The sequence below is a fragment of the Labrus bergylta genome, chromosome 21 (assembly GCF_963930695.1).
Source record: "Labrus bergylta chromosome 21, fLabBer1.1, whole genome shotgun sequence".
NCBI lineage: Eukaryota > Metazoa > Chordata > Actinopteri > Labriformes > Labridae > Labrus > Labrus bergylta.
Genome location: NC_089215.1, coordinates 19973665 through 20117843, shown reverse-complemented (window position 1 = coordinate 20117843; position 144179 = coordinate 19973665). Strand labels below are relative to the sequence as shown.

The window sequence follows — 144179 nt, the reverse complement described above, 5'->3', positions numbered from 1 at the left end:
TCATATAAACGGAATACGTGCTGAAGAAATAGACGGAGACATTTATTTTAAAGTTCTCCAAAAACTTCAGCTTGATCAAAAAATGAGCCTTAAGGTATCAGGAAACACGATGTCGAGCTCATTGTGCTGTGCCTCATGGAAATGCTTCCTGAGAGGTTAACAGGTGAGCCTAACAGAAAGTCAAGAGAGTGACAAAAGTGCGAGGTAAATGCACGCGTAAAAAAGGAAAAGGAAAACAAGACTGTACCTCTGAATGAGTGAGAGCACAGTCATACTCTCAACAGAGAGAGACATGTCAGGTAATAGAGCGCACAGACACACAGAGCTCCTGGAGGATTACACTAATGCACTGTCGTGAACATGCCTATAGAGAGCAGTGGAGCACTTTGTTCCCACACATCACACTTCACCCAAGTCTGTGTGTGTGTGTGTGTGTGTGTGTGTGTGTGATGTGAGAGAGAGAGAGCGTCCGCGTCCGCGTGCAGCCCAAGCTCTTCTGGGACGCAATCAGTAGCTTCATGTCAGGAGAAAAACATGAAGCAAGCTGCCCGGATAGAGTTGTAACACGACACCATTAGTACTGACAAGAGAAAGAGAGAGAGAGAGAGAGAGAGGGTTAAAAAAGAAAAGAAAAAGCAGTATTTAATTGATTTTGGTATTATTACAGTTTTATGGTTCATGAAATTGAATCGAATGATGCGTAAATGTGCTTGGAGGACGCAGCGTGTTACCACTGAGGGAGAAAACTCTACATCTGCTTTCATCGCACTGAGAGAGATGAGTAGAAGTGTACGTTTTGGCAGCGGATGTGCATCCTGATATCGCGGATGGTGATGCACCGTTGTAAATGAGAGGAGAACAGCTTGAAATTGATGGCAGGCTGGAGGATAAAATATGATGAGATATTTAACACCGACTGCCTGACTGCAGTGTAGGAGGAGAGAGAGAGGGAGAGAGAGAAAGAAAAACAGAGAGAGAAATGAATACAGCTAAAGGGCTGATATATCCCTCCAGCCCTCATTAGGAAGAGAGCGAAGCAACGGGGTTTTGTTTAAAATGGAGGGCTAAGCGAGGCTCTAAGGGCCAAACTTGGCGCCTCTGGAGGTTAAGGCACATTCTCTTTAGAGGACTAGCTCGACAGCTTGCGGGGGAAAATAACCATATTGGCTCCGTTGCTGAGAGTTTATAATAAGGCCGAGTCTACACTCATGTTAAATATGAAACTTATGGCCAGTTATTGTTGTTCTTGAATATGACAATAGACTGTTAAAAAAAAGGATGGATGACATGACACTTCCATTAAAGTAAAGCCAAATCATTTGGAGCTCCCCCTGGTGACTAGCTGCACACACAGGTCGTAAGCTCAACCTCCATGTTAACAGATGGGACATGGGTCAAACTATCAAACCATAATGCATAGAACTGTTCTCATGGTTTCTGACTCTTACGTTTTTTTCTGTTTAAAGCCGATTCATGTCAGATTTCCATTTTTCTGGGAAGATCAGCTTTCAGTAGTTATTTGATGCTTAAAAAGTGGGTTTAAAACGCCATGACTCAAAGCCAACCAAATGAATCTTTGATGTTTTATCTGTAAGTTAAATGTGAGTTTTAGTTGGCATAAAGGGGCGGACTTCGCCTCTGCCATCAGTGTGTGAATGGCTAGGTGTGACCTGCGGTGTAAAAGCGCTTTGAGTAGTCAGAAGACGAGAAAAACACACAGGCTCAAGTCCACTCACCATTTAGTTTTATGTGTCTAAACCACCTCCAGGGACAGTGGTGGTCCCCAAGTCTTTGGTACCCTTATTTTGGGGGGGTCAGGACCTGTGTACAGGACAGAACGGCTGAAGTAGCTGTATCAGTCTACTTCACTTGTGCACCAGCTCTCTCTCCCTCTGTCTGTCATACACATACTGTATTTGGGCAGGTGTGTAGTAGGGGAGTGGTGGAAGCACCTTTTGGACAACGGACCACTGTACACCACTTCTTGGGCAAGACACTTGCACAACAAGACAACACACAACCCCAAAATGAATGTGTATGAACGGGATTAGTCAAGACTGATGGACACTTAACGTCAGTGTGTGAATAGGTATATGTGTGAAAAGTGCTTCCAGTCATAAGAAAAGCAAGAAAGGCTTTATAAGCTCAAGTCCATAAAACATTTACCAAGTCCAAGTTAACTTGTGTTACCAGGTGATAGGGTGGTTTTATAACTGACTTAGATGAGGTTGCATCCTCTCCCAGCCAAAATATGTAGGTTTGTAGAAGAGGGAAGGGTTTCATACAGTATGTGGTCCTTATGAGGAAGTGAAGCCTATTCGCTTCATGCTGCACAGCTCACTGCATGTCATTCACTCCTTTGTGATACCATATCTCATCCAGAAGCCTTGCTTGGCTTGGCATATGGCTGTTTCACACCTGGCTGCCTCTTCTTGGCGTTGCAACTCCTCTACCACAATAAACCATCTAGATTTGGAGTAGCCCTTTGCCAGGTATAGCTAGTGGTTTGGTTAGCTTGGCACACAAAGACTATAGACTCAAGATTACAATGTGCCTGGCTGTGCCCAGAGAAAACAGATCTACCTACCAGAACCAATAAAGTTCAATAAATCAACATCAAACTAAATCTGTAAAACTTAATCTGTTGGTTTAATGGGAGATTTACTGCTGGACTGTAAATCATTAAATCCTCGTAAAACACATGTTGTTTAAGACTTTATCTGGACTCAAAAACAGGTTACTGCTTCACATGCTTGTGAGATTTTGAGTTGCTGGAAAGACAATATATTTTCTCATTTTTATATTGCAGTTTCCCCAGTTTCCAGTCTAAGCCAACTGGCCACTGGGAGTACCTTCATATTTACCGTACAGACATCAAAGTAAAATCGATATTCTCATCTAACTCACAGCCGGAAAAGTGAAGAAAGGAATTTCCCAAAATGTCAAACTATTCATTTGAACATAGCTCCAAGTTTCTTTTCATTTTCCAAAATGACTGGGGATGGACGAGAGGTCGCTGACATATGGATCCCTAATGTCGGTTCAAGAGGCCTGAGGGGTATCTGCAGGGCAGGAGACAGGTGATTTAATGCCAGGTCAGGGGATCAGGTCTGGGCTTACTGACTGGAGGTCAATGAGATCAGATAGGCCTCAAAAAAGGGCAGGGTGTATGTAAGGGAATCAGACTGGAGTTGCGGTTTGGGTTATGGCAAGTAGGACCGGCAGGGAATTAGTGGTGTGGGGTCGCTGATAATCCAGATGATGTGCAGCTGAGATTGCTAATTGGGTCAGTAGTAATGACGAACATGTTGTTTCTTGGCTGTGCATTCACATCATATTACTGCATGTCGCTATCTGTAAATCTCAGTTACTGACCACATCTTCTCCTGGGAGCTCTCTTAGGTTCCTTGAGATCGTTGGTGGATGGCCTGCCTGAACAACCAAAATAACGTTTATATTCCTGTCCTGCCTTAAAGGGATACTTCATCCATTTGCATTAAGCTTTGTATCATTAGAAACCTGGTAGCATTTTTGAATGGTCGTGCATCCCGCCCTCATTTTTCCCTGAGACGGGAAATCTTTGTATTTCTAAGTCTGAAAAGGAGCTTCCAGTGACGCAAAAATCGTAATTTTGCGTCATCGGAAGCTATTGCGGTTAGCAGGGTGAAACTACAACGCTAGTTCCTCATATTTTCGACCACTGAAGCTACAGACCAATCACAGATCAGTGGGTGGGAACTCACTCCCAGAATCGAAACTTAACGTCCGCCATATTGCTTGGAAGCTATGCTAACAGGCTCTATGGAGAAAGCTGATAATGGCGACATAAATATAAATATAGCGATGAGATGGCTGCTGCCGACAGGCTGTAAATAGAGGACCTCAGTGGGAGTGGCCTGCGGTGCTGTGCATTCTGGGATTTGGTGTCTTTCATCCACATGAGCCAAAAATACACTTTCTGCCTTTTCAGAAAGGCACCAACTTCAAAATGTTTTTCACATTTCTACTACATATATGACCCAATGTCAATACAGATTCATGTTTCAACGGGGGAAGTATCCCTTTAAAAGTATATATTTCTTTTACTGACCACAAACTAGAGAATTTGCTCACATTACTCACTATAAATACAGTTGTTATCCTTTGCTTATATTGTATTAAAATGAAATACAAGTATAGAAAATACTGAACCTAATTAGCAAAATTTCATCAGCACACCAAAAGGGAGAAACCGTAGAAAAGGGCTTAGACTTGATTTATGAGATGGAAGTACAGAACCCAAAAGCAGACAGAGGAGTTAAACTGGCACAGCATGGTGATGTTTTGGGAATGAGAAAAGCTTTTAGGATTTTTTTTTTTTTTTTTCGGCAGACAGGCAGGTAGAACGAGGCCTACAGGTAACAGGAAGGCAGGTTGAGTGACAGTAGCTCCAAAGGGAAAACCCAGAGCAAGAAGCTGACAAAGACACATATCAACTGGGAATGTACTGGGAAAGCAACAAAGGATCTTGTATGACGGCTCATGATGGGAAGTGTGGCAAAGTGATCAAGGAATGAGGAAGTCTGAAGGAAAAGTTTAAGGGCACTTGAATTTTTTGAGGATGGTAGATCTGGGAGTTGGAAGAAAAGTAAATAGCCCTGGAGAGGTGAGCAAGGTACAAAAGAAGGAGGAGAAAGTAATGCTGAGGAATAGGGATGAGAGTTTGTGACTGCAGGAAGGAAAACATTGAAACTGAAGGTGAAAAAGAAGTCTTTACACAACTGCACATCATTTCTGAAACAGTAATCCTGAAATCCTTTCTAGGCTTGAAATCTTAGAACCCTACCGTACGCCTGACACAAAGCATTATTCTTTGTCAGGCACAGCGATAGTGGCTTTCCTTTTTTCCACTTGTCGTTGTCGTTTTCATGCCCTGCGCTTGTGTTGTTTAAACAACAAAGCCAGGTGTGCACTTGTGCTTTCGTTAGCACCAAGGTCGTGCAGCAGCAAAGGTGATACGTTCCTATCTTGAGGATGCAGAAGAAGACGGCACCGTAGGCCACCAAAAACCTGGTCTGAAGTCTAAAGCAGGGGGTCGGCAAGTAAGTTTAGCCTCGGGCCACTATTTTTTCCAAGCGACAAGATGGTGGGCCAGAACATAACCAGATGTTCATTTATTTAGTTGACTCATTAACATAATGCAACTGGAATTTTCAACAGACTGTTACAGTCAGAAACAAAAAGCCCCAGGTGTGACTGTGTCTGGGTTTTACGCTGCATGAAATAATAAAATTGTGTATCATTTTCCCTTTCTATTTTGTAAAATTCCATCCATTTTATTCTGATAATGACTTCTTTTTATTGTAACGACATGAGAAGTTTTTTTAGTTTTTACATTATTGTTGCACCTCAGTCGGTGGGGTTAGGGTTCTGTTTTTGATTGAGATGAACGGACAGCTGACCTTCCTCTCTCTCAGCACCTCTCTCTCTCTCTCTCTGTCTCTGTCTCAGCTCCTCTGTCTCTGATGCTGATCTGATTCTACTCTTGGTTTTGCTGCGTGATAACAAGCCTCCCACACGAGGCTCAACTGTTGTGATAACGGCGTCGCGAGGGATACTTTAAAACAGGAGTTTTATTGTGTCGCACAGAGCTTCCAACGATAAAGTAAGAAAAAAAACGTTTGCACATCAGTTCCCAACGTTTTCAAATCAATGCGCACAAATCTCCAATCTGTGGGGACAGTTTCCTAAACTATTTACAAATCTGTGAGCTCAATCATGTCCAAGTGTCCATGTCGCTCTCTCTCTCTCGTTATAATGAATAAAAACAGGTGAGAAATATACTCGGGTGGCCCGTCAATGTGTGGGAACTAATGTGTGTGTTAACCGTCTCCTCAATGAATGGGATAAAAGACACAGGAAAAAAAACTCCATATCACTGGACATCCAAAAAAAACGTGACAGATTGGAGATGTCAGTTTTCACATTAAGTAAATGTCGTCATGTATCCTATAGCCAAATCAGACGTAAGGTTTGTCTTTCGCTCTTTTGTTGGCCAAATGCTAAAGAGGAGGTGATACTGGTGATGACTGCCGCCATGACGGTGCTTTGTTTAAGCACCAGGAACTGTCCACTTCAGGACCAGGAGCTGTCCACTTCAGGACCAGGAGCTGTCCACTTCAGCACCAGGAGCTGTCCACTTCACTGAATGTTTTTGTGTATGTCATTGATTGTAATGGCAAATATAAGACACAATCAAAATAATGGATCAAGCCAGTTATTGTTGCTTTGACCCGGGGTCTGCCAGTTGCCGTCCCCTGATCTAAAGTCTTTGACGCGTTAGAAAGATGGGCATACGTCCGCGAGTTCACAACACACTCCCAATGAGCTTGTTCCACACACACATGGATGCACAACAGCGCTCCAACTCAACAGTTAAATATCAGTGCCTTTTATGATACAATCAAATGGAGTTTTTAATTGGACAGTGGGCATCACTAATCTCTCCTCTATGCAGGCTCTGTCCACTACATACAGAAACACATACATTGCTCTCATTCAGCAGAGTTAGATTTATAATAAATCTTTAACATTAATTTGACAGGCATAGACAATCAAGCCTGCAGATATTTAATACACACTGACCAGTGTCTATTACGTACTTATTAGAGGATACAAGATTCAATTACAAGGATTCAAGCAGAGGAAATAAGTGAGCATCTACAGCCTAAGTTCAGTTGGCGTTTAGCACACAGAAAATTAGTTTGATCCTGTCAGCATGTCTGGAGATTGTAACAATTAATGGAGTTACACTCGTTTGCCTCATGAAGATCGCGTGTTCACCATGTTTTTGATCATATAATGATCTTGTGTTCAGATACACAGTACGCCTTAAACACATGTACTGTATGTATAAGCAGGGGACTTTATCTAACCTTTTTGCCCAGATAAACTTAGCACCTTGCACCTTTGACAGAGCATCTGATGCTAAAAAATGGGCCCTAAAAGTTTAGGATTCAAACCTATATCTCAGCAGGGGTGTTGAACAGAATTCTGCACCCTGTGAAAAGATATTCTGTATGGACCCCTCCATCCACCACTTCTCATTCTTGCATCTTTGTGGGGGCCCTTTTATCAAGAGGTATCACTCCACTGTTCATCTCCTTACGCCAGTTACTGCTCGTATCAAATGTAAAACTCTGCTGCTCGCTTACAAAACAGCGACAAAAAACAGCTCCTCCTTACCTAAACTCTGATCCAACCTTCACAACAGGGTCCTAAGACGCTGACTAGACTCTTCTCCTCTGTCGCCCCCCGGTGGTGGAATGAACTTCCAAACTCCATTCGATCTGCAGAGTCCCTCTGCACCTTTAAGAAAAAGCTAAAGACCCAGCTCTTTCATGAACACCTACTAACTTAATGATGATGAAGATGATGGTTTTGATATTATTGATGATGATGATGATGATGGTAATGAACATGGTTTTGTTTGATAATTACGATTTTTTAAATGGTTTCTATACAGATTAGAGCTTTCAAAAACTCCCATCATTGTTGTGCTTTGCCTGTGTGTCCAATCAGACTCAAAGCTGATCGTTTGCTCTTACTGACGTTGTTTCCTCTTTTCTAGATCCTTGCTTGTGTTGTACTTACTCTCTGATGTATGTCGCTTTGGATAAAAGTGTCTGCTAATTGTGTCTGTGAATTGTAAAATTGTAGGTACTCTGCCTCCTTTTCCTTTAGGTTGAACCCCCAGTCATAACCATATTTTGAGCAAGTTACATTATATCTTACTGACAAAGCGGGTAACAAAATGAAATCCTTCCTGAAATCACATTGTTGTTGCGTGGGTTTACAATCAGATGCAGTTGTGGTTTTGTATACTTCTGCCCTCATTCCCACATTTGGTATCCCTTTAAGGCTCAGTCTGCTTCCAACACCAAAAAACCCCCACAATTTATAACGGCTCTGTATTTTTTAAGTATTATTTTTTTTCTCTCATTCAAATCTGCGATGACTGTTTTTTCATATGATATCAGAAGTACCACTGTGTCAATAATGAAGGTGCCGGGCTAAAACTCTTTAGCCTGCATATGCGGGCTGATCCAACTGACTCAGGGTCAATTCCTGAAAGTATGACTCACTGAAAGCCTTTTAGTAGTCACGAATTAAGCAAACTGTGCAAGCAGCAGTGAGCCTCAATGGATATAAAAGTTCTCAGGGCTGCATGGAGGATGGCTGCAGCCGGCTCAACAAGTATAGCATTTCAGGCTGTCATGACCCTTGTTACTTCGGCGCCTTAGCAGAATGTGAATAAAGATTACAGTGCTCGGGAAAATGGCAGGAGTAGTGCCGCAGCATGTTCACAAATTGACATTATTACAGAACACCCTCAGTGCTCTGAAATATAGATGAGGAAGAGCAGCATTTTGGCACTCAGCGCTGGGTCAAGCAGAACCAGTCAAGCAGCACCCGGTGAACCTCTGGCATAATGAGACACGGAAAAAAGTAAACTCCTTGTTTATGTAATAGTGGGAGCTGAAAAATCAAAAGAGAACAGCTTTTTTTTTTCCCTTTCAAGGGCTTCAATTTGCATATATTATCAGTGACAAAATAAGAGAATAAACATGAAAGCAGGTGAAGAGAAAAATCACCTCCCTCGTGGTCAAACACATCATGCAGAAGAAGCCGATGAAACAAGATGAGAAAATTCTATTGAAGCAAATGTATGGCTTTTATATGAGGCATGAACGAGGCTCGCTGCCCGTCACATCCACTTTAGCAAATCACTGTGACAGCGGATGCCAATAAAGAGGAGGGGGGGGGGGGGGGGGGAACGTGGCATTTGCAAGAAAATATGAGAAAGAAGAACAGAGGAGGAGGGGGGGAGCGAGCTGAGGGAGAATAGAAGGACAATAAAAGGGGAAGTGAAGGAGTGAGACACAGAGAGACGGGTAAACAAATTTTTCTTGCCTGTAATGTTTGGCCAAGCAGCACGACAGCAGGCTTTTGTCAAATGGGCATATTAGATGAATAATTCAAGGCGGCTGGCAGACTGGAGGTTTTGGAGGATGGTGTCAGGAGGTGACAGGGGAGACGCGTTATGGGCTCGAGTGGATGTCAGTGATCCATTTGGGGGGGAACTGCTGCTAACTCTATGTGTGTGTGTGTGTGTGTGTGTGTGTGTGTGTGTGTGTGTGTGTGTGTGTGTGTGTGTGTGTGTCACAATCGGAGGAACATGTGTGAAAAAAAAGATCTAGATCGAAGAAGGTGTGGAGTGTTTGAGCAGAGAAATACCTACACTGCAGAGGGACTCACATGCAGAGTTTTCAGTGGCTACGTATTTGCATATCTCAGCTACCTTCGGAGAACTGCCACATCTCCCCCCTAAGCATAGCTCATCATTGTAACAAGGCTTCTCTTTGATGTTGCAGACACACATTTCTTCCGTCCATAAACCAATAAACCTGAATCCTTGACAGATCCGAGGCCCGTTATCGACCCGATACACACCTCAAAATCCACGATGCTGCACTATCCTGGACAAAAGGTCCGAGAGAAGAGGAAGAACAAGAGGGAACCAAAGCAGGGAAGCAGAGATCAAGACGGCTCAAAGGCTGATTTGATCTTGACCAACAATGTCCTGGAGAGGCAAACCTCCTATCTCTGTGGGGAAGACAACCTGTGCTGAATTTAAAAACCTCGCTATCGGCGTTCATGTTTTTCGCATTACCAGCCGCTTGACACTGAGAGAATTGAAGGGCTACATTTTTGAACTCCTCACCCTGAAGCAAGGATCTGTATTTGGAAGTTTGCAGAACAAAACTTATTCACCTTGATGTATAAAGAGCAACTTTGGGTGGAGGGCTGAAACAAACCAATGTGAATAATAAGAGATGTAATTTACACAAAATAATAGCAAAGCATTATGGGAGTCTAAGTTATATCCGCACATAAGAGAAACCCAGAATGTGAAGATATACATTTTTGGTAGGACAGATATGTAGGTATCGATTGGTATTAAAATAGTGTAACGGCTCTTCTTGGATGATGTTGATTATTCTCGGTTGTCTTGCTGTTAACTATAACACTAAACATACTTAATTAAAGATATATATTCGGGTGTGGGTAAGTAAAAGCACGGGGACAACTTCTGCTGTGAGTCTCATAATTTTTAATGTCCGTCCGTAACAGAGCATGACATATCCAGACTGACCAACAACAACTTGTCTTAAAGCAATATCACTCCTCCAACTATAACCATGGGTAACCTTAAAGGCAAAGTGCATCATATCAAACAGTTACTCTTGTACAGTACAAATTGTAAATATAAATGAAATTAGCATTAAATCAAATAATGTATATTATCTCAACCTGAGAAAAATAAAGATCTACAAAATAAAACTTCACAAAAATAAATCTCATCTCCATCTTTCAATAGGTTTAAAGTTTATCTAGCAGGCTTCTTAACCACATGAGAAAAAGTTACCTATATGAGACTGAAGTTGCAGCCTTTTGCTTCAAGTTTTAACATTAATAATATACACTCAGTTCTATTCATCCCAATTTCTTAGAAGCAAACGAGACACTTTTTTTTGTCACTCCCAGCTGTTGTTGTATTTGGTATTATTCAAAGAGTTTTTGGTGTGTTGTAGGTCTGTACCTCAGGTTGATAATGTGTGTACTGGGGGCAAATTGCGGCTGACTACCGAGGGCCACAAGGGAGGAGGGGGCCTTTATTGGGCCTGAAATAAATACTGTAAGGCAGTTCATGCTGTAAAACAGTTCGTCATACACATTATTTTGTCTACTCCCTCTTTCCTTACCATGTGTTTTGCCTTTTGCTAATCATAGCATTCACATTTCTTTCTACCAACCTCAAGCAAACACACAGGGAGATATTCCGAGACTCTGAGATAATTAAGTTTTCACGTTGAATGATGGTGTTCCAAAAGTCGAGCGCTGTGAGCACAACCACAAAAAAAACTGCAAAAAAAATTAAAATAGAAGTCCTAGTCACCCAGTATTGAGTAATCTCTTGGTAGCACTGTTTGGATACCGAAATGCAAAGTGCAGATGATTGCTTGCTTACTGATGGGACTCCTTCTCTCACACACCTTTCTTATGAAATAGACGCAGTATTTTTAAACGTCAATACTTTTGGCTTGTGTGGATCATAAGAATAAAACAGATTGAGTCCTTTTGAAATGCTTGGTATTAAAAAGTATTGGAGGAGGAAATGTTTGACAACCTTAATTTAAAGGTTAAATCAAAAGTTTGTGGCACACTTCAAATAACTTTACTATATTTTTTATTGTGTGCGAACAACATGTTTTCCCTTAATTTAAAGGTCTTTATTATTATTAGTAGTAGTAGTAATAATAATAATACATTTTATTTAAAGGGGTCTTTCAAAACTCTCAAGGTCACCTTACAGAGCAGAGATGAATACAACAAAGTAACAACACAACGATAAAATTAACATTAAAAACACAAAAAACACAAATGTACAGGATGTAAAGGAGTTATGAGAACGGGTGGAGAATGTTCAAACTGAATATGCCAGTTTAAAAAGATGTGTTTTGAGATGAGATTTGAAAACGGGTTTAACGGGTCATTTGTGTAATGGAGGCGTTGTTGTTGCAGTTTCTCAGGGTTGGCTGAGGTTTTGGCTGAGGGGCCCATTGTGATATCTTTTCATGGACCCCAGAAATCCTGGAAAAGCCCCTCGGGTAAAGCGTTGGTTAGCTTAGCACCTAAAAGTGAAGCACACAGTCACAGGATGGGTTGGCATGACTGACAGCAAACAATCTTATATGGAAGGAAATGCAGATGTTTCCAACATGAAAAGGAAATGTTTAAAAGGTGGCTTCCTCCATCCTTTGAGTTGTACTCTCACATAGAGGTTGATCTCCCTCACTCTACTTTAAAATAAATCACTATGAATGTTTTTCTCAGCAGACATCTTGACATGTTTGAGGTATAGAAGGACAGATGACAGCTAACTAGGCTTGAAAGAATTACGTCATTATACACACGACACATCTGAATAAACCTTTTTCAGACATGGATGTAGCCTTACAAATAACATTTACAGTGACTTTATTTCTTTCAAAATGTAGGTCAGTGTTAGGTGAGTATTTTCTGTTCCTGGCTCTATTCTCCATGCTGGCTCACTCCAATGTTTTACTGACGGACCAGAATAGAACGGAGCCTTCATTAATGTTATTATCTACACTTGAGCTTTTTCCTGCATGTCAAAATGTCTGCCATGAAGGAGGTCTAGGACAACTAGTACTTATTATTACATGGAGATCGGTGACTTTATACAATACCGAGAATAGCTGGACTAATCAGCCAGAGCGACTCAAAGGACCCGTGTGGGTGTACCCAGTTGATTTTTTTTCTCTTTTCATATATAAGAAAATCAAAAGTGGGAGATATTGGCAGTCAAAAACGAGGACTAGCAAAATAATGAGGGGACATTTAATGAGCTGATTTGTTTGCAGAGAATATAGTTTTTTTGTTCACAAACACATTGTCACCTACAAAGTTCAGCATATTATCTCATTTAAATTCACATAACACACCTGTGATATACAGTTAATTCATATTCAGTTCAGCAAGGCTAACTAGCTAACGGGAAAAAACGTCAGGCACATAGCATTTTATGTGATTACCAAGGCTTGAAGCTAGGTCCCGAAGCAGACGAGAGAATGTGTCAAAGTTCACATCGGAAAAATATACAAGGAGTTGTTAGCGTCTCACGTCGACCCATCTAAGCCCAAGAGTATGAGAAGAAAGATGGCTAACAATAGTGCAAGGTCTGGATAATGTCAATGTATTAATTGAGTTTCATTGGAGGTGCTAGCTTGTAGCGAAGGTTTAGCAAACACGTATGTACAAAATAAACACTAGCTCAGAAACACACACAAGGAAATACACACTTCTCTTTATAAAGGCAGGGTAGCTGTCAAGCGTCTTGATACACTAAGTCAAAGGCAAAGGAGGATTTCAAACATTAGCATTCCTCCATAATTCCTCTTAATCCAAACACTAACATAATAGTAGGAAGTTCAATCTAATTTAGGAGGGGATGAAAGCCAAGGATACCCTGTGTGGGAAAAAGATATCTGGATTAATTAGTATTGTTGAGGCAGTGTGAGTGTGTGTGTTTGAATGTATAGCTAAGTGTGTGCCTGCCTTATGGTGCACGTGTTGATGTGTGTTTGACAGTGTGTGTGTTTGTGATTGTAACTGTATAATATCTCACAAGTGGAGCCGCAACCTCATCATTGGATGTTCACCGTCATAAGAAGCATGTTTGATTGGATTTTCCTGTTTTAATCACTCAGCCTCTATTTTTTGCCTGTGGTGGAGGGGCCCGGTTAATTACAAGGACGGATTAAAATTGGATGTCAACATGTTAAAGGCATGCGATCACGAACGTAAACACACACATAGGGGAATCTGGAAGGCATCGTTTTAAACGAATCAACTGCATACGAGTGTTTGTGTGTACTTTCTCGTCATCTTTGTGAGGACAATGTTCATGTGCCCTCATGCATATGAACACGCGTCATGTATGCTGTGTGTGAAGTGACATTTTCTGACAGGACGCACAACTTTGCTCTAGGATGACATAACTTACTCGAAGCCAAAGGGCCTTATTAAAATGGTATACTTTCCTAGTTGGGTTCTAATCAAGCTAGCATTTTTATTTTTTCTCTTGTAGTTTATCTACATGCCACTGTGCTGCAGCCAGATAGTGCAGGAGGAAAAAGCTATTAAGGGCATCAAAACATTTTCAATGGTTGCACCAAGCGGCAAACCTCCTGTGTTAAAAAAATAAAGCCAATGCAGAAATCTTTAAAGTTTCCACTTGAGGCTGGCTGCAAAAGTCCCCCAAGTCACATACACACCTGTTGAAAAAAAACAACCAGTTTTTACAGCAGCAATTAACAATGTTTACAGCCTGGTTCAAAAAATGAATTTCATAAGAATTGCTCATTTCTTGATTGGCAATTCAAGTTGGGCATGAAACGTTTAAATAACTCGTCTGTGATTGATTGATTTTATAAATAATTAGAGTTACTCATAATAAGGAGCTTGGCTGATCTGACTGACTGGCGGATGGTCGTGTAGTAGCTGTTTGTACGGAGACCATTTTCTGCATTCATGTCGGACACATCAGAAAAAACGACTTTCCGAGTTGTAAAATGCACATGAACACCTGCTCAAGACGGAACAACAACTCAGAAACTCGGAAAAGAATTAGGTGCGCGACTTCCTGACTTGGCGTCAGAATCGTCATCACATAGGGGGCAAAATATGTTTTGTTAATGTTAACAATTTTGTTTATTAATTCACGTATTGCACATCAACATTTCGCTCAAATATAACTTTTAACAGTTATATTTAACTGATCGTCTTCGGAGCATCAACGCTGTTTTGTGCTGTTGATACAACATTCAGACTGAAATCACTTGAACACACTGAAGTCGGAAGATTGACTTCCAAACTCGGAAACTTGGACCACTTGTGAAGCACATGAATGCAGCATAAAGCCCGTCTGAGCTCAAGCTCTGTTGTTAGGTTGACCGAGAGTTAGTTTGAGACAACATTTCAAAATGGCGATCATCACTGATGTGCATGTTTGACATTGTTTCGTTTGTTTTGAGGCACTAGCTGACATACATTCCTTAACTACTGATCTGCTGCACCTGTGGGCTGACTACAAAACCCAGAGTCAAGCTCCTCCCCCTCTCTCTCTCAATCTGCAGCCAGAACCAGAAGCATGGCCTCAGGCACCATTCGCTCCCTTCCTCTGAGTTTATGTTTTGTCTTGTAAGGAATAAAGATGATTTTTTGCTGATCGTATGTGTTTGACTCCTTTACATTGCTTCCCCTGAGCCAGGGTTGTAACACAGTCTAAGATATAAACCACAAAAGACACAAACCATATGAACCACGTGTGCTGTGTGTAAAGTTACATTTTCTGACATGACGGACGACTTTGCTACATGATGACACAACTTGATCTAAGCCAAAGGGCTCCATCAAAATGATATTCTTTCCTACTTGGGATCTTATCAAGTTGGCATTGTTTTTTCTCCAGTAGAGGTTATCCTCATGCCTCTCTGCTGCTTAGGTTGGGGGGACTTAGAGGGTACACTTTTGGGACTTTCAGATGGACCTTGGAACACCTGGCAACATAATAACAGCTCAGTAATGTAATAAACCATATTTATAAACTGCATTCACTTTTTGGTAACTTGCATGCACATCTGTATATAATAAAGACACACGTGCAAATTGCTAAATCATGCACCCGTTTCACAAAATAGAAATCTCATCTTCAACAATTTTTTAAATGATGTCACCTCCTGGGCCCTGAGGATGAGAGGTTGGATATTAAAGACTTTTATTTATAGTAATTGTAACAGCAGTTGCAGTTCTAGACCACTTTTGTTTTGTCAGTGGGGAACATTAAACCCAGGTCAAAAATAGACAAAGATGTTCGCTTTAAAAAAAAAAATATATATACTGTATATTATGCCAAATAAGAGCGCACAACATAAAATACCATGATTTATATTTGTAACAGTATTTAATACTAGATTGTGAGTCCGCTTGTTGAGTCAAATACTGTGTTTGTGTTATTAGGGGGGGCTCTTCCTTTTGGAGGGGTGGCCACAGGTGGGACCAAGCTCAGTAACAGATATCTATCCTTTTATTATGCCTGATAAATGTTCAGTTTGGTAAAGGTTTCTGACCTGTATTCACTGACACAAGTTCAAAGTTAACCTCATGTAACTCATTAATTCATTGTTTGAAAGCCTTTCATTTTCAGTCATCAGACTCTTAAATCTTGAGATCATTTTCGTTGTCATTATCTTAAAGAATGTAAGACTGTTATAAATACATATTCAAGTGTTTTGTAAAATGTCTCGAGATAACATTTGTTATACAAATAGAGATTGATTGATTGAGTCATTTTACTTCTGAAGAAAACATTTGTGGTGGGCAACTGCTGTTGTGTTTGTAGTGGGATTATTACATTAAAGCTGTGGATTACATTTGTGGTTTGTAACATTTGTGTGCTGTTATTACGTTTGCGTTACAGACCCCCAAAGTGTTTCCTGCCGTGGGTGTCAACCCTGATTGATCCTGCGTGCTTCTCTGTATCCCCTGATTATGTTCTTAATCCCTGTTTGTTTGCCCCCCCTCATGTCCACAGTTCATTGTGTATTCCTATTTACCTCGTCCCAGTTTCCCTTTGTTTGGACCTTTGCCTGTTTGTTTGTTGACTTTGCTTTTTGTCTGCCCTCGTGGATTAATATGTTTTTGTGAATTTTACCATGCACCAACCTGGGAATAAACACTGTGCTTGCTTTTTTTCCTGTCCCTGGTTTAACATTGGTTATAAAATGTTGGAAGTGCAGAGATATTTAATTCAAACAGGAGTTGTGAAACCAGACTGTAGAAAATACTTTGCTCTAAATTAAAGTCCTGCAGTTACAATTGTGAAATCAAAAAACAGAAAGTAGACTCATTATTCAGAATTTTCCACCTCAGAAGATTACCTGTACATGTAACTTGATTACAATGATTGATTCTGTGAGGAGAGTTTAATGTGAGTCATTTTACACTATAAAGAGTTAAGTAAACAATGACATTCTCTCTGACTTATTACTATATTCTCTCATCTAAAAAGTAGTTTTTTTATCAAGTGCATTCCTGGTATTCTGTAATAAATTATTCAAACGTGTGCATGCATGTATAAGCACATAAGTCCAGGTGCTCCCCTCATCTGTTTCTTTAGTTCCTGTTGAGTGAGGCTGCACTGAGCTACCAGGGATGAGCACCATCGACTGTGGCTCGTTGTACATTTAAGCCTGGTGCCTTTTTCTTATTCTTTTGCATTCTTCCCTGAGAAACCAAAGAATATTAATATTTAGAGTGATTGTAGCCTCCGCCTCGCCTCGCCCCGGAGGCGCTCTCAGCGATGCGCAGCACGCCGGCACCCGTCAGTTTAGAGTGTTGTTAGCCCCGCATCTCGGCTGCTAATGTTCTCCCGCATCTTATTGCTTCGTCGAATGGCTCCATTAGTGTCGAAATCCTCGGTAATGGTATGCAGATGGGCCTGCATGAGCAAAGACTTGCGAGAGGGAACGTTGACTGACAGGCAGGAAGGCAGAATGTCCAACACACACACACGGACACATGGACACACGGACACACGGACACACACACACACACACACACACACACACACACACACACACACACACACACACACACACACACACACAACAAACAAACAGGGCCCTTCAACATACAAAGTTGCTTAACGTTATTATTACTCCCTGCTTGTCTGTTTTGTCTCTGTCTATGCTGTGCATTGTGTCGTCGTGTCTCCTACATACTATTGCTCTTGTCATGTCCCTCACTAGTCTTGTATTGTTTTGCATCACCTAACAAAAAAAAAGAATTTCCAACTGCCTGTATATATGCTGGCAGATGTGTGTGTGTCTGTGTGTGTGTGTGTGTGTGTGTGTGTGTGTGTGTGTGTGTGTGTGTGTGTGTGTGTGTGTGTGTGTGTGTGTAATGTAAAAAAAAAAAGTAGCAAAACTGCCAACAGCTCTTTCTATGTGCAGCCTTCACCTGTGTACAAGCCATATGTCTGTGTGTGTGAGTGAGTGTGTGTGTATGTTATGTATGTGAGAAAATAAGAGTGTGTTTCTAAGCGTGCTGTCTCCTCTCAGGGAATAGCAGACAGTTCAGAGACGTTGTTCACTTCTATTCAGCCGCTATACCCTCTGCTGCTCCTCGGGGGTCTTATTGAAGCGCCGCAGCAGAGGGGGTGTAGAGAGTGTTGTGATGACAGAAGAAAATGGCCACAGCACCTCACCACAAATTGCTCTGTTGGCTAAAAGAAAACTTTAAGTTAGTTTAGAGTGGCCTGAAGGAACTGTGAACTTTCAGACTCAAGTGGGTATATATCTCGACTGACGTGATGCGAGAAATACCTGACTATATACTCTGCATCACAAACTCTGCTTTTACAAAGTCCTGACACCCACTCTGTATCCATCAGAAGTGTACAGAGTGGGAAGTTTTAACATGGAGGCTGTTCTTGAGGGCCATGTCACACGTACATTTAGCCAAGGTCTACTTTGAGATATAAGATGTAATGAGCTGTAAGCTGTATATCTAGGTAGAAAACCCCCCCAGATCCATGTATTTTTTATAAGATGGCAAGCAAACAAGGTACAAGTAGTTTTCAGTCTTGTGATCAGCGCGGAGGCCTGGAGGTCGAAAAGAGCTTAAGAAAGTTGCAGCCCTCATTGAACACTCTGTGGAGCTGCAGCACGGGGCGTTGTAATTTTCCATCTCACTAAAAGGTCACATATTAACATCACCTGACAAACGCAGAAAACTGATATATTGTGGCCGCTTGCGATGCTGATACAGCACCTGCGACACTATTCTAATCGCTAAAAAACAGCAAGGCAAAGTCCCTGCAAGAACTAAAGTGATGTTTACAAATATCTAGTGGAGAATCCTTCCCCGAATTCAGCCGCCATGATGAAAGCCTGCAAATGTATTTTTTTAATGTATATTTTTAATGTAGGTGTTTCTTGAGTGAAGGACAAGAAACTCATCAATTATCAAAGAATAGTTAGTGCTTATTAGCTTATTAGCTTGTTAACTTTTTCTTACGTTAGTATCAGGATCACTGTCAGCTGTTACTTTCAGACAGTGTTCCAGGCTAGCAACAACCTCCGGTGTTGAAAAATGAAGCCGTTGCGGAAGTGAAAAATCCTGCAGTTCAGCGAGTGTCCACTTGAGGCTGGTTGCAGAAGCACAGGAAGTCACATACACACCCCATTCAACTTAGGGTTTGATTAGCTCATGTCTCTATCATCACACACTGAACAGGGGTTGAAAACTCATCTTGGGATTTTATGGAGGGTACTGTAAGTGTCATTCACAACAAGGCGCGTTGCTGACCTGATTGACAGGTGGGCGGGATGTAACAGTTTGTGAGGAGGCTTAAAAACCCACCTCAGGTCCAGCTCTTAGTTTGTCGTTAGGTTGACTGAAAGTTAGGATGAGTTAGCATTTCCAACATGACGCTCGCCATCGATGGAACTCCAAAGGTTCTAGGGAAAGTAATGTTAGTTTAAAGGCAGCAATATTTTTTTAAACGTTTTTTTGGGGCTTTTCAAAAGAAAAAGAGAGAGAGGGGAACGACTTGCGGGAAACGAGCCTCAGGTTGGACTCAAACTGCCTGGAGGACTACAGCCTCTGTACATGGGGCACATGGATCAACCACTAGGCTACTGGCCCCACCAAGGCAGATGATGTTTAAGCAATATCTTATAGCAGGATGAGGAGAAGTCTGTTGTTTAGTTCCATCAAGGGACAGCGGAGTGTCTAACAACATGAATCCCTAACCCCTCCTCCTCTCTGTGTTTTCTTTCTGGGCTAGAATTCTGTAGAAGGACAACCCAAGTTTGGGTCCTCGTTGATTAGTGCATTCAATTGAACAACAGTTTTCTTTTATTTAAAAAATGGAACTGGTTAAAACACGTAAATGGAAACTGAGTCAGCAACTTCTCTGCAGCATGACGCAGAAAGATCACATAAAATGATTGAATAACCATATTATACTATACAAGGCTCATTTCAGAGAAATAATATCTGACCCAATTTTTACAATACTTAGACACCATTATACCAAATTATGCTTCATACCGAAATAGGAGATAGAGCATAATTCCAAGCAGGAAGACTGATTCATATACTTTTGTTCAGTCATTCATTCATAATCATTCATATCTCTCTCTCTCTCTCTCTCTCTCTCTCCCCCTCTTTTTCCCTTCCTGCTTCTATGATCAGCTGATTTTTTACTCTTTTAAAGTTTACTCTTTTAAAATATTATAACAACAAGTTTACGCAACAACCTCAATCGACCAATCACTCTGCAGCTCTCAAACTTTAAATTTGTTCTCCTCTCTGCTGCTGTCAGTTTGTCATTTCAGCGTGGATCTCTGCGACACTCCTCCACCCCAGCCCCCTTCAAGCCATCTCGGCAGTGTCTGAGTTGAGTTTCTAAGATGTCCACCCCTCATCACATCCTTTCTTCACCACCACCACACCCACCACCAGCGTCTAGACTCCATCAAGGGGGGGTTTATCCTGTCCTGCTCTCGGCCTCTCTACCCCCTTTGAATTCAAAAAGACGTCAGGATGGCATCAATCAAACATTACTTTTGTAAACTTGTAAAGTTTATTAATGTACACCAGGGCCTGACCGATATGGGATTTTTTGGGGCCGATACCGATATCAATTTTGGGCAGAGAGAAAAATCAGATACCGATATATATTGTCCGATATCAAATTACTTTCTCTTGAACTTTCTCTCCCTCTCTGTTGTAATCATGCTGGGTTTGTAGAGTGCATGAAAAGGAGAGTCGGAGTTCAATATCTTCTGAATAACCTCCAGGATGCATGCACCTGCTGTTCTGAGGCACAGCTGGGATTTATATGCGAATGAAAGTCTGTAGCACATGTTGTGGTAATCGATCTGATATTTGCAACACATTCTCTCAACAAATGTGGTGCCCCAACTCACAAACAATGGACTGATAGTGCCAGCTCTGTGGCTGAAATCAGAGGATAAGCAGAAAGTGAATTTGTTAACAGAGCCTTTCAGGGTGAAGATTGTATAATCATAATCATTCTGTAATCAAAGTCCTAATTCACTAATAACTTAGAAATGCAATTATCCATGGAAAAAGTGCAAATTGGCAGGCCTGATTATGCATTTTTTTTGTTATGCAAATGTAGTTTTTTGTTAATTATTCTAAGCCAGACGGAATATCAAAATATTAAACCTCTGAAACTGAAACTCTCCTTCTTTTTGGGCTGCTACATGTAGTCTAAGTCTTCAGGTTTCTTGTGCAGCAATAAATCAACATATAACTCCTCTAAAAGCTACCATTGTTCATGTGATCTAAAAACAGCCATGTGTGAAAACATTGACATCTTAAAAGGCTTCTGTGGCTCTTCGGTAGGTGAGAACTGGGCTTACTTTAAACTGTAACTGTGCTTCTGCGATCGCAGGAATCGCAGGGGACCATGTGGGGTTTACACATCAGATGGACACAAATTATGCATAACTGTCGTATACTGGCACAACGTTGGTTTAATGGAGCCAAAAAAAATGTTTCTGCTCCCCAAACCTTGATCAAACTTGTTATTACAGCAAACTACAGCCCTTCATATGCAGCAATTATGATCCTAATTTAGGAAGTCATCAAGTACCTTTCACTAATGCATTGTGGGCTTACTTTTGTCCTGGCTGCTTGCTCACACACACGTAATGAGAAACCCAAACTCACGTATAGTGTTGTGTAGCTAGGTGGGCGCAGGTGCTCCTTGTTGTCCTGATGAACCACTCCTGTCTCTCTCCGCCTCTCCGCCACTACATCCACATCCTGTGTGCGGGGACAGAAAAGCAGCATTTGGCCATTTTTAGTCAGCAGGTGGCTCGTTGTCGGGGAGGGCTGTGTTCTACGTCCAAACAAACTGTTGAAACAATCTCCCATCTTCGCTGTGAGAGAGTGGGTGTCCAGTTGGTGGTGGTGGTGTGAAAAACAGTATTGTGGGTAAATGTCACAGGGAGCCTTCTGTTCCATATATGACTAAGTGAGGAGAGAGAGAGAGAGAGAGAAAAAAAATCTCCGGGCACATCCACCACTTTGTCTGCTCTGATAACAGACTGAGACAACAGCACTCAGGGACAGAGAATGATTTATGCAGTCAGGACTGAAGACTGTCACTAGCATTGTGCAACTAATATTTTATGATTAATACATGAACACAGGTTTTGGTGCAGTCTGGCACATTGATGATTTGTCTGCCTGACTTTGGCAAAAACATGGCTTGCTTCCCATTTTTGTAGAACCTTTATTGCATTGTGATGGTTGGATGTTATGGATGGAATAGATTTCCAAGTTTGCATCCATCCATCCATCGTCTACAACGCTTTTCCCATTTGGGGTCATGGGGCTGAAGCTGATTCCAACTGTTATTGGAGAGAGGCGGGGTACACCTTGGACTGGTCACCAGTTAATCACAGGGCTGACATATAAAGACAGACAACCAGTAACCACTCAAATTCACACCTACGGGCAATTTAGAGTCAACAATTCAACTAACGAGCATGTCATTGGTATGTGGGAGGAAGCCGGAGTACCCTGGAGGGAACACACACATGCAAGGGGGGAAATTCCCCGTCCAATAGGGATTCGACTATATCAGAGGAAAAACTGGATTAACTGTTACCCCTCAAACTTTGACTTGAGCATCATTATAAGTTGGAGAAAGATTGATGGTATCAGCGCCCAGTCAGATGAAATATAATAAAGGGCTGATAAACACTAAATTAGACAGATATGTATCATTGTGTTTTTGTTTAAACTTTGAACATTTGTTAGTATTTATCAGCAGTGGAAGGAATGTCAAGCAAACAGTGTGGAGTCTGAAACAAGAGTTCTGTTATGGTGTAGACTGTGCTGACTGGAGGGATCTTTGCTATTTTATCAGTTACTAAAATGTGTGTTTTGGTCAGCGGGACGTCATTACTACAACTCCACCATCCAATGCCTATTGCGAAATATCTGACCTGCAAACCAACGAATATGTTGGCATTTAGGGGGATGTTGGCTTCACTTTTGTACAACATGGAAGGTGAGGTCCATTTTTATATTCAGTCACTGGTCTACAGACAGACCAGCTGCTGTGTGACGCTTTACTTAGCCACAGCGTTGCTTTCAGGTAATGTCAACTGGCTAACATGTACAATTTTAACCTGCACAGTACATTGCTCTCTCTCTCTCTCCTTAAGAGTCAATACATGTTGCCTACCGACAATCTCTCTCTCTCTCCGTGTAAGCTACCAATGTAAATGTAATTTTTCAGATTTCATTTAGTTTAAGGTAAACAAAAAACTGCTTTGGTATAATAATGTTTCAAAGAAAAATCTCCAGCAAGTTCTGAAAAAGTTAATAACATAGTTTAAAAAGGAGAAACAGTTTGAACAATTAAGAAGGCTAAATGAACCTGGGCCCATCAAAAGTTTGAATCTTGGTGCAATCAATCTTGGTGGAAGACCAATGGACATCTACTGGGCCGTGTTATCTTTTAGCCTCACCTGGACAGGTGAAATAGTTTAAAGGTCAATTATTAGGCCTCAGATGTGCAGCTAACACTTTCTGTGAGCTCTTGTCCTTGAAACCCGCAGTTTGCCACAGATCAGCACCTTTGTATGTGGAACATGTCAGTATGTAGCTCAAAGCCACAGCAGGGAGGCAAGCCTGATGTCATGAATGCTTAAAACACAGCTCCTCTCTGTGCTGCTTATAGGAGGAAATTTTAGCAAAAAAAAAACTTTCCTCTGAAATTCAAATGAGAAAAAAAAAGAAAGCTTTTAGTTCAAGCAGGAAGACAATTACCATTTTAATTTTCTCATCACACCCGGTCTCCACCTCCCAATTATTATCCAGTGAACTCAATAAGTTATGTGCACGTACTTTCCTCTCAACCATGATTATCCTAGCTGAAGGTTTTTTAAAGTCTTTAACACGTTGTGTGTCTTTGCCTCCATTGATGTTTTGCCCCTCCACCAGCAATGTCTCCCTTTGGTGTTGAGGCTGTAATTTCTGGGTAAAGAAGTTAATTAACCCTCTGATGCACAACACACCCCATATAGAGCATTAATGAAAAAGGACCTGTAGTCGTCTCCCTTTCAATTAAACAGATACTTGAATGTGTATTAGTGGTTGACCTTTTTAACAAAAGATGCCATTATCAAGGAGTTATCAAGAATGTTATTTTTTTTTAGTTTTAATTACATTAATTACACTTACACAAATTATCCGTCTTGCTGTCTGAAATGTTTATTATGAATCTTACAGAAAGTTTAAGAAATATAACATTTCTATACCTACATCTTTCAACCCATACATTTACATAATGATGTATTTGCATAATATATAATCTGAGATTGAAAAAAAAACTCAAATAACATGTCATGAAAGTCATGAAAATTCCATTTAGAATCTAAAAGGATCATTTCAAACCCAGCTTATCCATGTGTTTGTGATGTTTAAACAGATTGTTAAAGGTACGCTTGTAGCAATGGTTAGTACGAGCACATGTACCGAGGCTGTCCGACCTGTAGCTTCTTTCTCCACTTTTTCTCTTCCTGATTTCTGACTCTGTCCTAGCTCTCAAAAAGCCCACCTAAATACCTTTTTGATTGTTGTAGAAAAATTGATTAAATACAATTCATTTAGCAGACGTGCGTTTATCCAAAGCAACGTGCATCAGAGAGAAACAACAACACAAGCAAGGATCTAGAGAGAAGGAAACAACATCAGTAAGTGAAAACAAACAGCTTTTAGTTTGATACCGTTGCTGACAGTACACAGAGGCAGAGCACAACATCGACAGCTGTTCTTGAGAGATGTTTAACACATTCTATGCGTCAGAGAGAAAAAAACAAGATTAGGAGTTCTTATATCTGTTGACATATTTGGAGAGCATATACAGTATTTTCTTTTTAACGTATTTACCATAGATCACTGGTCGACATAAAAATACTTATCGTATACATATTTACAGGACTGTCAGCATAAAGGCATTAATGTAACACATTTATTTTTTAAATCGCATTAATCTCATGCTGTTAGGCCCCTTAAGGAGCACGGTAGGTAAGCCACCACGGCATCTTGCTGTAGTCACAGTGATGGAAAGAACGACCCTGCTGTGTGTTTGAATGGCTGATTTCTTTAGATTTTTTTTTCCAGACAGCTCAGATGACGAGTCCAAAGTAATCTCCTCCTTGTGACATCACATATTTCACTTTTATACCGTTTCCTTTTGCTGTTTTACTTTTCAATCTCTAGCAGGTTTTTTTCAGTGGTCAAGTTAATGTTGTAACCTGATCTACGAGAACTACCTTAATTTATTTCAAAATAAAATATTTGTTTCCAAACAGGAGGTAATTTACCCCAAGCCTAAAGCCCAATTCACACATACTCTGAGCATGCCGCGGTCCGTCAGCGCCGCGCACTACGTTGTACTAGCTTCCACTCTAGCCTATCATTGTGTTCACACAGGGCGCGCTGCGGTCAGTCTCCGGCGCGTGCCACCGACGGCACTGCGCTCTGCTCCGTTTAAAATACGTAGCGAGTCTATTTTCGCCGGAGTACGCTGCAGGCACGTGTCAAGCTGGACAGAATATGACAGCCCGGACAGGAAGTCAGACAAGGAAGTGCACAGAGCATCCGGTCAATTTCAAAATAAAACACAATATACGGACTCACGTTCGTATTTTTCATCATTTTATCAACATTACGTCAAAACAGGAACCGAATTAACAACATCCTCAAAAAAACAAAGCAACATGTTGTTTGCATGTTTTTCTCTTTATTCCCGCGGGATCTTGTAGTTCTCCTGTGATGTGTCATGGGTACACTCCGCTGCGCTGACGTCCCAGAAACGGATCCAGTGTGAATGGGCGCGAGCCGTCTGACGGAGCAAAACCGTGGCGCTGATGGACTGCGGCGCGCACCGAGTATGTGATAATTGGGTGTAAGGCAGTACGTATTTTCAAAATAAAAGCACAACAAAAACTGTTTTGAAGTGCAAAATAATGAAATTTCAAACATGCAATTAATTATGATTAAAGATGTAATGGTTTGACTGCCCTAATATTTACGTAACTATGTAATTAATGGTTTATGATTCAACAGGTGGGATAAATCTGTTGTAACCGACCCTTTGCAATACATTATGTGAATCAAGTATATTTTTGACCCCACTGAATGCTAAAATCTTTAGAACATGTTCCAGCTTGGCATGCCAGAGTGTATCTCTGATTCTTGCCAGCTCTCCCAGTCTGTATTGCTGGCTGTAGGCCCATAGGGCAGGGCACAGGGATAGATGGGCTTGTCGCTGGCTCTTTGCTGCCCAGATGGCTCGCTCTTTTCAGCGGGCTCACCCCCAGAAGGGGCGGCACCCTGACGTCAGGCCATGATTGGATACGCCAAGTTTCATTTGCGTCCCCCCTAACACCTGTGGACTGTGTGAAGAAATGAAGGGGTGGTAATGCTGGAGTCGGGGCTGAGTGTCAGTTCATGTTCTTGGCTTTCTTTTAAAGAGTCAATCTAGGTTTAACACTTGCCAAGTGGGGTTATTTATAGGATGCTGTTTGACTGATTTAACCCTTTTGAAGGCATTAGAGAGGGATTACTTTGTTTAGTTTGAGATCTTAAAAACACAAGATGACAAATCTTAGTTCAAGATTGATTTTAAATCTGATCCAAAACCAAGTGAATTTGTCCAGTTTTTATCAAACTATAAACTTTAAATTCAATTTCTCTGAGTACTTTAAAGCTTCTTCATTCAGCATCTTTGGTTCAGCAATTGATCAATCAAATTTTCCCTGTTTGAAAGACAAGTAATGACTCCACTTTGCAGTTAACCTCTGACGTACAGGGTGTTTGTGTTTCTTTGAGATCAGTGTTTCAGTACAATACATCCCAAATGTTTTGGTTCAGTTATTCTGTGGCGATCTAATAGTAGAAGAACTTCTAAACTTTTGTATGGAAGCGAAATATGTAATGTCGACTCTCCCTCTCTCTCTCTATTCAATAATAAACATTGAAGGCTGGCATACTCTTCTGAATCATTGGATCCCTGACATAAATCCACTTGATATTGCAGAGATTCCTTTACTCTGCTGCCTTCAGGATGTTATAGGAGTTTTATTTAAATAGTTCTTGAAGTTCTCTTACATGCCAACAACAGAAAACATATCTTTCACAATCCTAAGGCTAAAGAACAACAGAGAATAGTAGCTGCATACAATTAGCAATGGTAAACAGTGGGCTGTGCTCCTTTACCCCATAATTGGTAATGGACATGTCTCACACAAGTAGCAGGACAGTGATAAAGTAGTTTACGCCCTTTTGAAGGACAGGGACTACTTTGTTTCAATGGGTATTTATACACCTGAACAAAACATAATAAATTGTGGAGTTCCCCAAGGCTCCATTCTGAGACCACTTTCATTTAAAATGTATATACTTGCTCAGATTGTAGAAAAAACATTTATCTTAAAATGACTACGTAGACAACACGCATTTACACTTAAGTAACATTTAAGCAATATAAAAAGTCCACTGTGTTCCCAAACATCCCTGAGTGGTTTCATTGAACAAATTAGGTTTGGAAATGCTCCAGATAAAACAAAAAAAAGTTTTTGGACTATATGAAAAATTATGAAACTTAAAACTCAGCTTAAGTTAAAAGTATTTTAATCACAAACCTGTCCTTCTTGTCTGATCATGATCTTGGGCCCGAATTTCTAGAGTTCTGATAAAAATACAAAATACCTTCAGGAAAGTAACAGAAAAGAGCATTCAGGTCTCAATTGAAATGAAGTCTTACAATATTTTTCACAAGGCTTGAATCTTTTGCTGCATTTTTAAAAAGTCTATCTAAAGCCCTTTACACATGAACTCAGCCATTTTCTAAATAATTTAAAGTCATTCAGGCCCTGATTCTTCAAGAATTTCCTTTTACATGTGTACCCCATGGTAGGAGTTTAACTGTGTGTGTGTGTATGTGTTGTGCTTTTTAAAACACTATTTGGTCTGGATCGTGGTAGGGGTGTGTCGTATGTGACAGAGGTGTTCTGTGTTAAGGCCCTGACACACCAAGGAGATCTTCAGTCCGAGTTGGACCGTAGGTGAACGGTCGTCGCCCTAGTTTTTACAGTGTGTCCGGCTCCATCGCTACCCGTCGGCCACTGTCAGACTTTTTTTTGGCTGATTCGACATGTTGAATCGGCATAGGCGGTTGATGAGAGGAATCTCTCTGATTGGCTGTTCGGGAGGTTTTATTTATCTCCAGCTCTCGACACAGGTTTGGGAAAGCCCCTTGAGCATGCTGTTGTAGTATCCATGCTTTCACCCATTAGTGTGGTTTCTCCTTATTTGTTGCCTCCGCCTTTTCTTCTCTTTTTCCACTAAAAGACCAAGGGCCAGCGCAATTTTCAACTTTTTATCAGACATTATTCTCCATTAGTAGGCTACCTATTGGAGGAGTGGTGAGCGACAGCGGTGTGAAAATGGTCTTCTTGTATCATAACAACAGACTACCGCCGCCTGCTGGCATGGAGAGTCGTTTCCTCTCACGCATGCGCAGAGCGTACGTGGTGGTTGGCCGTCGGCTATAGTCTTTGCAGTGTGTTCTAGTGCAACTTTTTGGCCAAGACAAACGGCAACGTGAGGCGATGACACAGGAGGCCTTCGTAGCCACTAGTTCTTTCCCATATGCTTGGTTTGTCAGGGCCTTTAGATCACAATTCTGCAACACTACCATAACAAAGTTCTGCTGTCACTACACCTTCGTACTTCCTCTTTGCATCTGCCCTACCGTACTTGGGGCCCCAGTGTGTGATTTTAAAGACACAGCGTGTAACCACACAGCTGAGATTTAACATACATACACACTCAGACATGCACACACAATCACAGCACTGTTACGCCCTGGTGGCGGCTCTGATGTTACACATTGCCCCGTCTCTCCCTGTTAAATCTCTGCTGTAGATGGTGGAGCAGGGGTGGAACGACATTGCCCCATCAATCTGCCTCCATTACACATGGCAGATGGGTGTGACAGGGGAGTTGAGATCCTGCCTTGAACAGGCAATATGTGAGGAACAGCAGCGCTAGCAGGAAAAAGTCAGCATGAAGTCAGAGTGAACAAATTTGCTTGTTTTAGTTCATACATGCACCTCTCTGTGATGAATCTTGGGAAACTCTGGAAATGTTTAGGAGTGCAGTGCATGTGTTAAAGGGGCTTTGAAAGGTCCATCAGTAAGCTGCAGCTGATTCACTGTTGCTAAAGTCCTCACTTAAAATACATCAACACATCCTCTGGGACATGTCTGCTTACTGTCCCCTGAGTCAAAATAAAACACAGAGAAACAGCATTCAGTTTTCATGCTCCACATATCTCACACATACTCCCAGGAATGAACTTTACAAATTCATATTCTTCTGTTTTATCTGTTTTGTTGAACTCTTGTAATTTGAATATATTCATTGTGTGTTGATGTGCACTTTAGTTGCCTTGTTGTTAAAGGTAATATTTAAAAATAACTGCCTTGCCAACACTGCAGCATGGTGTAATTTTGAGGCCACCAAACAAAAGTGGATTTGCGCCTTCAGGCATTTTACCAAAGAAGATTTGCGCTTTTAAAATTGATGGAATGGGAGTCCTAACTTGTGATGCATGTAATTTAACTGTTTCATCTGTCATAACTTTGAATTTGAAAACTTTGATGAGCCTTGGATGAAAATTAGAGTATGTTGGATACAACAGTTCTCTTTGCAAGTTTCTTCAAACACCCACTTTACAGAGCCAACAGCACAGGGCCAAAAAAAAAAATTTAATGGCCAAATCAATCTTGCCACCGTGTAATGATCACTTTTTGGATTCCATTAGGAACCAAAACATTCTGATGAACATCAAATAAGCCCCTTGTTGTGTCTCTGGTGATTTACCAGGCTTACTTGTGAAATGTTAACATCCTCCTCTTGCTATCAGGCTGTATATTGGCCTCTCGCATACATTCAGAAGAAAGTGACCTTTGACCTGAGTCCTCTTGATGCACTTAAATTGTGCACTGGTTTGAGAAAAAACATCGGTATATGTGGATTTTACGGATTTTTTATGTGGATGAAAGTGTTGTCGAGAGATATATGTGCTTTTATGTGAGTTGTGTACATGTGTCTGCGTGTATGTCTGCATTTTTTTTACGCATGAAAGCACAGGGGATACTGCGACAGCACTTTGGATCAATGAACAGGAACGAGCTTTCATCTGTCACAGTAGAACAAATCTCCTTCAGGAACGTATCAGAAGGCAAAGGCCATATCACTGACTTCAAGTCTGCTCAGAAAGCTGCCTTTGTTTTCTTTTTTTGCAGGATCAACGATTTCCAGACATTTCTAAAATGAGCTTTCATCTTATGTCAAAACAATGAAAAGTGTGCTGATTTTTGAAACAGCCATTAAAGGAATAAATCTTAATATCAGAGCAGTGGACCTCAAACTGTGTATGAGCCCTGATGTGACAGGCTTTGTGAATGAATAACTGTCCTGTAAGCAGTTGATCCCACACTCAGTCTTGGCTGTGTTGTCCAATAACAGCCATTTGCTGCCTGTAGAGTCCCCGAGCAAGCAGTCCCCAACTCTGATTTATCTTGGAGAGAAGGAAAAAAATATGAATGCAATATGAGTTTAGTCCAAGATGATTGCGTTGATATTTGCATGTGAAAATGCCACATCTTATCAGCAGCCTCATTGGTGTGGTATGTTTGTATCCTCCTGTTTTGATGTTTTGTTTGCATAGCTGATGATACATCTCCTCCAGACTGGTGTCTGTGATGATAGACAGAACATTTGGAGAGACAAAATTTAAAGGGATAGATGAATGTCAGAGTCATCATGATCCAATAAGCAATTAGAAATGAGGGGGCGGTCTTTGGAGTCAGATATGTTTCTGGTTTCTGATGAGGCCACACACAAACTGTGTCACATGAATACTTAAACAAACCCAGACAGAAATGAAACAGACACACTCTTGTTAAAATTTGATGATTGTACACAGAAAAATGTGCACTAATTGATAAAGGAGGCTCAGAAAACAAGGGCTTGGGTGATAAGCCTGGATTGAATGGGCCTAATAAAGTGAGACAGCAATTCATTTAAAAATGATGTGTTCCTTAATTCTACTCTTTGTTGAGTCAAACAACATTATTTAAATGACCTATTACAGCCAGTGCAGTCAGGATTTAGATCAAGTCATAGCACAACAACAGCTGCATTATCTGTACCTACAGTTATTTTACGGGATTAACCAAATCCACTGGATGATTTTACGACTTTGCTAAAAAACATAGACATCAGTATCCAACAGTTCACTTTACATTAGTAATGGCGTTCCACAAGGGTCCCTTCTTTGTCCTCTTTTATTTAATATAAAACAATTTTATCTCTGCCAAACAACTGTAATGAACATTTTAATGAAGAGGACACTTTTCTATATGCCACTGGCTTCTCCTACAATCTTGCCAAAGCAACTTTACAGTCTGCTTTGATGCATCCCAGATCTAATCTCGAATCTCTATTGAATATAGACAAAGCTAAATGTATGCTAAATTTACCATAGCTAAAGAATATCAAAATCTGAATTGTTCAGGGTTCAGGGTTGTTAGAGATATACCAATCCACAATATACGATTTCTTACTCAGTGCACTGCTAATCATCATCGATGATACGTTTCTCACTCATCATTTTCTCTTAAATGAAAAGGTGGTCTTAAAAGAGCATTGTACGTTGTTTATTTATAAGACTACGTGGCAAAAATCGCCTCCTTACCTCTGCTTACATTAAAACACATTGCCTAATGCCAGGTCACAGGGAAATATAAAATTAGCGGTACCCTTTGTTCACACAGATTGGACAACAGAAGCGAACACACTCCTTTTGAGAAAGAGAGAAGGAGACAGGCTTAACGTTTGGTAGTATCAGACAAAAAAAATCTAACATGTGCTGGATGATTAAACCATTAAAAGTAACTGCCAAAGAACTGATGTGTCATAAAGCTTTATTTAGTGACTTGAATGCATTTTCTTATTTTTATTTTATTGGAATGGAGAAAAACACGCTTTGTCTAACAAGGGATATCAAATGTTGTCAAATCTTTTCGAAATTCTTTCTTTGCAGTCACTGACAATTTCTTTAGGAGAGCACTGTTTTTTTGATGTTCTTAATGTGAATGCCCTTTGACTGCAAAATCAGCCACAATCAAAGTTTGGAGTCATTAGCGTTCCCTGGATCCTACCTTATCGAAATCATTTGATGGTCATGTAGGTGTGATGCAATTTCTTTTTTTTTTTAAACATATACCTGATTGCTGAGAAAGTTAGTTGCTTTCCTTTTTAGGAGTATCCATGCCAAACTGTTCCCTCCTAAGCTTAGAGGTTGATGAGGCGTTCTGTCTGCATGGTGCAGGCCAGCCAAATCACGGTGCTGGGCACTTACTCGTCCTGCCACATCCTTAAGGCAATGATTTATTCTTAGGCGTCCCTAGGAGTCCTCCGGAGAGGACTACATGTAGCACTACCAGAATTACTGCATGACAAACTAAACTTCTGTTTCTTGGTTGTCTTCTTGATGTTAATTAGCCGTGTGTTGGCATTCTCTTGTTTTGAGCTCATGGTGATGTAACTCCCACACAGTTCATTTCAACCATATACTTAATATGGTTAAAGCAATGGGATTTCTGTAGGCGTTTGTGAAATTCTATTTGAAAACAAGTTACGGCTACGAGGATTGCAAGGGCTCAAGTTGTGGCCAATGGCTAACTTGTTGAACCCATGAATAATATTGTAGGGGAGGGCATTGGGAGTGAAACATTTAATGTGAAATAGCAAAACCACATTTCAGACTTTCAAAGCCTCATGACATAAGGCTCATTCAAATGTTAAGACATTAAATTCAAGATATTGATACAAATAATTCCAGAATTATTATCTGTGTAACTATTGATTTCTTGAGTAGGTAGCTATGAATAATAAAGCAGCATAATGTTGAAAGGAAGAACCCATTCAATGTTTTGGGTTCACTTCAACCATAACAACCATCTCACCATACATCGTCCCTTTTCAGAGGAGGTGGAAAGAACAGTTTTGGAACAGTTAAAAGTAAAGTTAATGTAACGGATCTTATCAAAAAACATCAGCTTTCTGCAATGACAATACATGTAAGTTGTTAAGTGGCCATGGTGGCTTAGAAAAACTCAGAATAACACACGTGACTCTGTTGAAAACCTATAAATGATATACATTTTGTTTCATTAATCATCTCACTTGGAAGCCTATGTATTTTCTCATCATCGCTGTCATGGAGCCTAAACTACTGCTCTTATGTGTTTAGCACTTATGCTGTACAACGCTGGAAAATAACGACTCTTTATTTTGACCATGTAAACCATTTCAAGATCCAACCAACAGAGCAGCCACAATCTACACATCTGTCTGACCACACACAAACAAACATGTCTTTGTTTAATTTTTATTACCATATGATATATATTATATACCTATTCCATATAATTCCACCATGTCTGTTCTAAACTTTTGAATGACACTTCATTTGACCAATCAAGACTTACCATTCACTGTTTCTAGGCTACTATAGCCAATGAGAGCCGGAGTAGTAACCTATTACATTACATCACACATGATGCAGATCTTCTAGTTAAAAAATGGGATAACAAACAGGGTCAGCCGATACGTCTCTTCAGACAGTCAGGTGCATATGACGTCAGCTATCTTGAGTTGGTGAAAATTGATTCAAGTAATGAAAATGATTACGGGAACCAAATTTAAAGGAAATTAAATGTTTAGCTAATCATTCTTCTAATTAACATTCACATTACAAAATGTAACTTCTGCTTCACCTAGTAGTGACCGTTTTTATAGCTTTGTATGCTAAACATTTTCCTTTATAAATGGAAATATCAACTAGAAAATATGAGAATAATGTAAAGAAATCATCCTGGCATGATCAGAAGCTCTAGACCAGGGGTGTCCAAAGTGCGGCCCGAGGGCCATTTGCGGCCCTTGAGGGGATTTTTTGCGGCCCTTGACTTCAAATGAAGAATCAGAAGATTTTGGCCCGAGGCCTTAATTAAGATTGGCACATTTTCTTATTTTTATTTATCATGTTAACAAGGGCTGAACAATATTCCTAAAATAGAAAATGTTCAGTAACATGTATGTTGTTGTTGTTTTTAAATCTACAGCTTTTACTATTTTCCAAATTTTTTTGTAAACTATGAAAAAAATACTTTTTTCAAAGCAAAGTTTTTGCAAACAAGCGGACTGTTGTTTAACCATTTAATGACCTGAGCTAAATGCAGAAAGCTTTTCCAAAAAAATGAACCACGTTACAGGCTTGATTCTGAGAAAAAAACAAATAAAGTATAACGAAGAAATCAAAATATTTCTTTTTACTAAAGGGTTTATTTAGCGAGCCTTTTGATTCTGATCTACAAAGCCTTACTATTTTTTCAACTATATTTTAAAAAACAAAACCTGTGGCCCGCGAGCGATTCTAACACGACAATTTTGGCCCGCAAGAAAAAAAGTTTGGACACCACTGCTCTGGACATTGAAATTGTATCCTCAAAAAATTATACTATGTTCATCTGCGCCAGTTTCAAAAGGTGAACTGTTTTCAACTGAGAGTGCTGTTAGCGTAGCGTCAAAAAACAGCTCACACTCAGGGCGTTTTTGCGCTCTCTGCACTGAAAACGTTGAACTGTGTTGGTTTTGAATAGAATATAGGTGCTGGTAGTGAAAAAGGCGCCGTCAATGGACACAGGCCCTCGAGTTGAAAAATGTTTCTAGGCAATATGTCTCATTAGTGTTGAGAAACATGTGCATCTAAAAGTCTTTAAATAAGTCCAGAACACACAATAAGACACTGTAATCATTAGATAAAATCAACATTTATTAAAAAAATACAACTATTAATGTTACAGTCACGGTGGTCGGTATGGTCAGTCATTAGAATTCAACACAGCAACAAGTCAAAGTGTGTGAGGTTCCCAATTCATAGAGCAAATGTGCCCTAAAACACAAACACAAAAAGGAGATAAGGAACAATGTGACTGAGCGCAGCTACCATGAGGATATAAAAATAGATAAGGACATAAGGTTCCTTCTCAAACAGGAAATGAAGGCGATGGACTGAGTCGCCTTTCACACATAACACTCATTATCCATTCCTCTCAGACAACGCCCCCTCCTCCTCCCTCCATCACATGCTGAATTTTTGGAAGAGACAGAATCCGTCAGTGTGAAATGAGGTCAGCGATCGCGTCTCCGATGGAAATTCACCTACTCTACCCTCCAGACCATGGACACACGGACACACGGACACGGACACGGACACACACACACACACACACACACACACACTGAGAGGGTTCACTTTCTTTTCAACACTCAGTCTGTGTTGCTAACTGGTTGCCATGGCAACTTTCTTAAATTCCCAGTCAGTCAGTACGAGTGTGAGAGTCTGAGTGTGTGTGGAAAGTGTAATCGAGTGGAGTCATTTAGGGCTCACAGGGAAAGTAATTTTCTTGCAGTAATGTCCATTTTAAAGACAATTTCAGGACTGTGGGTTTCCAAATAAGCCTGCAGCTAGTCGCACTAACACTGTGAGGACGTCTCGGCAATGACCAAACATTCAGGAAATACTGTTCAACTCCCACCATTAATCACAGACAGATCACTGTGTTTTACTAGCCTGACAATAGTCCTTTAGCTCCTCATTTAACAACAGATCTCACTTGATTCGTCTTACTCTCCGCAGGCGTCTCTGTGCAGGGTTCACACTAAGGATCCCCAGCAGATTAAACCCACTGAATGTGACTGATATGTGTGTTGCATCATACGTTTTCTGATTTATACTCTGATCCAATGATGAAAGATTTTTTTATCACAAAATCGTCGAAGTGAAGGAGCACCAGTCAGTTTGATCTACACTTTCAGAAACAAGTAGCATGAAGAAATAGACTTCATCATCACCGGGATTTATCCGTATTAAAACGATGCAGAAGTAATGAAATGTAGACAAATAACGTCTGCAATACAGTCAGGCAAAGAAATAAAAAGTATACTTATGATCCTTGAGATCATATTCATATTTTCATTTTTGAGGTAATTTAAGGTCCCATCATTTCTCCAACGTTCATTCAATGCATTTATTTTCTGAATTCACATGTTTGTAGATCAGTTTTCCTTTGTGAGAGACGGGGTCTGCTACTTCTGTATTCTGTTCAAGCTTTACTTCACACACAGGGAATTCACATGAAATAATGGATGTGGTTTGATGTAAATAGTAGGAGATTGTTAGTGATTCTCACGGTGGATCAGTTTTGTGTATTGTCTCAGGTGTCAACTGAAAATTATTAAAGGTCCAGTATGTGAGATATTTACTGATAAATATTGGAGAAGCTTTGGAAAAATGAAGAGAGGTTAGACCGCAGAAAGATTGCAAGACTTATACAGAGCTGGCCAAACACTGCAGCTTCCGTGTCCACAACATGGCAACCCGCATGCACACTGACTCTCGGGAGGAGGGGGGCGGGGGGAGACAGCTCTCTACAATGTTTGAATTTGGACAGCAGTACCCACTTCAAACACTAGGTGTCAGAGTTACATATATTTTAAAAAGGATATCATGAAGATCGTAGCTTGGTTGTCTTTGGTGGCAAAAATGGTATTAAGTTGACATTGCAGTTGTGTTTTTTGAATCTTTGGGCCAGTCGTATCAGTTCAATTCTTTTAGATTCTTACTGTCTTCATCTGAATGTCTGATTTTTTTGTTTCGTGTGGATTTTCACGTTTTTTTTTTTTAATTCATCAATTTGACATGACATATTTTAGCCAAGGACACCTCTACCACAAACTTTCGAGGGGATGGATGGATGGATGATGGAAGTCATTTGTGATTTTTACTAATCTGTCAATTTAGCTGCCGGTTAGTTACAAAAGCAAGGGCTTTTGTAAAATGGCATTAGCTCCTATTAACTCGGAAGGAAAAAGAAAAAGGCCTATGCACGCGGAGTCCTTTTTTTTTTTTTTTTGGTACACAGACACACAGGGATGGATCCGAAAAAAACGCAGAATATCGAACCTGTTCCGAAAAAATAATGACGGACGTAAGTTTCTGAGTAAGTGTGTAAACATGATTGACATAACTTGAGCTCGTATTTCTTTTTTAATGAGCGTCAATTTCTGACAGAAAAAAAAACGACTCGGTGTGCAAAGGCCTTTAACATTCATGCATTTTATATCTTCAAGATTATGACTTTGAAGATTTATTCATTCAAGAGCAAATGTAGTCAGAAAAAAAAGTTTTTGATTTAGTGATATAAATTAAGAATAATTATTTCTCAAGTCAACACACATTCAAAGACTTTGTAATACAGAACATTGGGTTATTCATCTATTGCCTTCACAGCAGAGTGAGGGGCTTCAGACAGAGAGATAAGAGTCGGATCAGAGGTCATCAGAAAGGTCACCATCTTTAAGGACATCCATCAAAAAACACATAGAACATAATATGAATAGTTTGCATAGAATGGCTACCAAGGAAACAGAAAACACACTACAAGTAGCTACAACTTCTGGATATGTTTGGATGATTCAAGAGAAATACCATCTTTAAATATACCTACAAGGTAAGAGAAGGATCACCAGCAGTGGACTGTGTTTATTTAACGTTTCGTATACTTAGTTTCCTTCACTAGCTGTTTTCAATAATATTTCAATGTTAAAGTTGGAATATTCCTTTAATAAGTTTGAATACTTTTAAAGTGACTCTAACATCTAATTCTATAAAAGTGTATTGACTTGAAGTTGGTCTCATTAACAATGTGATACAGGAAGTGATAAAGTTCCTCACAAAAGAACCACTAAAGTTAGCACACATGCAATGCCCTTTGTTTTTTTTCACAGAGTTTAAAGAAACTGTTCCTCCAGAGATGCATTTGGAAGAAGGAAACATTCAGAAGAGAGAGATAACAAACTTCTTTCTTTTAATTTCCCTTCAACATTCAACTCGTCTGATAATGTTGGAAAGAAATGGCATCTTCTCTTTGTTTATAACTCTACTACTTTTCTCTACCTATATTCATACATACAGTACATTTTTTATCTACACTTGAATGAATACTCAGAATGTTCTGGTCGTTCTCATTTCAAGTGGTCAAATACAGCAGCTTGGTCAGTAACACGATTGATGCTGTAGGGAGCATTATTTTCGGACTCTTGCTTATTGTCTAATCTGCTGTTGTAGTCAGCTAATGTGGACTAACCAAAGGTCTGCTTGGAGTGGTGATAGGGGGAATATATGGATTAAACATCCAGTGGACAAGAGTTTGATTCTAATATAAAAAAAAAAATTCTATCGTGTTGGACGCACTTTTAATTAGGGCCCGACCGATATGGGATTTTTAGGGTTAATATCGATATCAATATCAGGAGAAAAAAATCTGATACAGATAAATTGGCTGATATCTTTCTATGTTCGATCTTAAGAGATGGATAAAGATATACACATTTGACATGCAGTCTAACAAAGGCAAGATGGGGACTCAACTGATAAGTGACTGTGCGTGTCCGAGCATCCCTCCTTGACACTATGGAGAGAGATGATGCTTGTTGTAATCCATATAGCGACCTCTGCTGGTGAAAGAGAGCTACTAGTGTAATACAATAAAACTCAAATAGTGTTATTTGCCTGGTGAATAAATCAAGTAATATTGGCTCATATCTGTGATATAAGTAGTCGATGCCGATAGTCACTTGATACCCTAATATTGGCCGATATTTTCCGATGGCCGATTAATCGGTCGGGCTCTACTTTTAAGACCTTTATTTTCATCTAAAAGTGGCCTTAAACTTATATACCTGTGCAACCAATATACCAATATAACATGCTGACACATGCCCTGAATCGACTGCGAGTGCAGCCGCATCCATCACGCCACCTGACTGGATTTCAAATTCCCTTCCAGTTATTGTGTATTGCATACATACCGACACGGACCAGGCTGCCAGCGCAGCTTTTAAAGAGTTTTTCCCCTTCTTTAGGTCATAATCATGCATTTGAAGAAGAAGATGGAATGCAGTTAAGTACATAACCCTTGTGGAGTGCTGGTTTGATTGAAAAGACTCTTCATATAAAATGATCAGCGGAGGTGGGCAGCACGACTTCAGGCCAATTGGTCTCGAGCTGTGTGTTTGTAATTGACATCTCTCAATGTTTCCATAGGCAGAGAGCTGAACTTCCTTAACCAGTAGCTTGCAGGGATTGCAAACTCCACATGGTGAAGACAGACTGCACTAGAAAGAGCTACACAGCTGAACAGAAACTGCACGCTGTGAATTTTGGTGAACACAGGAAGACAGTTTAAACCTTTTTTTTGGGAGAACCCAAAATTAGACTGCGTCTCATATAACCTAGCTAAAATAGAAATTAAGCACATTCATCACTCGCTTTACAGTGGGTTAGTTCGAAAGGAATATTAATTATATAACTAGTGAGCATATGTTAGTAGAAGTATGACCTTTTTACCTAAACCTTACACAGCAAGCTTTATTTTGAAAACCTGACCAAATGTTTATTATCTGTTATTGCTAACTTGATAGCTTTATTGTGGAAGTCTAACCAGTTGTTGTATATTTATTATTGCTACTTTGACTACAGAGTCTTGTCCATGTTGGCAGAGTGATAACAAGATAGTCGTATTTGAAGCTTAGGGCCACTGACCAAGCTGCATATTAGATTGTTGGGTGCCCAGTAATCTCGATGTGCGCTGGATTATTCTGATCTTGGATGCATATTTGAAGATGTTGCTATGACAACATGTTAGATATGTTTTAGATTAAACTGTTGTTTAATTACAAAGCTATTGATGAGACCAAGGTCCCGGTAGAACATAAACCCCACAATTATCTTTCTCTTCTCATATTTGTACCTTCTGTCTCAAGTTGTCCAATCTTTCCCTACACACCTTGTTTTTGCTTCTCCGAACAGGGGATTGAGACTTCAGAACCAAAACAAAACAACAAACACACAAAAAGCAAAGTGTTCCTGATGTTCCTTCATTCAGCCCTTAGGCCTACAGGAGCTCGGTGAGGTCGTGATCCATCCCTCGCTCCTTCAGCTGCTGCAGCCGGTGGTAGCGATGGACGACTTTGTCTTCAGTCACCACCACCACCCTGACGCCGTGGGTGTCTTCACCCAGCTGGCAGCCGATGGCCGAGCTCACCACCATGTCCAGGCCGCCGTGACAGCCTCCAGCGTTTCGGTGACAATGGCCGGAGAAGACCGCTGTCACCCCTGAGGAAGTGATAGAGGTGTTTGAATGTTGAGTTTACATCGATGAAGAACCTACAGAGAAGCATTGAATGATGGAACAAAACTATATAAACTAGGACATTGCTATGAACAGGTATCATGATTTTAAAGTGTTTATGTTAACACACACCAAGGCTCAGTCCCATTTCACCCCTTACCCCTACCACTTAGCCCTTGTCCCGATTCCTGTTGCAGCGGAGGGGTTGGGTGAAGTGTCAAGGCTACTTGGCCCCTTAAAATGAGATCCGTCTGAGACACACTCCAAACAGAGTCATCACCCAGAATGCACTGCACATCACCGGCAAAAATGACAACGGCAAAAGAGACATTCATTTATGAGATCTGAAAATTATGACATTAAGATTATCTTGGTTTAAAGGTCCAATGTACTATGGTCCGTTTCTCCAGAAAAGGCATGAAGATAATTGTTCATATTTTCAGCATTTTGGGAAAGACCAGCATTTGCGTCCTTTTACATCATTGCAGTCGCCGACTTAAGGGGTTGTCCCATGATGATAAGCCATGAATTACTAAAGGCATAGAAAATGCCTGTAAAAAGAAAAATTTACTTTACAGGCTATTCTTAAAACTTAGAACAAAGGATGCAGAAAATAGATATAAGACATGTAAAAATAAATTAATAAGAATTATTAGATTAAATAAGAAGGAATATTACCACAGGCTACTGGAACAGCATAGGAGTAACATCCAAGGGACATTGGAAAATTTTAAATAGCATAATGAAAAAGAGCACTGGCAAAGTAGACTATCCTAATTACTATCCTAAGAAAATCATGAATAAAACAAAGGAAACTGCAAATGAATTCAATAATTTCTTTGTAAAAGTTGGACCTAACCTAGCAAACGAAATTGTAGAGCAGAGAGACAAGGAAGGACTGGATGAAAAAAATATTAGACAGAATCCCAATTCCATCTTTATCAGCAATGTAAATGAAAATGAAATACTTGATATTGTAAATAAATTAAAAAACAAAAAGTCCACAGATTTTGCTAATATAGATATGATGCTAGTCAAAAACATAATAGATTGCATAGTAACACCATTCACACATATTTGCAACCAATCATTCCTCACAGGCATTTTCCCCAATGCAATGAAAACCGCAAAAGTCATTCCAGTCTTCAAAAGTGGAGATAGGCATCAATTAACAAACTATAGACCAATATCTTTGCTCTCACTATTCTCCAAAATTCTTCAAAAAATGTTTGTTGAAAGACTAGATCATTTTATAGAGAAACACCATCTATTGAGCAACCACCAGTATGGTTTCAGATGCAATATGTCCACCTCGATGGCAGTGATGGAGCTGGTGGAAGGGATATCTACTGCAATAGACAACAGGGAATACACAGTGGGGGTCTTTATTGATTTAAGAAGGCTTTTGACACGATTGACCATGGTTTACTCTTGAAGAAAATGGAAAGATATGGTGTAAGAGGAATTGCTCATGAATGGCTTAAAAGTTACCTAGACAACAGAAACCAGTATGTACATATGAACAATGTTGATTCTGATTTGCAAAAAGTCACGTATGGGGTCCCACAAGGCTCTGTGCTGGGTCCAAAACTATTTATTATGTACATTAATGATATATGTGATGTTTTGAAAGTACTAAAGTGTGTTTTGTTTGCCGACGACACCAGTCTGTACTGCTCTGGAAAAGATACTGAGCAGCTCCTGAATGCAGTGGAAAAGGAATTGACAATTATAAAGTGGTTTGACATTAATAAGCTGTCATTGAACCTAAGCAAAACAAAATGTATTATCTTTGGCAATAGAAAAATGTATAAACAGGCCAAACTCAAGCTCAATGATGTTGAAACTGAACGTGTAAATTAAAATACATTTTTGGGCATCATAATAGATAATAAACTCAACTGGAAATCACAGATACATAATTCAAAATAAAAAATATCAAAAAACATTGTTATATTGTATAAAATGAAAAATATTTTGAATCAGAACTCACTTTATATATTGTACTGCTCCCTCATTCTTCCATACATTACGTACTGCGCGGAAGTATGGGGTAACACATATAAAACAAACCTAAACCCAATTTTCAGACTACAAAAGAAAGCCATCAGAATTGTGAATCATACCAATTACTATGACTCAACAAATCCTCTATTCATCAAACTACACATTTTAAAACTAGAAGATCTAGCTGACCTCAACACTGCTGTTATAATGTACAAGGCACAGAATAATGCACTTCCATACTGCATCCAGGAACTGTTCAGGGCTAGAGAAAGCAAATTTAAACTAAGGGGAACATGTATGTTCAAAAATTCAAGGGCAAGAACTAACACCAAAAGTAGGTGCTTATCTGTTAAAGGGGTTAACCTATAGAACAACTTAAGACAACGAATTAAAAATGTGCAGCTCAATTAGAAAATTCAAAAAACCGTTCAAATTCAGGGTAATAGAAAAATATAAAACATCATTATGATAATGTTTATAACTATAGTCTGGTTATAATTAATCATTTATGGAAGCTTTTCATTTAATTTTTTTTTCCTTTTATTGTTTTGATTTGGTTAACTGACAACTGTTTTCTGTTTTGTGAAATCAGGTTACTTTGTTTGTTTCTTTTTTTGCAGCTATTTTTGTTTTGATATACTGTATAAATGAAATGTTCAAAGGGTAGGCATAATAAGCCTCGGCTTCATCCTACACCTTTTCGGCCATCGTTTTATTTTTTTTATTTTTATTATTGTTCGTGTATGTTCTATGCTTTGTGGTCATGGCCCGAAATAAATATTTACTACTAATATTTACTACTACGTAGGGGAAAGATTTCACCACTAGCCCCTTGCAGCTCTGTTCAAAGGGGTAAAGTGGCACTGAAAACGAGGGGTAAGTGGTACAGTAGGGGTAAGTGGTAGGGGTAAGGGGTAAAATGGGCCCAAGTCCACTCTGCCCTTCAATCATCCCACATATGGTGCAGGATGTTCAAGTATTTACAGTTTTTGAGCATAAAATGACCTCAAAGTGACCCTGAGGACTTATCAAAGCTTGTTGCTAATGTCACGTGACACAATTGTTCCTCAATCAGGAGATTTTTGCCTTTAAATAACGGATTGTACAGCCTCTGTAATGTTTTGGAAAGGAGAACATGCTGCTTAATGTCTTGTCTTGCAAAAGAAGCATACAGTATTATTTCAGTATACATAGAAGCAAACTGCACTGCACCTCTGTAGTGTAGTCTTAATCATTAATCATCATTAATCTCAAACTATCTATTATCAGCTAAAATTACAGGAGAAAGGCTTTTCATTGGGCGGAAAAAGAGACAGTAGTTTTTAGTATCTGTATCAACTGGGAGCTTTAAAAAAAGTGAAACAGGGGAGGAAGGAAGAATGACAGAGGTAGAAAACAACCAAGGTGACGGATTGGTCGGGTTGAATGAGATAGCAAAAATGAGAAGAAAAAAGTTACGAGGTTAAGAAACAAAAAGGGAAAAAAATAAAGATAACCAAGCGAAAACAGAAAAAAGAAAGAAAATGGTGAAACAAAGGGATTATAAACCTTGGAGGCCTTCCACTTGTTGCACATTTTGAAATCCAGGGACACACACATTAGACGAGGCGCAATTTTCATTAATATTCGATTACACACCATCATTAATGGAGCAGCAAGGCTTTGACCCTGCACCGCGGCCGTGATGCTGTGTAACTACAGCTGATATGACTGAAACCTTCAAATGGCCAATGGGCATGTTTCACAGTTTGAAGGCTAGACTCTGAATAACCAGTGTAATGTTTGTAAGAGTTGATTGTGAGAGATGTTACGCTTTATGAGGACATTTAATTCAGTAGTAGTAGTGGTGAGTAATATAAAAGGACATGGTTAAGGCAAAGGAATTGTATTAATATAATGTATAAAAAACTATTTTATTCAAAGATTTAACTCTGCATGAGCCTGCATTTTCAAAGTTGCATACACGTGTTGACAGGGGATAGTGTCGATTGGAAGACAGAATCAGTTTTTCTCTCCAGGTAAATCCAGCTGCAAGATACAAAATGTCTTGATATAATCTGAGCTAAAGAATGACAAGAAAAGTATATAATGCAGTGTGTGTATGAGAAAGACGAAGTAGCATCTGCACAACAAAGACAAGGAGGGTCTGTTTTGAAAATATGTATCCACAGCTGGTAGATGTCAAACCACTGTTTTTCCTGTCCTTCCTTTTACACAGTCAAACAGCCCCAGAATACAAATATGACTTAAATATAATTCTTATTCAGGCTTGTGTGTGGACACTGGTTGCATTCACTTGACAAGTAATGCCTGTGTGTGTGTGACTCAATTCACTCCAATTATAATTAAGACCTGGGGCAACAGCTCTGTGTGAGATTTTTGGGAGGAACTGCAGCTGCATTATTATTAACCACACATTTCATGAGTATGTTTGTGTGTGTGTGTGTGTGTGGCACTGGAATATTGGCTCCTTGTGTAACCCTGCCATTGCTCGTGGTGACTGCATAGCTGGTCAGGCTCAACTCTGTCTACTGTATATCTTGGTATTGCTGGGATGAGCTGTGCTATTTTTTTTTTTTAGATCAAGCGGGATCAACGTATGTCAAATCGGTAACGCATCGCTCCAGTCGTGTCGTAACACGCCAGTTTAACCTTCCATGGTGGCCTACATACAACTTTATCTCCATTTTCTAGCTCCAAATATTGCTGCTCCTATGAGATGCCGTCCATCCACTGTGCTGGTTTGCATCCCGGCACTAAGGCGAGGAGAGCAGCCCCGTTAACCTGAGCTACAGCACCGGCTAGTGGCGGGTGGTTGTGTTACAGCTTGGACGCAACATTTAAGTGGCATTGTGCGGCCTACATTAATAAAAATATTCATTAGATGCACACTACCGAGGTTGACGACCTTCACTTGTTTCATCGACTAATTGCACACATCCCTTGTGTCAACATGTGTGTTAGCCTTCATGTGCTTGGTGTTTTTAATACAGAGGGTCGCAAATGTCCTCAACGCCTCGAGGCAAAAGCAAATGATCATTAGTCTACTGAGTGTGGGATCTGTGGTGTCTTTTGTCCCTGCTGCAAGACATACAAGTGCTTTTATCTATCCTACGAGGGTTCACACAGCTCCACACATCTACAATTACTCAGACTCTGCAAATGAAAACAAAGCCGAGCGGCGGCAAAAGTGTGAAGCAGTGAAAATGTTTGATGGGATCACCTGATGACTCATTTAGCTACGCTGATTGTGGAAACGTTGGATTTGTTACATTATCCACATGAGGGCTGTGACTCTGTCACCCCAGAGAAATTAGGTGGTGGGAGGAAGACACCAAGGCAGTAATAATAAGGACGTGATAGACAGGAATTACTACTGTAATAGTAATGATGAGTAAAATCAGCAGCAAAAAAAGAAAAAAAACGTTTTTTAAGCTGGATTTTTTTTTTCATGCGATTAATCATGCGGCTAAATAAAGTATGTGGGAGTGTAAGTGTGCATAAATATATATATGTCCCAGTGTGTCTGACTTTGGTCGCCATGTGTCTCATGATCCATTTCCCACATCTTCACCACATGACACCAGCAGTGAGCTTCTCCTATGTGACATATTTGTCATGCATATACAAGACTGGTGCTATTTGTCATAGCTTTAAATATGAAGTAACAACGTCACAAAAAGCCCTTCTGTGATCGTTTGAGAATAAAGGTATAGTAGTAGTAGACTAAATTAAAAGTCGACACAGCTGTTGTGATGTCTCTTATTGGTTCTTGGACTTTTATTGAATGGCATTTTGGTTGCTGCCATCTTGTTCTTTTAAATATTTTGGATATGCATTGCTACCATCCATCCTGGTTGTAAGTTTTCCATGGTAGAAATCAATTGCTACATTGTAAGAGCTACACAAGGTTACTGCTTCCTAAATTTATCCCTTATGGTCTATTTTGTGGTGAAGGAGAAGCTTCCGGTTGTGTAGTATCTCCAATCTTGTTGCTTGTCTTTTTTCCAGTACATGTTTGAGTACAGGAAAGTTTTCTGAGTGAGTAAGTGTTCCTATCTTGATTTGTATTTGCTTGAATTTGCACTTGACTGGTATCTTAATGTGTTTTTAAAAATATATACGCTCATCAGAAAGGGCTTTTTTTTATCCAATGCTACTATTCAATAGCAGAAAAAATTGTTCTATTCAGTGCTCTACCACCACCTAGTTTCCTTCTGTAAGGCTCAGAGCCCCTGCGAGAGCTGCACTTTGCTAACCTGTTTAATGTCTATCAGGATAAATTGGCTCCTCTTCACGAGTCACGAAAGGTTTTCTTTCAAGGTCTTTTGCATGGCTGAGATTTGAAGTAGACGGAACCAACGGACATTTTTTTCTGTCATGGAAATGAATCTGCTCGGTCTTCTGGCCTATCCCACTGGCTCTTGCAGAGCAAAACTGATTTCTCAGAAACAATTTAGCAAAGGCCCAGAGATAACACTTGACCTGAATTCATTTGAAAACGTCCCTTTCAGAGTGGCATCATTACGTAGCCTTTAGAAGTCAAACCACTCCACCGTGCCCCCTGTCTGCTAAACCCCCCCCCCCCAAAAAAAAACACTTTCTAAAAGAAATGACGGCCTGTCTGAGAAAGAAAAGCATTTTCCATCTTCAAAGATTGTGTGCATGAATAAAAGATAAACTATTGAAGAAAAAAAAGCATATAAAAGCAAAAAGAAAGCTGTCCCCTTTGCAGTGCAGTCAGAAGATGAAGCTGACCTCTGAAATTGTCTTCCAGAAGTTGAACGCAGGAAAGCATTTTTTTTTTTCAAAGTGAGGTGTGGAGGCTGAGATTGCCTGCATGTGAATAAAAAATATATATATCCAAAAAGAAAAAAAATACAAACCCCTGAGAACCTTGGCATTGTTTCAAAGCCTTTGGAATACTGAAAGTATTGATTTACCTGGTTGAAATGCAGGTCAAACACCACTCGGGTGGTATACAGAGTATACTGTAAGGCCCTTCAGCTGATACTGTATGCACTTCAGAAAGAGGTTACTGAGACTGCCCAGGTTCATACTATGGTTCAACTTGATCAATGAGGTGTAGGGTTTTGATCAAACACTCCATGGGTAATGTGCCAAAAAGATAATTTGACATGCCGGTGTTTGGCATGCATGTTGTGTATCATTTTAGTTTTGTATGTTAGCATGTAAACATGTGCTAATTTACACATTATAAGAATTGCAGCAATTTGGTCTGAAATTGTCCCAACTGAAGGGCTGCATCCCTCGGAGTGCGCATTTAAAGGCTGATTACGTTACAGCGCTGAAAGGCTCCTGTAAATGTGATCGACTGATGCGTTCTTCTTTTCCCGGCAAAAGAAGGAACCAAAAATATGTGTACCAATTTTCATGGGAATCCATCATAAGGTGGGGGATTAATTTCAGTCCAGATCAAAAATGGAGAAACCACCTGGTTGGCTGAGATAGGCATCCTGAGAGCCGTTTCGCTTCTGCATCATTTAAGGCAACTTTTCCAACAGTTTATAACCTACGTCAGATGGCCACAGTTGCTCAAGTTGTCTGTTTGATCGAGCTTATAAACCTCATGTTAGCCTTCTGACAAGTAGGCACACTAAAGATTTTGGATTTTATTTTGCTGTAAGCCATCAATGGTGGTCGTTGAGTAGGGAAAAATGAACTTGTGTTCAACCCAGGATAAGTTGGATTTTAACTGCAAATGTTTTTCCTAGTCTTTCTTTAAAATTCTGCGTCAGTAATGTTTGGGAAGGAATCCATGGACAATCTTCATCATGAAGTGGTACAGCAGGTTGGTTTAACCTCATGTGCCTCCCTTCAACCAGGAAAAAGAAAGGTACACGTTGAACAACTGCTGTCGTTCTTTTTTAGAAAAAAGAAAACTTGTAGACTAACATGACCTGCTGTATAGACTACCACTGCCTCCAGGATAATGACGGCTGCCACCCTTCTGAGAAAATAGCCTTGATTTGACAATGAAGAAATACGACATGTAGCTGTTTTTTTTGACTCAACACTCTAATCAAAGCACTCCATTCTTGTGCATTGTTCTCCAGAGTGCTTCTAAGAATAATCAGTGCATTTCGCCTGGTAGGACCTTAAACACAACTGCTGCATTGCTTCAGGGCTCTGATCTTTGGGAAAATGTAAAGACTAGGATCTTTTATTTTATTTTGAAATCATGCCAAACCCATTCAGCCACACAGATGACGAACATATGTTTTAATATATATCCTGCTTTACCCACTGTGCTTCACCCTGACTGGAGGTCCAGTACAGTACATGTTCAAAGAGAGCTGGGTAGCAGTTTCACATTCAATAAGAATGTCCAATTTCCTGAAGCTTTTGTCTCTTTGTGCGGTGCTTTACTGGATTCTTCCGTTTCCCTTTTTTCTTGCTGGGTGGGTGCCCTTGCTAAAAAAAAAACACACGCTCACTCACTCTCTCTCTCTCTTTCTGTGCTGATAATTCCATGTCTTGTCTCTGTGGAAATCCCATTTACCTGTCAGCCTTGAAACAGTGCTGGTTCTTTTGTGCTTTTCTTTGTGATAAAGACTCCCTTCTGGGGAAACTGGCCTTTGCTTTGACAGACAGAGTCGGGGGGGGGGGGGGGGGGGGGGGCTGTGAGGGGAACAGGGAGGACGTGGGAGAGGTGGTGGATTGTGGGAAGCGGTGAAAGTGGGTGTTGGAGGAGTGCTCAGAAAATACACAGAGTAAGCAGTCAGGATGATGAAAACATATTGACTGCTAACGGCAGAAAATTACCCACAGTCAAATTGAATTTGGGATGGAAATGCAGAGAAATGCACCGAAAGGAGAGGGGGGGGGAGCCCCTTAGAATATGCAACTGCGTTTTCTTTATATCACCATTCTTTTATATTCTGTAGCCGCTCAATTCGTCTTAATTGGTGGATGCTTTTGAAAAATTTGCTTTGCTATTTAAATGCTAATAGTTTGGACTGATGTGGACCGCACATCAAGGGATTAAAGGAAGTGAAGAAACATCCGTCCACCTCTCAACACGTTTGATGCCTTTTCCTTTCAATCGCCCTCTCCTTCTTTACCTTCCCGCCCTCCATCATTTTCCTTTCATCTCACGGTCGCTGATTGGATTTTCTAATTGCGCAGCTAAGTTCCTATCTTGCGATTTAAAACCTCTTCCTATCAGTGATCACCTCTAGGAGAAGCCATTTCCCTTTTTGTTCGCCCTTTTTTTCTCGGTTTCACTCATTGACCAAAACTCTCAAAGCGGCTCTGAGCCGAGAGCTGTCATCTACACATCTGTGAAACCGGCCTGCGTAGGAGTTAACATGCAATGCGTGTGTGCAATGTACTGAAAGGCGATTGTCATTTAAGTGCAGGTCTGGGTAATAATTTATCATGAAAAGATTGGCTGTTGATCATTTGCATGACAGAGGGATAGAAAATGATGTAGCGTGGTGAGACATCTTTGCAGCCCCGGCTCCCCATAAATCACTCTCAGCCATCAGTCACCGTGCAGAATCCCCTCCCCGTGTCCTCCAGTCATAAACAGACACATCAAACGCACATGTATGCACACAACCACAAAGGGAGCTGGGAATGAAAGTATAGTCAGCGTATCATCTATCCCTCAGAGAGCGTACATGCCTGTTGGGCTTTTGGGAACCCAACATGGTACCTAATCATCCTGCATTCAGCAATCTATGATCTGAACGTTCCTCAAAGTATCACCGGCCTTGTACCTGTTATTATCTAACAAACGCACAGAGGCATTGTGGAGAGGGGAGCAGGAAAACCCTGGGCCCCAAACCCGAGATGATCTTCAGAGGAGTTGATACTCCTTTTTGATCTGAAATCCTTGAATGTATCATTTAATGAAAATCTTCTATGATGTTTTTTACATTAAGGTTGCTGATGAGGGGTAAACACACCGCAACGGAAGTAAAGATTTTCATTGAGATAAATACATTGTGGGTTCCTAATGCCTAGAAGAAGATCAGTGAGATCGAAATGTAGCTTTTGCAATTAAAGTTTCTGGGAGCTTTTAATACAGTGTGTTTACCTTTTTGATTCTGGCAAATTCAGAAACAAAACAAGTTTTAAAAAAAGGGCCAAGAAAAAAACTGTACGTAAAAAAAGAACGTTTTTTTTGCAGATGCCAGAAGAAATGCATACACATATATCGTTGATGAGCAGGAATTAGGAGAATTTTGAGGGCACACTCTTAGTTAATGACCTATATTAACTAGAGATTATGGTCATGTAGAGTAAGGTATTAATAAGCACTTAATAATGACCAATAAGCAGCCAGTGTGCTGCTAATTAGCATGCTAATGCAACAAGTTAATGGTGAATATTGTGACATTAATTTAAAGTGATACCCAAGGTTTTTTCCTGTACAGTGTTTCACTGTTGGTGTTGTTTTGGACAGGACAGTTTGTGAATATTCAGCCTGTTTCTCCAGATGGAAATCTCGGAGGTTGTTGCAGAGCGTTTGCCCGTTCACATTCCTCACAGGGATTTCATTTTGAATATTCAGCTTGGCTGAAAAATGCTGCGCTTTAAGATTATTATGCAAATGTTCTATATATTATAAATAACATGTAATACTGATTACTTTAATATCCAGTCTGGCTGCAGCTGTCACTAGTTTACATCTTTTTTTTCCCCATGAGCTTGTACTGGAGCAAGATTTTGCGTCTAACCCTTTCTTTGAAGTTAGTCAAACCTATGTATCATGGTGAGTGATAATATATGTAGTTATTCTTTGTCCACATTTCAACAGTCTCTAATCAGGAGTTGTAGCATGAGCAGTGTGAGAACAGAGCAGCAGCTGCTTCAGTCCTTTGACACTGACTACACTAGAGGTGTTCAAGCAAAGGGCTGAACGTAAGTCAGCCCTGTTTTGGCAGCACTCGCAGCTTCTAACACAAACACTGTAGTGTAGATACAGTATAAAAGTCAAACACTTCCAAGCACTGCTTGAACTGTAGCAGGGGAGAAAGCGAGGAGGGCAGAGGTGAGCGGTAGCCGAGTGGAGCTGACGGCAGAACAGTAAACAATGTGGGGACTTTTGAAGGAGCCTGGGAACTTGTATCAGCTCAAAAGTCAAACTGAGAGTGAATAATGACTTGAAAAAAAAAAAAATGAATCAATGCATTGCCAAACAATGTTTTCCTTATTCAGTATCGATTCAGAAAACCCTGAAATCTATTATTCCTGTTGTAATGAAGCCCCACTCCTGTGGGGGCCGTCATACTGAAATCTGCGCTGTACAGAGGCTCCACTGGACTTAACAACGTCTGTAAAAAACATTTTGGAGTCTGTTTGTTCTAAACCAATGCACGCATTAATACGTGATGCATTTCAGATGGAATGAATTATCTGTCATCTATGAGTATAATTGAATCAACATAGAAGCATTCAATATCAAATATCAAATCAAATCTTGACCCAAAGAATCCAAATCCATTTGAATTGTGAGGTTCTTGGCAAAACCCAGCCCTAATGTAAATAATGTCTACAGTAAAATAGACTGCTGCGTTATTACAGTTGTACGACTATTCGCTGATGAGAAAATGAACAAGTATGCCTACTTGTACAGTACATACAGAGTATCTCCACACTTGTAATCAACTCAAATTGTTTGTTGTTGTTGCTCTGTTTGTCTCTATCCGTCTCACTTTCTTAGCCCAACACAGTTTGGGGAGATGGCGGTCCAACATGAGTCTGGTTCTGCTCGAGGTTTCTGCCTCTTAAAAGGACGTTTTTATTGACACTTAATGTAGCTTAGAGCTCATGGTGGATTAATGTTGGGTCTTTGTAAGGTCTGGACTCTGGACCAGCTTGTTTTGTTTGGCAATGTGTCATGAAATGTCGCTATATAAATACAATCGATTGATACAATTTAAAGGGTTATATTTGACTTTCACTTTATTTGTATGACTCAGGAGGACTTCAGTAGCAGTAGTGATGTTCTCTTCCACCATCCCTTCCAACACGCCCATCACAGTTGCAGAGCTCAGGGCTCCAGTCAGCTGATGCATCCCTGCAGAAGTGTTTTAAAACGGTATAATTCAGGTCATAACTCAGGTATGTGATGACAAAGTTTCTGAAGTTTATACCTAATAAACGTTAACAGGTCTGTCCCTGAAGTGGTCATGACAATGTTTTGCGTGCTTCTACTTTGGTCACGACCTACAACCCCTGACACAAGACCTACGTGGTGCTGTCTTGTAGACCAGCAAAGAGTTGGTGCTACGTAGCAGAGCAGCTCCCTGGCCGCGATCTATTGAAAACCAGGCCCTGATCCAAATTTGTGTCGGCCCCCCTGGAGGTCCATGATGGCTCCGGGGGGGTGTTAGTAACTGGTGTTAGCTTAGAAACTGGCTCCGCACCAGCTCTGGAACTGGCTTGGTTGAAAAGGGGCCATAGTGCCGTGGTTTTTAAAAGTGCGTATGACGATTTGATATATGTGAAGCTTTATAAAATTCTTCTTCACTTACACATTAAACTTCCATCAACTTGAAGTTACACTAAGCTCCCCCGATACAGGAGCTATTCAAACATTTGCTGTTTTCACTACAGAGTGTAAATAACATTTCACTGTTAATAAAAGCTTTACAAATCAATATGTTCTGTCAATATACTGAAGATTTTTTTTAACCCTTTCCAAAACAACACCGTCTTCATACCAAGATACAAAAATATGAACAAAAATTATATTTGATAAAACCTGCCAACTCAATGCAATCCAACTATAAACTACACTGAACTATATTGGCCAATAAATAGACATTCCCAGTAAATCACGCTTTGTTTCGGGAAGGTAAGGTTGCTTTTATTTACTCGCTGATTGTGGCCGAGACAAATGAGATGCCCGCTGCAGCGATAACCTTCCAGGTTAGAGAAATCCATCCTCAATCCTCACAGCATTATAAACCACGGTGACTCTCGAGCTCCGATACGGCTCGAGAGTCATGAATCTATTACTCACATCAGCTTCTTGGTATCATATACTAACATCCGTACCTGGAATCACACCAACACCAGCCCCCTGTTTTATTCCGAAACGCCTGGAGAGTGGTCCCCACTAACCCCTCACCTTTGCTTTCAGAGCAGAACAAAGAAAAAAAGAGAGCAAGAGAGAAAGAGAGAGAGAGCAAAAACATTATTCTGCCTCATCATTAAAACAATGGGGTTAAAGGCTTAACCGTGGCCTCTTATCAAATCCCCAGTGGGTGATAAATGTGTCTTCGCTTCTCAACAGAGAAGGACCCTCGCTGATAAAGACAACCGGTGGCAGAAAGAGAGAAAGAGTGAGAGACAGAGGAGAGAAAGACAGAGCGGCTATGCAGAGCAGCACACAGCTTATCTCTTCCTCTAATGAGCTACTGTATGTACAACTCTACAGCCGACAGCGATGTTGGGAATTACAATACATTTTCTCAGCTACACTTTCGGGTTTTTTTGTTTTTTTCTCCAATATATAAACAGGGTTTGGAGGCAGCTTGGAAGTGTGTATCTGTCTATATGTGAGTGTGCTCTCATTTGTCCTTGTTTGTACGTGCTGAAGGTAAGCTGAATGCGAGGTATAAACCTTGAAGGAGGCGAAGGAGGAGGAGGACGAGGAGGAAGAAGGGAGCACAGAAATCCAATAACAGTCCTACCATCTACGAGGAAAGGAGAGGAGAGGAGAGACAGAGAGCACTGCTGGGATTCTGCTCCTCCGCTGGTGGCTCAGTGGTTAGTGTGCACGCCCCATGTATGGAGGCTGTGGTCCTCAAAGTGGGCGGCCCAGGTTCGAATCCAACATGTGGCTCCTTTCCCGCATGTCATTCCCTACTCTCTCTCTCCCTGATTTCCGATTCTATCCACTGTCCTGTCTCTCTAATAAAAGGCACAAAAAGCCCCCCCCCCCCCCCCCAAAAAAAAACAAACAGACTTTATTCTCTTGAAATTCAACATCCTCATCGAGCGTGCAACTGACGACTTTTGCATGTTGTTCCTTCCTCTGCTTGAAGAAAATAAACACTGGCTGAGAGGCACTAAATTGGTGTAGGAAAGCCACAGAGATCTTGATTTAGTATGATTACGGATATGACAGTGATGAGGTAGCACAGTGGGACTCATAATACGAGTAAAGTGCTTCCTCTGGGGTCTTCAGGGCTAAGTGATTCCAAACACACCGACTGTATGGAGGGGAAAGTGTTCTTCAGAGAAATATGTCTTGACGATTTGTTTGCTGGTTGTCATAAAATGTTGAAAACTAATTAATCCATCTTTTTTTATGCGGTCAAAGATGTTCTTTTCTAATCAGGTTTGAAAAGAAAATGATACCAAACAGAGAGCAAATGGACAATTACTGTCCAAGATTTAATTGAATCAAATCACTGTTGAATTAAAAACTGTAGTAATTGCTTGTGCAATTAAAAAAAAAAAAAAAAAGAGATGGCCTGATAGTTTACCGGACCTAAAGGGGGTTGTCACGCAGCGACAGAGCTTCATTAATACGAGCTGGAATGCAGTCAACGGTTCCCCCCGAAGGAAGAGCAGCTCGCTCTGATGAGCCACAGGAAGACTAATTGGTGTCACATCTTCCCCGCGTGGAGCTGTGAGGCTGAGATAACATATAGATATTTACAGTCGAATACATTGTGTGTGGAGGAAAATGCACAAGTGCAAAAGTGATTTATATGCGAACACGCGCTGAAAAAAAAAGAAAAAAAAAAGTGTCCGAAATAAACAATTCACGGCCGCACAATTACTCAAACATCACCGCATGCTATGAGGAAGAAGTGTGGGGAGAAATGAAAAATAATAGGCTGCCTCAGTGAGGGAAAATCAATTACATGTATTTCTGCGTCTGCAGGGGACGATATTTTCTATTTCATCGTACCTGGAGAGGGGGGAGGGGGGTGCACAAACCCAGCCTCAGCAGCAGCAGCTCTAACACCCTCACCCTCCTCAGCTGCTGTGAGTGAACCGACACCACAAAGAGACACCTTCAGAGTGGACGCATATCTCAGACACACAGCGCGTTGTGTCATGAGGTGTGATGTGACGCCAGAGACACATTTGTGAAACATCCAGCGAGTCCATTTCAATTTCATTTTTCTGTAGAAATTACCGGTACGTGACGGGGAACGAGAAAAAGCCATCCAATTTTGAACCTCTTTGTTGCTGCTAGACGGCCGTGAGCTAAGCTGAGAGACGGACGTGTACAAGAACTTTGAGGCGGCGAACTTGGAGGAATATCCTTGAAGAGTATTTTGAAAAACGTCCGTGTTCGATTGATAACAAAACTGACAGTTAGAGAAGAGTATAAAGTGCCTCTGATAAGACACCCTGAAGCTTATTTCCTTTTTTAATTTTACGGTTTAACATATCAGTTTTAAACGTCTGGTAAAGCTACATTTGTCTAGAGGAAAAATGATGCTATATCTGGCTGCACAGACAGAGATACTTTTCCTTGTCAACTGCTGACTCTAATGAAAATCTCACAAGAAAAATGGCATAAAAGCTCCATCCTTTCCAAAGCTTTACTGTTCCTCCACTGAGGAAATGTGTGTGTGTGTGTGTGTGTGTGTGTGTGTGTGTGTGTGTGTGTGTGTGTGTGTCTGTGTGTCTGGGGCTAATGATTCTGCCCTTTTACTGTAATGACAGTAATGATCACCGGAGTACAAGAGCACATCTGGAGGCTTCGGATCACAGGGTGCAGCGGTGAGCACAGACCAACATGGGAGGCACATGATGCGTGAATAACTCAACGCAAAGGGGGGGGGGGGGGGGGGGGGAGAAAAAAAGATTACCAGAGCCAAGGTTCCAGAGGAGACCTTATTTAGCACGGATGAGAGGAAACACAGCCGCTCAATGCACAGACACAGACACAGACAAACACATATTTGATGCAATTCTTTTTTTTTTTTGTCAATGTGCAGAATAAAAACATTTTATTTGCACAGGTGTCATTTACTTGGAAATTTAGAACAAAAGGCTGTGGGCGGCTGATCTCTCTAAAATTACTATACAGAAATAATCAATCTTATAGCTGGTGGACTGGTTTTCTTTAGCAGGTCAATCTTTATTTCAATCTTTTTTTTTTAAACCAGCAAAATACTCCTCATAGGAAACTCCAGCACGCATTGTTCAAACTAATTTTAAGGGTTTCCTTAAAGTAGTAGCAGTAGGACATTATCTGGAAACTACGGGGGCTGGGAAGTGCTAAACAAAATCAGAGAGTGTGAAACACTTCTACAAAGCTTTAGGCAGATTTACATTTTGAAAAACATTTTTACATTCAATAAAACACAATTTCAAAACCCAAAAACCCTTTTACCAAGGACAAAACACATTTACATTTTCTAAAAAACATCTGTCATTTGGTACATTCCCTTTCCATCAAGATTCTGTTGTTTGTGAATTTGTTTGGGGACTGGTAAAAGTGGTCTACCCCTTGTTCATTTATCTTGGCGCTTGTTAAAGTGATTTACATCTACGTCATTTTGTTTTGCACTTCCCAGACACCGTAGGAAAGTGTCAATGTCTGTACCACATTTTGTGCCAATCCGTATACTAGACCAAGAGACATGTCACGGGCGTGGCAATCTAATATTTACCATGACATTTCACAATGAAAAAAATGGGATGCGACTCAACCACCTTACTCACCGACTGCCCTTTCTCCTAAACAGAGCAACTCCTCTGCTCCAATCAAAAACAGCTTTTCTGGTGCTGATGTATAGGAGCAACTCTTTCATAAAGTGACAAAGAGCACAGTGGTAAACACAGCTTGTGTATTCTACAATCATGCCTCAAGGACATACTGTAGTAGACTCAGGGTACAGACGCTAAAGCATCAGTCACCGAGGAAACTGCAAGTGAGAGATGAAGGGGAGACGGGGAGAAGGAGCATGAAAGAGAAACTCAGGGATCAGAGGAAAGCAGACAGAAACTGAGAGACAAAAGCTGGATTATTCAACAATAACGGGAAGGATTCCGATTCAGTGCGAGCACCGACTTTTCTGTCAAGTCATTGGATTTGATGTTTTTCAGGTTTTTATTCATTAAGCTGACTTTTCAAGAGCCACGGAAAATGACACAGCTTGTTTGGAATTTTACTGGATTTTTTGTAATGTTCAAATAGAAAATTCAGACTTTCTTCCCTACTTACAGTAAAGACTTTTCAACAGTTGATCTGAAAGACTTTGAATTTTTTTAAGGACGCCAAAACGGCAAAAGTAAAATTAAAATTCTCCATCTCAGCTGTAGGGAGACAGAGATGTGCAGATAAATTCAAGAGACAAGCGAGAGAGAGTTTGACATTTTACCAGAGCCCGATTGTTATGGATGGGACAGAACCAGACAGAGCGGCTGCATGAGCAAAATATGACTGCTTGAAGATAAATCACTGCACTGAATCACAGCAGAATCTGAAGTGACATTCATTGTATTTACTCCACATGTGTTGCATGTGCAAACCAACACGAGGAAGTCATGTAGCTAACACAGCTTTACAGGAGAGTAAGAGCATGTACGTTATCAGTTATTAATAACTATATGCAGTGCATGTATGCAGGTCTGAATTCATAATTGCAGACAGAAGTGTGAACAAGACATGGGGATGAGAAAGGACACTTGTGTAGAGCATGTTCCACACACACACTCTGATCCTACAAGCTTGTACAGAATGCCCTTTAAATCTTTAACCAGTGTTCCCTTAGAGGAGAACTCAATTATGAGAGAAGACGACCGTCCGACCAAAACAGGCCAACATGGCTAAACACATGCTGTAGTATGATAATGAAATTAAACCCCCCCCCCCCCCCCCCCCACCGAACAAGTCACCTTGATGCATGATTGAAAAAAAGACGCGTGTCTGTATGAGCCGTCCTGTCAATCAGCTGGTGCAGAAGTGTCCGCACAGAGCAATGTGCAACGTGTTATTTCTGGCAGACGTTACTGTCCTTGTGAGAAGTCGGATACCCTCGTGTCAGACTCCTGTAAGCCGACGGCAATGGATTCCAGTTGTGTAATTACTTCTTCTTATAGGGAGCGAATGCATTCATTAATTGAATTACGCCTCTGTCTTGTGTGCTTCCTGCGGTCTCCGCTAATGGCATATTAATTGAACTGGGCTCTAGAAAGACATGCTGGAGGTGAACGGGTTTTAAAACGGAATAACCGCTAAGAAGTATTAAGATAAGATACTTCAGATCATTAGAGTAGAATAAATCCATCCATATAGAATTTACATTATAGGCTTTATACAAGACTCTGTTTTCCTACTTCTTTTTTTTTTTTGGGGGGGGGGGGGCTTTTGTGCCTTTAATGTAGAGATAGGACAGTGGATAGAGTTGGAAATCAGAGAGAGAGAGAGAGAGAGAGAGAGAGAGTGGGGAATTACATGATTACAAAATCCTGCTCACAAAAACACCCAGAGGGTAAAAAGGTCATACTCAGTCATTCATTTGTTTTCCTACCTGCCTTCTTGAACCTTTCTATCAGGGTTTGTCTGACTTCTCTCTGCAGGTTGAAGTAGTTGTCCTCCTCATCAGGTGTCTTCAGGTACAGAGGAATGTGCTGGAACACCAGGACGTGCTTGGGTTTGGGTTCCTAAACGGAGATAGATGTGAGGTGCAGTTCTCCAAAACAAAAAACTAAATTGAATTGTTTTGTTGAATGGCGGCGGATCGGCAGCAGTTATACAATGACTTCAGATTATGTCACTGACTGTATTACCGTTGAGGAGGAGGCTCTGCTCAGCTGCTCCTCCAGCCACGTCTCCTGGGCCTCCTTCAGCTGAGGGCAGCCTGAGGCGTCGTAGAACAGCTGGGAGTTCAGAACCAAGCAGAGGACCCCGCCCACCTGAGACAACAAGAGGATGAAGAAACAATACCTTATTACAATTACAACACCTTTATAGTTGTGAAAAGGGTCATTTTATTTTGCATTTTCAACCTTCTCTACATTCATATTCCTACGGTTATTTCTTGTGCCACTTTCTATATACAGTAATCATACTATATTACATCGTACTTATACTGGATACTAAATCTAAATTGTACACAAGCAAGGAAAATAGACTTCAGGCTTAAAATTCTATTCCTTAACAGAGTCAGTGACCTTAAAAGATTTGCTCATGGGTAGAGAAACATAAATACAAAGATTCTTTATGCACAAGTTGGCCAACATGTAAAATATATTTTGACGATGTCATGGGTCAACATAAGCGGGGATAAAGACGAAAGCTTTCTGAGGCCCAGTCACATATGAAGGGCCCACGGAGGTCGACGAAAGCATGGTCCATCCTACTTCAAAGGAAAAATTACCAAATTTTTTTTGGTAATGTTACGGACGTAAGCAGGCCCAGAGGGAGCTAATATTAGCCAGAAGGCTAGCGCTAACACTACTGATCAATTGTGCATACTTAATAATATCCTGAGTGGGGCCCATTAACTCGACCTTTCAGGGACCCAGGCATTTCTGCGGGTGGGCCTGACAATAATGCAAGAATGTCAAAAGACAGGTCGGTAGGTTGGTGTATATTTTATTGTCGCTTGGTATGGTGACAATAAAGTTTATTCTGAGTCTGATTTTGAAGTTTCCTGTATTATGTTTTGCGTTGTTTAGCTGCGGCTCTACATTACATTGCAAAAATGTCAGGTAGGTCTTCTTTATGATTAGTCCAACTCCACTAAGGAAATTATGCAACTTGCTCTGGAAAAAGCTCTCCAAATCTGAGATTTGATGTCATGATGATGTCATGTGGGATTCCTCAAATTTCTGTCATTAAGCGTGGGTTTCCAACAAGAGGTGATGAGTTTTAAAAATTGGGGTATTTATCAAGGACTTAACAAGGATATTTTTTAGAGACCTGGTGTTTCTGAAGCTTTACACATACTGGTGAATTAGAGTCAGTACATATTGGGCTCTCTTTAATAGAGTGTGTCTTTTGGGAGTCGCTTACAGTAACTTTATGGCAGTATTTCCATGATTTTTAAATACAAACAACTTACAGTATATTCTACAGTGTTTTATTTTGATATTGAAAGGATGCTCTGTGTGTTTCCTTGTCTGACTTCCTTTCCAGGTCGACCTATTCTGTCCAACTTGATGCGTGCTTGCAGCAAGCTCCGTCGAAGATAGACTCGAAGTGTATTTGAAACTGAGCAAAGGGTTGTGGTGCTGCTGGCACGCTCCAGGGACCGACCACGTGCATGGACTATGTGGAAATTAGCAGTAAGCGTGTTTTCTTGGCTTGGACTTGTTCTTGTGTGAACATGTATCCTGTTAGCAGGTGTTCATGTGGTCATGATTAGCTGTCCATGCTAAAGCCAATATAACTAGCTATCCTGCTGCTACTACTGCTCCTAAATGTCTTTAATGTCGGCTTACCCAGAAGCTAAAAAAGTCGTCGCCCCAAGCACTGCAGTACTGCTCCACTGTCCTTGGGGTGGGGGTGTTTCCCAGGTCATGGTTCCCACTGACAAATACCAGTGGGATGGAGGGATCCGTCCCCTTCAAGACCGCCTTAAGGTCTCGTTCCTGACCTTCTCTGAACGGGGTGTCTGGGGAGGAAAAAGGGGAACTCGTGGTCACAATGTGAAGCTCAACATCCACACCTAAATATGGAATAGATCAGAAAATCCATGCTTGATGATTAGTATTGATAATAACGTCTTACCTGGACTGAATAAAACAAGTAATATATTCCAATGCTGATGAGAAGTGTCAGATTGAGAGTGTGAAGGGTGCTACAGGCGAGCGTCGCCTAAGGGAAGGGGGATTATTTGGACGATAATGATGACAGCTCAGGGAATGATCAATGCTCTGTACAAGTCGACTTTACATCACCATGGTTACGGACACGATGAGTTGTGTTCTGGTGGAAGCTTCCTCGGTCCACATGGCAAACCCTGCTAGCTACAAATCTTATCAGATTCACTGGCCTAAGACAAATGAGGGTCTTGGTTTTACAAGCTCTACACAGTGTTCAGTGTTCAGATTTGTTTGTTGTGTTTAAAACCGGGAGAATTAAAGATACTAAACCTGGAGTTCACTGAGAGGAGAAGTGTGCAGAGAGGAGGGGAATGTCTTAAGTGAAATTAATTCAGTCCCAGTGTAGGTAAAGGAGCTGAGAATGGCAGAGACTCGGATCTATTCATAATTTAGAATGTATATCAAACAAAGCTGGCAGCCCCTGCTCTTAAATTATTCCTCCCTTTTCCATCCTCACTTATGTCTTTTCCTTTTTTACTCATCTGAGTAATTATTTTACTGGCCCACTTTTGGAGCAAACGTTTCTTTGGGTGTTTGGATTGGGCTCGTTACATAAGAGCCTCCACTGACGGTGCATCTCGCTTCACGACAGAGCGAGAGACTGTAGTCTGAAACATATCCAGACAAATGGTGGGGTGTTGTTTTCACCCGTCTTTCTTCTATAATTAAGCCTACCTGCCAGACTTTACATTGACAGAACAGCAGACTAACAGTCACTCAAATAACAAAGGAAGAGATGGAAGACTTTCTGTTATTGTGTGAAACTTTTGTTTCTGCTTCCTGTTCAGGTTTTGTAGAGTAACCTCCTCATAGGAATGAATATCCTCACTGAACGGGTAACTGGCAGGAATACACGGTTCATCACAACAGAGGGTAGTACTGTTGCATGAAATATACAATATGTTACTAACAATATGTCAAGTGAGCATATACTGTATATATATATATATATATATATATACTGACTCGATACAGATATAATGCTGGTGCGAAATAAGGATTGGAAATACGCTCAGCTCATTGGGGAAAAAAGGGTCGACTTTTTCAGCTTCCAAAAAACTCATAATTTTGTGCCATTTTGGTTTGTAATAAATCAGCCAAATGAACCAATGTGTTGGCATTACAAAAGGTGCATTATTGTTATACCACAAAGCACTGGCAGAGCCTGTGGCTGAGGGGTGTGGAGAAAATACCATTCTTTTATTATTTTTCATTATATAACAACAACAAAAAGAGTAAAATAAGAAAGACAACGAGAGTGTTCACATCGTTCATTCACAAAGAGCCGGCTCATTCATTCACGACAAGTGCCAAATATTCATATTTTGATTAAAAAAGGGAGCTCTACAAAGATTTCAATTTGACTCACCGTGTCCCCACTTTATAACTCCCCCTGGTGGCACTTGTGTCAAACATGAGTGTAATGTGAACAGATGTTATTGGCCATAGAAGATGACAGAAGCATACAGTTATAGGAGGAGAAGAAGAAGAAGACGGCAGGATATTTTTGGACAGCTGTGAAAAGAAGTAAAGAGATGAAGTATGACAAGAGGTGAAACTAACGCCAAATTGCAATGAATATATACCTCAATACTGCACTTTCAAATGTTTTTATTTCAGTTAATCAGATATTTGATGTATCATTATATGATTGTGATTTAATATGGATGCCGAGGGTCATGTATTGCATATGGTAGTAGTTGCTGCAGATAGTTCCCCACTAACCCTGCTGTTACACACAATTTGATTTTTAACAATTTATTCACATGTAGAGAATCTTTCCTGTTTTCAAAGTATCAATCCAAAACAATCACAGCTAAAAGGGGAAGAGAATGATCGGCGCTTTACTGTCTCTTTAACACCATCAATGCTCCCTTTAGCAAGAAACCTGACCTTGTCAGCTGCTCCAGTGGAGCTGGTCGGGATCTAAAAACAGAAGAAAAAAAATGGTTTATGCTTGACACCACCAGAGTGTGAATTTGTGTAATGGAGTGAGTGTGAAGCAGGGTTGGGCTCTCTTTGGATAAATGAATGTGGAAAAAAAAAGCGCTGGTAGGCAAACACACAGGTGCAGGGGACGCTGTGCTGCCTTCTGCTTCCTCACACCTCCAGCTGCTTGCCTCCCCAACTACAGCCATCCACCAGGACTGCAATACTCATGAATCATCCAACTGTATTGCAAAGTGCAAAGCAATCCCAAACCATACAGAGCCCCATCAATCTGCATTTAATACCCCTTTGCTTAAGATGAATGGGGAGTGGTTATGGGCATGACACCATTAAGGCAGCAGCAGTTTAACATTGGTAGGATGTTTATATTTGTATTCCCCCTCTACCACTGGTAATTATGAATAGTGAGCAGACGATTGGTGATAAGAATACATTCCTGTTAAGTGTGCGCTTTTTAAATAATCTACATAAAAAAACAAATATGCAAAAAGGAGCATCACAATGCTGCAGAAAGGTTACTTTCATAAATGAGCAGGATTCTATATGCACAGGATATAATGGAGGCTAATTTGACATTCTATGCATACATTTACAGTACAGGCATCCCCTCTTCTTTTTAAACAAGCAATACACCGTACAGAGTGGTATATATGGAAATAAAAACCACAATGCAGCGCCCGTCTCTCTCTCTCTGCAGCTCTGACTGAAAGGCCTTGTTCCTTTAATGAGATTGCCACACTGTGATTCTCAGACCCTGACAGGAGACTTTGGCAGGTTCTCGTTGAGCCTGTCCAACACTGTAAGCTCTCCTCTCAATTTCCCTCTAAAGACTGTGGAGACTGGCCCGAATGTGCGGGTCCCTCCTGTCACATACATTCTCTGCACTTAAAACACTTTCAGCGTGTGGGGACCTCTATTCCTGACTAACTGGAGTTTGTACACTGACACGGTGCGCTGACGTGGATGTGTGAGACGAGGTAGTATAGGAGGAAGTTGTTGTAAATGTATGCTACAACCTGTCACACACACACACATACACAACTCTGTTACACTACAGTATGCTAGACTGTTCCAACTTTAATATAGTTTTAGAAGTTTTGGTGAATGACCAAAAGAGCGGCTTGGCTCAAACTTAAGAGGGGAACATCCTTCACATTCAAAGAAATCCACTGATGGGGTTTTGCTGTCTAATTTGGGCTCTTGTTATGCAACAGCAGAACTGGTTTGTATGATGTGCATTGATTGTACATAATAAGAAAAAATAGTTTATAGTTGTTTGGAACAACCATTCAGAGGGAGACATTTCATTTGGATATGGAGATAATAATGCACTCAACACCAAAACAGTGAGTCTCTCCTTAAAGCGACAGGAACATAGTTTGAAGCAAAAGCTGTTCTTCACACACATTCACAAAACTCCGGCAAATTTTTAACTTTCATGGCCAAGCTGCATGTGTGAACGCAAACTGCTAAATTTTTCACCCTGACTTTACCTTGACATTTTTATTCCAGCCCCCTGGAAACATCTCTGCCTGAATCTTGGTGAGCCGATGTGTGAACGTAGTATACAAAAAAACTCAGGGCTGGGGGGACATTTACTATGAAGCTGTTTTTCTGCTCAACAGCATGTTCTTTCCAACACATTTGTTAATACTGTGAATATGTCCAATGACACGTGGCACTGACATAAAGGCAAAGAACTGTAGTTATCACATCAGACTGTCACTTTGTCTTCCATCTTGGATATCCGTAGTCTCTTTTACATCTTACCTCCTCAGTTTTTCAGACTGTTTTACCCACACCTGTGCAATAAAACTTACAGTCACACTTTTTAGGCATGCTACTGCAGGAGGATCTTCTGCAGATATTTCCTGTTTCTACTGAAGTCTCCTTGAGTACGCTCCATGACTTGGGGTTCTTGTCCAATCAGAACATGATAAGTCTGACCTTTACGCTTTCATTTTAAAAGTTATAAACTGTCTTGCCAAAGGTTTTCTGCCTTTTTTTATTTTATTAACTTGACCCCCTGCAACAGAATCTATATATAATAGTTATTAATGTTGACATTAAGTTATATTTAAGGTAAGTGATTGATTGGAATAATCTTATTATTTATGAACATTTGTTTATGAAAAATTCTAATGAACTAAATTATTTCTAAACCTGCCATGCCGTAACACTCCAAGCCCCCCCCAACAACACTGTTTAAGCTCTACCAACTGGCTCACCCCCACACACCTGCCTGAACCCCCAATGAAGAGCATGTGAATGCAAGATAGCTTGCCTTAGAAAATTTCAGAAATTCTCAGGATTTAATCCCCACCAATGCAAGTGTTGGAAAGGATTGGGGATTTCTGAAATTATTCAACCATGCACCTAGCATTTCTGATTTATGAGTATATTGGCACCTTAAGAATTCCTCCTGTATATCTCCCTTTAGAAGTATTCTCGGCACGTCCGACATAGAGGAGACCCCGGGGGGGGGGGGGGGGGGGCAGAGCACACTTGATGAATAAAGTATCCCCAGCTCGTTTGGGAATGTGGTGGGGGAAATGGTAATACTGAAACATTTCCAAACTTCTGCACTCCTAGCAGACCTATTACTGCCCACACACCAATGAAGCATCTCTTTAGATAAACACACCATCTCCAAACGGTCCGCCTCTAAAAATAAATCCAAAATGCTTCCACGTGTCCCAACAACAAATCCTCTCAGGGCAGTTTTGGTACTTTTCTCTCTGCTTCAGAAGCCTACTGAGAGCCCCATTTTATACCCCATCAACTGCAATCAAACAGCTGTCCACAGTTATAGAGAAGGACAGGGACGTCCCAAGGCAACCTCTACTTGACCTTTTGTAAGTTTTGCACACACATGCAGAGACACACATGTACTTCAGACCTTCTCTGTATCATGCATAACATCCCTCACGAAGCCCAGGAGACCCGGCTTGAATCCTTTGTAGTGCTCATTAGGAGAGCGTTAAGTCCGGCATGTTTCTCTAATCTAATCATCTCTGTATCTTGCTCTCTCTCTCCCTCTGCCACTGCCCCCTTTTCCCTGCTCTTTATCCTCTTCATTTGTCAGCTTCGGAAAATAAGTGAGAGAAAGACAGGGCGAGTGAGGGAGAGGCAGCGACAGGGAAGAGAGGAAGAGACGCGAGATCGAAGGAAGTCCTTGAGATGAGAAAGTGTCTCTTGAGGGCTGGCTTCGATTGGAGTGCAGACAGGGGAATTGGGATCAAGGAACATCGTACCAGGAAAAGGTCTGGATGGCACAAGGCGAACAACTCCACAGCAGACGGGGTCCGTTTTAGGGAATGTGGTTGTCGCCCAGTATGGGATGCAAATGGAAGCCTTTACGCCAACCAGGGATTCTCTTTCTCTCCTAATCAGCACTTCACCAGGGGCAGCTGTGGCTCGGAGAGTAGGTCGACATTCAATCTGCAGATTGGCAGTTCGATCCCCAGGCTCGTCAGTCCATATCTTAAAGTCTCCTTAGGCAAGACACTAACCCCAAAGTTTTCCCATTGGCACAGTCATTGAATGTTTGTGAAATGGATTAGGGAAGTGCGTATGTGAAAATGTGATCATAGAGAGTTAGAGCTCAGATAAGAAGCTTCGGAATAAATAGATTAATGTGCTAAAGTGAAGAACTGAAGCCCATCTTAGAACTCGGCTCATACTCAACCTTGAGGACTCTGACTTGCACCTAGATAGTGGGGGGGACCACTACTCGGACTCAGGTAATGGGGAAGAGACTCTGACTCAGGCTCTGGGGACCCAATTTTGACTCGGCCTCGAGGTTTGGTGACTCAACTACAACTTGTCTCCTGTCTCTTCCAGATCATGCTCCTCGTGTTTCCCGCCCTTGTCCCTCCCCAGCCCTTCGTCTCGTTTTCCCCTGATTGTTGGGGAAATCCCTCAGGGCAGCAGTTTGTTGTGTGTTACCTAGTGTCACCTGGTTCAGGCATTCTTTTTTCGTGAGTTTCTGAGTGTATGGCCATTGCATGAAGTCTGACCGTTGACTTTTTTTTTACCTGCTCATTTTCTTTTATTTATTTGCCTTGCTGATTGATTGCCTGTGTACCAACTTGGACTGAACTCTGCCTTTGACTGCATTTTTGAGTCCTACACTCTATTTGGAACTTTTATGTATGTGGTTTCAGACACGGGCTCAGTTTGACATGTTTCAGCCTCACTATCGCACATGTGACAAACTCTATATCCACCTACACAAAAGTCTACATGTTTAAGAATTGGTATTTCAAAGGACAAACTTGTATGAGAACATCTCCTCTGATGAGAAAAGAAATGTATTTAATGTAACTACGGTAGAAAGCCTTGAGTTTTCCTGCTTCATATCAAGGTCCAGAGCACAAACCGATACTGACGAACTTGACAGCCTCCGTTGTTTTTTTTCCCTATTGTTGTAACAGAACAATTACAAGATCAAACAGAACTTTTCTTTCCTCTTCAGATTTAATTCAAATGGATGCTTCAAATAGATTCATCAGAGGCAGGAATAAATCAGTGTGTTTGTGTACTGTCACACTTGCAAATGAAGGTTGTCAAAATAAGGTATGAGGCATGAGACCACAGCTGTTTACTAAAGGGAGCAGACAGATGAGAGAGAAAGAGACAGACAGGAATAGAGAAACGTTCGAGCGACCGAGGAGAGATGGAGAGTGAAATCCGTGGGAACAGAAAATACAGTTGCCAATTTCCTGTCGCTGGCAGCCAGCAGTGTTGACAATGCCGGTTGACAGCCAGCTTCCCCTGGCCGCCACCCATTCATTCTGTATTGTAAATAAACAGTTTAAGGGGAAATGTCAGCCGAGAGATTGAGGGAGCGGCTCCGGCTAAAAGATCTCTTCCCTGCATCCGACCGATGCTCCATCCCCGTTGCCAATGCGCGTGATGGACGTGGTGAGTAATGAGGATGGCACACACAACCTGCTCTGTTGGGGCTGACAGTAACAAGGGCTGACGCTACGGCGTTTGAAGGTCCCCCGAGGCCCTCGTGGTTTTAAACCCCATGCTAACACAATCTACTATCCTACTGTGCATCTGAAATAGATCTCGCTGTGACCTATAAATGCGACTGATCGGAGGAAGGCGAGGGAGAGATCAGGGAAAATGCACAGTGGCCATGTTTTCGGTCTAAATGGTGCAGTCATGGAGATTAGAGGGAAACTTGGACGCCTACAGCATGAATCAAAGACGACGGGGACGGACAGCTCCAGGAGGGTTCATGCACAGCTAAAATTGGTAGTCATAATGACCCAGAAAAGAAAAAAAAGGGAAGAGGAGGGCAAGAGTTGTTCTGTGGCTACGCCAAGCCCAATCTGTGTTGCATATAAATAGTTTGCCTTGAGTGAAATTGTAAAAAAAACAGGGGCCAAGGACGTTTCACAGCTGACATACTGCACCACATACAACAAAATATCCTCCTTCTGCTCGGTACCTTACGTAATCTTTAAATGGGTTATCAAGGCCAGGGTGCTTTCATCTCGACGCAGCCTAACATGAGAGCAGACAGACTGACATAGAGACGAAATGCAGAGGCACAGAGGGAGACAGTATCGCTTGCAGACCTTCTTTTTTTTTTGGTTCCCATTTCTCCTGGCAGCTCATGCTAATTTCCATGCAGAGGTAGTTAGCATTTGTTGCACGCTTGTGGCTCTTCTAGCTGAACATTAACTCTGCAGTGGGTTTCTGCCAGCTTGTTCATCTCTCCTTGTTATCAAACAGGCAGCTGGACTTTGAGAAATACACACCCTCCTCCCCTGTTCTAACTCATTTCATTACAGTTACTGTGAACAAGGCCCTATGTGTGCCACTTCTCTACTGAGGCTACAGATTTAACAGATCTTTAAAATGAGAAGTGGAATCGGTTGCTTCATGTTTTCAGGTCGATATTAATCATCATAAATCTGTCACTACTAGCATTACAAAGATGCAGACAGACACAAGGCAGCCCAATTGAACACTCAATTGTAATGTGGCAGTTCCAACTAAAGTGAAACATGAGCTCAAAAGCGATTGTTTGCATCCTCGACCAAGCCATTTCTGGAGGTAACTGAACTTTTTTTCTCCAAAGCCAGACCTATTCTGAAAAATCTATTTGTCTGGCTCGACAGAGGGAGCATCTGGTGAATTGGGGAAACCAGCTGCCACCGAGAAAAAATTAAGTCGGCTGACTTGGCTCGCTGGCCTGGTTCCAAGAAATCTAACATGTCTAACTCCCAGAGTAAGAGTGATGGAGAGGAACCAATGCCCGGCACTGTTCAGCATTATTCACAAACTAAATGATCTGCAACCGGTATTCACCTGTTGAACCACCAACAAAAGCTAAATCTTACAATCCTACAAATAGCTTGAAAACAACTAGATATATATAAAAGGTAAATACTGCATGCTCTCATAATGGGGGTCCAATGTTTTCTAACATTGAGGAGAACTAACTTCGACTCCTCTCAGCTGCATCACTCTGGCAACAAAAACCAGCACTGCCAAAAGCTTATATAGATTGTAAGAACTGAGGAAGAATTTAGAGTGAGTCTTGTTTATTCAACAGCTGAAATATTCATCTGCACAGAAGCAAAGCTTGGTTGGGAACAGCCAGAAGGCCAGTACTATTTCATAGATAAATATCAGCTGCTGTCATAGGGGAGAGCGTTGTTTACAGACTCTAATGGGAAACAGAGAAGGCTAATGCTTGAACATAACTCAAACAGGAATATTCTGTAGTCGACTTTGCAAAAGCTGGCCTTGTTAACAGAATGCATTAATTAGATTAGGACTATCTCCAAGAGCATCGGAGAATACATGGATCAATACACCTACGGTATGTTACAAGACATATTCTGGTATCTGCAGACTGATGATTGTCAGAAATCTTGCTCAGCTTCTGCTGACATCAGAGCTGAGACTCTGCAGCGTTGGACTCAGATGTAAAGTTTTAGTGGGGCAAGGGTTTGAAAACTCACTCCTTACAGCCCAAAGTCTTTCTGGCACACGTGAAACAATTTAGGACTACAAATCAACAGGTCAAGTGGGGGCGCTGGTTTGGCTCGGTTGGTAGAGCTGGATCACCACGGACAGAGGCTACAGCCCTATCTTCAGCTGTCCTGTCTAAATAAGGTCATGCTGAGGCTGCATGTGTGGGGACTTAGGGTTAGCATTAGCTAAACTAGCTTATGTTTGCGTGCACCGACATTCCAATTAAAATAATGACTTATGACTTTTGACATAATCAAGCATCCGTTTTGATTTTATTAACGATACCTTATATCCATAGTAAGTCGCTTGGCTGACATGATTGACAGGTGGGCGCAATGTAACAGCAGTGATACTCAACCCAAGGCTCTCGAACCCACATGTGGCTCATTTGGGACTACTTGGGAAAAAAAAAAATCCACAGTAAATATTTAAAAAAAGGAAACATTGCCAGCAGAAATGATTCTTTGCAAGTCATGTGTTTCCCACACAGGGCCGGCCCGTGGCATAGGCAGTATAGGCAAATGCTAGGAGCGCCAGCATTCATAGGAGGCACCGCTGGCGCCCCAAATGAGTGCGGCAGAAAAGTTGAAGATAAGAAGAAGAAATAGAAGTAAAAATGTGTTTAAATATCACTAAATATTATTTATCTAATATAATTTTCATGCTTTTATTTAGTAATGATACAAAATAAGCCATGAAAACACAACTATCACATATTTAAAAAGGTTCTATTTTCTTGTCTCCTGCTTGACCCGGCGCATCACAACACAGCTGCTCGTTACCTGCCGTTACCTGCTCGTTGTGGAGGAGGAGGACAGGTGACTTATTAGAAGTGAGTGACACTGACCGTACGAATTAATATCACGTTTATAAATGACCGTAATGTAGAAAACAACAACAAAGCCCTTGGGAAGAGGAGGAAAAATATGAAAAAGACACAGAGGTAACGTGCTGCACGGATCAATTACTTATCTGTTGTAGTTAAGCTGGCTTGTTATGGATGGATGATAGTAACGTCAGTGTTTCCTAGCTCGAGTTAACCTCAGTTATTTCCAGTGAACATTCATTAGGTAAAGATTATTCATGTTAAGAAAATAACTAGTTTAAGAAAATACACTTCTTCTTTTGTGAAGTATGCTGAGTTGTGTGGGACACAAAACCTACCTTTATATTGACTTGACATCTCTGTATTTAGCTAGCTTTCACCCTAGTTGATTAAAATGTTTATTTTCCTCCTCCTGTTGTCATTAATAGTTTTAAGCTCTTGCCTTTTGTCTAAGCACATTTTGTGCTAGAAGTTTCTGTACTGCTCTGAACAGTAAATAATATTTTGTCTTCACACTATATTATAAAATTCCCATTTTTTTCCACAAAGGCTCATCTTCTCTCTCCAGATGTAATCAAAACTTTTAAATCCATCCCCTGCTGTCGCTGGGCCGTCTGTGTCCACTTCTGCTCCCTGCACTGTTTGATATTGTTTGTTCTGCTACACTAGTTATTTCTATTTATTTTATTTTGTGTTTATTTATAAGAAATATTAGAGTTATTACCATTTTATTCATGTTTGTTTTTAAGTATTTTTTTTTAAATTAAGAAATTATGTTAAATATAAAGCTGTAAGCTAGTTTTCTGTAAGTGGATGAATATTGTCTTTGGTGGTCAAACTGGCTGCAATATAAGGGGCAACCGCTGAAATCTTGCCTAGGGCACCAAAATGGTTAGGGCCAGGTTCCTGAATACAAAATAGGCGCACACAAAGAAACAAGTTGATCGGTGTAACAGTTGAAAAGCGCTAAAACCCCAGCATGTAGTTTGCAAATAGTTTGCAGTTATCTTTAATTTGGATGTACTTCCAAACACTTTCAAGTAAGAGCAGCATTTGCATGAGCCTGCATGATGCACCAGATGCTTTCAGATGACGCTCGTGGGCCCACTGCTGTGTGGTTTCGGTCTGACGAGAAGAGTCTGAGCAGAGTTAAAGCTCATGAATCTGGCATCTGTGAGATCACATTATGTTCACAAACAGGAAGCAGATAATTGGCAGCTACCCTTGTTGATGCCAATATCTAGTTTTAATTGTCAGTAATGCTCCTCACTGATATATTTTCAGTCGTAAGCATTTGGTGTTGTAGATTCTTCCGAGGACACAGCAGGTATTTGTCTGCCCTTTTTTTTTTTTTTTGTTCTTGCAATTTACAAAACTTCCTCAAATTCTTAAAGTGATACGAGTGGTGTTCACGTTCTCCATCCCTACCTGGCATAGCATGGACCAGGTCTCCACACAGCACCATGAACCTCGGCCTGGGTCTGAGCTGGTTCACAGCCTCCACGGCCAGCTTGGTGAGCTCCACCTCCTCTTGCCATTCGTCCCCTCCGCCATCTGAGTCGCCCACCCTCCAGGCCTTCATCAGGCCGAGCTGCGGGTCGGCGGCCTGGATGAAGTAAAATGGTCCGGTCCACTCGCGCTCCGCATCTGAAACAAAAGAAGAACAAGAGTGGACTTAGTGTTTGTGTTGACAAGGAGCACAATTTAATCTGTTTATTAAAGCAAGCAACTTTACATTGTTGATGTTAAGCAAGAAATTAAAGGAATGAAAGGAACACTTGTTAAAAAAGTCATGACTTCAATTCATAAAACGTACAATATGTAAGAATTTGATGTTTACATTAAAATATGTAAATTAATAAAAAATGGACTAAAACTTACATTACCTCAGATATTTCCAACAGTTATCAAAGCCAGATAAATCCGTAATCTTATAGTTGTAATGGGACGTGTCTTAAATTTAGAATAGGAACGCTATATGAGGTCAACATATATTTAAAGTAGAGATGCACTGATTGTTAAAATCAGGGCTGATACTGATATCAATTTGTGGTCAAAATATAACAACAAACACTTAATTAATCTTAATTATATTATTTCCATGATTCGAGAAGCCTAAATCATGATTGAAATTGAAACTTGATTAATTGCCCAAAACTACTGTTAATAAACCTTGAGAAGAGCTGGTTTGATTGAAGTCCTTCTAAAAAGAAAAGAAGTAACCAGAAGTAGTGGGTAACTGGACTCAGGGTGGTACTATAGGACTGTGTCGTCCCATCCACGGCTTGACGCCCAGCCATCAACCTTTGGGACTGTGTCGCCCCACAACTATCTTGTCATTCTCTTCAAATACTGTTTCAATTCTCAATTCCCCCCAGTTAACGTCAACATTCATTTTTTTACTGTATATATCACCTGTTTTTATTTTTTATTTATCTTATCTATTCTGTTTAATGTGGATTTGAGCTTTCTTCTCTGTGCTGCTGTAACGCCCGAATTTCTCCTCTGGGGATCAATAAAGTATTATCCTATCCTAACCACCGACTGACGCCCAGCGACCACCATGGGACTGTGTCGCCCCACAACCACCGCCGTCCTTATTCATGCACGGCCTGCAAGGAATTGTGGACAACAGGAACGCGAGGAATACAAAGGAGGAATCCTTCCTGCATATTATCCCATATACTCTTTTGTAAACTCGAGATAACACTTATGAATTGGCGCTATACAAATAATGATTGATTGATACTAGAAAGAGCTGCACAGCAGCACAGAAAATGCAGGTTGTTGATTTCACAGAAGACAACTGAAGACAGCTTGGGAGACCCCCCCCAAAAAACAGACTGCATCTTACATACTGGTGCGACTTCACAGTTTCTTACAATCAGTTCACTTTGCTAGATTTCAAACTTGTTGCACACATTTATTTGATGTACAAAGCCTTTCTAAGCAGCTGACCTTTTGTTCTATCTTCTGGGTATTACTGTCGCATTTAGGCAGCATCTAAATATTTCCATCACAATATGTTAAGGTGACACAGGATGCCCGCACAGAACACTGCACAGAGTAGAACACAGAAACATAAAAGCTTTAGGGATTACGTGTCATTACAGCCTTAGTCATTCAGGTGGTATGAGGCCTGCTGTGAAAGCTTCTCGCAGAAGCCTGGGAATGAACATAAGATAAAGGAAGAAAAGGATCAGGACGGTGCACTGGGAATTGAATGTGCAGGGAAATATGAAGTGAATCCTTTTTGTAAAAGTAGTACATGCTCACCCCATGAGTAACTCATGTTAAATAAGTAACAAACAAACAACCACATGTTGGAGCATGAATGGCAAAGAACAAGTGTTTTGCATAATCCTGGTATTATACAACACAAGGGCCCTGCAATCTAATCACTCTCCAATATTCATTAACAAGGCAAAGGACGGAAGCAGGCACTCAGCATGGCTGATGGTAATGACGAGGTTTGACATGACGGGCCCTGGAGAAAATGTTCATGCTAAGTAAATAAAAAATGTCGCCTGCAAATGGACATACACTCAGGGCAGGTGTTAAAACAGTTTCATACTCCACATGTGTTGAGGATAGAACACATATTTAGGTATTTGAGCGTCGCCGTTGCGGTGGAAATTCTGCATCTACGTCCGGTACGATTTCCCTCTCTCACAGCAAACAATCCCCAATGGATTCACCATAATTATTTCCTCCAGAGAAACTCTGCAGATGGAAGAAGAAAAAAAAAAAAGAAAAAGAGATCCCCCCCTTGGGAACCAGATGAGTCAAAGCTCAACAATCAGCCCCTCCACTCCCCCTCGGTGTAAATGACATTTATGAAACCATGCGAGGAAAGACACTTTTAATTATTATCGTCTTCATCTTTTACTTTAGACATCGAATTACTTTAGAGTGCATTCAGTCAGTAAACTAATTCGGTTTGATCTTAATGTGTGACTACAGTAGTGGCTGTTGATGATTTTTCAATTGAAACAGCTACTTTGACCCCTAGAGTAAAGTTTATCTTGAGAGAAGGCTGACAACGCAGCAGAGTCGGACAAAGCGACAAGTATCAGAAATGCCATTCTGATCAATGCATCTGTTCTACACTGCAAAAACTCAAATCTTAGTGAGTGTATTTGTCTAAAGGGACGGCTGTGGCTCAGTGGTAGAGTCAGTCACCTTTCAACCGGATGGTCTGCGGTTCTATCCCCAGCCCCTTGGGCAAGCCACTTAACCCTAGGTTGCTCCTGCTGCTTTGGCGGCAGCATGTGAATGTGTATGAATGGGATTAGTTACTGATGGACTCTATGACATCAGTGTGTGGGTGTGACCTGCGGTGAAAAAGAGCTTTGAGTAGTCATAGACTAGAAAAGGGCTCTACAAGCTCAGGTCCATTTAAATTCTAATAACAAAAATGTCTCATTAGAATTATTATGAACCACATTCACCTGACAAGTCTGGGCCTTGAAAGGGGGCGGCAGTAACTCAGACTTGGGTTGGGAACCGGAGGGTGGCCGGTTCAAGTCCCGATGCAGCCCATAATATTGACGTTGGTCTGGTAGCTGCTGAGGTGCCCTTGAGCAAGGCACTGAACCCCGAACAGCTCTGGTAGCAGTTTGTAGCAGCCCCACTCTGACATCTCTCCACTAATGCATGTCCACAATGTGTGTGATTCGGGCCAGTGTGTGAGAAGCATGTCTCTCAATAACAGAGTGTACATTTCCCTCAGGGATTAATAAAGTATATCAAAAAAATGTAAAAAAAAATATATATAAACATTTTTTTTAATTTATTCAAATTTAAAATCAGATCTACAATCTAAATCAGTGACTACATCTCATTTCAAGAGACTTAACAAGTGAAGTGTGTTTGCCCTATTGAAAGATATTTTTGCCTGTAGTATCTTTGAATAAGATGTTTCCTGGAGTCGTCAAGTGACTGTAGCTTAGAAGTCTAAAGAGATTTTTCTGACTTAAATTTAGATAACAGGCCCACACTGAAAGATTTTGAAAATGTCTTCAATTCAACAACAACTATAGTCCTGACTCTCAAAACTGAAAACCTCACAATACTTCTCGGAGTCAAACGTGACAAATGCACAGTTTGTATATTTCATGGAAGTGTTTTTTTTTCTTAAAAAAAAAAAAAAGATTAAAACTGTTTAAAACATATTTGGTAAAATGTCAGTTTTTACAATGCAGACAAATTATAGTGGCATCTAAACATGGCTGCTTGTATTAGTTTAGCTTGTGTTTAGATAGTTCCCTTGTAATGAGCCAGGACACACACCTACAAAAGCATCCAAATCCCATCACTAAACCCTCTAAATAATCTCCAGCTGTTTACAAAAAAGCTTCTGTTTTGGTTTGAGACTCCATATCAGCACGGCGTAAAAGTTATCAGAGAAATCTCCAAAAATAGAAAAATGTTTGACACAGATCAGAGCCTACATTTGCATATTAAACTTTCAGCTCACTACAATAGTTTGTCAGCTCTGTTTGCATATAAAACTCCCCAGCACACACACCTCTGTATGCATGCAGGTAAGACCTGTTACTGAGTTGTGTAGTCATATCATTCTTTGCAAAGAAGTGTTTGATGTGCACAGTACACACACAGACATGTAACTGTGCATGCATATTGCATACCCCCCATGCATTTTGTTCCTATTCTATGAGTTAATAACCATTTCCTCTGTAAATCAGTAAAGATTTCATAAAGCTGTAAGGCGCACTCGCATAAATTTTGCATTTCAATTTGTTACACTGAACATACTTCATGTAGAATGACTCTCTCTGGAACCAAATGTGTGAACTATTTTTTTCTGACGAATGAAAAAGAGAGGGGAAAAACCTCCAACAAGGACTTGCAGCGCTCCCCTGACAGGAGATAAGAAGCAGCAGCCTTGTGTGGCTCCTGTGGTCCAAACCAACTTCAAACAGTCCTCACACACATTTCTCAGGTGGCTCATTGTGAGCTGAGCTCCAAACAAATTAATCATCATCTGAGATGAAAGCACAGGGGGGGGGGAAAGCTTTTGCAGCAAATAATTAAAAAAAAAAACTGAAGGTTTCCAGTCCCTCAATAGTAGCTTCCCTTTTTTTGATTTCGACTGAACAGGCATGAAAAGTAGAAATGGAGGCATCCTGCAGCACATTTACACAGGGTTGAATACTGTTTGAGTCCTTCAATAACTCGCATTGATGAAATAAAAGTATTATTGAACAACACATGTAAACTGATTTCATTAAATGAGGCTGAACAAAGTGAAAGCCAAATACAAATCGTCCTCAAAAAAGCAGAAATGCTCCTCCTCATTGCTCAACCACAGGTTTACGATAGTGGAACAAACACGATTTTCTATTTTCAAAAGTTTAATCTTATTATCTTTCTTTCATCAATAATCACTTTCCAGCTACACAAACTTCACAACATGAACAGCCTGTTGGAGCATTGTTTTGTTTTGGGTTGTTTACTTCTTAAACACGGGCTAGCTAGCTAACAGTGTTTACAACAGCGACCTAGTTCTCCGACCAAAGCTGTCAATGGACTGAGCTGTCAGACCCTGAACCTGTAGCAGGCTTGTGTAACCACTCAGTGAGAGGCACACTTAGCTAACATGTTAGCCTGTAAGCAGGCTAACAAATAAACCACACACAGTCTGCTACCTTCACTCAGTCCGCTGAATGTCCGATGTTTAGCCCTGAGAAAGGTCTCCTCACTCCCAGCCATGAGCTCCAATGGTTACAGAGTTTTCCCAGAGAAAACTATGTCGTGACTTGTGAGCCTGTCAGGGAGACCTCCAAGCAGGTTTGTTGTGGAGCTGTTGGGTGGGTGTCCCCAGCTGTCTCTGACGCTGCTGGTCACTCCGCTATCGGCAGTCGACTGCACCGCCTGTCTGCGGATGTGTGGGACTTTTCTCAGCTGCGGCCCCAAGGGAGGCTGTCCCACATTAACATCCATACATAGGATCCATAAACGCACATTGTTCTGTCAGCTCTGACAAAACAATGAAACGGCAACACGATTTTTGCGAAGGTTTGCAAATCTACAATAGTAGGCAGCCTACATAGCGTACATACACATACATAGACTACAGTAGCATAGGCTACATAGTCTACATACGAGCCTACAAAATAGCCTAGATCACATACATTAGAGACAAGAAAACATATTTATAATTTCATTTCATTGTACAGTGTTCCCCTTTGTTATTTGTTTTGTATTATATATTTGCTTTAATACAGTGTATAGCTTCTGTACAGTTTATTTTAAATCACTTAGATGTTACTACAACTTATTGATTTTTACTTTAACTTTTTTTTTGTACTTTTGTACTCTTTTTTTCTATTTTATATATAATTTTAACTTTCTTTTGTAGAAGCTGACTCAGGGAGAAACGCACAAGAATTCCAATGTACCTGTCCTGTCCTGTACCTGTGCAAATGGAAATAAACATCTATTCTATTCTACATAGCCTGCATATACATTCATAGGCTATACATTAGTTCTACATGTAGGCTATAGCAAGAAAAGCAACCTTGTGTGCCAATTTGCTGAATATGCAAAATTGCTCTGCTACTAAAACCGGCTGTTTTACTGTCCTCTGAATAAACCTTTGTAAAGTTCACTAAATCATTTCGCTTTTCGTGTCCTCGCCCTCACAAAGAGACACATTTAGACATGAGTCTTTCATTAGTATGCAGAAAGGTTATTCTTAATCCAGATCACCCTCATGGCTGGGAAGACAATTTATCTGTTTTAATATGTTCTATTTCTTACATATGAAGGGTTAATTGAGGATATTGCTTGATTTGAATGCACCAGAAACCTTCAAACAAGTCAGAAGGATGTTTTATAACCAAATCAAGAAAAGGTTTATTACATATAAATTTGATTCTGATATGTGTATGCCCATAGGTCCTATTAATTCACGCCTATAGTAGGTTTTGTAGAGCTCAAGTTCTTCACCTGTTGGGCAAAAAAGTAAACTATACTCTATACTAATTAAACATGTTTACACCACCTGCCCTTTACCTCAGGCACTGTTTTGGAAATGTTAACACTTCTTTCTTTTAGATGCCATTTGAGAAAATATCACTCACTTTTACAATTGAAAAAAAAATCTGGCAAGTATTGTATCGTAACTTCAAGGATTTATTGTTATTTGAACCAAACGCAGGGTCTCATTGTGCTTTTCTACACATTGTTTGAAGTCCCCTGGCATACAGTGGTTATTGCGTCACAGGGCCATTTATTTGGTGATCTGGCCACTTTTTTAAAAACTCCAATCCCTGCCTAAGAAGCTCTGCCAGCCCAGCTGCAGCACAAAAAGCTACATGTGCTTTAAGTATTTCGAAAACAATGGAAAGCCACAACTGGGAATGTATGAAGTGAAAAACTGGGGGGAAAAGGCTCCCACGCCTTTCCTCGACGGCATAACAGAATAGTGATGTGCGTAAATCTGGGGGCATTTATCGTAATATTTCACAATAAAGCCCCCCCCCCTCCTCCTCCTCCTCCTCTCTCTTTCTCTCCTCAGCCCTCGCAGTCTCTCTCCCTCCCCATGTTCTCCTCCTCCTCTCCTTTTGCGAACCAGGCTCTCCCACCCTCGGCTCTTCTATTCGCTCACTGCGCTCTCATCCTCTGTGCGGCATGTGTCTCTGCCTACTCCTGTGCGTAAGAGCGCACCGATGGAGAAGTGATGCACTCCTGACAACGCGAAATCTGAGCCTTCAAATGCCTTTCTGAAGAGACGTGTGCGCAGAAGAGAGCGCGTTAGGGAACAGTCAGTGAGAAGTAGATTGTAAACCAAGGATACTTTTTCTGCGCGGGAATTTTTTGGATGATGATAGATTAAACAAAGATGTTCGTCTGCGTGGATGAAGGTGCGGCGCAATTCGGATGCGTGTTTGTGGACTTTTCAGCATACCATGACCGCGCGCCTTTCCCCCTTTCTCCAAGTCGTTTCCTGTCTGCGTGAAGTTAAACGGAGGAGAAAGCACCATGAGAGGTAAATACTTTCTCCTCGGCTTCTTGGTGCTCAAACTTATGGCTCTTGTCTGCAAGGCTGACGGGGAGCCGGGGCTGCTCGGAGGATTCGTAATGATCGCCACCTCCAACGGCTCCAGGGAGGAGGAGACCGTGTCCGAGGAGACGCCGCACACGGAAGACAGATGCCGGGGATACTACGACGTGATGGGCCAGTGGGACCCGCCGTTCATCTGCAAAACCGGGAATTATCTGTACTGCTGCGGCACCTGTGGCTTCCGCTTCTGCTGCTCCTACAAACACTCGCGGCTGGACCAGAGCACCTGCAAAAATTACGACACCCCGGTTTGGATGAAGACAGGGCAGACTCCCTACAAAAAGATGAACAAGCTGCACGACAGCACCAAAGACAAGACGAACTTAATTGTTTACATCATTTGTGGAGTAGTGGCCATAATGGCTCTTGTGGGGATTTTCACCAAACTGGGGCTGGAAAAGGCGCACCGGCCCCAGAGAGAGAACATGTCCAGGTGGGTGCCTCTCTCTCTCTCTTTGTATCTCCCTCCAGCCCTTCTTTCTCTCTTCCTCCCTCTCTCTGCCTCCCTGCTTCTCTCAGTGCGCTTGTTTACAAAGAGACTTGCAGTAGTAGCCTACGCATCCAGTCATCTGGAGCGCGCAATATGTGTTTATTCTTTCATCTGCCTCTGTTCAAATCAGACATTTATGATTGAAATACACTGAAGCTAAACATGATAAAAGTGCAACTTGCATGAATGTTTTTGGCACATTATATTTCGTATACAGGCTGTTGTTTCTTGGCAACCAGATCCAATTATGTCATCGAGACTTCAAATTTAAAAAAAAGAAAAAGTGCATTCATGCTCTCTGCACTCCAGTCTACCTCTCCATTGAGGTGTATCATAACATAACGTGTTCTTCTCTTTATAGGTGGTGGGTGGTGTCTCTCACTACATTTGCGCGCCATGCATTGCATTGTGCAGCATTGTGTAGAAGAGAGAGTGACGTTTACAAAAAAACCTTTAATACACTTTCATTGTGTAATATAATGAAGTGTTTGTGCAATAATTACTGTAACAACGGTAAAAAAAAAATGAAAACAAACATTTCCCATTCTTTAGGGAATCATATTTCCTTCCACTTAGCAGCACCTCACAGCTTCATGGTAGGGATACTGTACAGCAGTGCAGCCTGTCTGACTGAATAATTCAATTAACCACGTTATGCACAGTTCCTCTTGTCTGTTCCCCTAATTCTTCACCGCCTCTCTGTCTCTCTTCTCTCCTCTTCCTCAGCGCTCCTCATCTTTTTACTTTTTTTGTCCGACAGGGCCGTAGCCAGCGTGCTGCAGGGCGGGTGTCCAGGCGAGCAGTTTCGGGGGGAGGAGGCCCTCGGGATGCATTCGCAGCACTTTGTTTCCAGGGCCACAAACCTCCGTAAGTTGTTTTTTTTTTTGGACAGCTCATTACAGCCGTTTGTGTATAGTGTGTCTGACTTTTAGAAGCACTTGGTGGTGTGGGTGGGGCTTGTGTAAGCAAAAAAATAAAAATAAAAAGATGCTTGTATACAGGGTATACTTGGATGTTGGTTTCAGAGGCCTCTGGAGTGTCACTTGGTGTGATGTAATGATGTGAAAGTCGCTCGTCTCAGCTGGACTCGCATGTTGTTGATGGTGCATAAAGTGAGAAAATCCACAAAGATTCAGTAGAAAGCGCAGAGAGAGAGAGAGAGAGAGAGAGAGAGAGAGAACACACAAACCCCTGCAGGCTTTTTCCAGTTTGTGTTTCAAATGACAGCATCGGTTTTTGTTTTATCCTCCACCGGCCAGATATCCATCCATTTCATAACCGATGGAGCTTCTGCAGCTTCTCAAATCCAACCATTATTCACCGTTTTATTTTGGTTCATGCCCACATGATATAATGAGAGAGAGAGGAGGGAAAAAAAGGGAAGTGGGAGAGTGTGTGTGTGTGTGTGTGTGTGTGTGTGTGTGTGTGTGTGTGTGTGTGTGTGTGAGTCGGCGAGGAAGCCGTGGTAGTTGTGATGGTGTTGTGTTGGTGTAGGGTTGGGGGGGATTGGGAGGGAGGGGGGTTTGAAGGGTGGTAGTGGTAGAATACAGAGAGTATGAATGCCATCTATTTCTGCAGCGTACCGTGGGCTGCTACAGTAGGGGGCTTCTTTGTGTTTTAACACAGAAGATCAAATAAATGAAGGCACACAAAAACACACACTCTCAAATATGTAACGACCAGCGCTTACAGTTCACACACACACATCATGAACACATGTGGAAACAGACAGCACACAGATTCAGATTCCCCTCAAAGTAGTTCAAAAAGCACATCAAAGATGAATTTCTGGATAAAATAAAAACATATTTAGTCCAGTCAAACATCTGTCATCCCTCGTGTTACTATGAAGCCTTACATAAATGGCACCCTGTTAAATTCCATCTGACTGTAGTTGAAATCATCAAAAAGACTCCCATCATTGCAGACAAAAGAAGAGGCATAAAACCCATTTCAACAAGTTTTTTTTTTCTTTTTTTTTTACTGTTTTCAAATCCAGGTTTTAGGGAAAGTGAATCTTTTTGTCAGTTGGATAGAATTATTGCGTAAATTTCCATTGCAAATCGAGTGGCTTTTGTAGAATTTGGTTCACATTGGCAGCTTGCTTCGGCTTGGAATCAGAAGAGGACGATCAATAGCTTCCTAAAAAAACCTCAAAATTTTCATTGCATGCTCCAGATTATATTTGGAATGAGTGTACAGAGTTCACAGTTGAGTTTGAACCACTAACAGTGAGCTGGCAGGAAATGTTGGGATATAACCGAGAGGAAGTGTACATGTAAGGAAGTGGTGGTGGTGGGGGTGGGTGGGGGGTGCAGGTTGAGTAACTTCTATTTGCAAGAATAAGATCAGCATGTAATCCTACAACTCCCCTGACGAACGACAAGGTGACATAACCCTACTCGGTGTGAAGCATGACGCCCACAAACACCATCAACATCATGTTGAGAGCACAGCTCATGGAAAGGGGGACAGAAAGTTTCATGCTACCTACCACCTTACCTTCATTAAAATGGTGTGCTTTCAGAAGGGAGGTAAATAGGTGGGGGGGGGCATCAAAAAAGTGCTCCCATTACATGGTGGAAAGAGATAATTGACACTTTCAGTAGGTGATGGTGTCCGCTCGAGTCCCTCCCCCCCCCCACACTTCCTCTTTGTGGGAGAGATGAGATGACGACGTGGCCTATCACCTGGAGCGGCCACTGTGAAAGAGCGTTTACCGTTTGCAATGTGTATCCTCGCTCCCCCTGAAACTCCTAATCCCTCTGGCTTGTGGGTGATGATGTGCAATGTTATTAACCTCTGTGATCTGGCGGGATCCTCGCCAACCGAACACCTGATTACAGGTCCCTCTGCCGGGCGAGGGAGACGATTCATCACAGGGAGAAGAGGAGGGCTAGAAAAGGTGGGGGAGGGTGGGGGGGGGGAATTAGATATGGATTCCCTCGATATGGACTTGTTATTCTTGTTTTTAAGTGAAGATAAACAGACTGAAAAAAGGCGAGATAATTTCTCCTAACATCAGACGAGTGAAGAGAGCGGTTCTTTTGCAATGTTCAGATAAGTGCTGCGGTCAAAAAGGGGCCAATGCACAATATATAGGCCGAGCTGGAATTTGTTGACATTGTTTGTGGAATTGTAGTGGGAAAAATCTATTTTTAGTGCAAAACACATATCGATTACAGTTTATGGCAAGATTGCCAAATTGCTGGCATCAGTGAGTGTAGTCTGCAGGTCTAATGGGAGGAGAAGATTCCTTCGGTGTCTTGTGTGACTGTCAATCACACACTGTCTTTTTGTTTGTTTGTAAAGAAATCACAAATGACCATAAGCATTGAGATAATCTCCCAGAATGCATTTCATTGAACTTATTGGTGAAAAGAAGAATAGAAAAGCAGGTAATGCTCTATTCCCAAATCATGCTTCATAATCATTATCGCATGCACCACACAGGTAAGAAACAAAAGCCTGAGGTTCCTGTTCCCAGTGTTATGGGCCCCTGTACACTACACATCCAGTAGTGGCCCCCACAATCCTCCTGCATATTAAAAAATGGACGCCTTGGTTGCTTTTGTGAACCAGAAACCAGCCGGCCGCCCGCTGATCCCCAGGTGGGCCGCCAGGCAGACTTTCATGTCATCTCCAAAACCGGGAGACTTTGTTTGAATCCTTAAGAGGCAGAAAATCCTGCGTCGCTTCACTCTCGGCTTCAAAGAGCAGAAAGAGACAAAGAAGGGAGGAATGGAGGAAGAGAGGAGAACGGAGGAAGGAGAGCGAACAGTTCACGGTCGGAGTGGCAGCAGCCAGACTGATGGCAGCATTTTGAATCTCAGAAGGATTTGGCTTTGTATATGTTGTATTAGCTGTATTAAATTACAGTAATAAACAGTAATGGGCAAGTTACTGAAAGGAATACGGCGACAACTCACACATTTTGTATAAGCCGTTTTCAATATGCAGGTATTTTCCTGATTGGTTATCTGAAGACTTAACAGTTGATATGAAGCAAATCGTCAAGCACATACCTCCATCTTGCAGCTGGCGGTGATTTAAAATCAAGTCTTGGCTGTTTGGATGGAGTGGCTCCTCCTTGGTCTGCTGAGCTAACGTGAGCTGCACCTTGGTCTCTGGTGTTTGCAGAGTCTAACACAGACTACAACTCACCGGTATATTCTTCTCAATTAACCCAAGTAGGGAAAAATAATGTTGGTATTTCCAAGACAGAAAGCTCACACCTGAATGATCATCAGCCTGTGTGTTTACTGTCCGAGACGTGCTTTCTCCCAGGATGCCGCTGTGCTGACGTTAGCGAAACTTAAAGCAGTTCTTCCCAACTCTGTGTGAACTTTGGGAGCCTGAAGGGTGACCCATGACTGAGAGCTCCTACTAAAGCTGAGTCGGTTAGAAATAAAGCAGAATGCTTTGTAAATAAGGTGCTGATCTCTTTATTGCTAGAGGAGGCAGACAAGTTTGTGTGTGTGTGTGTGTGTGTGTGTGTGTGTGTGTGTGGGGGGGGGGGGGGGGGGGGGGCAATGATAGCTACCATAGCTCTCTTCTTATAGTGACGGTGCCAACAAAAATATTTAACAAAAAATATGACTACATGGAATAAAATCTTCAATAGTGATAATATAAGCATGACTCATAATATTAATAATAACAGTAATTAAATTGAATTAAAGCCACATGAAAGCTTCATTTCTGTTTGGACTGCTAGAAAAAGAAGTTGGAAACATTGTGAGCCGTTGCCACTTCATTCTGGGTGACGTTCCCTTCAGTGTTTGGCTCTAGAAACTACAAATCTTAAGTTTCTTAAGTGTAACCGACAAGCAGCAGAAGCTAATCTCATTGTAACTACACTTAGTGTCTAATCTAAGGAAAGGCGTAAATCCTGAAATTGAATCAGAAAAATAGCACTTATCCTTGAGATATTTTATAACCCGACACTTCTCTCTGACAAATGCTGTGCTTCTTAATACTGTAATTGTCATTTTTGGGTATCACACTGAGGAGCTTTAGGTGGACTATTAGTTTTTATTAAGACAAAAACACACACAGTGAGATGCACACTCACGCAGCACTCTGTATTCACAACTCAATTCACCATTTGCAGGCTTAATTACCTCCCCAGCAGTTATAATCTTTTTCCTAAACATTCTGAGATGGGAAGGATGAAATTTTAATAGGTAATTGCTTCCGAGATTGCACAGGCACGAGAAAAAGGGCCCTGTCTGCAAAACACTCCTGCTCCGCCTTGTGACTGTGCGCAAGCATGTGTGTGTGTGTGTGTGTGTGTGTGTGTGTGTGTGTGTGAAGATGTGCGCGTGTGCTGTGCCCTGTCAAAACGGAGCCGTGCGTATCCCTCGTTAGAAGTAGGTGACTGTGTGACCTTGTCTTTCCATCTGTCATCTGAACCTTCAATGTGTCACATCTGATTGCAGAGTGTCAGGGAGGAGAGCTCCAGCAAGTGAACCTACACACACCGCCGCCGCGCGGGGCCATAGACACAAGCAAAGAGACGTTGTGAAAGAGAGAATGACAGAGCTGGAGGTAGTTATCTGTGAGGCGTCACTCCAGCTTCAGTGAGGAAAATATGTATTTGGTTTCGTTTTCTTATGACTTGTTTGTGTTCATCCTACATAGTTACAAAAAATGAAGTCACACAGACACTGAAGTTAAAAATGTAGGTAACACTTTATATTAAGGTGCTTGTAAGGAATTGTATTAACTCTTAATAAGTGCATAATATAGTATTTATTCATCTTTATAAGACATTAATATGAACCTAATAAAGTCTTTTCAATGTTAATAAACATCTTATGAACGTTGATAAGTGGTCTATAAACAAGTTTATTTGTGTTAATTAATATCTTACAAACCAATTATAAATTAATTTATAGTTTAATTAACACAAATGAAGTCTTATTAATGTTAATAAGCATGTTATTGACGGTATATAAAGTGTTAATAAGTTACTAATAAGAGCCTATAAGTGTCTTATAAGACATAATAAATGTGTTAATTATGCCTATAGTAACACTTTTATAGTCTTATTTGTGTTAATAAGAATCAAATAAGGTCTTATAAGTGACTTATTACCTGTTATTAATGCTTATTACAAGCACCTTAAAGCAAGCACCTGGGGTGTCGCAGGCTGGCTCCGGCTGCCTTCGTCCCCTTAAGTACAGACCCGAGCTGGAAACTGTCCGGTGCGATTGCCTAGGCTGTCTATCACTAAGTGTTACCAAAATGTATTGTGCTTTTAAACCTGTACACTCAAAGGAAATGTTTGACATTTCAAGGAAGATGTGTTGAGTTTTTGTTGAAAAGATTCATATCAGTCGGCTGCCAACTTATCAGTAGGTTATATGATTAGCTTATTAGCATAAAGTAAGGAACAACAGCTAGCCTTGAAGTGACTGAAGGTGAAAAAGGGTCAGGCATACTGTATATCTATTATCTTTTTTTTAGACACCTGTCAATCGGGACAAATACGCTTCAAAAGATGCTTTTCTTTCAGTCTTAAAGGTCACATATTATATTCCTTGTCAACAAGTTAAAAATATGTCTCAGAGCTTCCCAAAACATTTGTGTGCCTTCAATGTGAATGTGGTGGAGGCGAAATGGGGCGACGAAGTGATCCCACCTCTGTACCGTCTTCGTTACAGAGTCGGCGGGGGTACGTGCATGTTAGACTGCGTGTATATGTGGAGCTCCCACAGTGCCCTGGGACACCAATATTACACCATCGTAGAAACAACGACGTGATGACCACTGAGCTCATTTACAGTACTTTTGTGAAAAAAAACAACAAGTCTTTCATTCTGACACCTTCATTACAGATGATTGAGATATTTTAAATGTCCATCAATCCGTATAATATCGTTGTTGTAGTTATTTGGTGCCACTCTCTTCTTACTCGACGCATAAATCTGCTTAAATTTCACAGACTCAGGTTTTCAGAGAGTGCAAAAGTGTCTCCTCCTCTCCCTCTCAAGGGCCTCATTCCTGCACCCTCTCTTCGCCTAATTATCTAAATGTAAGACCCCTCAGCAGCCTGGGGACGCAATTAGACTCCTGTTTATTAGAGCTCTGGGGCAGAATTAGCCTGCAAGCATCGCCCAATGGCTGACAACCCCCTTAGTTCAGGGCACAGAGGGAGGCTGACCAAGGAGACTTGACGACACAAAACCTGGGAGAAAAGAAGCAAAAAAAAAAAAAAAGATTAAAGAAAGTGTTCAAAAACAAGAAGAGGAACTTATATTTGAAGTCAGATTTTTCCTTTTTTAAGTAGCAGCTGACCTCTAGCTGCGTCACGCTCCTGCTATTAAGCATTAGCTTCTTAATTTAAGCTAGTATAAACTGGAACATGCACACACATTCTTGGGGATATTTTAAGAAATCAAAGAGTATCCTGATTTGCAGAGAGAGAGTGGTCTAATCCTGTCCTTTGCTATAGCCCTTGATATTAGCGTCACCTGGTGTGTAATTTCCCATCTTGTCATTGTGGTGTGGTAATAAAAGAAGTGATAGGGACAGTGAATATCTTAACTTCTAATCAGACAATGCCCCCCCCCCATCCCATATCCTCCTGACGAATATTAATCAGTTCATTTACTCCCAGGAAGTCACATCTTGCATTTGACAGGTAATTACGTCTGCCACTGTGTGTGTATGTGGTTGTGCATTACAGTCTATGTTCACTTCACCTGCTCGTCAGATACTCCTGTGTCCATGTGTGCGCGTGTATGTCAGGCACATAAGCTCCGCAACGCTTCGGTCAAATCCTAAGCCCCCATGAGAAATATTCCATCCATCCATCTTCATCCGTTTTTCAGTCTCATTTAAAATTTGACTATCTGAAATGATGCAGCACGCGCAGGCAGTCATGGGATAAGCAGACAGACCTCCCATCTGTATGTTTGAACAGGTGGTTATCACCACTGGTTTCTAATTAACTGCAACACTGACGCTCCTTAATCGACAATTGAAATTAATGAGTCAAGCCTTCTGCAAATATTAGGATTATTGTTTTTCTGGCAGGCGAATTTATTAGAAAATGTAATTATTAAAGGAGATGAATGTAAACACTGTTTTTGGAGTGGAGTTTTTGTGCTGTGTTTGTGTGGAGAGGCACTTGGCTCAATGCATGAATCCTCGAATTTGTCACTACAAAAGAGAAGCTATTGAGAAAGCGCCCGTTTTTTTTTTTCCTTTTAGCAATAATAACATCAGTGTCTGTCAGACACACAGGGACTCGAGCTGATTCCCATAGTGGAATTATAAGTCTATTCAGGCCCCCCCATCATAGTTGTGTTGTGCTGAGTGAAATCCCCTGTAATCTGCAGCCGCTCACACAGTTTTCCCATTCATTCAGTTTCTAATAGGAAATAGAGCTTTAATCTTCTGTATGGCTGACAATAATAGTACACATATTCCTGCCTCTTCCCAACAATGAAACACTGTTCTATGATTATGAAAGAATTCAAAGTAGGGCTGGGAATCTTTGGTTGTTGATTCGATTTCGATTCTTGGTGTCACGATTCGATTCAGAATCGATTTTTTGATTCAAAAAGGTTCCTGATTCATTGATCCATGGATTCAAAGTCTATTTTTGAATTAGTACATACTTCAGGATCTACTCCAGTCATCTGTGCGGCTGGCTGAATTTCTTGTTGCTCTATTTGGCATTCTACTGAGTTAAAGAGCTAGCTTTAGCACTTAGCAGGGAGTGACTGACTAGCCCAAAAAGAATAATTCAAAAGAAGTTACAAATAAAAAAGATAATAAACAATTTCTTTGGAAGTTATGAATCGATTTTAAATGTTAAAAGACAAGAATCTCTTTTTTTTTCAATATATTTCTTACAGTGTCCTGTGTGTGTGTGTGTGTGTGTGTGTGTGTGTGTGTGTGTGTGTGTGTGTGTGTGTGTGTGTGTGTGTGTGTGTGGGCGTGTGTGCGTCCTGTGTGTTCAGGGGCACAATGAAAGGAGAGAAGTTAAAATAGTCGGCCGGAGTTCAATCTCTCTCTTAATAAAAAACTGTACCTAATTTAAACAAAGACCTGTTTGTTGTTATTATAAGTAGTCATGCCGGGAGTCAGTCTAAACACAACTGAAGAGCAATGCTTGTTTCCTGTGAATCAAACCTTGTCATTTTGACGGCTTCACGAAGAGTTACGATGTAGAAGAACACGCTGGTGTCTTTGTTGCTGTGGACGCTTTTGATTGTAGCCATGCCGGCATCCATACGCTCCTCAGACGCACTGACGTTACCGCCTCTCACACATTCCCTGCTTACTCCTGCCGCTTTCCAAGGTTCTTCCAGCAATCTGAGAGAAAATCAAACAGGAAAGGATGGAGACTCGGGCTGTTTTCTGTCATTTTTATTTAAAAGACACGAAAGAAATGACCCATGAACTGTCCCCATACGAACTACAAAAAACGAAAAAAGACAAGAAGAAAAAAACTGAACTCTGCCATGTAAATAGCAACAGCCAACCTGCAGGTGCACCTCTCTCTCTTAAAGGGAATGAGAGCTGACACTCTGATTGGTTGGATTCATGTTACACCCAAAACACATCATATGTATAACCAAGCCACATAATCCACACTCTTTGCACCTGGCATTGCGTCATCAAAATATGGCCTTGAAGTGGTTTAAACATCTGCTATATCAGGGGCGGTTTGATTGCAACCTTGATCAAACAAATACCTAAACAGTCAGTTCAATTTAAGAGAAAAAACAATGCAATATTTACTTTTTCAGCCTATTTTGATAAAAAAAAAAAAAAATACCCCTGCCGTGATGAACAAATTGAAAATACAACTGGTCGTGTTGAAGATGTGGCATTAGAGCTGACAGAAGAAAAGCCCTTCATAGTACATTGAAAGTATTATAGGAGCTAACAGCATGTAGGCCAGTCACTCCTCTCTGTGTGTGCATTTTGAAAGCCTTGGCTTTGAAAGAGAACAGTCTGTTTTGGATGGACTAGCCAAAGAAGCAGATCAGTTCCCATGTCCCTTAGGTGCAAAAGGCTCCCTTTTCTTCTCTCTTCCTTATGCACAACACAAACATATGGACACCAAAACACACCCACACGTGTACTACCGTCCACATACACACATATTCTGTCCCAGACCTGTTTTTCACTCGGCCTTGGGGGCAGGCAGCAGATTTGCTTGGCCGGCTGACGCATGCCACCAGCTACATTAAGTCACAGACAGCTCATGCTGGTGGCACATTTATGAAAACTATCCATGCCTCATGCGCCATCCATGCAACCCCTCGCCACACACACACACATACACACCAATACCAAAACTTTGGGTGGTGTTCTGGGAAAGCAAACTCCCTCCTCATCTTCTCTTTCGCCTGGGGGTGTCAGTATGGCCTGGCGCTCTCTCTCTCTCTCTCTCCCCCCCCCCCGCCCCGAGGAGGGAGAGACACATTGGCAGGCTTTTTTTTTTTTTCGCTCACCCTGCCATCCTCGTACCTACATATGGACACATACAAAAACACACAAACTCATGGATAGGCTCACAGCCCCCCGCCCCCACCACCACCCCCCCATCCTGCTGGGTGCTGGCCCATGGACAGGGGGGACATGTGGCTCGGAGAAATGCGTCACGAAGCTGGGCTTTCGCTCCGACAGATCTTGTGCCTGACTGCCTGCTTGCAAAAATTACCAGCCTGGAACGACTCACAAAAACAGAGAGGGAGTTTTGTTTTCTGCCCTTCTGATTGCAGCAATCGCCCTGCTCTCAGCTCCCCTCAGCTTCTGGCAACTGTTGCCTTTTTTCTCTTGGCATTTTGCATCTTTTTTGTCTATCATGGCTGTGAGTTGGTTAGATTTATTTTTTTATCTTCTACGCCCCGGTGTTGCTTCTCAATGACATTCCTCCCATTTTCCCCAGAGAGAAGCAAAAGTGTTGCTGTCTGTAGCAATTTGCAGTTAGTGTGCAACAGGCTTATAGGGCACCGATAAACATGTTCAGAGCGTAAAATTGCATATATTCTGTGCTGTGAGATGGGACTGAGTACAATTGAACAGAATACCTCCTTCCTTGGAGGATTTTATATAAAACACTACACACTGGTCTTGTTTGTTTTCAGGAGATTTGCCTTTGCAAAAGGTTAGATGTCGACTTGATTTCGTTTGCCTGCATATTGCCTGACTCTGGCAGAGAAAGCTTCTCACAGGCAGAGAGGGAGACCTGCAATTATTCTTACTTTGAAATCTTTCAAAGGTCTGATTCAAGGAAAATCTTTTATTTAAGATTGGGCCCAAGCTCCTCCACCTGAGCTACGAGGGTGTCACGAAACCTATTTTTTAATACAAAATGTGGTTCTGAAAAGTTTGCTTCTTTTTCCTTTAGAAGATAAAATGGGGATGGGGTCACCTTGAAGAGTTAGAATGCATTTCAACTCTGATTTCTGATGTTACATGTTGAGCTGATAGAGATAGGTTTTGTAGTTTGTTTCTTGTCATCATGCTTAGGTAAGTTAACAAGCTGTGCATTTAGCTAAATCATTTTTTAAAAGACAAACACATAGCACAAATCTTTTCTATCCGGCTCCTGACATTTAAACAAATGGTGATATTTCCTGATGTCAAACATATTCCTTCAGCAGGTGTCAAAACATCCAAATTTATCAAATCAATCTCAAGAGTAATGAATCAAACGTCAGACTCTATGGCAGGGATGGGCAACTTTGGTCACGGCAAGGGCCACATTCAATTAATTCTCCCTGCCAAAGGGCCAAATTGTAGTATACAAAAGCTATCAATTATGTCTCAAATTTAACTCAACATATGCCAGTGATCAAATATTATTATGGACGTATTTCTGGTTTTCATGATTTCATGGCAGATTTTGTCACATTTTCTTCATGTTTCCAATTCATTGATATGTAAAAATTTACCTGCCGCATGTGGCCCCCGGGCTGCCAGTTGCCCACCCCTGCTCTATGGCAACGTATTCTCATTCCTCTGACATGACCTTAAAGTAACAACACTTTCATTTTGACCGTTAACCATCCTAATAAAGCTGAGTACAAAATTCAGTTGAATCTTCAAAAAAATGACTGGTTAAAAACTTGCTGAGATCATGAAGACATACAATTATTTGTAAATTGTTGGTACTCATGTCTTTAAAAAATAGCCTCCACAATATGACTGGAAAAGTAGTGTAAACAGCAACCCAACCCAAAAGGGCGGTCAGGGGTATGGTGGCATCTGATTGGCCACCCCAGGGTGCCACCCCAGAAATCGTAAACAGTGATTGGCTTTTAGCTCTGTATGACCAACTATTATGTCAGGCCACCCCTGTCAAAAAAGTCCCTCAATGTAAAGCCGTTAAAAAACTGTTTTTCTATATCTGTGTAAAAATATATGCGAGTGGAAATGAATGTAAATAACCCTCATCAATAATTCTGAATGATTCTCAACTTGTGCACGGTAATAAAAACATGACACATTCAGCAGTTTCAGGTAACTCCAACCCAGTGTTGTTTGCAAATGCACCCTATGCCATCAATCTTTCCTAAATAAAGATTCATGCCCATTTACAATTTGCAAACGCACTAAAGTGAAATCTTTTCTGGCCCAGAGCTCACCCTCTATGGTTTGTTGAACCTGTTGACGCAATATGGAAATTAATTTGTTTTCTTGCCCTTTCACTGGCCCCTGTGCATCATCTGACGCTTGTATGCAAATGCACCATTTGAGTATCTTCTCATCAGATCACTGGCTGCAGCATTGGCACTGTGTGTGAGCACAAAGGAACTTAATGAGGTTCTTAATCCAGACAGGTCTTACCTTTATAAGAAAATCAGCGTGCATGACAATTAAGTTTGCTGCCTGGTAATATATAATATACCGTGTCTTGCCTTTGATGACACATTCAACTCTTATTTTACTCAATTACTATGTATGGAGCTCCTGCATTGAGATGTAATACTTTCCCCCAGAGTGTCTATGCAATCTATAATCACACAGCACCCCCGTAGACGTCTCTCTGCACACATGATAACAATCTCCAATCACACAAGAAAGAGACTTTTTCACTACAGAGGGATGAAAATTGTACTGAGTCCTGCAGTGAGTAGAGGAGTAGGAATTCTAGAGAATCATAAGAGACAGACATGCAGAGGGAGAGGTACCTTCAGATGTCACTGTCAACCTCAACCAGCAGGCAGCGATTGAATCAGTCCCTCTCAGGAATCCGGGGGAAATGGAAGCAGAGGGGATCTGAAAGCCTTTCTTTTTTTTCAGTACTATTCTGATATGTTGAAGTCTGACAGAGAGAGTAGTGGTACACACACAAGTCTGAAAGATGGAGACAGCGGGAGAAATAAAGTGAGGGAACAGATATGACATGTGTGGAAGTGAAGGTAGAGAGATGAGCAAAGAAAGAATGGAGCCCACAGAGGGGAGGCCAAGAGTGTTTGCAGAAAGATGGAGTGAGGAAATCTATACCGAGACCATCGATCTTTCAGGCCTCGCCTGATATGAAAGTGGGAATCTTAGCAGATAGGATTCACACAAAGCTCCCTGTTGGGCTTCGCCTTCAAGCACACAATGGCAAATATCCATTGTTGTGACAATGTGACATCGGAGCTTTGACATTCATTTAGTGCTGAATTGGCCTTGAGCTCCTCAGTGTATCGAGTCCCCCAATTGTTGGAGCATCAGCGAGTCTGTTACATGTCAAGTGTGAACAAACAGTATTGATGGGGATGTTGCATAGTTCAGGTGGAAGATGAGATACATTGATTTCTTGTTTTTGCTGGTAAACAATTAGGAAAGAGTGGACTGGAGGAGGCAGAGGAAATGAGGTATGCAGTGTCTTCTTTTGTTTGCTGGAATGTGAATGTACCAATTTTTTACATCTAGTAATAGCGGCGCATACCTGCGATAAATTTAGCCAATACCGATCTGATAGTCACTGGATATGCTAATACCGGCCAATATTGTCGGCTGGCCAATTAATCGGTTGGGATCTATCGCTAATGGTGAATGGTAATGAAAAACCTCTCATAAAAAGACATAAAACACAGAATGAGAGTTGGCTTTTTGATGCAATTAACGGACATTCTCTGTATAGTAGCCTAATTAATCATTGTTTAAAGGAATAACAAATGTGCTAAATTAAAATCAAAGAAAGCTACTACAGCCTGTTGTAAAAAAAAAACAACCCTTATATTTGATTTAAACAGAAGTCCTGCCTCAGACCAGGAAAATAGCCAATCACAGTTTAGGATTTTGAGGTGGCCTAGGAGAGTTCAAAGAAGGGGCCTTTCCACCCCTGACAACTTCTCTGGACATGCCCCTGGCCGCTGATTAATTGTGTGCTGGCAGTTGTTCAATTAGTAAGACCAAATAACACTTTAGGTGCCTAACATTTTTGTTTCAACTTTAAATTAAGTGGTTTTGATAATTACAAGAAATCGTTGGTGCACAACCCGTCTGGTTCCACTTCAGTTTGTTGCACGACAGACTTTGAAGTGATATTCTGGTGTTCTTTGATCCCAGCATTTAGTTCAATGAGTGCAATACTATCACACCAAAGTCTTGAGAAATTACAAGTCAAGATGCATGTAAATTAGATCTCTAAATAAGCAGCATTAAAATGACATTGGATATGAACTATTTACTTTCAAAGCTGTAATAGTGTTTCACACAAGTGTATATACAAGAGACTTTCCCCTTCAACACACAGGCCGAATAATTAAATATTTAAGGTTGATTGCTGTGCAAAGACTGCCTGATTCGAGTGTATTAATATTTTATTGCTCTGGGATTTTTAAAGGTCAGAACTTCAAGTTAAGTTTTCAGGCATTGGAGTCTCTGGTCCGGAAGTCCAACTCAAAATAAAGTATTCTAGTTAACTGGTTTCTGGCTATCTAATTAAATGTGCATATGCAAGTTAATGTGTTCTGTTGATGTGACATTTTGCATGCATGGCCTTGAGTTCAAACATGCCACTTAAACTGGCTGTCTGCCGCCCATGTTATTTCAGCATCACATTCAATTTCAGCAGGATGTACCCGACTGATTTTCCCGGGCCCCATGTTTGTATTGATTTTAATCAGCACCCTTAATACAGCCCAGCCATCTTCCTCTTCCTGTTCAACCCATCCTATACTGTTTTCTCTCTTTCTCATCCTCCCTGATTGTGTATGTTCCTCCACCAGGCACTGCGTTGCCCAAAGATCAAAAGTTAAAAGCCATAAATGATGTATAACTCATTCCACGCAGCACTGCCTGTGCAACAGATTAGATTTATGTATGACTGCCTGCCCCGACCCACAATATCCATTTATAGGAACCCTGCTAAATCATAATGCATATCACATCCATCTAGATAGTAACTGTCTTTGTTAGTCCTGTCCAGTTTCAAAGGGGGATTATATCAATTGTGTGCACGAACGGATAAGATTCATACACTTTTCAGAATTTTAAAGCACGGCTGATGCTTTGTTTGATCAAAGGTTGGACTATATAAAGTAGTAAAGAAGTGACACCTATCAAGCCTGAGATATCCAATGTCCATTAATGCTCTATTTAAAGGTTTGGAGGTTATGTCTTCATCTAGCCTAGAATGAAAGCTGAACAGGCAAAGGGAGGACGGCGTCATTGTTTCAACTCCTCTCATGCCATTGGCTGGATTTGTTTTTTCAACCATATTTTGAAGCAGTGTTTTTGTTGTATAGCAATCTTCCCCTGCCATTGATTGCTAAAACAAAATAGTTGTAGCTAAGACAGTTAAGTGCACTGTACTTTTCTCTGGAAAGTATTGTTTGTCTTCTTTGTGTTGCTGGTATTGATTTCAAAAAAGTTGTCCCTTTCTACTTGCATATCCATTGGCCAGAAATGGCACAACTTTCAGCTTTAGTACAAACCAGTGAAGAAAAAAAATAATTTCATTATCAGCGTCACATGCTCAGAGTCCACATCTGAAACCTGCCAGACATGTCAATGTCAAATATGACAAAGAAAATCCAACAGGTATGAACCAATGAGGGATGCTGCAGCCGTCCCAGAGTGACAATTTTAACACCAGCTGGTGGATGCTAATTCAAGCACGTGTCTTCAATTTTTATAGATTACTAATAGTTTGAATATCAAAATATGGCCATAAAACTGCTGCTCAAGCACAGCGCGTCTACTCCAACCAGAAGCACCTTGACCATCCAAGCACTGGCTCAGTCCTAAATTATTTATTGTTTTCTGATGGCTAACTGACATCTCAGGTTTCTCCATCACCATGTGTAAACTCCCACACTGTCTGCCCATCTGTGGCGGACGGGATTCCAAGACTGCTGCAATAATAAGTACAGCTGTCCCTGCAACGTTTGTTTATAGCTGTCCTTATTTATTTTCTGGGATGATTTGCTAACAGCAGGCGCGGGGGCACACAGGTTGATAAGCAAAGGGGGAGAGAAGAGAAGGTGGAGAGAAGAGATGAGAGTGAGATGCAGAGAGTAAGCTAGCTAAAGTATGTTTTTATGGAGGATAATTTTCCTCCCCAGAAGGCACTGATTGACATTAATTACCTAACAGGTGCTAAAAGCGATGAATCTCATAATTAACCAGTTTGGATGAAGTTCATTTGGGGAGAAGAGAATGAGTGCAGAATGAGTGTGTGTGTAAGCATGTGTTTGGTGTGTGATTGCAAGAGGAACATTAAAAGAACAAGTTAAAGACAATGTCACACTGTGTTTTTATTGATGTAATTCAAGTGAGTTCTTCATTTGTGTTGTACTCAAAGTTTAAGAAAATGTTTCAGCTGTTAGAAATCAGGCTCTGGTAGTTTGTAATTTAGTTAAAAGTTCCCATGAGGAAGTTGTGATGTGTGTTGATTTTGGCGACCCCTGTGGACAAAGCAGTCATTTCTCATGTCTTTGCTGATCTTGTTCTTGTGTTAGTAGTTTTCTCTGATGAAAAATGTTACCAGCTTTTTTTGAACAGTCAAACATATCACTCTCTTTGAATCTTTGTCTTAAAAAAAGATGTGACCGAAGGCTGTTTCGGCAGCGTGCTGGTACTCATGTAGTTGGGACACCTACTCGGAGGAAGTTGATAAAAGCATTAAGATTACAACACTGAAATTAACAAACTTTTCCATAATGGTCTTATTTGCTTTGGTGGGTCACGCAGAGACTATAATGTTTTTTTCACTGAGTTTCATAACTAGATAAAAAAAAGGCCTCACAAGTCTAAACTGCTCAACCAATTAAATATCTATGCAAAGATTATAACCAGCCAACCACTGCAGAGACGCTATGAATTAGCCTACTACAGTGTAACATGTCATGGCCGGTTAACAACATTGTCTCTGACCCTAACCATGCTCTGAACATTAAATATGAACTCTCACCATCAAACCTGAGATACAGGGTTCCATGTTTTAGTAAGGTCAGACTGAAGCACTCTTTTGGAAACCAGTCAATCCTAAAATTGAAAATGGAGCTGAATCCCAGCAGGATGTTGAAGACCTCTGAATATTTATTCAGTGTTTGAATGTTCTGTCAAATGGGTCTTTGCATCTTGTCAGTTTTTAATGTTTTAAATAGAGCTTCTATCAATCAACAATAAATATGTGTGAAGGAGAAAAGACCAGTGAAACAAGTTCAACATCAAATATGATCACCTGAAACTACTGATTTTAGACTATTTCTCTTTATGCCCAACAGGTAGAATGAATTTTCCTTATCATCCTCAAATAATTTAATTTGTCATAATTTCAAGTTGTGACTTTTCAAAGATATTGGAATTAGAGAGAATGCCATTCTCCGTTTTATCCCAAAGTCTTCAGACTTGGACACTCGAATGCTAAACTATCAAAGAAACTACGCCAAGTAATGTAGTAGAAAGACTTGAGATTAGAGTCTACTGTGAAATGAAAGGTAACCTACAGTAATTGTGACCATCAAATATCAATCCAGGCTGAGAATGTAGGACAGCAGAACTACCATTTGCGTCTTCATGGCTCACTGCTGCATGAGGAATCAAAGGTGTGTGACAAAGCTTCAGTGTTTGATGAACTGGAAAAGATAAGATGTCCTGGGGACTTTGCTGGCTGGTGAAGCTCAAAAGGTCTTGTGGAACCATTTGGGGAAGATTTCAGTTCAGGTGGGGTATTGTTCTTGAGGTGGTCATCCAAATATATTGAAAGTTTGGGACTTTGGTAGCAATATGAGTATATATGTCATCCTGCTTTGGCTTTTGTCATTATCCCACTTCCAACACATGCAGAGACCAGTACATTTAAGAAGAACACCACATGCATGCACAATTCTTGAGCCGCATTCTGGACCAGCATCCAGATTTGGATCCAGCTTCCTTTGACAAGCTGCATAACAAAAGACCACCTTTATGTCTTGGATTCTTTTGGATCTAAGTCCTTTTATTGCACCCGTCAGTTTGATGCTTGCTTGGAGACACCTGATCTTGTCCTTTGAAGACACAACTTGTAACAAGCATTATCTTCATTAAAGTAGACCATCCAAATGGCATTACTTGACGCACTTGCAGATTAACGTCTTACACAGGTTTGGAGTTTCAGTGTGGTCGTACAATGTAACAGGATTGGTGCCATTCTGCTTCTCTGAACTGTAGTATTTAGTTGAAAATGATTCACTAACACCGACTTATAATGACCGAACGAAGAGTTGTTTGCTGTCCATGCTCATGCAGTCTAGCAACATACTGCATGACTTGTTGGAATATAAATCTGTGTCAAGGCCGAAGCTATTGCTGGTGAACGAGTGGCTCCCTGTATGTGTAGCCAAGAATTAGTCCCCTTGGTTTCTTTTTCCCTCTGGGCTTCTGGGTCGGTTTTGGAGGGCAACTGGCCGTTTCACAATGCCCAGCAGGGGTAATGTATCGGTTTGGGAGTGGTCCATATGGGGATTTCCTTTTGACCCACTTCTTATCCCCATACTTGTGCACAGAAGCCATCTCTCGCCTGCCTGCCTGCCTCCCCGCTCAGCCACATTCGTCAAGCAGAAGGAGGTGTCTTTGTCTGCCCGCACTGGTTCCCTCGCAGCTCCCTGTTGCCAAGACACGGATTGGTGCAGAAGAGCCGACAGTTACACAGGCTTTCTGCAAGGGCATCGCCTTGCAAGGACCCTTCTCGCATGAATGGTATCACATAACATTCAGTTGTTCTCTGCATGTACATTTGAGCATGAAACAAAAAAGCAAGAACAAAAAGCATTCACACATAAAGGAGAGCTTAACTGTTGCACACACACCAATGTGAGAATGTGAACGCGTTCATTAGGGGGGGAAAGCAATCTGCAACAGCATGTGCAGTATACACCTACTCTTATGCATCAACGTTTGCCACCGTTTCTGTTGATTCTTTGAGCCAGCTTCGTGCCTTTCTCAGCAAGGCACGACGACACACTGGCACATTAACGCGCTCAAAACACAATGACACACTCACACACTGCACACTTACACCCTGTCTGCGCTTGTGTTCCTCGTGCTCCACAAATGGAGCGAGGCAGTCGGTCTTTCTTCAGTAACCTACTTTTTTCTCTCTCCCTCTCCTTTTTCTGTTTGAGTCCCCAACTCTCGGAGGGAGTATGGATGACTCGCACTATATCAATAAGCGCCACTTTTAGTTTAATATTGCGCTAATAATAGCAAGTCGCCAAGGCATCTTTGTGGATGGATTGAGATGTCCTGCGGTGTAGTGAGTGTGGGATACAGTCAAGGGCTAATCTATCTCTTTTTGTGTGTGGACTCCTGGAGGAATATCCCTTTCCCCGAAAAGTTTACATCTTTGTGAGCTGTGGGGAAAATTGCAAAAAATAAGCTATCAGATGCTTTTTCAGGATATGTGTGTTGATAGCACAATGGTACTCTTTGAGCTGCATCCACACAAGAAAGCAAAGACAGGGATAAATACTCTGGGTGCTTTTGACAGCAGATGGACTGACGGAGCGGGAGATTTAGGGAGAGGAGAGAGCACGGGGAGAAAGAGAAGTGAGATAAACAGGTACACAAATAAAACAGGCACACGGATAAGAGTGTGTTGCCGACCGTGCGCTGATATCAAGACGGGCATATGGCAGCAACGCAGAGGCAGAGATCGGGGGAGTGGAGATCACTCTAAACACCAAGCCTCTCAATCTGGCCCTGTGAATACCTATCTCCCTGTTAGCAAAAAAACATGTCCCATCTTCAACATAGTTGTTAAAAGAAATTATACTTTCACAGCACAGTCAGGCACAATGCAACCACATTTATTCCAGAGCAAAGCAAAGAGACAAGGATGCTGATGGAGAAACCATGAAAAGGCTCTTTTAATATCACCCTGAGCAAGCAAGCAGAAGAATTGAAGAATTTTCTTCTTCATTAAAAGGAGGAGGAGAGAAGGCAAACGATGTGCTTCACAGATGGAGTGAGCTGCAGGTTGCATCACTTTGACTCACTTTGTCAATGAAGTATTGTCTTGTGGCTTTTTCAGCAGAGAAAAGTACGACAGATAAACAAAAGAGGGAGGGATGGATTGCAGTTTTTGATTGTTGTTATTGAGGAAACTTCTAAATGTCAAGAAATTGCGAGTCTGCGGGCAAAACAAATTATGTCTGTAGATGATGATAAAGCATCATGTTATCATGCTGCCGTGCTTCGAGCCATTTCCAGAAAGCGTGTAACAAGGGGTTATTTGTACCGAACCTCTCTAGACATACACCTAGAAGCGGTTTCTTTGTTCCCCCCGAACAAAGAAAGCCTGGTAATTGCAGTCTGGGATTGATTAGATTGTTCTGATGCCATGTGAACTGCATGCAGCTCATGCCGCCACATTAAACTCCCAGGTTTGCCTGAATTCAGCAATTATTGTCGTGCATTTCTCATCCGCCCACTGCTTGCTGGCTGGCTTGCCACTGAGGGATGAGTGTGGGGGAAAACTGCCTTTTGCCATGTCTTATTTGTAGGCCAAGAAAAGCCCCTCACAGCTGTGCTCCGTCACTTAAACCTGCCAGGGATTCAGCCCAAGGGCCAGGTGCAGCCGACTGAAGCTTTTAACCATAAAGCTTCTCTTTAGTGGAGCCAGAGGAGCAGGCTGTGGGTGAAAGGCTGCAAGGGGAATACGTTCTGAGGTAAGACCTCATTAAACACTATCAGCTATGAGAATCCTGCCTTCAGCATGTGTGCTTTGTTATAATACAGGCAGCTGGATTAAGGTGAAACTAATATATCAGTTTCACCTTCATTGAAATTTGATATAACCCGGTCAGGTTGTACATTGCTGGTGTATCAAAATGCATCTCATAACATTTTAATTGTTTTTTAGGTGTGTGTATCACTTTTACTTAACAGCACATTTTCTCACAGCACAGTCTGAGCTCATCTATGACATGTAAACTTGTCAGTTTTTGCACCATTTTCACGGGAAAGTCACTTCCACTCATGTGGGCTCACTCAAAATCGCTCTTTTTTTGGATATTCATTGGCAAAAACGTTATTCTTTTAATAATATACCCTTAGCCAATGTCTTCAACAAGCTGAGTTGATGGTGGCTTAATGAAGGAGTTAAAAGAAACTGCAGACAACTGTTTTGTCAGGTGGAATCGTGACTAGGATTAGTGATAGTCCAACACAGGGCACCCATGTACAGTCCTGGCCACTTATTGGCAGGCTGCTCGAGTGGTCTGCAGCAGCAACTGTGCAAAGAGTGAAAGATCTAAGAATACACATCAAAATCAAATCAAGTGGCAGTCTCTGGTGTTTAAAAATGAAGCCAATACGTAAGTGAAAAAAACTGCAATTGCTCAAGTGTCCACTTGTGGCTGACTGCAAAAGCCTCGGCTTTACATACACACCCATTCCTAAATACCTGTTTTTACAATAGAAATAAAAATGTTGACATCCTGGTAGGTGCATTGCAGCTGTTTGTCTGGAGGCTTAAGGATTGCCTCAGCTCCAGCTTTTTAACTGTTACTAGGTTTCCTGTAAAGTCAGTTTGAGGCAGCTTTTCCAAAATGGTGACCGCAATCAATGGGCTTCAAAAGTCTGCTTCAGAAACCAATGGGCGAAGTCACCGAGACTATTTCCATATTTATATACAGTCTATGATTCCAAAACATTACTTTAAAACTTGCTGTAGTTTTTATAAAGATTCAGTTCAGTGTCTGTAGAACATTACTCTAAGGTGGGTTATGGCTTGGTTGTAAAGTTGGTTGTATTTCAACTGGAATGTTGGTGGTTCACTCTCCAGCTCCTGGAGTCTACATGTCGAAGTCTATTCTCTGCGATAAGTGTAAGATTTTTACTTAAGGGATTATGTATAACGAGCAGGTTGTTATCCCAGAATGGAACCTGAACAGGGTGAGCAGGACGCCTATGCAAAGCGGTACTTTAGCTCTTGTTATAATGAAATTTCCACTGAAGTGGAAGTGAGACAAGGTGAAAAGGTCTGGATGAATCAGGGTAGTGTCACTGTCAGAGTCTCTTGACATCTTTTCCCCATTCAACATCGATAAACACTGTCATATCAAATGTCAAGTTCTGTACCTTATTTTCCATCTTCATGATTACACTTAGTCCTGCAGAGTCTGTGATTAGAGCAGGTCCATAGCAACTGTCTGCTCTCCATAGTAACGGTTTGTTCTTCTTAACAACGGTCTGCTATCGAGGGTCAATGAACCGTTGCTATTCATTCTTGGCAAATTAGACCCAAGTATTTAACACAGCTGTGTAATAAATGTATTGTAAATATGCTTTGAGTGATCAGAAGGTAGAAATAAGCTAAAATAAATACAGCCCATTTACCTTTACAAAAAACGCCTGTTTGTGTCACACTATGAATCATACAGGAATGTTTATTCCAGCGTTACTATGACTAACTAGAAGCCAGCCTACAGTGATCAGATACCACTTGCAATTGAAAATAAGTTAGAGTTAGAGACTGTACCAGACCTGCAACAGCTGGGTGTACTCAAAGAAAAAGTGGAAAAAATGCACAACTCAGGACAGAACTTGATGCCATACATTGTACTAAGATTCTGCCAAAACATGTGCTACTGCCAAAATATATTTTGTACGCATGTTACCTGTGCAGAACAAGCGTACTAATCCAGCATTGAAGAATCGTAAAGGTCACAAAACAGAGAGCAATAAGGAAAACAGGAATGCTAATGCTTACTGCAAGGATGCTTGACAAAAAAACAAAGACAAACTGCCACAGAAGAACAGAGACAGAAAGAGAAGAAAGACTCCTGGATTTAAGGATAATCAGAAGAAGGTGACACCAATTAGGGCGGGGCAGACAATCAATCAGGCGGGAAACGCAAGGGCAGGAAGTGGCAGAAACAAGAGGGGAGGGAAGAGCATAAAATGAAGGGAAGACTGGATGCGACACAACAAGTAGGCTACCAGTTGTATAACTGTATAACAGTTATTATAACCAAGATGGGTCACTATGGCTTGTCAAGATGCTTCAAAGTTGTTGTTGTTTTTGAGAGTATTACTGACTAACCATGTCTAATTGAGAATTCATTCAGCTCAATGGCTGAGTTCTGCATTACTGTACTAAATACCCTTACCTGTCAGGCTCTCTCAAGCAACCATTGGAAAGCAATGTCCTCCCTGCCTCTCAGTGGTAGAATCTGGGTCGACTGTGCTGACATGTTGTCAAAGGTGTCAGCCCCCCATGGAGGCACACATCATTATCATCACCATCTCCCACTGCTTCCCTCCCTTGCTGTCTATCTCACTTTGTCTCTTGCTACATGTAACCCTTAGTTGATGGCGCCACAGTCCTATTGCTGACTCATAACAATGGATGAAGGATTGAAAGGGGGTCGTATACGGCCCAGTAGGTCGAACGTGGCACTGCCATGGTAGCATCCTGTGAGGGAGCTCAGGAATACCAAAGCAAGATGTGTGGAAGAACAAAGAAAAGTGGAAAAGTAAACTTTTTCCAACAAAAAAAATCATAGGCAATCAGGCCATGACCTAAAAAAAAAAAAGGACATGTTTCTGGGAGAGAGACACAGAGGATCACTGAGAAAACAATAGGCCCAGGTGTTGCTCTGTTTTCTTGGGGGGTGGTGCTCCATCATCATGATGAATGGGGGATCCTCTTTGTCAATCATGTGCTTTAGTGGAGCAGGTATTTATTTCTCTGTTTGCACTGTCTGCCGCTCTCTCTGTTTCTCTCTCTCTCTCTCTCTTTGTATGACTGATGAGGCCTGTCAAAGGGAGGAACACCCAGTCTGTAGCCACCAGAGACGACTGCCCAGGGCTCTTAAAATCATGTCTCAGAAGCCTTTAAGTCTGGTATTTTGAAATGTCAGAGAAGTCAATTTTCTTGAAATCTTTTGGAGGTCATGTGTCTGTTTTGATGAAAGCATGCACAATCACTTACTTTGTCTGAAAAATAAATCTATCTGCAAAGTAGAGCCAGACCTATTAATCGGCCTATCTGTATCGGCTAATTTTATCACAGAGCACCAATGTTACTAGATTTATTTACTAGTCAAATAACATTTAATTTGATTATCGTTGTATTACACTTGCAAGTCTCCTTATGGCCGTCACTGATGGATTAAAACAAGCGTTATCACTCTCCAGAGTGTCAAGCAGTTCCAGTTCCAGTTGAGTGACCATCTTGTCTTCTTTAAATTGTATATATTTTCCACAATATTTGCATTTGAGGGATTAACGCGATAAATGTGTACATCTAAATCTATCTCAAAGGATCGAACATAGATCTAAGAAAGACATCAGCTGATACACCAGTATCAGATTTTTCTTTCCCCAAAATCCATATCGGTATGGGCCCCAAAAGTCCCATATTTGTCGGGCCCTTCTGCATATACCCAGATTTGAGACAAAATTACATACTTTTTCCCTAAAATGTATCATATTCTACACTTAATTCTTCAGTGTTATTGGTACAGCTCAGACATCACCCCTTTACACATTAGGACACCCTAACAAAGCTCCCCCTACACCTTTTTACAATTACCTAAAAGTAGGGTTACGGGGTTGCTGATGCAAAGAGGCTAACGTCTACACAAACAGTGGAAGTTCCACATACACACAAACTCCGACATGCACACACACACTGCGCTGCACCGCCTATGATGTTACACAGTTAAACACTGCCACCATCTTGCCCCTGTTACTGCCTCCAATGGCATATCGACAGAACTACTTTGCCCCGACATTCAATCTCTGTGCTCTCCACACTGCTGAAGATTAATAACAGTGGCTAAATTTAATATCAAGCCTCGAACTTGCATTGTATAAAGTGCTATAGTAATTTTTCTCAGACCTTCACCATTGGTTGCCTGCCATGTCTACAATTAAAACCTATTCAACTGTTGCACTTGACACTACAAGCCAAGGCCGATGCAGGGTTTGTTTTCTTGTTAAGCCAATGCTGATGTGAGATAAATGTTATTAGAAAATATTCAGCAGCTTTCCTTTCCAAGCATCATTTTGCACATTCTGTTTCCTATCGGGTGTTTTCCCACACATCTATCAGTGCTCAGCAGCACACAGGACTGACTGTTTAAAGTGTCTGATGAACTGGTCCTGTTTTCAGAGGTGTTACTTTGCTTCTTATTTGCATGAAGGAACCTTCATGTGTGAATTGTTTCCAATCAGTCGTGCAGGACAGATGCCTCAAGGCTTAATGAGAGTGCAAAGTCAGTTGTAATGACACATCACAATTAGGTTACAAATGGCTGCCCCCATCTGCTATGGTTTAGCAGTTGGATACAGATAAATATCCAAAACAACTTTTATAGTGTGTGCCAGTAGCAGCTCAAGGGGAAAATAATGAAATACGCTTAAAGGAAGTGTCTGTTGGAATAGAAGTGGTCATTATGAGTATTTGCTCATCTCACCTCAAACACAAACACACGGTACAACACACTGACACCCCTTCACCAGTAGACCGTACTTTGGTCCTTCAGCTGTCCTTTAATGGGAGATGAAGTGAGCAAAGATGTCTGCTTTGGTGTACATCTGTCCTACTGGAGCTGGGTTGCATTATCTGTGTTTGTTATTCTGCGTGTGAGTTGTCCTGGATAATCAGGATTACAAATCTGTAAAGTGGACTTGAGTATGAACTGTTTGTTCCTTTTACTTTTCCAATCCTTTTGCTCATTGAATGATGTTGTTTTTTGTTCATATGAACTGAACTGAAAATAATGGTAAATTAAAGTTAATCAACGTTTTTTTTGTCTTAACGTTGGTGGACTGTGAAAAGAAAACAGACTGTTTTATATAGAAGAAACACTTCTCATTTTTCTTGATTTACCAATTCCATAAAATGCGGAGAGTAAGTTGCACCGGTATATAAGAGACAGTCTTGTATTTGTGGGTCTCACAGAGAGGAAAAAAGGTTTACACAAACTTCCTGTGTGATGATTTCCATTGCGTGCAGCAAAGTACACAATGTGCAGTTGGTGTGCAGTTGAGTAGCTCTTTTAATATGTGGGTTGCAATGCACAATGAATGGATACCAGATTTGACAGTAAGATTGCATCGCACTGTTTGTGCTGCTTTGTTAAGTGTCTGTGTTGCTGTTTGGTTCTCAATAAGTTTAGCTTTTTAGGGCCTTTTAAAAGTACTGTTTTTTTTTGTTTTTTTTTAAGGTATTGGCTCCCAAAACCTGACTACAGTATTTTTAGGCCATCAACCTATCTGTCACCCTGGTACATGGTCAAACCGTTACAACCACAATTCCTGTGAACCAAGATATTTCAAGTTCAAACATCTGTTAGGTTTTAATAGATTTCAAAGACACATATTCCTATTGATTCAGTCACTACTCTTAACCATGTCCTTTGAGACCCGAGCCGATTCATAGTCCCGTGGCAAGAGGGATATAGATGTCGAAACCCATCCTCAAACACTCCACTGTGAATAGGAGACGGGAAAAAATGGAACAATAGAAATCGATAGCACTTCAAAATGAAGGAGGTATGACGGAAGGCTCTAATCATAAAAAAGATGCAGTGAAAGTCATTGTACGGTACTTTTCAAAGACTCAGGGAGGAACAATTAAGGGTAGATAAGCTCTATTCTCTCTGCTATCGTTCCCAGGCGCCATTTTCCATGACAGACTTTCCAATAATACGGTTCCATTGCATCGCACTACTATCAGCTCAATGGTCAGCACTCATGGGGACAACTCTGAAAGTAGTGATCACATTTGGAATAGAGTCGGTTGCACACTTTTCTTTGAATCTCTTGAGCATTTCTAGACATCCCCTCTATTGTATCCCCCCCCCCCCCCCCCCCCCCCAACTCTCTCACTTTCTCTCGTTAAACGGGAGGGTTACTGGTGCGCTAATGAGCGAAGACGAAGCTCAGCAGCATATGGTGATGATAATGAGATGAACAATGTTTGGAAAACAAAGCCATATATAAGGATGAGGATCTGACACGTTGCTTTGGAGCAGACAGTGTTGTACATGGAACACCACACTGCAGCCTTAAGGCAAAAGCTACATGCGATATATTATTCATGGCCAAGCACAGCCGAGTCCTTAAGGCAATGTTTCCAGGCAAATAAATGAATATTAGAGCCAATTTATGAACTTTAGAAAAGCGTTTAGCTTCTGTGTACTTCCTGTCAGCACCTGTGTGTACGCTTGGACTTAAAGCTGTTTGTTTGCACTTACTGACTTTGCTTCCTCCTCTCTAGATCCTTGCTTGTGTACTTACTCTCTGATGTATGTCTCTTTGGATAAAAGCCTCTTCTGAATTAATTAATTGTGGAATTGTAATATTTAGCATGAAAAATTCTTGAATTTTTTGTTTCTTTGGGTTGTAACTGGTTTCTGTAGCTGTAAAATATGTTTTTCTTTTAGCTCCACTGGCATCATTTGATATTTCTGGCCCTGATTCAACTGGGCTTTTTCAGCATGGGTTTTCTAGTCTTTGCCATAACTTGTAAAGAACTACACTATGTGCGCTGATATCAGCCTCAGTTTTTTTGAGAGATAAGTATAATAGACCAGGATACATTTGCAGGGTTTTGACTGGGTCACATGTGTAGCTGTATGAACCCAGAGGTTAAAGAACACCCAAAGAAAAGGGCCAAGGATGTGCCTGCTTGTGAATGCACTCAGCTACATGAAGGCACTACTGCAAGGCTACGCTGAAAGGAAATGGCTTTCTTGGGCAGACACTGTACACTTGGCTCCATTTACCATCAATACTGTTTGTACTTCCACAAATAACATGGCACAAGCTATCTTTTAAGCTAAACATTTTAACCATTTGTTTGCCCTTTTACAATTGATCCAAAAGTCTCTCTTCCATTATTATTTTACCTCTAGACATCTGTTAAGACTTCTCTGCTTGCGAACCAGTTTAATACCTTCCCAGTCACAACTTGAGGTGCTCAAGTATAATATTCAATATTCCACTAACATGTCTCTTCTGCATAAGTATCCCGTTGGGTACAAAACCTCTTGTTGAGAATCCATTTTCTAAAGCAGACTACTTCATGACTTTTGAAGCACCTCTAAAAGCTGTGTGCAGTTTACTTGGCTTTCATAGAGCTGGCCCTCTTTTAGACAGTTAGCATTCGTGTCAAATACTTTCTGTCCGTGGGCTTTTTAGACCTTGGACTTCAAACTTACCTCCGACTGCTGACAGTGCCAGCAGGTAGCAAGACCCATGCAGCCTCGGACATCTGTTCTTTCCTCAAAGTTTGTCTCTCTGACTCTCTGGCAAACTTTGTTTTTTTTAAAGATAAGGATTCAATTAATTCCCACCCTCCAATGCCCGCAAATCATGGAGGCCTGACCTGGTCACTCAGGGCCTGAAATTGTTCTCGTTTGCCCAAGCTATTTCATGAACTCATTCACCTTACCTCACACCACACAAAGTGGATTTACCACCCAGCTCCCGGCTAAGATTCCTGTGAGCTCAGCAGTCTCATAGCAAGGCATGTGGTCCCTCTGTGATCCTCGCCGTCCGCCATGCTGCAGCCAAGCGATAGGAGCTGAAGGGATGAGGTCAAGATAGACGCACTGCTTCTTATGTTCTGTAAACAGACGGCAGTGCAAATAAATAGGAAGCTCTTCCACTCCCGCCTCACACAGGCTCACACATAACCTGCTTACCATTTTTCAGTGTGACTAAATATGCATATGCAGAGAAAAAGAGAGGACCAGACTCCTACACGAACGCAAGGATGTGTGCGACTCACACGAGAATGAATGATTTGGACAAGTCAAAGCTTCAGACAACATAATAAATACAGAAAGCTTCTCACTAGGGCTACTTGGTGAATAAACATTTCCTCCTGAGTGTAAGCCATTAGCCAGCTAATCCTTGTTATATTGAAAAACATGTGTCTTTACATTTTATACGGCACAATGATAACAGCAATGACAGTCATGATTCCACCTGTGTTCTAACTGACAAGGAGGCTAAACATTGAATTACTTTTCTTTTTAAATTTAACATCCCTCTGTTTTTCCAAATTGTAGACCTCTGGTTGGATACATTTAGCTTTAGCCTAGCTCTAGCTGCTAACAAGCTAAGGCACAACATAGTGTAGTATGGCTATAAGACATTGCAGTAAGGCTGCTGCAAAAAACAGTTTCTATTTCCAACGAGTGAAACACAGACTGCCTTTTTTGTGACAACTACAGGAACTTTATACATCCTACAACTTAAGATACATTGTTCTCCAGTGTGGGTGGGCACAATTTCAAACAAAATGACTGGGGTGAAGCCAAGGCTATCTTAGTTTGTTAGCTTGATGCTAATACATGGAAAATGCCATTAACTGGCTAACTAATAAGAAATGTGATATTTTTTTAACTTAGGCAATGTTCTATTTTACTTAACATACTTTACAAACAACAACACACACTCATACTTACAGGCATATACAGTATTTCCAAAACTCTAAGGACACAAATTTAATGGTCTGCTTCTCTGATCCATCTTTATAAACAGTCAGTGCTCTGATCCAGTGAAACTGCATGACTTGCTCTTTATGTTTCAGTTCATGAGATGTTTCCCTCTGCTGCCTGGGTGGTGGTGTGTAAAGCCTTCATGCATGGACAAATCTTTCCTTTGCCCATTGAAGCTCCTTTCTCTTTTATTAAAGAGGAGCAAATGCACATGTGCCACTTTAAACAAGAATCAATGGATGCCCAGAGTCCTGGATTTTGGGGTCATGGTCAAGAAAAATGTCACCAATCAGTAGCTTAAGACATGTCCCTATAGGGAATGGTTGGGTAGCACCCTAGCGCCCTCTACTGACCAGCCGCCACTGACGTAGATTATATTTATTTTGAGACCGCCTTCAATAAAGGGGAAGGCTCACTTGTAAGACTTCAGATAGGTAACAAAGGCTAAAATAATAGATAGGGTGCTTCTTCTGTGTTGTTTTTTCACCTTTTGCCACAAACTAAGAAGTAAAAACTTGGTCAACAAAGAAGTATTTGGTAGCTATTAAGGGGAAACTTCACACTTCACAGAGATATTACGTTTGAAGTCTCAGGATGCCTTGCCGCTTCGACTCCTCTGAAGTTATTTCACAAAGATGTTTGCTGTCGCTCCACATTTCACAAAACAACGCAGGCAGCAGCTTTGGACAAATGCACCTATCTCATCTTTCAGGTTCTGCCTCTATTTGCACTGGCTTTCATTGTCAGTGCAGACTTTTATGTCAAAATCTATTCAATGTTAAAATGCTCTCAGTTATATGCAAAGATGACTCGTAAAATTGCATTTTCAAACCAAACTAGAGTAACTCTCTCAATAAAACATGCATGCTTTGTTGACGATGCCTGGCAACGCTGTTAAGGATGTGACCTAGAACAAGCTCAGAGAAGTGAAAGCAGACACGTGAAGAATAAGTGGAGAGAGATGAACAGACATACCGACGGAGCAGCAGGCAGCATAACATAGGTTGCATAACAATGACTTTTTCAGTACAGTACAGCCAGGCTGCCTGTTGATATGTGGGCGCGGGTGACTGCGGGACAATGCGAACTCGGCGTGTGCTGCAGAGCAAATACTACACGAGAGAATACTGTTGCCATGACAAGAGAGGAGAGGAAGAGAGCGAGGGATGGAGAGGGGTTGAATAACGACAGACAGGCAGTTTTTACAGTCGAAGAAAAGAAAAGGGTTTATGCATTTGCAGAGTGAGGAGAAAGAGGGAATAAAAGATTAGTCAGCTGCTTACAATTTTTCTGTGCCGAATCAAACAAGCAGTGAAATTAGACTGTAAAGCCAGTGGCGATGGAGTCAGGCCAAGCAAGCAATAGAAGCACTCCTACATACATGTGCTCAGGCGCTCTCTTGATCTTTTTCCTTCACTTTCTCTCTCTCACAGTTCACTGCTGTACAGTTCACATAAAGGGACAGCTGTGAGAGCTGTCTACCCTATTCAAGCAGAATATATTCTTGTCTGGGACATGAGTAAAACACAGATATCGTTTCTGCCCTGGGAGGATTGCCTCTCGGCTCCATGCGAGGATGTCTGGCTTCCCACCAGGGAGACCGCACAGCTTTGAAATCACTCCCTGTTTCAGGGCTGTACGACTCTGCCTTTGTATGATGTAGAGCACACTCACTGTTTTGCGTTGCTGAATGCACTTTCTGCTGCCTGGCGGTCATAAGCTCATCATCCACGCACTCTCTCATCTTTGCAGTCACACTTACTGTAAACCTGACTTTCCTGTGCCTTTGCCTTGCAGGAGAATCAATGTTAATATCTTTCTTTTTTTACATTAGAAATTAGATTCAAGGATTAATTTCCTTGAGATTCAAGGAAATTAGATTCAAGGATTAGATTCAATATAGTTCAGAACAGAGGATTTCCTGCTTTTCTGGGAAATTATAAAAAACTTTTCTTTCAAGAAAGTGTCTGCATGATTTTTCAAAAACATCAATTAAACATGACCCATACATAGCCAGGACTTTTTAAAGTTTGCATGCCAACACCATCCATCCATTATCTATATTGATTTTCCCATTCGGATTTGATCCCAGCTGTCATTGGCCGATAGACGGGATAAACCCTGGACTGGTCGCCAGTCAATCACAGGGCATGCCAACAGTAGTGAATCTGAATTTTTGCATGGTCATCACAATCCAAGTGCCATCCTCCAGTGTTAAAACATGAAGCCAACGTGGAAGTGAAAAAAATGGGAGTTTCTTGAGTGTCTGCTTAAGGCTGGCTTCATAAACCAAGTAATCCACATTAGGTCCCATTTTAAAATGCCTATTTTAACAGCATGAATAAACATGTTTGCAGCCTGGTTTAAAAACAGTCTTGGTCTGTATAGCTTATTTCCTTTGAGGAAAAAAACTGTCCAGAGGGGGAATTGTTTTTAGAAATCATCCAGTTTGATCATATTAAGGCAAATAGTTTTGTATAATCAGGCATAATAAGAGGCCTAGTGGAGTCGACTGAAAGGTGGACGTGTTTTAGATGTTTGCAAGTAGGCTGAATGCCTCCCTGAACCTCACATCTTTATCCGTTACTACAAAGTTTAGTAGAGTCAGTATTTCAAATATGGCGGCCACCACCATTGGACTTCATAATTCATTCAGAAACCAATGGATGAACTCATCCATTGATTCCATTACCATCATCCATTACATAGCAACATCTGCCATCAGTGTGTGAATGAGTGTGAATGGGTAGGTGTGACCTGTGCTGTTCAAGCGGTTTGAGTAGTCAGAAGACTAGAAAAGTGCTGTATGAGCTCAAATCCATTGACCAATATGTCTCCATACTAGTGACAGGTTGCCGTGGAAGCTACTTTTTAATAAAAGGCAACCACGCCCTCAATTTTACTCTGTCTAGTGTAAAACCCTAAAATGAAACTATGATTGCTCAACATCAAGCTTTTTTTTGATAACTGGGAAATGAATCAAGCAAAAGTTGGGGTAATTTACCCATAGATGTCTATACAATGAAACTTGATGCAACCTATAGGACTCTGCCAAGAATGCATCTTTAAGACTGATTCCACTTCATACAGTTACAAAAGTCAAATAGTTCTGAGTTAAATAGAGCTAATTTGGCTAGCTACAAGCAAGATCCTCATATTTAATATTCTTTATTAAAAATACAAAGCACTGTACCTTTCTTTTTTACTATTACTCAATCTGAAAAAAGGTGGACTTCACTTGACCTTGCTGAAATGGTATTGTAACTCAGAAGCTGGTGTTAGCACTAGCAGTGTTAGCCATCGAGGCTGAGCAGGTGCTCGAATGTTTGTCACAAGCCAGGATAAATCTTTTCAAGTTACAGAAAATAAACTGATGGGTGTGTCAACCTCCCTAAACCTTTAATGAAAGAAGACAGCAGATGGATTTTTGAATAAAGAAAATGGCTACAAATGCTAAACAACTGTTTGAACAAAAGAGGCTTTGGTAACCCATCTGGTATTGCTTCTTTATTCAACAGTGGCCCCTTGCATCAGTTGAACAAAAAAAAAAATAGAATTTGCACAGAAATGCCATGGCTATACTAGGACTTTTAAAGTAGAAGACCAAAGTAAAAATGTCCAATATGGCCACATGATACAAATGATAGCAATGCATTATGCAACTGAATGATTTTACTGCTTTTCATGATGTTAATGCCTGATTGACAATGATTCATTGCTGCGCTATCTAGACTATTTACAGTTGACCTATATTTCCTAAAGAAAGCAACCTGCTGTGCCAATGCAGGCTCATTGAATCTAATTGGAAAGTCTGCCAATTTTACCACATTGCAATGGCTAGAGTCTTTTTACAGGATTCCATGTGGAGCCAACAGTGAAAGGCTTTATATGCATTTTTTTTGATCCAGCAGATGTCGCCCTTGAGCACCAGCATGAAACCAAAACAACGTGTGCTGCATTGTTGTGTTAGCATGCTAATGCTAGCGATCTTTATTATGCTCGTATCTTCACACTGCATGTAAATTTACCTGAAATGAGCGTGATCTAGAAACACAGTTAAGCAGTGAGTACAGTATGTTATTCTTCTTTTCTCTAGTCCCTCATTTAAACAACTTTATATGTGAGGGGAGGAGTCAGCCGGCCGTCCGAGCGATGTAAACAAACTGAAGATAGGACTCTGAAAACTCGGAAAACATCACAGACAGTGGGACTCGGGTGTTACACCCATTGTAGACAGTCATGACTCACAGAGTTATTTTCAGAGGATATACTTGATTTATATTATATTTAAGTGTGAAAAATCACATATTAAGCCTTAAACATTTCCTTAAGTGCCTTTAATGGCTACTTTAGAGACTGCATGCCAATGCCTTTATAACTGTTATTCAACATTCATGTCCTATTATTGGATTGCATAAAAGTGGGTTGCTTCAAGAATTGAAAGAGTTCATCACAGATTGCAGAAGGTTCTTTTGATATATAGAATTGGATTGCTGCTTTTAAGAAGCATCCATGGTCAGCCTTTCATTTTGAAGTCAGCAAGATTTCATTATGATTTGAAAAGGCCTATTGATTGAATATTTAATCTGAAAAGAAAGCAAGGATATTCAACATATCAAGGATATTCCACATCGTTTTTTAATATTCTGTACCTCCAGCATATGCCATAATTTGTTGAACAATGCTGTTTTAAAAAAAAAAATGCGCTCTTGGATCTGATACGCAAATGGACCCAGTTGATTTTCCATTATTTCTTCCTTTCTGCTGCTTTTCTGTAATCTTTGGTAAATATTCTGACTGGAGTTACTCTTACAGAAGTAGGATTTGTTGTTTGTGCTTGGTAAGACACTTAGACTGAAATGGAATGTCCCACTGCATCGCTTACATCATCCAGATGAGCATCCTGTGACCACTGTCAATCATCCTGGGTTAAAAGTTCATAGTGTGATGGCATCAAGGGGGCTTTTTTTGTTTTGCTTTTTCATCTAAATGAGGAAGGAGGATCTGGAAGTTTGTAAAAAGCTTGATTGTGGAGCAGAAAAAGTAGGATAATGGCACAGCGTAATGGAAGGAGCAGAATACATGGATTTATTTTTGTCCCTCTTGATTGCATAAGAAGAGTTGAGCAATTATGTGTGTTTTGGCTCAAATTCCCATAATCTTGTCACTTGTCAACTGAATGTGTGAAGAGAGTCAGCACTCTACGAACCTGAAATAATTATAGCTCTCTGTAAGCAAACAGAAGCGGAGGAGAAGAGATGTTTTTTTTTCTCAACATGAAGAGAGGAGTATTAGAGTAAACAGAGGAGAAAACTGTGGGACAGGGTGATTCACAAGGAGCAGCAGTGAACAGCATTACTTTCTTGGGTTGTATAGGTGAGCAACAGAACTGGCAAAGAAAGCCTCAACTAGAAATGTGTGTGTCATAAACTGGATCACTTAAATTTGGTGTTATAATCTTAAGAACTGCACAAAATTTTCCACTCAAAAAATAGCTGTAGAGTCCAATAAATCCACTTGCACACCTTTTGTAAGGTCTAACCCTAACAGCACTGCTGCTACCTCTTGTATGAATCACTGTTCCTTAAGCCTCCATGAGGTGCTTTTGAGTTTATAAACTTGGTTTGCTGCTGAAAAGGGATGACGTAAATCCAATATTTTGAACAGGTGCTGGTTAAGCAGGGGGTATAGGGCAAAATCTGGACAGCCTGGTTCCTGGTCCTGTAGTCATTTTAGTTCAGTCAGAACACTGACTTTTGTACTGGTTTTGAAATGTTTATTGCAGCAGCAGAATATAGTTTGAGTTTGGTGTTGAGGCTCCATCCTCATCACTCCTCTATGCAGAAAACCAGGAGAGATGAGATGATATCTTAATCCCCACTGTCGGAGCTTGCAGGTGGATGATGCTGGGGTGGTGGCTGAAAGTTTAAAAACTCAACAATGGTACGAGACAGCAATAGCAATGACAGAGCAGAGGGTAAGACCAGAAATCTTTTGGCTTAAATAGGCCGCCAAAGTGGGAGGACACTTCGATAGGTGCATGTGAGAATGATGCATGTCAAATATCAACTCAGTGTAGCTCAAGTTATCTGCCTGAAGTCACAGACGTCGCTCAATTGGTTTGGTAATGCATTCCTAGAATCATCATGGAGAAATTGTAGATGCAGATATGGTTGTTATGGGAACATTTTAATCAGTGTTACATTTCTTCTTTTGTATTTAGAGGTGGTTCACTTTGCTGTTTTTACTTATTATAGCGATCTCTGAACCTATCAGGTATGGTCTGTCACAATATATGCCTCTGGAAGCAACAGCGAACTTAGTGGGGCTTCTGGTTAGCCAGCGGTTAGCGATAAAGGACTTCAAGCCAAGAGCACTGTTGCATTTCAATTGTGCACAGTCAGACGAGCAACTTGATATGTGAGAATGGAGTAGGTGTTGAAAGACTACGTCTAAGGGGGATTTGGTCTGCACTTGCATGCAGATGTCGATTTCATAGACATTACATAAAGCTTAGTTATCATAGTAAGGTCTACGGGCTCCAGGAAATGGAAACCAATAAACATCTGCTACAAATATCTCATCCTGCACCTTCAGATTCTTTATTTTTCTAAATGAGCTTCAGGATGGAGAGCTTAAAAAATGTCAGAAAATTGACTCAGCGTGTATTTTGATTGAAGCAGGAGTGGAGTATAGCGCTTCGGAAACACGAGCACTGATGTAGAGAGTGTGTGATCAGCTTCAGACAGACCGTTGTTACACACAGATCCTGTGGGATTTAGCAGTAACTCATGTTAAGGGAGGCTAAAAATGTATCATCTTGTCATAGCCTAAGCAGCTATCGCTCACCTGGCAGAACACACATTTAAAACCTATTTAAAACCTTGTGTTGTAGGGTCTCTTTACATGTTACACTGTTTAAAACCAAACAGATTTTTACATGTTGGGCGTCTAACACATTTGCATAAAACTGCAATCTAAAAAGAGTACAAATGTGAGGCCGTCGCCATATGGTTGTTACTTTGGGCTTTTTAATATTTTAAATCCATAGCTGATCACAGATTCACACTATTGCAGCCATTTCATGGCAGAGCGCCCGAAATGAACGAGGTGCACCTGTGCTTTGATAGGAGATTGAATTCCATAATTGCGCTTCACAACCAGACAAAATCCATTACGAAATGAGAAAATTGGTGACCTCGTGTCGGCCATTTTGGTCTGCTGTAAAAAAAAAGAAGTGGACTCTCTTTATTCGTGACTGAATGTTGTTTTCCCCAAAATTCTATGAAATGGATGATAGAGAAGAGCTTTAGCTCAATCTTTACACTTTTCGCCCAAACCCTTTCTTACACAGGCTACAATTTAGTTGAATTCCTGTAGCCTTAACTGAACCAGTCGTCTACATGCACTTATAATACCTTTTCATCAGGCAACATGGGACATTTCATCACATTGGGGAGTCTCTTATTCTTTCTTCTTCACGCCTTCATGCTGTTTCTCACTCTGATGTTCTTTTTAATTGTCTCCACTCTCACTACCTTGTCAGTCAGTCAGTGTGTGTGTGTGTGTGTGTGTGTGTGTGTGTGTGTGTGTGTGTGTGTGTGTGTGTGTGGTTTGAGTCTGTGCCAGGGCTCAGTGATTAATTAGGAACAACACAACTTGCCTTTCCTTGACAGTTGGACCCGGCAGGTTTAGAGCCTCGGAGCACACGTCTTGGCTCAACAATGCACCGCTGAGAGATGAAACAGGGAGAAAATGGTGGAGGAAATCAATATTGTCAGGTTGTGACCACACAATTTCCCCTTTCTGTTTGCTGAGAAGCAAAAATGGGCAGCTGGATGGCCAAAAGGGCCTAGCTTGAGGAAAAGTTGTACATAATCTGTGTCCAGATTTTCCTTCCTTACTCTCCATCTTCATCCTTCTCGTGCCTTTTTGTCATGTTTAAAAAAAAAAAAATTCATCCCACTCCCTTTATGTCTTTCAGACTTATTTCTCCACTTTGCCTTCCCCCTTTTGACATTTTCAAAAATATTTTCCAGAGGCAGTTTGGGGGCTTATAACAGAATGTATTAATTTAGCAAGGACACCTTCGCCTTCAGTTACAGGAAGTTACAATTATCTGCCAGGCTTTGCGCGGTGAGAGGACAATGCTAAGGAGAGAGTCCTCTGAATTCCTGCATATATTTTTTCACATTTGGCTTTGCTTCAAAGTCAGACTGATTGACTGCTACACATTCTTGCTGCTCTCTTAAACCCCGGCGGAGTTGCCACACATCATATCCACACGCGCATTGATTGGTTGCTAATGAGAATGCATCAACACATTTTCAAGCAAATATAGAAATCTTGATAGTTAGCTTAAAGTATGTAGGTAATAAGACTTTAGCTATAGATTATAAAGAGTTGATATAATCACCTGAGAGTATTGCAATGGGACTGGCTTAAATAGACGCATATTAGATGGTTAGCAGCTAAAGCTAATGGATAGAGTAGTTGGCTCAAGTAACGGGCAATGGATACATTCTTTAAATTGGCTAGTTGGCTAGATAAAACTTACTGATAAACAGTGAAAATAGTAAGCTAAAAGTAGAGGTTTATCTGTGGCTGACGACCAAGCGCTCAGGTCGCGTCCCATGTATGGAGGCTATAGTCCTCCGAGCAGGCGGTCCGTGATCAAGTCCGACCCGCGGCTACTGTCCCCCATGTTATTCCACACTCTCTCGAAATTTTGTACTCTATCCACTGTCCTAGCTAAATGAAGGCTTCACCCCAAAAATAAATCATTTGAAAAAACAGTAGAGGTTCATGAAATAGCCTAGCAAGAAGTGATCAATGAATTTAGCTTAAAGTTAGCTAAAGGGTTAAAGCAAACGGTTAGCTAAAAAATATGGAGAGGTAGGTAACAGTCATGATAAAATATGAATGGCTAAATAATATATTGTGACTTTTCATGCTAAAACTGAAGCTTGCAGCCCATGGTTCATATGTGATGGAATTAGCCTATATAATAAGCAAATCTATTAACTATGCTGGTAGTTCAACAGCTTGTTCAATCACAAATTGAAACCTCATCCCTAAGATGTTAACTGGGTGTACCAACTACTTCCAAGGATAACTGTAGTGTTCTTCAAACTCCCAAAGCATCATCGTAAGTCAAGTATGTTTTAAGATGAGAATTATTATTATTAAAAGGGCTGAATGTATCATTTGAACACTCTAACAGCATCTAAACAATCTGAACCAAATACCCATAAATGCTCAGCTTTGAGATGTCAGTTCTCACTCCTAACCTCCGGAAAGACACTCCCTATTGATGCCGATAGGTTGAGTTAAACGTACAAATGTATGATCAGTATACTGAAATGTGTATTCAGGTTGATTTATAAGCTCCAGTGACATAAATGTACTGACATGTATGGTAACTGATAAGCTGCATCTGCTGTCTGTGTACATATACACTCTGGATTCAGCCCAAATGTGTAATAGGCAGCATGACATACAAACAGCTGCAGCTGTGGATTGATGGCAGGAGTCCATGAGCTGATGGACCTGACTTGAATGGATGTGAATGCATGGATAGCATTTCAAGCAGCTTAAATAGATACAGTTTAAAAACGCAGGTGTTTTGTAAGTGTCCTGTCAAGATGCCCGAGATGCTTCCCTTCTAAAAAACCTTTTAGTAACCTTGTCCTGTCATGTGTCCTTGCCAACAGAGGGGGGTCAGATCAACAACAACGTGGGACCGGGCTCAAACATGGGCCAACAGCACCCGTACCCTGCCCTCAACCAGCTGGCTCACGTCTACGAACAGCAGCAAAAACAGCAGCAACAGCAGCAGCAGCAGCAAAACAAGGACATCAACAAGTACGCCTCCCTGAAGGCTGTGGGTGAGTGACTGTCAACTTCTCTTGTTATCTCAACCAATTTCAATCTTTAGACAAAAAGAACAGAGTAATCTTTGCAGTTTGAGACAAGTCGTGTGCTTGGTGTTGGGTTGTTAGTTCTGAAAATGGATGTTGATTTGCTTACTACGGCAGCGTTTGGACAGGATGCATAATCACCGGGGCTTTCCTTATTTTTTGTTCCCAATCTTATGCATTCGTAGCTGGCAGAGGATCTCGAGGCTGTTTTTTTTACATTTCATTTTACTGAACATTTTTGGATCCAAACACAAAGGGCAGCATCGATTTGAGGTTCCCAGGAGCAATTGGAGTATTTAAGTACAGCAGTCCTGCAGGCAGATCTGACAGATGTTGTTGAACGCTGCCTGCGCTGTGAAAAAGAAACAGCCTGCTCACCGAACTGTTTGACAGCTTAATGCATGCCACCTGATTCAATGGGCTCAGTTGCCGGTGCAACTGATTTGAATTTGGCTCTCCATGCCAGTATGATATTGGCAATGGCATTACTATTTCATAACCTGAATTCATTTCAGCTTGACTCGAGAATTTTTCACTATGTGTCCTTTCCAGTTTTGATTGAGAATTCTGCCAACTCATAGCTGGAACAATTCAGAGCCCAACCAATACGGGATTTTTGAGAATGTTACAATATCAATTTAGAATGTAAAAAAAAGAAAACAGATACAGATACGGTGGCTGGTAAAGATCGTTTTGTAGCAGTAAGGGTCAATGACATTTTCTTAGTTAATCTTGCATTGGTATGACTCAAAAGGTACTTGGAAGGTAATAATAATTAGAAGAAGTTTTCTTATCACCTATGGATTGTTTTCTGCATTTTAACCTCCATTAAAAACACTTAATGTTTGGTGTTTATTGGAAAACACATACATCAATAAGGTAATAGGTTGTTATTGATGAGAGCAGTCAAACATCACTTCCTGCTCATCAGAGCGACCACGCCCCCATTTGGGTTGACACAAGCCATGAGAGTGTATAGGCAGAAATGTTGGGACGATAGTAGCAGCGTGATTAAACACTATTGCATAGAATTTTACAGAATGAGCTCTGTGGCTTTGGGCTGAAACTGGAGACGATTTGAGGGACAAATTATGGGACCGGTGTCGTGTTCTTACTGTCATTAAAGGCGCATTATGTTGATTCTGTTGATTCTGTTGATTATGCATGGTTTGCTCTCAACAACACCAAGGTTTATTAATTTTATTAATTGTGTATTTTCCTGCAACTAGCTGGTACTTGAGGACGTGAGTTGGCTGTGCACTGGGTACCCTGTTAGTCGTTATCTTATCCAGATTTATAAATATTTGAACATGATTTTTGGTTCAAATGATAAATGAGTGAGAATAAGTAAGCGTTGAGTGTGTGATTTTGAATCTGGTCAATGTGTGGATTTAAAACAGAGCTTAAGTGTTGAATATTTCAGCAAAAAGATGTGTAAAAATCTAATAATGAATATTTGAATTTGACTTTTTTCCAAAAGTATCACCTTTGTACTAAATTCAGTTGACTTTCTCTAAAGCAATTTAAATGTTTTTATTTCAAACATATCAAATGCAAAAACAATAATACAATAATCTTCCAAAAAACGTAAAACTGTTATTTATGACGGACAAAAAATATACATTTTCCCTACCCAAATTGAACCAAAGTGTTCATTATCTGTGGTGCATTAAGTGGAACATATTCCTGTTGAGGTTTTAAAATAATTAAACCTTGTCTTTGAAGAGTCTTTTCAGTATGCCAGGCAGCAAAAAGTCAAATATCTGATTCAGAAAAAAAAATATGTAGGTCTGAATTTTCTCCCTGTTGTAAATGTAATTGGTGTTTTCTTTGATACACCGCATGTGGCTGATTCTGACTCATCCCGAAACATGTTACAGTAATAGATTATCAGGATCGTTTATGCTGTGTTCCGCTTTGTGCTGCGAGCGGGGAGATTTCGTGTAAATATTGTAGCAGTTAATTTAACTGCCAGCCGAATGGAAAACAGAATAACAGATGAATACTATGTGATACGTGGACACATCGTCTGAGAGATTAAAAGAAAGCCAGCTCATGTGAACATCAGTGATTTCAACCATCTTTAATGCAGGTTGTATTTCATAATGTCATCACAACCTCCTAAATAGACACATAAGTCAATGGATATTTTTAGCAAAGCTACAAATACGACTGCTGAAAATAGTTCAGTCATCTAAAATGCAAACGGGAGACGTGTTGGTGTCAGTCCCTGAGGATAGAAGAACAAAGGAAGTCTTTGTCAAATCAATGTTTTGTCAATAAAAAAGAAAAGGAATCCATCTTTTTTTTTCCCTGCAGAGCAGCGATAGCAGACGCTGCATTTTGGGCGAGGGACTAAAAGTTTTTCAACTGGAGACCCTACTCTCTGATATAAAGCTGCAGCCTTCCTTTCATCTTACAACACATTAAACCAACATGAAACGCATGCTCTGAGGACTGAACATGTAGTAAATCTCTAAATGTAGGGAAAAATAGAAGAGGAGGGTTGAGTGCAATCAGGTACGAGGAAACGGAAATTATTTCACAATTACTTTTGTTTTAATGAATTCAGTTTTTTTAAACTGGGTTCAGGAATAAAGACCACGCCTCACAATAATAATCCTATATCCATGCCATACGTATTTAACAACACTTCAACTGTTTCTTTCCCCTTTGATTCTGCTTTCCCCAACTCTGAGTCTAAACCTCGCCGTGTACCAACCTACCCCGACACCATCCGTGACAACTTAATTTTCAGATTAGACCTATAACGACATCCTCCCTCCCCTCGACCCCTACCCTCATCCCTTCACCCATTCAACCTGTGACCTCTACCCTAACCCCCTCACCCCTCATCCCTCTAGTCCTTCACCCCTCAAACCCTACCCTCACCCCTTCACCCTACAACCTGTACCCTAGTCCCCCCCACAATTCTATTCCTTTACCCCTCAACCCCTACCCTCATCCCTTCACCCTTTCACCCTACAACCTGTACCCTAACCCCCTCACCCCTCTATTCCTTCACCCCTCAAACCCTACCCTCACCCCTCTACCCTCTATTCCTTCACCCCTCAAACCCTACCCTCACCCCTTCACCCTACGACCTGTACCCTAGTCCCCCCACCTTTCATTCCTCTATTCCTTCACCCCTCAAACCCTACCCTCACCCCTTCACCCTACGACCTGTACCCTAGTCCCCCCACCTTTCATTCCTCTATTCCTTCACCCCTCAACCCCTACCCTCATCCCTTCACCCTACGACCTGTACCCTAGTCCCCCCACCTTTCATTCCTCTATTCCTTCACCCCTCAACCCCTACCCTCATCCCTTCACCCTACGACCTCTACCATAACCCCCCCACCCCTCATCCTTTCATCCCTCACCCTTCGACCCCTACTCTCATCCCCTCTCGTACATCATTCTATCCATGTAAATAATCTATTGCATAAATATTATAAATTCATTCCTCTAGTTAAGTGGTCTTAGTGACTTTTATTAAAAGTTTTCTTTAAAGCACCATTTACTTTTATTTTGCTTATTTCATGCATTTCAATATTCAATATCCCTCCCAGGCATTTTTAAGTTGTCTAAAATGATATGTCTGATGTGTTTTCCAGACACAAAAATTGCTCCATTACCTTGTGAGAAAAATTACACATCCACTACCTTCCCCTTATTTGAAAATCCAGATGCTATGAATATGTAATGCATATATTCCCTTAAAAAAAAAATAGAGCTCACTGAACAGTCTGTTCCCAGTGCTTATGTGTGCTGGAGGCTTCAAGTTTCCACATCACACTTGTGCAAGCTTCACATTCCGAATTTGAAATGTCATCCTTGTGTGTGCACATCTTACTCTCACATTTGAGGTGATCATAGAGAAACTCAACACCTGCAACTCGCAAATGTGAAAAGTGTCAATCTAAAACATGCATCATTCTGCACAGGCAAGCAAACATAAAAAAATGAAGGGATCTGTGATTCTAAATGTATTCACAAATGTCAGTCGTTGTGTTGTATGCGGAAAATATTGTAACTGAACCGTAAGAGTGCACTGCATGAAGTAGACACCGGATTTATCTTGTTGGATATTCACAAAAGAAGCCAAGCGTTAGGGTTTATTTTGGGTAAAGCGTAATGATTAGATTTGCGAGATGAGGGGGAAGTATTTTGTGAACGCCTCCTACCCCATCACCAAGAGACCAATGAAAGAAATCTGGTCAACTAAAGAAATTAACCCGACATCATGGCTGTTTCATTGTTATTTCAGTGTTGTTTTATTGTTGTCATGTGACATTGGCCTATAATGTTGCAGCAAAACACAGCCCCCCCCCCCCCCCTGCTTGAAAGAAAACATAACGGCAAACAATAGAGTGAGCTCATCCTTTTTTCCCTTTTACTTCACATCACATAAACTTCTGTTTTACCAAAGACATTTAGCCATCGATGTGGTTCAGTAAATCACAGTTACACAGATAAATGTCAACCTTTTCTAATGAGAATGAAGCAAACTCCCACATGCTTATTATCTCAATTTGACAGTGAACAACAATTTATCTGTCTCACTGCCATTTATGTTTGGTATTACATTTTTCAGCAAACTAAAAGCACAAGATAATGGCTTAACTGGAGATGCACTGATTGTGAAAGTCAGGGGTACACAGTGGTGGACAGGGGTGGCAATGGGCCCCCCTTGCCAGAGGTGAGACTTATGTTGAAATCTGCCATGCTCATAGTTTTCAGTATGCACATATTTGCTTACATTTTTTTTGAATACCTTAAACTGAAAATTTGGATGTATACGTTTTTTTTTAGTGCTTGAAGAATTAATTTTAGAAGATGTATATGTTGCAATTATTTTTGTGTTACTTAAAAGTCGATCCGATTAGTGCAGACAGAAGGGGTAAATAAATGCCCTTTATTCATGTGTGTGCACACAAAATTTAGGCCACCTCTGTACAAGTCAGTGCCTTAGTTGGGCCACCCCAGCTCTAAAAGTCTGGACGCGCCCTTGTCGATACTGATGTTTAAAAAGTCAAGCCGTCACTGCCTGGAGGGAATAACAACAATCTAAAAAGCAGTGGTCGGCTTGGAAAAATGGTTGGAAGCTCTGCAAAGTGTGCAATTTTCAAGTTGATGGTATAAAATGTGCAAAGCTACCAGTGAGTTTCTGTTACAATGAGGTCAATTTGGACATTTAGGTTCAGAGAAGGCTCTCTGTGCAGTGATTGAATTGGGTCCAGGCAGCAGAGTAAAAATAAGACTGAAACCTTTTAGTACAGGTCGAACCCACCTCTTCCTCTCTGCATTTTTATATCGTAACCATGCTCAGGCCCGGTTAGTCATGGAGTAGTGTGAGTGCATGCCAGCGGGGGAATAGGGAGGGGGGACAACTGGCTTAAGGGGGGTACGTGACAAGCCTAGTGTGAGTGCACCCTAAATCATCAGTTAGGTGTACAAGCTTGTTAGCATTAAACTGATGCAACACAACAGTTAAACATCAATCACTGACATTGGTGCATGCTACATTATTCAACAATGGGCTGATGTCTAAACAGGCCTATGATATTCAACAGGTTGGTGTTACAGTGGACTTAACTAGTAACCCCTTTTTTCTGTTCTATTTATTGGAGACTAGATTTTGAATCAAATAAAGCAGAATGAGAGAGTCTCAAATATTAACAACACTAAAAACATGTTTTGAGTCAAGGAGGGCTTTAATTGTAGCTGTGTTCATTTTAGCAAATGTCAATGTTTTATGTGCAAGTTAACAGGGAAAAAAAAGTCAAAATGCTACTCAAATCTCAGGATAACTGTCACTGAAATGTACCGGACAAAATGTTCTCTGCGATTGTAATTCCAAGGCTGTATTAAGCCTCTGCACGTTTATTTCTATAATGCACTGACATGTTGTGAAAGCCGTGATATGCCTGGAGGGAATAACATCAATCTAAAAAGCAGTGGTCGGCTTGGAAAAATGGTTGGAAGCTCTGCAAAGTGTGCAATTTTCAAGTTGATGGTATAAAATGTGCAAAGCTACCAGTGAGTTTCTGTTACAATGAGGTAAATTTGGACATTTAGGTTCAGAGAAGGCTCTCCGTGCAGTGATTGAATTGGGTCCAGGCAGCAGAGTAGAAATAACACTGAAACCTTTTAGTACAGGTCAAACCCACCTCTTCCTCTCTGCATTTTTATATCGAAAATGGCCCTCATCTTCCCTTAACCACTTTTCCAAGACCATTTTCCTTCCCCCCGTTTGCTCTCCTAACCTTTTATGTCTCGGCTCGTTTTTCCCGCCCTCTTCATTTCCTCTCAGTCTTTTCTTCCCCTCCTCTACTCTCCTCCCACCTCTCCCCATTTTCCATTTTCTTCTTCCTCCCTCTCATTTCATATCGACACCTTTTATTATCCACCTCCTGCCCTCCCCTATGCATTTTCCCCTCACCTTTTCTTTTTCCCTTCCTTTGTCTTCCCCCTGCCCACTCCCACCATCTCCTCCCCCACCCTCACACCTTTTCAATCCATCATGCTCCATATTGCTCCTTAAAGAATCATTGGACTGCTAATCTCCATCCTCCCTTATAGCGGCCCATATCTGATTCCATTTCTGTAATTGAAGGCAGCCCCCCACCCAACTCCCCTCCCGCTCACCCCTTCACCCTTGGGCTCACACTTGACTGACAGCTTTCCATTCCACAAGTGGTATTCAAAGGTGCTCCAATAAAAAGATTGGAAACCTGTCTAGAGATATACAGCACGTGGAAACTCAGGATATGTGGAGGCATGTGCCATTACTGTGAATAGCTGTGAGAAATGTGTGTGTATGGTGTGAGAGAAGAAGAAGGATGGAATGACAGAAAACAAATCCAAATTTCCATTTGTGGCGCTCTTTGAAATCAACTTTCTGTGTACCTGAAAATTTTCTTCTCCCCTTTTAGTCTTCTGGTTTTTTGTTGTTGTTTTTTTTTCAGCCTGTTACACCCCTTGAGAAATAGAACCAGGACTTAGACCAACACCTATTCAATCGCCTCTTTCCTCCCTCTTTTGAATTGCTTCTGCCACTTTCCCAATGGTCCAGTGTCCAGGCTGATAAGCCACACTTCTGTCAATCAATAGCCATCTCCTCTGTCCCCCTGTGCATCTATATAGGGTTACTTTATCGAACTCTAACTGCAACCAAGGCAAAAACAAACTAATAAAGGCCCTTGGATGCAGACCTGTGGCTAAGCTCAGAGCAGAAAGCATTTTCCAAAATGTACTGATGACCGATTAAGGCTCATGTTTATGCGTATGCTCTGCTAAATTAAGGCAACTAGTTTGTTAGTTAGCTAGTGTTATCCAAATTGTGCAAAGTAAATCCTCATTAACTAGGGACTTGATTGCTCTGTTTCACCAAGTTATATTTGCCTCTTTCTGGGCCAACAAGGCTCAAGGATTCCACACACCCACTGCTGTAGCAGGCATGCAGCTGCTAAATCAAGCTAGCTGAGCTAGTTTGTTAGTTAGCCTGTGTTACACAGATAGTCTTCAAACGTGATCTTCAGTAACTTGGGACTGAATTGCTGCATTTTTTTTCATCCTTACTGCTTTTCTGTATCTTTCAAAGCCAACAAGGCTTCAGGACTCCCGCAAACTGCTGCAGCAGACACGCAGCTTCTAAATCAAGCTAGTTATGCTAGTGTGTTCATTAGGTAGTTCAGCATTTTCCTTGGTCAACAAAGCTTGATGATTCCACAAATCCATCCACTGCAGTCATAGGCATGCTTTGTCAAGCTATTTAAGCTAGCGTTTAGTTTGCTATAATTTACCTGAGAGACTGCAAAATAAATCCTCAATAGCTTGGGACTGAAGTGCTGATTCTTTTCAAGTCGGTCTTCCTTCTTTTCGGCATCTTCCAAGGCTTCATGACTCATCAACCCACTGCTTCAGCGAACATGCAGTTGCTTAATCAAGCTAGTTAAGCTAGTTTGTTAGTCAGCGACTGCTACACAGAAAATCTGCAATGTAATATAGTTGGCTTTAGGGCTCACCCATCCACTGCTGCAGCAAACATGCTCTGTTAACACAAAAAAAGCAGTTGCCTGCCTTGCCTGTTGACAAGCAGTGCCTCTGACAAAACGACAAAGTAGACCCTTAGTATCTGGGAACTGAGTTGCTCTGTATTTTAAAGTCACACTTGCGTCTGTACTGCATCTTCCAAGGCTTTAAGACCCCACTCTCCCACCTCACAGTTGCATTTATTGCCCTGTTCTGTATTCAAGACCAAAACTGAGCTTAAAACAAAAGATCATCATCAGTATGAAGTTATTAAAAATGAACAGTAGGCCTATATCCTCACACCTCATCTGTTATTTATTCCCAATATAATTCACTTTAGATACAAATGAGTTCCAAAAGTGAAACATGCAGTCCTTTTTTGATAATTTGTTTGGATTCAAGCTTATTGCTTGTGCTACCATGGTACCATGGCTCACAATGATAATGCTAACATGCTAATGTTTAGCAGTGTTAATGTTTATCATGTTCATAATTCCTTTATGATGAGTTAGCAAGCTCATATTTGCTAATAAGTATTAAACACAAAGTGCAGCTGAGGTTACAGCAAATTCCATTAATGTCTGTCACAAACAAAAATAATTAACTTTGATTAATCAAAGTGTTAAACCAGCCCAAAGCAGTGAAGTTGTCATACCCAGTACAGTGATGCCATGATGGCTTAAATGACCATTAGATGCCACTTTATTTTTTTTATTACGAAGCACAAGCAGTTTACACCCCAACTCAAAAAGACCACTTTAGTTCAGCCTGTTTGCCTGATGTTACTGTCAGCTACTGTAAGCAGTTGATTAATCACAGGGAGCAGCTTCAGATTATATCAGAGGATGTCTGATAATTGTCTTTATATTAGACATTTTCTTTATCAAAGTACACCCTAGAAATCCTTTACTTGACAATAAAACTCCAAAATGAAAACAAGACTTATGAATGTTCAAACAATAAATGTTAAATATATTGATCAATGAATGGATAAAACATCAATGATCCAATATAATCCACGCAAAGGAAAAATATTTATCTCTATGTTCATTTTAGGATACATGTTTATTTTTAGGGTTCTTATAGCGTCTGTGTCACAGTTCCCTTAGAGGACGCTTCTCACCAGGCAGATTCTTCAAAGTGAACAACAGAAGGACATGCTTAAGAACATGTGGGAAAATATGAACATGTTTCAGAGACTTTAAAAATATATGCCCTCCTTTTAGTCAGTGTCAGTTCATATTTTACTCACATTTTAATAGTTTCAATTGTTTATTGCAACCGCAGAAAATTGTTTGTGTTTTGCGTCTAAGCTCCGAGCTCATCACTCCTCGAAGATTTATTTAACCGGCAGGAATTTCAGGAGTGATGAGATAAATTCTTCAACCCCTTTGGTTGTTAGCCTGCTGGTGGATTCTGCTGCGACGGTAAGGCTGAAAGTAAGAGCGCTGTACTGATGCAGGGCAAAGCTGACAATGACAGAGCAGAGGTAGAAACGGGAAATCTTAAAAAGCTCAAATATCTTAAATAGACCGCCAATTCAGGAGGATCGGTTTTTGTCTGGCGTTTTTGCAGAATGACACATTCCAGGTGTGAAATCAGTGCAGGTTGAGTTGTCGGCCTTGTCTAGCTTGCAGGTGTCGCTCCATTCTAGTTGCTTTTTGTGAGTTGATATGAATGTGGTAAAGATGTTTTAAAAGGCACATTACAATTGTATATCTTTTTATAAAGGCCCCTGTTTTGGGCATTTTAAAACGGATCATGAAATATCAACAGATTTTGAGTGTTGATTTTTGGAAGCTGTAAAATATTAGATGTTATGAAAATTGTTATTTGACCCCCTTACTAAAACCATTTAAGGAATAGATTACTGTCCTGCAACAGATAAACATTTAAAAGAAAATGTATGGTTTGTAGACCAAAAAAACGATTATACCCTCCTTCACCTTGCCGTTGCATTACCTAATGCCTAATAAAAACCAGACCAACAGATATAAGGTCTTAATGTTATTTGCACTGGGAGACTTCAGAGAAGCACTGCGTGGTTCTAGTTCCTGATGCATAATAAGTGTTAGTCTCGGTGGGACGTTGGCCTTTCTGTGGCACAGGCATGCGAAGCCCCCACACTGTGTAACATTGGTGTTTTCCATTTCCACTCACGTACACCACTGGATCTGTGCACTGTCGAGCTGACTGCCGCTGGATTGATTCACCTGTCGCCTGAGCAAGTTTGATCCCCAGGGGCGGTCTTGAAACGACTCAGCTGGTGAGGCGCTGCTCTGCCTCCACACCCCTCCTCGCGTATAAAACCCCTCTGCTATCCCTTCACAGGGCCTCTTGCTCGGTTCTCTTCCCCCCGTTCACAGAGCGATAAACTAGATTTATAGTTACGGCGGCTAAGCAAACTCACCGAGTGTGTTAACTTTATCTTCAAGGGCGTGAAGGCAACAAGGGCTGCAGAGTAATGACTCGTCTGTAGACGCGGATTCAATGGAAAAAAAGGTCACATTTCTCTGTGATAAGGGAAACTGTAGCATGGTGACAGTGACTGACAGAGGGAGGAATTATTGCAAGGAAGTAAACCTGACTGCTCTAGGGCTACAGAAATACACACACATATACACACACTCAGATAAACAGAAATATGAGATGCTTACTGTAAATATAGCAAAGTGAAGCTGTCATTTAGGGTCCATTCATGTGGATACTATATATGATTGAAAACATAAAAAGAAGACCCCTCCATGATAGCATTAATCTCTGTGGACTAATTTCTCCAAATGTTTTGTTTGCCTTCCTTTAACTTGTGTTTTTGAGCCAGAAGTGAGCACAGAGGGCGGAGCTAAAGAGAAGCAAATGATAGAGCTGCATACATAGCAAGTATCACTCTGAAGCCTTCTTAAACTTAATCACATTACCTTCTTGAATCTTAGAGCTACAACTATTAATATCAGCCTTTCATCTATTATCATAAATATCAATATTAAAGCCAGTCTTAGAGCTGCTAGACTTTGCTGTTACTGCTAATACTACACATACTTTTAACATCATTACTGACATCGTAGCTACAGTGTAAATCTATCTTATACATTGTTGTTGTTTTTGCTCTGTATCATCTCTATCCTTCTTTCTGTATCTCACTTAACCCCACTTTCCAAGCCCAACACAGTTTCGGCAGGTGAGTGTTCAACATGAACTTGCTTCTGCTCGAGGTTTCTGATCCGTTAAAGGCTTTATATGCAATTTTTCACACTTGTGAAAATGTAATAGAAATCAAATATATCCTCTGAAAATAACAGATTAATGACTGTCTACAATGGATGTAACACCCGAGTCCCACTATCTGTGATGTTTTCCGAGTTTTCCGAGTCATATTTTCAATTTGTTTACTCCTACCCCCTTTTAAATAAGAGTTGTTTAATTGAGGGACTAGAGAAAAGAAGAATAACATACTGTACTCACTGCTTAACTGCGTTTCTAGATCACGTTCATTTCAAGTAAATTTACATGCAGTGTGAAGATATGAGCATAATAATGATTGCTAGCAATAGCATGCTAACACAACAATGCACCGCAAGTTGTTTTGGTTTCATGCTGGTGCTCAAGGGCGACATCTGCTGGATCAAAAAATCACATGTAAAGCCTTTAAAAGGACGTTTTGTCTTACCACTGTGACACTTTGCTGAAAGTTGCTTAGTGCTCATGATGGATTATTGTTGGGGCTTTGGAGATAATCTAACAAAGAGAAGCCTAAGGTATTTTACCTGCTCTTTTTGTAAAGTGTTTTAAGATAGCATTTGTTATGAATTGGCGCTCTACCAATAAAGATTGATTGATTAAACTTAACATTTCTTAAATTAAAGCAAAACAAGCTGTCTCGGCATAATGTTGTCTGTTGACATTTTATTTTCCATTGAGCTGTCCTTAAACATCGTATCCCCAAGTACAAGTTCCCTTATGTGTTTACTTTATGAGTCATTTGCCAGTTTTGAAGTTTTTTTTACATTTTATCCTCTTTGTGCTGTTGTTTTGATCTAGTTTCTACTTTTCCCGCAGTAAACAGACTGACAATCAATTAATCGGACTTCTTCCTGCAGATTGATATGATTACAGTTAGTCCTCCAGAGTCAGTGATAAGCGCTACGTCCTGAGCAACCATTTGCTTTTCTAAGTAATAGTTTCTTCTTCTTATCAATGGAGCTCTATTGAAGGATAGCAGACCATTCATGGGGGCTGTGGCTCAGTTGGTAGAGTCGGTCGTCTCTAAACTGGAAGGTTGGGGGATCGATCCCCAGCTCCTGCAGCAGCGATTTGTCCTTTGGCAAGACCCTTAAGCCTTAATACTCCTGCTGCTTATGAATGGGATAAGTTACTTCTAGTGTGTGAATGGGTGTGAATTGGTAGGTGGGATATGTGGTGTAAAGGCACTTTGAGTATGGTCTGAAGACCACCAATCAGAATCAAGTATTCAGCACAGCCATGTAATAAATACTCTTGGGATGACAATTTGATAAGCCATGAGGCTAACTTGTTCAAGGGTATAATGTCATGAAAGTGTACCTTAAAAAAGTTCCATATCTAGATCTGTGTCATTCACTTACTGCTCCAACCAACACAATCATGCAGAGTCTATATAGTTTGTACTGGGGGAAAGTCGATTTTGGAACTTATAGCTTCCGAGGTAGCCCATGTACATGTTTGCAAACTACATGTTATTACCATTTCAAGCCTATTTATGTTTACCCTTGTTACCTTTGTGAGACACATTAGAGACCAGACTTTTAAAAGCTCACTTTGAGTTGTAACCCAACCCACCCAGCTATAGGGCTCATCGGCGGTTCCACTTGGATGTGTTAAATTGGGAAAGGGTCATGTGAACCAATAAACCTACCCTAATGGATCTTTAGAAGATTGAAAAACCCTTACACACTATCAATCCATATCTTTTTCAAAGTAGCATCTTTCTATTTCAACTCCCATTCAGCAGCTGGTGAAAAGGTAAAAGCTGAAACTGGTTTTCAATTTGAGAATCAAATCTTGCCTTACTTTTCAATGTAAGAAGAGACTAATTGCTCCCACTTTTATGTCTGTGCTTGACTACATTGATGTTTTAGACATGCATGCCTCATCTAAAAGCTTACACTCTCTGGACACTGTATATCATGGAGCTCTGAGGTTGATCACTCATTTTAAATCCCTTACTAGTCACTGTTGTATACACATGTCGGATGGACTTCTTTGACCAAACAGTCATTGTTCTCCTTGATGTGTTTGTCTATCCTTAATTTACTCTCTACAAAATGGCAGTCACCAGTGTATTCTTGATTTTCTAAAATAAAAATCAACAGTGGAAAAAACATGTGCCATGTTGGAAACATGGCAATTATAGTGAGTGTTCTCACATCTTTCTCTCAGATATCATATTGAACACCTTCCCACCTCACAAAAATGTGATGGTTTATTTGGACTTGTGCTATAAAGAAGGAAGAGGTGAAAAAGACATTCTGGCCTTTCCTTTTGATTTAACTCCCCCGGCCGCCCAACCAGCCACTTCATGCAGGCGTTTACAGTAGCCCTGACACTCTGTGTGGTCAGTAACAGTAGATAAGGACATGCTGACGTGACTGGCAAAGTCAAAGTTTATTTGTTGGTTGTATGACTTTTGCAGATAGTGGGAGTAAAAAATGGATGGGATGTATTCTATCCAAACTTCTGCCTGTGTATGTTTGTGAGCGAGTGTGTATGTGCGTGCAAACACTCAAATGTGCCTGTCCTAGTGTTTTATGAGTCAGTCTTTACAATACACAATACATTTTTGTCTCTGTGTCACAGCAGGGAATCAGAATAGCTGTATTTTTCTTTCATATCTGACAGTCTAAAAAGAAAAAAAAACTCATTTAGATATCAAAACATTTATCCCAAGATTAAAGCTGCATGTTTTAGCAGCTCTTTCTTTTCCACTAAACATTTTTCCTTGATTTTTTTCTCTCTCTGTGTTTTCTGCCAGCTGCCAAGTACAACGGTGAAATCTACAAGCGTCGGCTGATGGTGGAGCTGCCAACCAAGGGCGGGCTTCCTCTCCAGCCCATGGGCAACTCAAGACCCACCATGGGCAACATGCCATTAATGGCTCCACAGATGACTTCAAACATGGCTTCTAACCCAATGACCTCAAACCCCATGAACCCCACCATCACTCAGATGTCCTCCATGACACCAATGACATCCATGATACCTATGACCTCGATGACACCCATGACCTCCATGACTCCCATGACTTCCATGCATCAGATGACCTCCATGACTCCGATGACCTCCATGACTCCCATGACCTCTATGAGTCACATGACATCCATGACACCCATGACCTCTATGAGTCACATGACATCCCTTACTCCAATGTCCTCCATGACCCCAATGACCTCCCTTGGTCCACTGACTCCTGAGCCAGTGGCCACCTATGTCACTGAGATGCCCAGGGTCTCAACTTTGCCATCAGAACGGCACTTAGCTGGTGGAGGGGGAGGGGGAGGAGGAGGAGGAGGACTCAAGTTGAATGGCCAGAAACACAAAGGCAGCCATGGCCACATTGCCCACAGCTCCCATAGCTCTCACAGCTCTCACACTTACACTCACACTCATGGCCACAGTAGCAAGCCGCCAGGACATGGAGCTACCTCCCTGGCTCACATGGCGGGGACTATGCCAGGTGGCACATCCCTGGGTATCTCCAGGACGGCCAACGCCCCCATTGGCGCAAGCTCGGCTACAATGGGTCGCCCATTGGCGTACAGCTCCAACACAATCGCGACCGGTCATGGTATGGGGCTAGGGCTAAAGGGTTGGGATGGGACTGAGACAGTAGGCCGAAGGAAGACTTACGGGCACAAGAGGCCTCAGTGCACTGTGCTGGAGCCCAACCAGCTTCATGGCACCAGAGTCCAAAGCCACAGCCAACACTTCCTCCCCACACAGCCCTACTTTGTTACCAACAGCAAGACAGAGGTGACTGTGTGAGAGAGAGGAATAAAGGGAGAAAAAAGGGGAAATGGATGCATGAGGAGGGGTGGCACAAGTAATCTCTGAGTTGAGACACAACTCCTTCGGTGGTCAAAGATGCAGATCAATGTGTGTGTTTGTGTGGCTCATTGGTATACTGGTGAATGTTGTGGGGCAGCGACACAGTGTCTGAGTGGTCCTCGTTTCACAGAGTTCACCAATCAAATCACTGAACAGACCCATGTTATTAAGGATGGCATCTATGTTGACGGCATCAGTAACCATAACTTCAAGGAGCCCACAGAGCCGTATGTCTGTACACTTTTGGGGATATTAGAGTGTTTTCTCACAGCTAATATCGACCCAGTTATGGTAACAATACTTGAGCATAACAGGGCAACTACACACAGATGAAGTGGGAAACTGCTACTAATAAAATGGATTTGCTTTTACGAACCCAACCTGAGAAGCAATACAAGGGATCAAATGTAAAGTATCATAGGGAAGACAACGCAGCAAGTCACTCGACTAATCTTGCAACAAGAGCTGTGATCATCAAAGCGTTGGATTGTTTGGAAGATATACCATTCCCTTATGATTACAGCCCTTAATCTCCTGAGGGCTTTGAAACAGACACACATGATGAGGGCGCTGAGTGTTGGACTGTAGACCTGCAGGGCTTTGTACTGCGACGATTCAGAAGCGCCTTCATAAGCTTTGCAGCTGAAGCTGAAGGTCGCCCTTTCTTTTCACATGGCTCCAGCACAGAGAATGGAGGCTGTCACACTGGCATTGTTCTCTTCTGATCTCATCTGTGTGGTGACAGCTGGCTCAGAGGATGGACAAGGAGGCAGGGAGGCAGCATCTGGATGATAACGCAGCTAGCAGAGGACCCTCGGCGCATGATCCTCATACTCACAAATCTATTTAAATTCATCCACATGCAGACACCTCTTTTCATACAAACACAAAAACACACTGAAACATAAACTCTAGAAAACTCACACGACAGGGTTTGACTATGTGTTTTTAGAGAGGGGTACCATACCAATAATTTTAGAATAAAGTTAGGGATGCCTGAAATAGCTTCAGTATTTCCACAATTTCTATAAGTCAAACTAGACGATCGCAAACTCTAAAACACTCAAATAAAACACCTGGGAAGTTTTAGCTATTGTAAATGGCAGCTAACTAAGAATTCCCATTTTTTCTATTCAATCATAGGGTTTGGGAAATTGAAATACTTTTAGATTAGAAAACGATTTACATGAGGCTTTTAACAGTTCAATGGTTTGAAAAAAAGATGCTATTCTTCTTGCCAAGAGTTCGATGAGAGGATTGATACCTCTTGTTGAATGTTAAGTCGGAACCAGAAGTCATTTAGCTTAGCACAAAAACTGAAAAAAGGAGGAAAAAAACTAGCCTGATTCTGTCATAGTTGTTCAGGAACAGCAACTTCTTGGAGTCGCCCTAGGTTTTGCCAGGTAACAAAATATTGGACAAGTATGAATTTTATGAATGAATACATAAAATGGACAAAAATTTAACACCAGTAGATGGAGACATCGTCAGAATAGCTTTGATCATACCTAACGTGGAAAAAAAATGACTTCTTGAATGAAATATAGTTTTTGAAAATGAGGGTGTGCCCTCAAAAAGGTTTCTCAAGATCTGACTAAATTACAGTTTTTATACAACAAATAGTTTTAGAGTAATATAGAAGCACAGATACTGTAAAGTACATGTAAAATTAACAAACTATATACTTAACTTATTTCATAGAATGGACCAAATGTAAGCCTCTGCTATTATGTATGCACAGAATATTGCATAAGATGTTAACCTTATCTTGTTCTAGACAAGAGCAAGAAACTACTGTGAAAGTCGGTGTAACAGGAATAAAAATAAAACACTTTTTAAGCAGATGTAGAGTATACTGCCAAAAGAAACTAGGCTTGATTAGATCACTGTACTCAATCTAAAAAAAAAAACATCACAACCAGCAGAAAAAATAAAAACTATCTGGGTTACATGACTGAAACATAAAAATAAATCCTTAAGTCTGACAAATAGGCCACATCTTCTAAGGGCTGCTCAGAGCCTACTTGCTCGTTGTGTAATGATGTGAGACTTATTAGCAGCTGCAGCCACAGTTTTCGACCTTGTTATCTAAAGTGCTGCTTCCACCTCTAGGACTGTCCTCACACTTGCTATTAGGATGCGTTCTTATGTAATCAGGCTGTGATCAGACAATGTTTAGCAACATTAAAATAAAAATGTGAGTGCACCAAGGATACAGTGAGGACAGATTATGATTAGACTGTGTAAATCATCTCTGGGTGTTAATCAGAGTAGCATTTCGCATTAGTGTAAGTCCAATTATGTGTTGCAAAAATTGTGTGCAGCAGAGGCCAAACAGGAAATGGGTTGTATCACACTTAGAAATAATGATTTTAAGGACATTTGCAAATACAGAACAAGAAAGACAAGCGGTCCATTTCAGAGCATGTAAATATAAGAGGAAGATGTGTACAGGACTATCTGTGTCTAGACAAAGACACTAGATTCTAGTGTGACACATGTTACTAGAAACCCCTGCAGAGCTGTACTCAGTTCAGGTGTAACCAGACTGTACGCAGATGTAAGGTGCAAAAGAACGGCGGGTGAAAAAAAATGCAGTATCTAAATCAAAAGATGAAACAAATAAGCCAGTTGAGCGTAAGACAAGAGGGGTCAGCAGGAGCTGCCTCACGCTGTGGATCCCCTGCTGCCTTCAGGGTCACACGACTGGAAACGTGAGACCAAACTGAAGACACGGATCAGGATTTAAGAAGTCATCAGAGCGTTAGAATGTGTCACCTATACACCCACAGCTAGTACAAACACACACAAACACACACACAAAACACACTACAGGGTTGGACTCTGCTTTCCCTCTGCTCCAACAGTGCCGAGCGGCAGGTGTCATCACAGCAGGGAGACAAAGAGACAGTACTGTTACTTCGCCTGTTGTACATGAAAGACTGTGAAACTCCAGACCTTGGCCCTTTGTAGCGAAAACTGACATTATGCTTTTTATATATAAAGATATACATAGCCTTTCTTTTCATCTTTACTTCACTTCCTTTCTCTTTTTTTGTTTTCTTCTTCTTCTTCGCTCCCTCCATACCCGTATGGAAGACCTTCAGAGCCTAAATATCTGTGGGAAACAAAACGGGGACTGTGATGAATCTGTTCTTTGATCGTGGAGTGCAGTCATGATGAGACAGTGAATAATAATAATTCACCCCCACCTTGGAAAGGCATGATTGGTTTCCCTCTTTGCATTTGTTCTAGCAGGAAATAGTGATTGATTCCGTGTGCCAAAAAATGTCATTCCGTTTGCAATTTTGTACCAATTTGTGTCCTCTTGAACACTGCGCACATTTCACTCTTTATAACTTTTTCTACGTTTGTGTGTGTGTGATCCAACTTTTGCATACAATGATTTCCTCTGAGGAAGTAAAAAAAAAACAACAAAAGCAAACAAAGTGAATTATATATAAATGGAGTTCACAATCCCATAAACCTCTTTGCGTCCGATGAAATCCTTCTGCAAATGTTTTTTTTCTTTTTTTTTTTATCTCCTTCCTGTATTTATTTTTTGACAGCTGGTGGTTTTGTTTCTATCAGAGTTGAGAAGCAGGTCAATGTTTCCTCAGGATGTGCATTATCGGAACCAGTTCACTTAATCCTGCAAAAGCGAAAATGTGGAAATATGAACCCCTCCTTGCCACCCTATACTTCTCCATCCTTAAAGCCCATTCAGCTCTGCAAAAGCAGCCACTGGAACAATTGGAAAGCAGGCAGCTCAGGAGGAACAATTGGTAAACAAAAAGGAATAAAAACACTCACACCATTAACAGCCCAAATAAACCTGGCAGAAAGTAAGGAAATGGCAACGCTGAGCCGGTCACAGTTGACAGGGTCAAGGCCATGGATGAGTGGCTTCAGAAGGCATTCATGTCTGACATTTTTCATCAGACGAGTCACTCAGACAAAAAATGCCCCAGCAGAGACAAAAGGACACAGGTGGTCTGCAGGCTAACAAAGCTAGCTCAGAGACAGAGTCAACAGACGCTCAGAAACAATGTTCATCATTTATTGGAAAGACATTCAGTGAGATTCTTGTTTTTCTACATTTTGACAACACATTTTGATGATAAAATGTCATTTTTATTCATACTGGTTGATCAAATAATGCACTCAGTACATTCAGTGGCTGATAAGTGACTTTAAATCAATTCTAAGGAAAGAGGTAAATGAGCATACGTCTACATTTTACTGGCTCAGTTCGGAGTGCTTTTGTAAATTGAAGGACAAATTCATAGACCAGAGAGGTTTGTTTTTGTCTTTCAGAACACTTTACCTTGTTAGAGTTTCTATTGTTTCAACTTAAGGTTCAGTAGCTTCTAGTTTTTAATGGTTTTATCATATGTCAACAACTGATGTTTTACTACAGTTCAGTAGAACAGCTTAAATAAGCATTGACAGGGTATCATCATTGGAACATAAGGACGGCCATGTTGCAACAGCTTGGTCATAACATCCCTTTAAACTTTAAGATTCACTCCAAAATACATTCATTCTAATTCTCGTGGTTGAGAGATTTGTGGAGTTGCTCCATGTTATCAGAAAATGCATGGACATTGTTCCTCTAAAGATCAATTCTGGCGCTGTTGACCGATAGCCAGCCACCAAATCAATAATGTAGGAAACCATTGGGCTTAATAACGCTGTTTCTGGTTTAAAGTTGACCTGTTATGCGGATTCCCGTTTTAAGATGTATAATGCTGGATCCCCATACTAGCCATGGGCAACGTTTTAGATCATGAGGTAAATGTATGTTGGAGTAATCCAACTTTAAGTCTGCAGAGTGTGCTAAACGGCTTGCTGCTAAACTTGATAAAAACGAGAATTCAGAGATACTTTTTTCTTGGCTGCAAAACACGGGAAGCTACTCTATAGGTTTCACAGACTGACAACATGAATGGTGAAAATGAGCTATACAGTAACTTTGTAGAAGACTTGAAGAATTGATTTATTATGCTTTTATTGTCCATTTATCAAGCATCCTTGCTAACTTATGACTTCTTTCCACCTTCAATAATGCTTAGATTCATGATGTGTAAGCCTGTGAATAGGACAATAGAGGCAGAAATAAAAAAAAAATATATAGAGCTATTAGGATAGAATATTTATAGCATGTTCCTGGCCGGTATCATTATGCCAAACATCCACATTTTGCAAAGAAAATTGGAAATATTTCCAGTCCTACTTTGTGGTGTGACCTGCTCTTTTGCAAAACCATCAAGTTAATCAACTCGACCTGTGGGCTACTTTGTAGTTAAAGTACAATGTCATTAATCACTTTACCTCTTGGTGTCTTAATACCTTCCATACAAACTGCCAAATGAATTAGAAGTTCAGTGATAGCCACACAGGGCGAACTCTTTGGGTAAAACCATTGAGGTCCCTGTAGGTGCACTTCCTGTCATCATCTTCTTTTCTTCTGCCTGAAAAGAAAGTAAATTACAAGTGGATGGGCAATTGGCTTTACGATGGGAACTAGACGCAGGTCAGAGGGTTCAGTGGGTTAACTGGAATAATGATCAGCAACAGAGGCAAGAACAAAAATCAAGCCAGTCGACCGTGCAGCTAAAAGTTATGGGTTTTTACTGAATATGCTTTGGCCTTAAGACCTAGACTTAATAACGCCATATTTGTTTTTACTGATTAAACAGTTCACACACCTTTTCAATTTCACATAGTGCCAATTAAATTGTTATCTCAAGATACTTTACAAAAAGAGCAGGTCAAGACCTCTCTTTGTTTGTACTATTTACAAAGACCCAACAGTGATCCATCAAAAACACAGCGCTAATCAACGTTTAGCAAAGTTGAATGGGAACACGCTAATAGATCAACTTTAGATACTTTTCATGGATCAAGTTCCAGTGGTAGAAACACAAGCTTTAGCAGTACAAGCTACAGTAGCTGACTGGAGTATGATGTCTAAATACTTCCGTACACCCATTGGTAACTATTTCTTTTTAGCAGCCATCTTTGCCCAGGTGTCCAAATCAACCAATACGAGTTGCTAGCTCAGCAACAATGATCCCTCACAAACTTTCCACGCGTAACATCACCAATGTGTACCACAATCCCTGCAACCAAACTTTTTTTCCTGCATTTCCTGAGCCAATCATTCCACATTTTAGAGCAGCATAGCATCCGTTGAGCTATTCCCTCAAGAGCTCTTCTTCTGAGTCTTGTCAAATTAAGTTTGCAAAGAAAAGCAAACAGGGAGAGCGACAGAAAAGCTAAGAGTGATTTTGACTTTAATGAAATATCTTTCTAACAAGATTGATAGGCTAACACCTGGCAAACTTAACTCAACCATCTACCCACTTACAAAGTACACATTAATGAGTACTAGAAGTGTCAAAACGAAGTAGTAAGAAAGTTTATACTCCTGCCCGCCCACACAATCTTCACTGAGAGACAGGAGGAGGCAGGTGACTGAGAGAAACAGTTGTGGGACGTGTGACTGGGATATGAAAAGACAGATTGTGTTACAGCTTCCTCTCTCTGGGTTTGCTGAAGGAAAGAGAGAGTGAGCAACCCCATTAGACAAAAATCCAGCTCTCTTGCTCAGTACAGCAGCCTGCCGTCAGGAGAAAACCACACCGAGGAATATCTTCACGGAATTTTCAATAAGAGGCAGAAACAGAGCTGTACTGGGACCAGTGGCCTGAGGGAGGTTTACCAGTTCTCACTGTGGTCTTTAATCACAGAAATGAAGAGACGTGTGGGGGGAAAAACTTTGTCGCTGCAATAGGGACTCAGTCCACAGTGGCACACAAAGACAGAAAAGGGACTTTATGTCAACACTAGATAGCGAGGAAGCTCTGAATTATTGATATTGCAAAGTGTTAGCGTAGCGTGGCATGAGTGCTAACAGCTCCGTTTGGGGAAGAAGAAAAAAAACTGTGAATCAAAGATGACTGTTGGCTCACACACAAACACAGACAAACACTGTACTGTCCAGTGATTTCATGTTGTTGCAGTATTGTTAAAGACTTGTATTGATCATTAATTCAGCGGCTTAGCACATTCCCAAATCAATCAATGATTCCTCGAGACAGACCAGCCATTAGTTAACACACACACACTGGAACATGTTATCTGCCAGCTCCTGTTAGGCTCAGTTTTTTTTCTTTACACTCTTTGTCCAGTTCAAGCTAAAAATGTGAATTAGTATGGGCTGTTCTTGATGTTGGTATGAATCAGGACTATACAGCAGCTTGTATATATTCATTTCTTGATGCGGGAGGAAGAAAAGAAAGTGTTTTTACTTTAATCGCAACGGATGAAATGCAGTACACTCAAGTACATTTTCATTACAGGAAAGAAAGAGTTGATAATGATCAGTGGGAGGAACATGTACAGTAAAATGGGGACAACACTAAAGGGCTCAAACACAAGTAACATTTTTACCAGATTTCTCTCCATTTCTTTCCTTTTTCTATCCTTCTCCGTTGCTTTTTTTTTTTTTTTTTTTTGCTGAGATCCCAGCCTATGAAAAGCAGCATCAACACAGCACATCTATATTATCAAAGGGTTCTCGTCAGCTATGTTTACGACTTTGTATAGCATCAGTCTTTATGCGCAATGTTTTCACTGATAAAGAGCTGTCTAAATATGCACACACACACACACACACACACACAGACAGAAGGGATGCAGTATTTGTTGTCCAGTAATGCTCAACATCTGTTTGGTTTTTTTCAAAAAAGGAGTTTGCTCTTTTGGTGTGCTTTATATGTATGATTTTGATCATAAAGCTATATTAGATATATTACTGTTAGAATAAAACAGAATGATATCAATCACGGTAGATGTGAAAAAGAAAACGGTTATTAACCTCTGCATTGATCCAGAGATGGGAAGAATTGAAGAATCAATAAGCTATTTGTGACCTGACTACTATCCATTAGGAAGCATATCCTTTTATAGAACAACTCATTGATTAACTCATTTTGGTGTTAATCATGCATTACATATAAAATGATATGAAACCAATTTTCTATTTTTGATGTGGAGACCAGTTTGTGGTATTTATGCATATGTGTATATGATACATATTGCTCCCCCCCACACTGCATTTATGCGTGACTAGTAAAGCATATTTTCTATGGTAGAGCCCATCTCCTGCTATTGTTTGCACAGTAGCTTATGATATGCACCGTGATGCCCCCATTGTCCTTCTACTGTTTACTGACTCTATGATTTGTGAGATTCAGTTATGGAAAAAGCTGTATTTTGGTACTATTCAGATATCGTTAGAAAAAGAGATATAGCAGACGTTTTGTCCGAGAAATATATTACCATAGTGTTGCTATGAATTTGTCTGTTTCTTTCGGGGAGGGATGACAGGGATATTTTTGTTCTTCCTTTGTTGTTGATTTGCCATCTGACAGTATATCACCATTGTTCTATATACGACTTTCTTACGTGGCAATAAAAGATGACTTCTGTAATACCGCCTGTCTCTTTGCCTTACTCTCCTGTCTCTTAATTTCTTTGATATTTTTGAACTTTTTCGCTTGAGGAGGAGATACTGTACATTCTTTTATCCCTTCTTTATTCCCCCTCTTTATGCTTTTCATGTCTCCCCTGCCTCATTTCTCCTCTCTGTATCCCTCTGTATCTGCTCCCTGGCAAACATTCTCATGTTAAACAGAAGCTGCTGGAGGGAATCGGGCTAATTTAAGAATGAAATTGCAGCAAAGTAAAAGTTGAAACAATGTTCAAACTAAGACATCTCCTTTTCTTTCCAGGTTGACACCTAAACGTCGAACACATCTAGCATCTCTTTTGTTGACAACAAGCGTTTTAACAAGACTGTTATTAAGGTTACCATTCATATGATTTTTAAGATGTGAATTTCTTCATGGTGCTTTTGCAGGTCTGCATTTTATCTGCATCATCCTTTTAAACAATCAGATATTACCTTCTGATGAAGTATTATCAATGGT

At 40.9% G+C, this 144179-nt stretch overlaps 2 protein-coding genes across 3 annotated transcripts; one reads left to right on the top strand and one right to left on the bottom strand.

The window, feature by feature from the left end:
• Nucleotides 1–36945: 36945 nt before the first annotated feature.
• On the bottom strand, nucleotides 36946–77536 carry cpped1 (calcineurin-like phosphoesterase domain containing 1). Of its 2 annotated transcripts, none has more exons than XM_020642553.3 (6): nucleotides 77316–77533; nucleotides 72073–72291; nucleotides 60483–60655; nucleotides 58827–58952; nucleotides 58568–58700; nucleotides 36946–40060 (listed from the first exon to the last, which is right to left on the bottom strand). In XM_020642553.3, the coding sequence occupies exons 1-6, from the start codon at nucleotides 77377–77379 to the stop codon at nucleotides 39840–39842; spliced, it is 936 nt and encodes a 311-aa protein (XP_020498209.1). In that variant the 5' UTR covers nucleotides 77380–77533; the 3' UTR covers nucleotides 36946–39839. The 2 variants fall into 2 exon arrangements, with proteins under 2 accessions (XP_020498209.1, XP_065805595.1); XM_065949523.1 differs by lacking the exon at nucleotides 36946–40060 and adding an exon at nucleotides 51938–52134 and having other exon boundaries at nucleotides 77316–77536.
• A 1738-nt stretch (nucleotides 77537–79274) lies between these two features.
• shisa9a (shisa family member 9a) lies at nucleotides 79275–143681 on the top strand. The gene is made up of 4 exons (XM_065949799.1): nucleotides 79275–80168; nucleotides 80986–81092; nucleotides 119857–120030; nucleotides 134108–143681. Exons 1-4 carry the CDS (start codon nucleotides 79654–79656, stop codon nucleotides 135115–135117), a joined length of 1806 nt encoding a protein of 601 aa, XP_065805871.1. The 5' UTR covers nucleotides 79275–79653; the 3' UTR covers nucleotides 135118–143681.
• The last annotated feature ends 498 nt before the right edge of the window (nucleotides 143682–144179 follow it).

Excerpts from the sequence above, each read along its gene's own strand:
- cpped1 (XM_020642553.3), bottom strand. The coding sequence starts at position 77,379 with ATGGCTGGGAGTGAGGAGACCTTTCTCAGGGCTAAACATCGGACATTC. Across the intron at positions 60,656-72,072 it reads CCTGGTCCATGCTATGCCAG|ACACCCCGTTCAGAGAAGGT; the intron begins GTAGGGATGGAG and ends TTTCCTCCCCAG. Across the intron at positions 58,701-58,826 it reads GCAGAGCCTCCTCCTCAACG|GAACCCAAACCCAAGCACGT; the intron begins GTAATACAGTCA and ends ATCTCCGTTTAG.
- shisa9a (XM_065949799.1), top strand. The coding sequence starts at position 79,654 with ATGAGAGGTAAATACTTTCTCCTCGGCTTCTTGGTGCTCAAACTTATG. Across the intron at positions 81,093-119,856 it reads TTCCAGGGCCACAAACCTCC|AGGGGGGTCAGATCAACAAC; the intron begins GTAAGTTGTTTT and ends CCTTGCCAACAG. Across the intron at positions 120,031-134,107 it reads CGCCTCCCTGAAGGCTGTGG|CTGCCAAGTACAACGGTGAA; the intron begins GTGAGTGACTGT and ends GTTTTCTGCCAG.